The 143,395-nt window shown below is 41.3% G+C and overlaps 6 protein-coding genes and 1 pseudogene across 11 annotated transcripts in view; 3 read left to right on the forward strand and 4 right to left on the reverse strand.

Moving 5' to 3' along the window:
- The first annotated feature begins 5,234 nt into the window (after positions 1-5,234).
- On the forward strand, positions 5,235-13,548 carry LOC111156954 (granzyme A). The gene is made up of 5 exons (XM_022518128.1): positions 5,235-5,368; positions 7,887-8,025; positions 10,413-10,554; positions 10,755-11,024; positions 13,202-13,548. The coding sequence occupies exons 1-5, from the start codon at positions 5,299-5,301 to the stop codon at positions 13,361-13,363; spliced, it is 783 nt and encodes a 260-aa protein (XP_022373836.1). The 5' UTR covers positions 5,235-5,298; the 3' UTR covers positions 13,364-13,548.
- Positions 13,549-21,519: 7,971 nt separating this feature from the next.
- LOC111156929 (cell division cycle 20B) lies at positions 21,520-61,391 on the reverse strand. Its single transcript, XM_022518077.1, has 12 exons — positions 61,329-61,391; positions 61,000-61,062; positions 42,270-42,498; positions 41,157-41,284; positions 36,287-36,380; positions 34,224-34,340; positions 29,661-29,890; positions 28,257-28,351; positions 24,754-24,979; positions 22,722-22,847; positions 22,136-22,253; positions 21,520-21,620 (listed from the first exon to the last, which is right to left on the reverse strand). The coding sequence occupies exons 1-12, from the start codon at positions 61,389-61,391 to the stop codon at positions 21,520-21,522; spliced, it is 1,590 nt and encodes a 529-aa protein (XP_022373785.1).
- On the forward strand, positions 42,904-46,839 carry LOC111156889 (annotated as a pseudogene).
- On the forward strand, positions 49,673-54,532 carry LOC111156930 (glutathione peroxidase 8 (putative)). 4 transcript variants are annotated; one of them, XM_022518079.1, is made up of 3 exons: positions 49,673-49,877; positions 50,463-50,724; positions 53,776-54,532. In XM_022518079.1, the coding sequence occupies exons 1-3, from the start codon at positions 49,674-49,676 to the stop codon at positions 53,937-53,939; spliced, it is 630 nt and encodes a 209-aa protein (XP_022373787.1). In that variant the 5' UTR covers position 49,673; the 3' UTR covers positions 53,940-54,532. The 4 variants fall into 4 exon arrangements, with proteins under 4 accessions (XP_022373787.1, XP_022373788.1, XP_022373789.1 ...); XM_022518080.1 differs by having other exon boundaries at positions 49,674-49,724; XM_022518081.1 differs by having other exon boundaries at positions 49,674-49,724; positions 50,589-50,724.
- Positions 61,392-92,392: 31,001 nt separating the features above from the next.
- On the reverse strand, positions 92,393-98,703 carry LOC111156857 (multiciliate differentiation and DNA synthesis associated cell cycle protein). The gene is made up of 7 exons (XM_022517955.1): positions 98,587-98,703; positions 98,403-98,499; positions 98,133-98,224; positions 94,820-94,892; positions 94,026-94,249; positions 93,093-93,203; positions 92,393-92,833 (listed from the first exon to the last, which is right to left on the reverse strand). Exons 1-7 carry the CDS (start codon positions 98,701-98,703, stop codon positions 92,393-92,395), a joined length of 1,155 nt encoding a protein of 384 aa, XP_022373663.1.
- A 5,021-nt stretch (positions 98,704-103,724) lies between these two features.
- Positions 103,725-105,868, reverse strand: LOC111156858 (cyclin O). Its single transcript, XM_022517956.1, has 3 exons — positions 105,482-105,868; positions 104,676-104,861; positions 103,725-104,210 (listed from the first exon to the last, which is right to left on the reverse strand). Exons 1-3 carry the CDS (start codon positions 105,866-105,868, stop codon positions 103,725-103,727), a joined length of 1,059 nt encoding a protein of 352 aa, XP_022373664.1.
- A 33,304-nt stretch (positions 105,869-139,172) lies between these two features.
- The window catches only part of LOC111156941 (DExH-box helicase 29), a 52,335-nt gene continuing 48,112 nt past the window's right edge, over positions 139,173-143,395 (reverse strand). For 2 of the 3 annotated variants that reach the window (XM_022518103.1, XM_022518104.1), the window contains exons 25-27: positions 142,492-142,623; positions 141,415-141,511; positions 139,173-139,565 (exon numbers count right to left, since the gene is read on the reverse strand). In XM_022518103.1, coding sequence (XP_022373811.1) covers positions 139,510-139,565; positions 141,415-141,511; positions 142,492-142,623 — 285 coding nt within the window. In that variant the 3' untranslated portion in view covers positions 139,173-139,509. The remainder of the gene's footprint in view (positions 139,566-141,414; positions 141,512-142,491; positions 142,624-143,395) is intronic. The other variant, XM_022518102.1, reaches the window with a different exon arrangement.

Raw genomic sequence — 143,395 nt, forward strand, 5'->3', positions numbered from 1 at the left:
CGATGCAGGGCTCGATCCCAGGACCCTGAGATCATGACCTAAGCCGAAGGCAGAGTTTTAACCCACTGAGCCACCCAGGTGCCCCAAATATGTTTTTCTCAATAGCGATTTTGACTTTGGTCAGTTTAAGCTGAAACTAGTTTTTACACATAAGTCCTCACAGCCAAGGTTGGCCAATGTCGGTATAGGTAAGGAGCACAGCTGTGACCCAGCACTCTTGCCTCAGATGTTCTCAGCAAATACTGAGAAAAGTCCTAGTGTGGTAGGACCTAGCACTCCCAAGTGCTGAACTCCCCTGCAGTCAGACCAGACTTGGCTAACTGAAGCTCGCTCGGCAATGGAGACTGTACACCTAGGACTCACAGAACAGCTTGGTAAGTGTGTGTTGGTTGGGTCCTATCATGGGATTTAGGCTTGTGTCAGCAGTGTTCGGGGAGGGTTCAAAGAGCAGGAGTTTGCCCTGACCTGAGTGTTGTCAAGAAGTGGGGTAATTAGTGGGCATCCTAATGGATCTCACTTACCTAGAAGGCAGAAAGAATAGAGAGACCATGTTTAAGAAGCAGCGGTGACTAAGAGGTGACAGCCAATAGGGGGTGTTTGGTCACTTTTGGGGTGCATTCAATGACCTTGTTTTTGCCTTTGCTCAGACATGACTGCAGAGTGGACTTGGTTTGCTCCCCTTGTCTGATGTTGGTGATCTTTGAGAGTGTTTATGATCAACAGGAAAAATCAGGGTCCAGCTGTGAGTGCCAGTCTGCTTTTTTCTTTCTCAGAAGATAGAGTCCTCAGATCCTGCCCTAAAGGCACTTCCAGGCTAGTGAGAGATAAATAAGTCCACAGCCTTGATTTTATTCTCTTTAGAAGGAGGTGGGATGGAATAGAGGAGGTGAGGGGTTTGTGTTCTCACAATAAAGGCAGAAAACTCCATCTCATCTCTGCCACCTCTGTGGCCAGCAGGGTGATGTTGCTCAAGAAACCATAAAGAAGGTGGGAGGACTTCAACATGGTTACCCTTCCAGGGTTCAGTGTAGTGGTGTGCTCAGTGCTGTTCTTTGTGCTTGTGCGTAAGAGAGCTTGAGAGGACTGTGCCTTACACACACAGGCTCCCCAGACTCCAGGTATAATCCATTCATTAAGATCAAAATCCCTTTAAGGGTTCTCCTTCCTCCTTGTCCATCCAACCAGATAACAGGCATGAAGACTGGGAGAAAGCATGAGTAGGAGAGAAGAAAGGAAGGTGTGCGTGGGCATGTGACTCTGTGTTCTATGGAAAGGCTCGCCCTTGTGACCATTTCAGCTTCTAAATCTTAGCAAGGTGAGGGCTGGGAGCACCAGCTACTCAGAGGAGCCTCTGAGGGAGGGGGGACAGTCAAAGGTGAGGAAGTGAGGGCTGAAAACAATGCAGGGATAGGCAAGTGACAGTGGCCACTACTGTTGTGTCCTTTGTTTTTAGAAGATCCATAAGACCAAGACCCTCTGCAGTTTCAAACTGAGCTTAAGGCAACATGAAAAGAAAGAACTAGAATTGTCTCCCTCTACTACTGTGTATTCAACCTTGAGCACACTCCCTACTTTCCTTGCCTTGACTTTTTGAAAAGAGAACAAGGTGGTTAGCCTAGAAGAGGCTTGGGGAAAGAAAGAGAAGAGCAGAGTGTGGGCAAGTCTCAAAGGCAGGTGAGAGCCTCAGGCTGGTTTGCACATGCTCAGAAGTGGGGAAACTACATTTCCACTGAGGTAGCTAATGAAGACTCTGGCTCCTTTTCCGCCCAGCCCCACTGCGCCTGGAACCCTGGTTTTCTTCCACCTGTCCATTCACAGACCTAAGACCATCTGAATAATGACTGAGTTCTTCACTGCAGCCTTTCAAAACACAGAACTGTCATCAACCAGCAATATAATTTTATCACTGACAGGCCAATGGAACTGAAGTTAACCTAGACTTGCGTAACAGTACAGGCCTATAAACGTATGCTGTGACTTTTTAGAAATCAGTTGCTGAAAACACATGGACAAAGGAGAAAGGGGGAAAAATGAGAGTGAGGCATACCAAAAGACACTCTTAAATGTAGAAAACAAACTGAGGGTCGCTGAGGGGAGGTGGGGTGGAGGATGGACTAAATGGGTGATGGGCATTAAGGAGGGTTCTTGTTAGGATGAGCCCTGTGTATTATATCTAAGTGATGAATCACTGAATTCTCCTGAAACTAATATTACACCATATGTTTACTAACTGAAGTTTAAGTAAAAATTTGAGACATTGAAAAAATAATCAGTTGCTGATTGTCAATTATCAAAACATGTCTTCAGCCAAGTCCTTCATTAGAGCATACTAAACAAGCAAGACATATATTTTAATCAGAGCTGTTTTCTGGGTTGTGTTACTGTTGTCCTTGACTTAAACTGCGTTTTCCATTTTCTAGCTGGAAGGTAAAGCTGCTATAAAACTGTAGGAATACTTAAGCTACAAAAAATAGGAGGAAATGTCTCACCCCACACCAGGTATCATGCAGCAGGATGGGCAAGCACCAAAAGAGACTCGCTAACAATTTCAAATACCTTGAGAGAAGTCAGTGTCACTGTAATAGACTGAAAAATACGTAAGTGACAGACCACATTCTAGAAAAGGAAGAATAATGATGAAACATTTCTGAGTGTCAATTATTGCAAGGATGGCTGATTCTGGGGACTGATTCTGTTCCTTTGATAAAGACACCAATAGATTAGAAAGGGAAAATCTCAGTATAAGGAACTGTGACTTCAATTCAGGGTGAGAGTAAGGAGAGTTATATATTCCTGTGTAATCCGTAATCTTCTACCTGTAAATTAATGTGCTCTTTGAGATGAAAGAGGATGTGATTTCTTAGATATGACAACAACCACACGAGGCGAAAGAGGTTGGTGAACTGTGCTTCATCAAAATTTAAAACTCCTCTGCTGTGAAAAACACCATCAAGAAAAATAAAAGACAATCCCAAGACTAGGAGACAGTGTTGTGCCCGAGTTTTCGTGTCTGAGAGACCACTACGGAGCCAACACCGATGCAATCACACGAGGGTTTATTCGACAAGCTTAAGCTTGAGCCCAAGTATATCCGACACAGCAGAGTAGGGACTTGGACCCCGAGCTTAGTTAAGGCAGGGGTATTTATGGGTTCCTGTTACTAAAGCAGGGTGGGGGTCTCTGGAACTAAAGCAGGGTGGGGCTTCCTGGAACTAAAGTAGGGTGGGGGTCTTTAGAACTAAAGTAGTGTGGGGCTTCTTAGAACTAAAGTAAAGTAGGGGAAAGTTCAGTCCTTGGGCACAGGGGTCTGAGATGGCTGTACTTATGCTAAGGCTAAACCTGAGGTGGGATGGCCTTGATTTTTCTCGGCCTCCACAATAGTATTTGCAAATCATGTATCTGATAAGGGAATCATATCCAGGATATATAAAGAGCCCTTACAACTCAATAATAAAAAGATAAATAACCCCATTTTTTAGAAGGCAAAATATTTGAATAGACATTTCTCCAACAAAGAGAGATAAATGGCTCCTAAGCATGTGAAAAGAAGCTCCTAGCTAGTCATTCAGGAAATGCTAATTCTAACCACAATGGGATACTACTTCATACCCTCTAGAATAGCAATTACCAAACAACAGCAGCAACAAGAAGTAGTGGCAATGATGTAGAAACTGCCTATAGTGTTGAAGAGTGGAACTTTTATACACTGTTGATGGCAATGTAAAATGGTGCAATCACTTTGGAAAACAGTTTAGAAGTTCCTCAAAATGTTAAACACAGAATTAGCATACAACCCAGTAACCTGGGCCATATGAGAATTCTAATGGGTTATATGGTGACTACTAATGGGTACAAATCTTTGGGAATGATGAACATGATCTAAAATTATTTATGGTGATAGTTGCACAACTCAGTAAATATACTGAAAACCATTCAATTATAAACTTCAAATGGGTAAAATTAATGGTATGTAAAATATATTTCATAAAGCTCTTAAGAGTCAACACGAATGAGGGAATAGCAACCATATTCACATTAAAAAAAAAAAAAACCAGCAGAATTGTCACTGTTTCCATTAGGAAATTTTTAGTAACCATGGTCAGTCAAGACTTGACTTTAAGTTTGCACTAAAATTACTTGTCAGAACTGGAGGCTGGGTATCCCACTGCTATTTACTGAAAATGATTAACCTTTGATGCACTAGTAATATCTAGGGAAAAGGAAACATAGGGGTCTCAGTAGAGTTCCCTTAGAAGGTCATGTGATTTCTGAGAAACAAACCACTAGGTCTGAAGTTGTCAGTATGTTAACTCTGGGGATGGTTGGTGTAACACCAAACATCCTGAAAGAACATAAGACCATGTGTATTAAGACCACATCCTCAGCTCAGAAAGGATCATAAAACAGTTCTAATAGAAAGTGTACTGAATATTATTCCTTGAGGGACTGAGGTTCACCTGTCTTAAACAAAAACGTTTCTCAATATTAGAACAAAATAGCCATGTCTGACTACATTTTCCTTCTTTAGCTAAATCCAGAAAGAAGGAAGAAAGGGAAGGATACAGTGGGTGGGGGGAGGAAAGAAGAGAGGGGAGGAATGAAGGTGGGGGGAAGGGGAAACTCAGTATCTTTCCTGTATCTCAAGGTGTATAATCAAATACACCTGTCTGTGGAAACACAGACAGCCAACACTCCCTATCCCCACTCCCTCTGTCTTCACACCTGCCACAGACTTCAGGTAGGAGCACAATAAATAATCTTCCACAAAGTGGGGAAGGAAAAATCTAGGCAGGAGCTTACTAATAAATAAGACTCCCTTCTGCATTTCCACTTGCCCTTGGCCTATTAGTCCTTATATAACCCAAGGAGATAACTAGGACAAAATTTGGTTGCTGACCAATTTTTTTCAAAGCTCTAATTTAAGTCTTAATAGATTCCATTAGTGGAAGCAGAAGATAGTATTGCTGCTGATGAGAACTAGAATCCTCCAAATTTCTGTGAAAACACATTAGAGTCTCCCCTTGTGTACTACGTTCTGAGGGCAACAGGGTCCTCTCATCCCCACCCACACTATAGAGTTGCCCTCCCCTCCCTCAGCAGTCCTAGCAAAGGAAAGCATGACCACTCGTAATGAGTAATTGTTCACTGTTCTCACTTGGGTTTCATTTCTGAATGTTCAAGTTTGAACTTGGAAAGAGAGAAAACCACATCCTTTGTACCCTCAATATATAGATGGAGTTAGTCAGAGCTAACACAGATTTTCGTGCCGATTGATGTGGGGACAGGACAGCAGCCACAATGAGGATCTCCTGTATGATTCCGGCATCCTCTTTCTCAATTGCCGTTTTTCTCCTGCTGATTCCTGGAGGTAAGACTGCTTCTCATCATTTCCAGCATAACCATTAAGCAAATGGAGCAGACTCTCAGCAAACTTTTGGCAAGATTAGCTATGTATAAGAGGAGATATTTATTCCCCATGCTTTAATAGTCTCCCTTGAATTCTATGTCTTTATTTTAGAAGGAAAAACATCCTTCCTTCCTCTTTAAAATTTCCTCACAAAAAATAATGGAACCACCAGTGTTTATTTCTGACAATTTATAAATTGAAAATTTATAAATGAATAAACAAAATAAGTGAATAAACAAAGATGCTTGAGTTAGGAAAATAAATAGTATCTTTCAGGAAGGGAATAGTGGTGTTCAGCCTTTCTTGCTGCAGAAAGTACGCGGATGGTTTTAAATGGAAGTTTAAAAAAAAACCCTGATTTTGTCACCCAAAACAGATCAGGAATGACTTGAATTTATATCATTTCTCTAGTGTGTCACTGGGAATGTCCCCACATTGACTCTTTGGGGGTATTGAGCGACTTCTCTGGCATTCCAAGTAGTAACCAACATGACTGGTTTTATATGAGCTGCATGGGCATCAGTTTCAAATGCTATGAAGCTCATGGCATTATCACAAGACAGGTTATACCCCCTGAGTGGCTTTAGACTTTTCCTTGAAAACCTTCAAGAGAGTGAGGACTGGTCTAGGACTACCTCAAGTATGCTGACAGGTAGGCACTAGCCATGGCTTTAGCCCAAGGTCTGTCAGGTTTTGTACGTGGGAGCAGTGGCCACGGGCTGATGCAAAAACCTGTCTCGCCAGGAATCCGCAAGGAAGTTTATCTTGCACCTAAAAATGAGAAGAAATTTTTAAAATAACAAGGTTGCTACACATATGGGTCAAAAGCGTGGGCAGACCATCAGCCTGGCATAGTAGGACTGTGTTCAGGCATGTTAGATCTTCTGTAACATTGAAAACAGAGCAGATATTAAAAAAAAAAACAAAATCCAGTGATATCTTTCCTTCAAAGGAAACAACAGAGGGGATTGCTCCACTCTTCTTTGTTGCCTGTGGTCAGAGAGAGCAATGTGGGCACATAAAGGGAACAGGTAGAGTAAAGCAAGACTTGGTGCTCTGGGCCAGGGTTCTCAACTCTCCTATACATTAGAATACTCTGGAGGGCTTTTTAAAATGCTTGCATCCAGCCCCAGCTCCCAAGACTCTCATTTATTTTGACTCTGGGGAGGGATCAAGAATTGCTAGGTTCCAGAAGCTTCTCACCTGCTCTAAACTCTACCCCTGACCCTTTTAGGAGTGGTTGGTTGCAGATGTTGACTTTTTTTTTTTGGAAGCTTGTGTCTGTGCTCACCAAACAGATGATTTTGCAAAATAAAAATGAAGTTATTCTGCTGAGTTTATAATTTCTGCAGCTCAGAAGGTCCAAAGATGTACCGTTGGGATCTTTACCTACATGACTCACCCAAGGAAAATTTGAGATGGGGGTGAAGTTGTCAGCATTTCTCTAAATTCCTTATCTTCTAACTTCTAGAGTCTAGTATATCCGCTTCCCAACACACTTCTGGAAATGAGAGCCCTTGGAACCACTCTCTTCCCCTTCCCTCACTCTCACCATCTGCATCTGATTGTGAATTTGGCAGCAAGATGGCTTTATTAATGGGGTAACAGGCACTCTGCCCTAAAGGAGAAACCACTGAATCTCAGCCAGTGGTCAGAAGTATTTTAGAAGAGTCCAACAGCATCTGGCACAGGGGTGGAGGACTGAAAGCGTATCACAAAGGCAAAGGCACAAGATGGCTAAACCAGCATGAATGGGGTTTCTTGTGGGTAAGACTATTTTCTGTAATCATGAAACCCTACTTCTGCTCTGTCATCATGGAAATTTGATTAAGGCAGAGTTCTTTCCTTCCTTCTCCTACCTCTTTGGAAAAGGCCTTTGGTTTGACCATGTTTCAGTCTGCAGGTTGAGAGGGAGCCTCTGGTGCAATAGATACTCTTCTGTCCATTTAGGAACAAGAGAGTACCAGTTTCAATTAGAGAAGTCTCACAATGACCAAAGAACTCATAGATGGGGCACAGCTTAAAGGCACTCTATCGGTTTATAAGCCGTGTGTTTTGGCAAGGAAAGAAGGGCAATCTCAGGCTTCTAAAGGCTGCTCTGCTTCCCCAGCTCAGTACTCAGCCAGAAGGGAGGAGGGTGGAGTGCCCTCAAGGTGGTCATCATCACTAGCATCTCTTGGAGCAACCGCGACCGACCCGACCTCCGCGATTGTGGCAGATTTCCAGCCTCCTAATCCCTGGAGCTGCTGATGGCCCAGCTTCTGTGGGTGAAAGAAGAGCAGGACACTCTCAGGGAGTCCAGCAGGAGTGGGATTTACATTCTGATATCCAAACATCTCCATGGAGGGTGGGGGGGGGGGGGACCTGTCACTTATGTTTTCTCTCCAGGCAGGAAAAGCATGTGTGGTCTCAGGAACATGGCTTTAGGGAGAGCTCTTTGGGGTGGGCGCTGAGAGGATTTGTCTTTTTCTTTTTACAGATTTCTGTGTAGAAATTATTGGAGGAAATCAAGTGACTCCTCATTCAAGACCCTACATGGTGCTACTTAAAGGAAAAAAAATCTGTGCTGGGGCTCTGGTTGCAAAAGACTGGGTATTGACTGCAGCTCACTGTGTCCTGTAAGTGCTCGGGTTCTAAAAATGTTTGTACAGATGTTCTTATTTGGGGGAATATTAATAAAGAGAATAAATCTTCACTAAAACCACAGGAAGCTCACGTTAGTATCTTCACATCACTTAAGTCTCTGGGAAATTGCTTTACCCCAGCAGGGAGTTAAGCCCAGACTCAGCCCCAAAGGATCAGACCTATGGGGGATCCGCAGTGGGCACCAATATGCTTGCTGTCATACTCGGCTAGAGCTACCAGCTCTGAGCGCTGCAAGCCTTTGCTTCTGGTCTTGACTTCATGACTAGAGAGAATTAACCACAGTATGAAAGGGTAAAACTAAAGTGTCCCCTTGGGAGCCTGAGCTCAACAGTCAAGTAGAAAGCTTGTTTCTTTTTTTCTTTTTATGTTTTTAAATAACATTTAGCATATTATTTTTTTCAGGGGTACAGGTCTGTGAATCATCAGTCTTACACAATTCATAGCACTCACCATAGCACATACCCTCCCCAATGTCCATCACCCAACCACCCCTCCCCTCTTACCCCCCATCCCTCCAGCAACCCTCAGTTTTTTTTCCTGATATTAAGAGTCTCTTATGGTTTGTCTCCGATTCTGGTTTCATTTTGTTCCATTTTTCCCTCCCTTCCCATATGATCCTCTGTCTTGTTTCTCAAATTCCTCATATCAGTGAGATTGTATGATAATTGTCTTGCTTTGACTGACTTATTTTGCTCAGCATAATACCTTCTAGTTCCATCCACATTGTTGCAAATGACAAGATTTCATTTCTTTTGATGGTTGCATAGTATTCCATTGTATATATATACCACACCTTCTTTATCCATTCATCTGTTGATGGACAACTAGGCTCTTTCCATAGTTTGGCTCTTGTGGACATTGCTGCTATAAACATTCGGGTGCATGTGCCCCTTCGGATCACTACATTTGTATCTTTGGGGTGAATGCCCAGTAGTGTGATTGCTAGGTCATAGGGTAGCTCGATTTTCAACTTTTTGAGGAACCTCCATACTGTTTCCCAGAGTGCCTGCAACAGCTTGCATTCCCACCAACAATGTAGGAGAGTTCCCCTTCTCCACATCCTCGCCATCTGTTGTTTCCGGACTTGTTCATTTTAGCCATTCTGACTGATGTGAGGTGGTATCTCATTGAGGCTTTGATTTGTAGAGAAAGCTTGCTCCTAATACTTTCCCTCTTCCTTTTCTGACCATCTCTCACATCTCAGCCATCTCTTAACCCCCGCTGACTACTACCTTCAGAGCTCTTCCAGGCCTGGTCTTTCCTCCATTCTCATAATCAAGCCTCTAAACTTGGGCTGTCCAATATGGTAGCCACTGTCATATGGTTACATGAATTTACATGTGGCTCTATGAATTTAAATTAAAGCTCAATAATATTACAAATTTATTTCCTTGGTGGCATTAGCCACATTTCAGGTCCTTGCTAGCCACAGGTGGCTAGTGGCTACCATTTTGAATGAGGCAGATGTATAGAACATTTCATCATTCAGTTGTGCTCTACTGAAACCAGTTCTAGTTTCTTAAGTGATACTCACATCAACTGATGTAATGGAAAAATGACAGTGTGACCATCTGGTTGGTTTCATTTACACTACACTGTGAATGATGATAACCTTAATCATTAATACACCAGAGAGCATTTTTTTAAGTAGGACCAGGCCCCACGTGGGGCTTGAGTTTATACCCCTGAGATAAGGGGCACAGGCTCTACTGAACCAGCCAGGTTCAGTAATACCTCCTGAGTATTTTTATTTTATCAATCAAAATGAACCTTTTGCAGGGAGTAAAAAAACAGAAAGGATCCTGGGTCCCTGCTTCAGATCACCATCCCCCCAATATACACACACTCAGTGCCATGCAAATAGGGTTCATGGAGCAATCATATTCTGAAAGTTTTCCCTTTTAAGTTTGTTGTTCTCTTACAAAGATCCCTTCAGTGCATTCCTCTACAATTACTGAGTGCCTTTTGCTTCCATCTCTAGACCCCTGAGATCTTTGTTTTCCAGCATTCTGCAACCTGATTCTGCAACCTGATTCTCCACCACAGCTCAAGGAGGGTGAGGGGGCACTAAAACCCTAACCCCTAAGATCCCAAGCCTTGGCTTAGCTGCCGTGGAGTTCTCTTGTTGTTTTTCAGCAGACCTAGTTTAGTGTGTTGCAAAGAAGCTGGTGGTGATGATGACAGATTCATAAACAATTATTTTATTCTTTAAACTAAACTTTTTTTTTCTTTCTCAGCCACAAACAAGTATTGCCACAGAAAGTAGATTGACAAATGAGACAGTAAAGCGGATCATATAATATGCTGAGCTCCTAATATAAAGAATAAACCCAGTTAACAGTGTCGTGTCTGTTTCCAGGAACAAAAATTCCCAGGTCATTCTTGGAGCCCACTCAATAACCAAGAGGGAGTCAGAAAAACAGATAATGTATATTAAGAAAGAGTTTCCTTATCCGTGCTTTGACCCGCACACACATGAGGGGGATCTGAAACTTTTACAGGTATGTACCTCTGATAGACTTCACAGTCACAGAACATCCTACCATCTGGCTGCCTCCGTGGAAATTTTTTCCTTGGTGCTCTGTGGCTATAGACAAGAGTTACATAATGGGGTCCTTGAAGGTGGGGCTAGAATTTAAGTAAAAATAGGACCATTTAAATGATCCTATTTTGTTAAGTCTTCATGCTTGTCTTCTAACAGCTGAACAAAAAAGCAAAAATTAATAAAAATGTGAGTATCCTCCCTCTCCCTAAGAACGGGGATGATGTCAAACCAGGAACCACGTGTCAAGTTGCAGGCTGGGGGAGCATTCGCAATAACTCCTCTCAGTCTGACACCCTCAGAGAAGTCAATATCACCGTCATAAATCGAAGAATCTGCAATGATGAAAAGCACTATAATTATAATCCTGTGATTGGACTGAATATGATCTGTGTTGGCAGCCTCAAAGGTGGAAAAGACTCGTGCAATGTAAGTAAAATAAGGTCCCACGTGTTAGCTGTTGGAGTAAGTCCCGCAGATAGAGAACCTGTAACATCAGGCTTTGTCTTGTCATGGCATTGGCTTCTGCAAGGTCCTAGTGTTTTGTTTTTGTTTTTTTTTTTTAACAGAAATTTGATAAAATCCCAAATAAATCAATGTAAGCTCATGTAAGTCATTCATCAGAAACTTGTTCTCATTTTTCACATAAACATATACAGATCTCAATTTGAAAATATGTAACATCCAGGAAAGCTGAAGTCAGGACTCCTCTAAGGACTTCAATGCCCTTTTCCCCACCTCAGTACTCCCCCCAAAATTCACTGTCACTTAACCTAGCAAGTCTGACATGCCTGTCCTTTCCAAGCCTGACTAAGGATCTCTGGCCAGACTCTGCTGCTTCCTGGAGCCAAGCTCAGTCCCCAGGAAGCAAATTCCAAATGTGACCCATCCAGAGACTGTGCAAGTCTCCATCCCAGAGTCCCCTGAGAGGCAGTGGGACAGGGCTCTGCTTAAAGATATAAGTAGCAGAGACACCTTAGAAAGTTTTAAGCTCTGAGTTTATCATTTCTCACCTTTCCCAAAGACCCTGTAGAGCCTCCTCTGAAGAGAAGCAGTTGCAGTGTAGGTGGTCTGGGAGTTTGAATCAGAGACTGAGAGATCCAGGTGTCTCCGTTCTTTCCAGAAGCTTGGCTAAACATCTGCAGAATCTGAATGGCTTCATTTTGGGACCATGGCTAGGCACATCCCAGGAAGAGATGACATTGGTCCTCTGCACCTTTCCACTTTCTCTCCTTTGCTCTCTCTCCTCCCCTCCCTTCATCCACCATCTTGGCAATCCAGAAACCCAGAACCTTCCCACCCTTGGAAACACATGCAGAATCCTGAGGCCACAGCCACGTCCCAGCGTGCCTGTCCCCTCTCCACTGCCACCCTAGGGTCAAAGCTTAGCCATCCTTCTGCCTTTCTCTTAATGCCAAAGACCCTTTAGAATTGGCTATGATGGACTCATGATGAAAATTTCAGACCCTATGTAAAATATACCTGTCCAGAAGGGATCCCAGGCTCTCACACACTTCCCTTAGTTCATGTACTCATAAGCCCAGTTTTTGCCTGAAAAGGAGGGATCATTGATGCCTTCACTTGGCTGGGAAGGTGTTGGGCACTCAGAGCCTGGCGTTTACAGAGCTCTATATACATGCCTCGGTGGCTTTCTGTCTAGCACCACCGATATTCCCTAAAGCAAGAGTAGTGAAATGACCACTTCAGACTCTAGACCTCAATACATTTAAATATGCTGATTCTAGAGTTCCATGAGAGAATATAGGGTCACACAGTGGGTAGCATAGTCAGGAGGCATAAAGCAGTGACCTCAGCTAAGTAAAGCCTCTCTGTTGGCAGAGTTCATTAACTTTGAAGTGTGACCACTGGTTTCTGGGATTTCCCATCTAGTGTCAGATGCTCCAAAGAGACTTGGGGGAGCAATTTCTGTCTATTTGACAGGACGAAGGGGAAAGTTGCTTTGGTTTTGTTCCTTTAGGAAAACAGTTACATGCTAGAGAAACTAGAAGACATGATGCCTTATAAAACTAGAAGACAGGATGCCTCTTTGCCTGAATATCCCATCTGCATTTGACTGTTTTACCCTTTGCGTTATTAAGCATTTTAAGAAAATGACAAACAGGAGGGCTTCCCTTCTAAAGCAGAATCAGTCTCAAAATTGGTGGATAACATGAGCAATAATACAAGTTTTATTGCATGTTCACTGGTTTATAAATAAATTGAACAAGCCAATTTAAAAATATTAAAACATTTCCAAACATTTGGGACTTTTTAAAAAAATTTTTTAAAGATTTTATATTTGACAGAGAGAGAGGCAACACAAGCAGGGGGAGTGGGAGAGGGAGAAGCAGGCCTCCCGCCAAGCAGAGAGCTGGATGCAGGGCTTGATCCTAGGACCCTGGGACCATGCCCTGAGCCAAAGGCATATGTTTAACAGCTGAGCCACCCAGGTGCCCCAACATTTGGGACTTTTAAGCACTTATTTTCATTTAGGTCAAGATTGTCTTAACTTCACATTGAATGTTCCACATTCAATGGAATTTTTTCCATCCCACTAGTGAACATATTCCATGCTGATCCCCATTACCTTTCCTGTTTTCCCCCAGGGAGATTCTGGAAGTCCTTTGATATGTGAGGGTAGTTTTAGAGGCATTACTGCCTTTGGCCTTCCAGGAAAATGTGGAGACCCTCGAGGACCTGGCGTCTATACTCTTCTCTCACAGAAGCATCTCAACTGGACAATTGCGACTATGAAGGGGTTTGTTTAGCTAATTGTACTTCAATGCATTTGCTGTCACTTCTTTTTTCATTGTTTGTTTCGAATTTTTATTTAAATTCCAGGTAGTCAACATATAGTGTAGTATTGGTTTCAGGAGTGGAATTTTGTGATTCACCATTTATGGGGTGGGCATTTGCTATGACTTCTTAATCTTATCATAAATAAAATCAATTTGTGGAACTGTATCCATTTCTCCTATACCTACAGTGGGCAGATCTGTACTGGCAAGGGGAAGGAGAGGAATATGACAACCTTACAGATATTGCAAGAGAGACGAGAGAGCCAATGTCACCAGAGTCAACCATGCGTCAAGTGACATACATACTTTCCTCGAATTATTCACTGTCTAAATGGGGCCCAGCAGGAGTGACAATAAGGTCAGGTCTGTCTAGTGACAGGCTCAGCAGTTCCGCAGGAAACAGGAACAGCCAGTGGAGCATTTGGGTTTAAAAGGAAATGCTTTTGCCCTCCTAAGGCCATTGCTCCACATCAACACATGCTATCTATCAATCTATCCATCTCTCTGCAAGAACCTGAGTCCAAGAAAGAAGTAGACGGGGCAGTGTCTCACCGTGTTTTCCAAAGGCAGGTAAGAAATAGAAAATAAAATTTTACGGGACAGAAATGATGCCCTTGGCAGACAAGAAAAGTATACAACAGAGAGTCAGCCTCCTCTCTCATGGGTTTGCATAGAAGCCTTTGATTATCTAGGTGATTTCTTGGTTCTCCTCAACCCTGAGCCTGGGTGGATCCAGCCAACACAATGGTTACAGGAGCTGCCATCACATACTAGGCAGTAAGCGCTCAAAGGCTTCCTTGAAAAACCCCTATGTTGTTATTCAGCACATTGAACTCATTGGGGAGTTGTCAGTCCAACAGCCACTTCAAAATGTGATTATGTGAATGGATTCCTGAAATTTCCATCAGTTCCTTTAGAAGTGTACATGCACATGCACACACACACAATGTATACCCAAGCCAAGAACATACATCAACACCAAGAGACAGCCTCCTAAAACAAAGAAGGAGCATAGCTCAATTACAAATCCTCAGCCCCACCTCTAGAAATTTTTATTTAATTGCATTCAATGAGACCGAGGACATAATATTCTTTATATAATCTCCCCAGTGATTTCAATATACAGCTGGTGATGGGAGGCCTTACACTAAAAAATGAAGTCTGGTGCTAACATCTAAAACAGGGCTCTAAGAGAATCCCTAGGATGATATTGTAGATGCCTGCTATAATCCCTAATTCATAGTTAGAATTTTAATAGCAATAAGAGGATAGACTATTCCCTACTGGCAACATTATAGATTTCAAAGTCCAATTAAAAAGTAGTTGCATAGAGGGACGCCTGGGTGGCTCAGTTGGTTAAGCAGCTGCCTTCGGCTCAGGTCATGATCCCAGCGTCCTGGGATCGAGTCCCACATCGGACTCCTTGCTCATCGGGGAGCCTGCTTCTCCCTCTGCCTCTGCCTGCCATTCTGTCTGCCTGTGCTCACTCTCTCTCCCTCTCTCTCTCTGACAAATAAAAAAAAAAAAAAAAAAAAAGTAGTTGCATAGAACCCTCATTCATTGCTGATGGAAGCGTAAACTGATACTTCTTAGGCAAGTTGGTAGAGACTACTTAAAACTCAATATCCTATGACCAAGCAGTTCCACACCTGGGTATATGCCCAACAGAAATGTGTGCTTTTGTCCACCAAAGAATGATTAAGAGTGTGCATAGTAACTTTATTCTTTTTCTAAAAGATTTATTTATTTTTAGAGGACACGTGAGCAGGGGGAGGGGCAAAAGGACACTCTCAAACAGACTCCCCACTGAGTACAGGGCCCGACAAAGGGCTTGATTTCACGACCTTGAGATCATAACCTGGGCCAAAATCAACAGTCAGATACTTAACCAACTGAGCCACTCAGGTGCCCCACAACTTTATTCTTAAAGTCAAAATGGAAAATAGCTCAAATATTTATCCACAGTAAGATGGATTGACAATTGTCATACATTTATACATGGGAATATTACGTAGCAATGAAAAAGAAAAGCCTACAGTTACATGTAACAACATGAATTAATATTACAAGCCTAATAGTGAGTGAAAGAAGTCAAAAAGAATATAAAAGATGTGATTCCACTTATCTGCAGGTTGGCATAAAACAAAGGTATCGTGTAGAGGTCAGAATAATGGAAAGGTGTTGACAAAGAGTAGGTACAGGGAAGTCTTTAGGGTACAAGAAATGTTCAAGTGGATGGTATAGACTGATGCCAAGAGTTCAAACCCAAGTAACATCGTCTCAAAACACTTCCTAGAGAGGTTAAGACTTTGATGAGCAAAGAAAAGGAAGAGAGTAGTAGAAATTCCAGACTAGAAGAAAAGCTCTGACAAAAGCACAAAGGCAGGAAATCAAAAGACCTAGCCCAGGGTCAACACCTCTCTGTCAAATAAATAAATAAAATCTTAAAAAAAAAAAAAAATTTAAAAGAACATGTGCGCTGGGTGGCCCAGTCCGTTAAGAGTCTGACTCTTGATCTCAGCTCTGGTCTTGATCTCAGAGTTGTGAGTTCAGGCCCCACGTTGTGTTCTACACTGGGCATGGAGCTTACTTTAAAAAAGAGAGAGAGAGAACAGTGGCCTGATCGAGCCTAAAAAAAACTTAGCAATTATCAAATCCAAAGCCTTATTCTTGTAAGTGTTATGACCACATGCAAGTTTGCTCAGTTGGTCTATGGCTGTTCTAGGGCTCAGGACCCTAAGGTTGAGGTGAGGGCTCTATGTAATAAGGAGTTATTGAGAGTTTCTGAGCAGGGGCTGAGAAGATCACCACCATGCTTTTAGAAATGTAGCCCAACTGTGTGGTGGAGACCCATGAAGAATAAAGAGAGGAAAACAGAAGGAATTACAATGAAGTGGTCATCAGGTATTCAGTACATGACTAGAATGAAACAGAAGAGAACAAGGTGTGAACAGATTAAGCATGGAATGGAATAATCAGGAGGTTACCTGGATGATGGGATGACCAAGATAGGGATGAGAGCAGGGAGAGGGACAAGGGAGTTCTACAGGGGATCTCATTTTGAGAGGAAATACTGGGCATGCTTAACATACTGCTTAGCATATAGTGGAATTTTAACCAATATTTTTCAAGTGAATAAGGGATGTTTTTAATGTATTTGGTTTAAGCTAAAACAGGAAAGGATCTCAGAAAGGAAATATCCAGAGTCAGAAAGAAATATGAGGCTGGAGATTGGGAGAAAAGTCAAGAGGGGAAAAGGTGTTTGGAAATCTCTGCTGTAGAAATCTCTGCTATCACAGTGGAAATGCATCCCTAACAAGGAAGAGATAGAAAAAAAGAAAAAGAAGGAAGAAGAAGAGGAGAATGAGGGAGGGGAAAATAGAGAAGAGGCAAAGATAGTATCTGGGAATGGAACAGGAGGAAGCAGAGCAAATAGGCACGAGAAGAAAGGTCACGAGAACATTCACCTCAGGAAAAGCACGTCATCCAGTTTGGTAGTCACAACAACCCCGTGGAGAAGACAAAGCCACTGTCCTTATTCTCACTTTGAAGTGAGGAAGCTGGAGCTCGTAGAGTTGCTGAGTGACAGCAGCTCCATACACAGGCTGTGCCATCTGCTGAAGCAGAAAATACTCGGGTCTGGTCTGGACTCAAAGCCAGGTGCAGCACTCTGCCTCTGTGGCCTGCGGGAAGAAGGGAAGACAGCTCATGTCCCACATTACAAGGGCTGTTGCTGAGGTGGAGGGCCCCGTATCCCCTCCCAGGATGAAGGCTTCTCTGAAACCTGCCATATATGAAGCTGGCACTCCCACTGTGCCTTTGCTATGGTAAACACCAGTCCGAGCGAACTGTAGGCAGCAACCTCAGGTGGCTGAGGTTTTGCTTTACTGGGTTTCCCTTTCAGAGCTCTTCCCCCTTTTATTAGTTTCCTAGGGCTGCCAAAACAAATTACCACACACTGCTGGAAACAAGACAAATTTCTTTTCCCATAGCTTTGGTGACCAGAGGTCCAGAATCAAGGTGTTAGCTGGACTGGCTCCCTCTGGAGGTTGGAAGGGGAGCTTCCAACCCTTGCCTCCTATCTTTGAATTGCGGCCACATCACTCCATTCTCTGCCTCTGTGTCACATGGCCCTTTTTTCCATGTGCCTGTTCTCTTCTGTGTGTCTCTTCGAAGGACACTTGTCATTGGATTTAGGGCCCATCCAGGATGATCTCATCTCACAATCCTTGACTTAATTACATCAGTTTTTTGCTAAAGAAAATCACAATCACAGCTTCCAGGGATTTGACAAGTGGCGGGATCATTTCTAGCCCACCATGCCCCTCATGCCCCAAACCGTTATCAGCTCTATCTTCTCTACTCCACGAGCAGCCAGGAATTGCTACTGCTATGCTCCAGCCACCCATCCCATCCTCCTTATCCTCTCCAAAAAGTCATCCCTTGGGACCTAAGTTTCAAGGAGATAATCAAATAAATTGAGGCAGATTAATAGGAAAGGACCCAAAAAGCTCTACCCCAAAGCAAACATGAGTCTTAGTTATGTAATTCTGGAGACAATCCACCTTTTTCTGTTATCTACCTGATCGTCTCCCAAAGAACATTTTGTGGAACAGTAATTCCATATGAAGTTGGTTAATAGGTATTAAAAAAGAAAACAGTGTTTAATGTTCACATTAGTTTGGGATCTCCAGGTTAAAAAATATTAAACAGGATTCCTTATTTCAAGACTGCTTTATTTGGGAGAAGAGATTATAATAAGCAGCATTTATGAAACTTAGTTGACCAAAGTCATGTCCTTTTTTTTTTAAGATTTTGTTTATTTATTTGACAGACAGAAATCACAAGTAGGCAGAGAGGCAGGCAGAGAGAGAGAGAGGAGGAAGCCGACTTCCCGCTGAGCAGAGAGCCCGATATGGGGCTCGATCCCAGGACCCTGGAATCATGACCCGAGCTAAAGGCAGAGGCTTTAACCCACGGAGCCACCCAGGCGCCCTAGTCATGTCCTTTTGACGTGAACTTCTCACATGGCTCACGTTCCTTGGAAAATACTTGGCAAAATCTATCCTAACCCAACAGTGACGGCTAACAATCAAACGTTCAGGCCAAAGCAGACAAAACTGACTCCATGAAAGAAGGCTGGGGCCAGGAGGATGGAGGGAAGGAAAGAGGTTGTGTAAGTTTTTGACTGAGGAGGTATTTGGGGACACACATAAAATATAGCTAGGTTGGTAGTCATCTCATAGAACTAGTACAGTTTTCAATTCAAATGAGATCTGGAATTTCAGAAATAATCTTGTGTTCTGACACCAGATTCTCAGGAGCAAAGAGTACGTATACATATTCCTCTCCTGAAGGAGACATTTCTTAGACACGGGAATTTTTCCATCCACACACATCATGCCCAATGGTCGCCTGGATGCTCACGCACACATATGCACACGGGGACAGGCACACATGCCCCCAAAGAGACATGGGTTTGACTCTGGGTGTGTCAGTGCATTAAAAAAAAAATCTAGATTCATAGATACAAAGCAGCTCCCTTATTTTATAGATGAAAAAGAGTTCAGTAACTTGTCCCACGTGCCTTGTCCCATGTCACAGAGCTAATTGATGGCAAAGCCAGAACTAGAATCAAATTCAGTGCTTTAACCCGTTAGCCCATTCTCCAATCCCACAGCAAAGAAGAATCTCTTTTCCTAGGGAATACCACTGCTCCTTATTTTTTAATTAAACATTTATAAATTAAAGCAATGTAAATGAAAACCACTTAATTTAGTTAGGATAAATATAGAATATTACATGAATGTTTTTAAATTAAACTTAAGAAAAGTCAATTCAATAAACACAGTAGGTATTAAATATGCCTTCATTTTTTTATTACAATGTGTTGAAATGAAGAGAAAGAAAGGGAAAAAAGTAGAAAAGAAGTAATAAAGAAAAAAAAATCCGAATCTTTTCCAAAGCAGGTTTTGAAAAATGTCTTTACTTTAAAAAAATGGAGAACTGCCTCCAAAATTTGTTAGGAAAATGGAGTTTGGGTTAGAAGCAGAAGCATTCTTTTTTTTTTTAATTTATTTTTATTTACACATTATTTATTACAGGTTTACACACTTCACAGCACTCACCATAGCACATACCTTTCCCAATGTCCATAACCCAACCACCCTCTCCTTACCCTCCTCCCCCTGGCAACCCTCAGTTTGTTTTGTGACATTAAGAGTCTTTTATGGTTTGTCTCCCTCCCAATCCCATCTTGTTTCATTTATTCCTTTCCTACTCCACATACCCCCCCCCCCCGTTGCCCCTCAACTTCCTCATATCAGGGAGATCATATGATAATTGTCTTTCTCTGACTTATTTCGCTAAGCATAATACCCTCTAGTTCCATCCACATCGTCGCAAATGGCAAGATTTCATTTCTTTTGATGGCTGCATAGTATTCCATAGTATATATATATACTACATCTTCTTTACCCATTCATCTGTTGATGAACATCTAGGCTCTTTCCATAGTTTGGCTATTGTGGACACTGCTGCTATAAACATTCAGGTGCACATGCCCCTTCAGATCACTACATTTGTATCTTTAAGGTAAATACCCAGTAGTGCAATTGCTGGGTCATGGCTCTATTTTCAACTTTTTGAGGAGCCTCCATGGTTGCACCAGCTCGCATCCCCACCAACAGTGTAGGAGTTTTCCCCTTTCTCCGAATCTTCACCAGCAAGAAGCAGAAGCATTCTTGAAACACTTCTCTCCTATTAGTGAAAATCTAAATTTACTAGATTTAGTGGGAAATGCCGTCTTTACCTTAGACAAAGGCCATCCTTTAGGATTCACATCCCTAAATTCCAAGAGTATTATCACTGAAAGGATTTTGTTTGAAAGTTTTGTGTTCTTCATGCAGCAATCATTATAAAGGAGACTACCTATCAATGCATGTGCTAAGGACTATGAAACCAAATCAAAGGCCAGACCTCACCTACAGGCTAGAAAGTTACATATCGCTGCTTCAAAGCTTGTAAATTACAACTTTTGGAAGGTGAGGGGAAGAATGATCTTAAGTTATCTTCTTTCTCCAGTTAGATGGGGAAAACCTCTTTAATAGAATTCTCCCACCAGAGAATCATGAGTGTGGTTAACAGGGTGAGACGAAGGAAAGGCATGGCCATAATCTAGAATAGCTTTTTTCTAAGCTTTATGACCACAATCCACTGTTCAAAACTACATTTTATGTTGCCACCCCATATTTAAACACGCATATGGTATTGAACAACTGTAACAAAAGTTTCACAAAATAATGCCTACTTTTACATTGTTTCCATTCTCTGCTATTCTATTTCACCTTTTTAATGCTAACCACCTGATGTATGTTTATGTAACAACCACCCTGCTAAACACTGGGAAATATGCCCGTAGTTGAGACTACTGGGTCAGAGATGAGCATTAGTGTCTGAAAGCTGGAAAGTAACTGCATCTTCTTTAATCATAAACATGTTAAGGGAAGAAAAGGTTAAATGTACTCTTTGGAATTCTGTCTAATATCAATGAAAAAAGCACAAGACGATGACTGAAGAATTCATAACTCGTCAAGGCTAAAAAAGAAAGAAAATGTACCAGTTAAGTTCATTCTTTATTGCCAGTATCAACAAATTGACTCCAGGATCTATCAGAGGTCCCTACCTCACTGAAAGATCTAACTATCTACTGGAATTGTAGTTTTGTAAAGAACCAGGTTTAAGGCTTCATTAAAAATATTTCTCTAGGGTGCCTGGGGGAGCTCAGTCAGTTGAGCATCTGCCTTTGGCTCAGGTCATGATCTCAGGGTCCTGGGATCAAGTCCCATGTCAGCCTCCCTGCTCAGCAGGAAGTCTGCTTCTCCCTCTCCCTCTGCCCCTCCCCACCGCTCATGCTCTCTCTCAAATAAATAGAATCTTTAAAAAAATAAAATAAAATAATTTCCCTAATCAGAAAACATATCCCATGAATTACATATCTTATGATTTAAAATATAAAGGATCAATTCATGTCCTTCGTACACTCAGGCATGGCCACCCAGGTAGCTCTGTCAAGAGCTGTCTACATTTTTATTCACCAAATTACACAGTCTAAGAGCTTAAGGATATCAAAGTCGTTCTGAGGTCAGACAGACCAGGAAGACCAGACAGGAGCAGGAAGTCTTTCTGTTAAGGGTGTTTTGTTGTTGCCAAATAACATTCACACAATCTACAAAGAGAGTCACGGTATTATCACTATGGAACACTATAGACATTTGGTGTTTTCGGTCTGTTGCTTCCCACTAAAGTATGGGCTCCCTGAGGGCAAAGATGATGTCTGTCTTGTTTACATGTATGTCCCCCCCACCTCCAAAAGTGCCTCACACACGGTAAATGTATATTGAATAAACCCACACGTTGTAGCACTCCTGAAAATAAGGAAAGATGAGTTATGATGCTAATTCCAGAGTTCAAAAAGCATTTGGAAACTCTCCCTGATCATCACTCTTCATCCATGCATGTAAGCAAGAGGAGAAGACAGGACCATTCTAAGCGATGAACAGTCTGAGTCAAATTCAGAAATACTCATCTACGGACACCCTGAGATGGGGTGGATGTAGGTCTTTTTTCCTGATAAAATAAATACTTTAAAAAGCCAGAGGAGATCTTTGACTCAGGGCTTTTCCTGCCAGTGACAGCTCACTTAGCAATGGGAACATGCATTTTAGTCACCTGTGTGCTTACCCAAAAATCCACGTGACCTGGACAGACCAGGACAGGCCCACACAGTCACATCATTCTTGGGACTACCTTGGCCACTTGCAACCTCCTTTGTCTTAGGTAGCCAAATTAGGGAACAAATCTGTAATAATGGCCAAAAAAAAATACAGAGTTATAGCAATGTCTGATGCATTATGAATGTATTTCAAATGGATACCAGGTGATATGTTCTGTCCACATCCCTCCTCCAGTCCACAGCTGGGGTTAAGGTGTGAGAGGAACTATTTTAGTTTTAGGAAAGTTGATCCCAAGCCAACAGAAGATTAAGCATACAAATAGGTTTGGGTGCAATGAACCTACAAATTTGAGCACAGTCAAAGCAGTGCTGAGAAAGAAGGAAAGTGTGGGGAATAGAGGGGGAAGGAAAAGATACACAAATCAACTTGCAACCCACAGAGAAACGTTCTACAAAAACAAACTGCCAAGAACTGAAGTCTTTATAGACTCACAAGTACAGAGAGATGTGTTTGGGTCCTGTGCTCTAACAGCGATCGTTTTCACAAGGTTCTAGAAGATCAAAGAGAAGGCAGACTCCAGCAGAGATGTTTACCTGTGAGTCTGTGCTTGGGGTCTGGATGCTTTGCCCAGTATTTATGTCCAAGACATGTAAGTGTCCATCTTCCATGCCGCCTCCAACAGCAAGGACTGCAGACTGCCAGGGACACCAATCCATGGCCTTGAAAGTTCAAATAATCACACAGGCAGCTCAGGCTTGGAGGAAGTGAACTTGTGAAGGTGACACACTTCACACCATATACCACGGCTCTCCTGGAGCTCTGATCTAAAGGCAGGAGCAAAGGCACTCTCTAGAGATTACTTCTAAGGGACTAGAAATCACCTATTAGGTGCCTTCCTCAAATTTTGAGAACAATTTGCCAATATTTTAAACAAAAAAAAAATCACCCAATAATATATTTTAAAAACTACACTCAACATGTCCTATGGGGTAAGAATCTGCTGTGACATGTAAGAATAGGTGACATGTGCCCCCTGAAATCTGATGATGAAATGAATTTTTCTCTCATTTGTCTACCTGTGTCTTTAGGTTCTAGGTCAGAGAAGAAAGGACAAAATGGAGCCACACATGATTGCTTGCACCCCCAAAACTCTCATGCATTTCAACTCCTAATACATTTCAGAAAGGAAAATTGCTGTTGATTTACTTCCTTATAAATGACTACAGGTAATCCTGAAAAATAAGGTTCAGTATTGCATATTTATGCTGACAATTGAAATGATGAGTAACACTAATTTTAAAGGACAGTCTAATAAATATTTCCATTGTATTTATCCATGTATTCTTATCTGCATGTCCATCCTGCCATTAGCTGCCCAAGGCTTGGCTCGCTCAGACTTCAGAGGCCCTTGGTTCAATTTGCTGTATTTCTGACAAGGCACATAAGAAAGTAACTTGTTTTGCTTGTCTTGGGTTTTTCACGTGTTGGGTTTTTGGTGTTTTTTTTTTTTGTTTTTTGTTTTTTAGTTTGCTTTATTTGGTTTTTGTATTTTGTTCGCAGACAGAGTATTTTACATACATTTTCCCTAGATTTCTCTCAAATCATTAAAGATGGGAATTTGGACCTTAAATCATTCTTAATGTCCTGTGGATATTAAAACCATAAGCCAGAGTACTGAGCCACTACCATGCGTTAGCAGCTGGTAAGACGTATTACACCCTGTATCAGGAAACTCTGTGTTAACTTGGTAAGTTCTCATTCTAACAAATTTGTTCAGAGGTAATAAAGTAGAACCATTTCTTTGTTCTGTGAGTGATAAATATTCTGGGACAATGTTGAGGTCAATACATATATCTGTGATGCCAAAGGAATGAAAGTACAGGTTGTTGTTGGTGGTGGTTTTTTTTACTAGAAATAAGAATTTAAAATACAGAGAAATTTAAAAAAAATATTATGCAGAGCTTGATGGAATATTGGTTTAACTCTGAAGCATCCTTTCTCCTCCTCCTTTTCACAGTGGGTGTCCTTTCAGGGGTGTGAGTTCAGGTAGGTCTGGACAGCCAGTGTACCCATCTGTCTGACCACAGTTACTGCTGAGAGAGGAGAATGTGCCCAAAGTCACACCAGAGTTCTGGGACTTTTCTATCAGAGTAACAAGGAACCGTAGTTTCTTAATCAGTTCCATCTGGGAGGATCTGAATTTGAAGCTGCTAAGAGCCATCTTGCCCACAAAATGTCTGAATAAAGAATGAAACTCAGCAGAGACAGGCAGAGCCAAGAGCCAAAGAGAAAGAGTTTTAATGACATCATTTAAGGCCCTAGGTCTGGACGGTATTGAAAGCAGCTGTATGTACCCAGGACTCCTCTGTCGAAAGAGAAAATATATTTACATTTGTTTGCAGAAGCTCTCGTTTACCTCTGGTTTCAGTTACTTACAACCACAAAATCAGACACATGGAGGGTATAAATAGGGTTGTCTTTCAAGAGAATGATGGCAAAATCCAAAACAAATTCTAGGGGAAGAAAAATCTCAGAGCATTAGCTTAATGGCTTTGTTCTCAGGTGTGAAGGATGCTCAGTGATCTCTGAGTAGACAGCAACCTGGAAAGCTATTGGATGTCTTACCTTGACTGCTGTAGGTTGGGCTATGACTTTCAGGGGTTGAACCTGGGCTTTTGCACCCGGGTCATGGGGCCATATCGTCAGCAGTCCATCACTACAGCCACTGGAAAGCAGCCTGCCATCAGGGGACCACTTGAGAGCACAGACAGCTTGCTTGTGGTGAAGTGTTCCAACGTGATGCTGGGTGACCCGAACGTCGTGATGATAAACACGGCCCAGCCTCGACCCGCTGCACAGAGGTAAAGGGGCAGGTTCCTGACAGAAAACTCAAGCCCTATTGCTAATAAGCATTTGAAAACATGAAAGAAAGCATAGTTCAAACTACCAAAAGACCCCACAGGACAGATTCAAGACACAGTTTTTGAACATTCGTTGGGTTCATAAGGATAGAGTATTCTGCCTAGGTGACTATTCGCACAAGCGAAAAAAATTTCTGTGGCAAAGTTTCAAATGTGGATAATGAGATGATATCCTTTGAGAGATACTTCTTTTTTTTTTAAGATTTTATTTGTTTGTTTGTTTGTTTGTTTATTTGAGAGAAAATGAGAATGCAAGCAAGTAAGAGAATGGGGTTGACAGGGGCCAGGGAGAGGGAGAAGCAGGCTCCCCACTGAGCCGGGAGCCTGATATGGGGCTCGATCCTAGGGTTCCTGGATCATGACCTGAGCCAGAGGCAGACACTTAACCAACTGAGTCACCCAGGCACCCCATTTTGACAGATACTTCTAATGACTTCAATATGATGCAGGCAGCTATGGAAATGATAAATTTTAAAGATTTCCATATTTCTCCAGGGAGTTCTTTATGTACTGAACATACGAAATGTTTCTGGAATTCAGAATATTTCATATTATCTCAATGCAATATATATTTATAGTGAAATGTCAGAGATAGAAATGTATTATTTCCTTTTTCTGTTAAGCTACAAATCACTATTAATTTTGTTAGTGCCACTCATGTCTAAAAAGAGTATAAAACTCTCTGACTGTCACAGCAAACTGCAATGTGATTCGGAATCAGGAGATAATCTCTACTTACTTGTAGTGATTTGGATCCAAAGAATGATAAAGATCATATCACTTTATCAAAGATAATGAACTCCTCCCAGACTAATTTAATTTTCTCCAAGGAACAAGTAAACAACTACCTACAACTATTTCTGAAATTTCTCAAAATCCAGTGTTGTCTTTTTATTTATTTATTTATTTATTTTAAAGAGTTTTATTTACTTGACAGAGAGAGCACAAGTAGGCAGCGAGGCAGGCGGAGGGGGGGGCGGTGAAGCAGGCTCCCTGCTGAGCAGAGAGCCCAGTGTGGGGCTCAATTCCAGGACCCTGAGACCATGACCTGAGCCGAAGGCAGAGGCTTTAACCCACTGAGCCACCCAGGTGCCCCAGTGTCGTCTTTTTTTTTTTTTTTTTAAGATTTTATTTCTTTATTTGACAGAGGTCACAAGTAGGCAGAGAGGCGGAGCGGGGGGAAGGTTGGGGGGTTGGATGGGGGGCAAAGCAGGCTCCCCGCTGAGCAGAGAGCCCGATGCGGGGCTCGATTCCAGGACCCTGAGATCATAACCTGAGCCGAAGGCAGAGGCTTAACCCACTGAGCCACCCAGGCACCCCCAGAGTCGTCTTTTTAAAAATGATTCAAGCACCACACTGAACAGCCTTCTGATGAACAATATGGGATCTGTGGCCAGACCACCTGGGCTCAAAGCCCGACTCTGCCCCTTTTACTAACCATGTGACCTCAGGCTAGTGTCTCAGTTGATTCATTAGCAACAGGTTGGTTGGAGATTAGAAACAACTCGACGCAGAATTACTGCAGGGATTAAAACACATAAAGAGTATAGCAAGCCTGGCACACATTACTCCAAAAATATTAGCTGCTATTATAAGAAAGGATCTGTTCATGGATAATAAAACCAAATTTAAACAACACAGACTATAAAAGGAATTTAAATAGAGAACTGACCTCACTATAACAACTTCGCACAGTAAATAGCCCTTTATGTGCTATTTTGTTTAAGCAGCTTTAAGTTTGACCTATAATCACAAGATAGTGAAATCTTGTTTATATCTCAGGTACTTAAAGAAATTGTAAAAGACCTTGGAATTTATTTAATTTAAACCTACCTTAAGAACTACAGTATAAAAATGAATGGCAGTGGTGGGGCATCTGGGTGGCTCAGTGGGTTAAACCTCTGCCTTCAGCTCAGGTCATGATCTTAGGGTCCTGGGATCGAGTCCTGCATCAGGCTCCCTGCTGAGCAGGAAGCCTGCTTCCCCCTCTCCCTCTGCTGCTCCCCTTGCTTGTGCTCTCTCTCCTTCTCTCACTCTCTGTCAAATAAATAAATTCTTAAAAAAAAAATAAATGAATGGCCGTGGGCACCTGGTTGGCTCAGTTGGTTAAGCCTCTGCCTTTGGCTCAGGTCATGATGTCAGGGTCTTGGGATCAAGTCCCACATGGGGCTCCTGGCTCAACAGGGAGTCTGCTTTTCCCTCTCCCTCTGCTGCTCCCCCTGCTTGTGCTCTCTTTCTCTCAAATAAAAAGTAAAATCTTTTTAAAAAATGAATGGCAGGGGCACCTGGGTGGCTCAGTGGGTTAAAGCCTCTGTCTTCAGCTCGGGTCGTGATCCCAGGGTCCTGGGATCGAGCCCCGCATCGAGCCCCGCATCGGGCTCTCTGCTCGGCGGGAGCCTGCTTCCTCCTCTCTCTCTGCCTGCCTCTCTGCCTCCTTGTGATTTCTATCTGTCAAATAAATAAATAAATCTTTTAAAAAAAAATGAATGGCAATTGTTAAAAGCAATTATGTAAGATCGTACGAACAAGTCATTTAAACTTTCTGGTTAGTTAGACTAAATCAGTAGTTCTCAAAAGTGATGAAGCATGAGCATCACTTCAGAAATTAGAAATGCAAATTATCAGAGCCCCTCCAGACCTACTGAATCAGAAGTTCCTAGAGACGGACCAGCAATCTGTGTTGTAAGGAGCCCTTCAGAGGATGTTGATGGGTGCTCAAGTGTGAGAACTGTGGAACTGGCTGATCTATGAGGTTCCATCCAGCTCTAACATCTGTGGATCTATGAATGGGAAATGTGCCCCAGAAAGCTTACCATATTCCAAATTATTGATCCTGACAGCATTAAATACTTGTTTTCAACAAAATTATCCTCCTGGTAGGTATTACTTGGTGCAGAGAAACTTTTTGCTTAAACAGAGTTTTACCTTTTGTCTGAACAATTTAGTGGATCCTGAACCTTACTTTCCAGTACCAGCACATGGTGCAGGCGCATAGCCAACCTGGTGCCTGTGGCCACTGGACCACTTACATCACCAGAGGAGCAGGATATTCAAGAAGGTAGGATCATAACTGCCTAACCAATATCCTGTTTGGCTGCGGTTGGTTTTGCTTTTGCTTCTGGTTTTAAATATTATAGTTCTGTTCACTCAGCACCCATAATCACTCTGTGAGACAAATATAATTCATTCCATTAAGATGCTTCTTACCTGCTGAGAATACAGTCATTCCAGCTCAGAGCCCCAACCACCGACAAATGACCAAGCATATTTCTCAGCTGCTTTTTAGTTACCACATCCCATAACTGAAAACAAAAAATAAACAGAGTTACATAGCATTGTCTTTTTCACAGTCCACTGTCTTCTTAAAGGCCTGATAGCAATTAATGTTACTACTGCCAGCCCTTGTACTAAGGGAAAGCTCAGCTCCTTTAACCCTGGGCAGCATTTCTCAACACTGTCTGTATATGACATCACCGATGGGGCTCACCATTCATGCTAGCCGTTCTGATTTAATAACGGAGGTAGAGTCTGTGGATACGGAGTTTATTTTACGACATTGCTTTAAAGCTCCCCAGGTGAATTCAATGGGCAGCCACAGCTTGAGAATGGCTCTCACATTTCTAGTTTCATATCTGGAAATCCACCGAAAGGCTAAGAGATTCCCTTCCTGCCACCTATATACGATACTCTGACCCGTATGAAAAATGAGAACTTTGGTGTGAGAAGAAATCGTGATATAACCTTCATAGCATCCAGTATCACTGTAGAGATGAGAAAGCAGTGAGAGCCATCTGTGACCCTCCAAAGGCACACTGAACACATGAGCCATATTGTTTACAGTATTGTTAGTAATAATAATACATGAGAAGTTAAATAGATTGATGGAAACTGGGTAAATTCACATTTCAGAGAGCCTATCAGAAAAAAAAAAAAATTCATTCATTTTAAGTGACTCTACTCCTGATCATAGCTTGAGGTGAAAAAGGAGAGTTGAAGGTTATCTTTCTCTCTCTGAAGTCCTAACCCTGGGGATTCTACAAACCCAACTTTAATACAAGAGAAAAGACTTGTAGGGGCACCTGGCTGGTTTGATCAGAGGAGCATGCCACTCTTGATCTCAGAGTTGTGAGTTTAAGCCCCACATTGGGTGTAGAGATTACTTAAAAAAAATAAAATCTTTGGGGGAAAAAATACTTTTAAAAAGGTAAATACAGGAGTGCCTGGGTGGCTCAGTGGGTTAAAGCCTCTGCCTTCAGCTCTGGTCATGATCTCAAGGTCCTGGAATCAAGCTCAGCGGGGAGCCTGCTTCCCCCTCTCTCTCTCTGTCTGCCTCTCTGCCTACTTGTGATCTCTGTCTGTCAAATAAATAAATAAAAATCTTAAAAAAAAAAAAGGTCAATACAGCAGAAGGAGATTGTGTGAAGAAAAAAAGAAACAAAAGCTAGGTTGAGTATCCTTAAGTCCTCATTAAATGTCATTCAGAAAAGAACCAGAATCCCATATCTTCTCACTCCCCATAGTTTCAAGCACCACAACTAATATAGAGTCTCTATTGTATATTAATTTGTTATTAAAGGTCAGTTTTAGTTATCTAGCAATTACACAGAGCACATTTTGAGGGAAAAAAAAAAAACTGCCCATTACCTGTACTTCTCCCTCGCTGGTGCCAACTGCCAGGCAGTTTCCATCTTTTACCCAGGACACAGAAGATATATAGTTACAATTGATAGGTAGGTCTATATTTTCAATCACATTGTAGTTTTCCCCATTCCAGATGAATACAGAGGATCCAAGGGCTATAGCAACTAGATTTTGAAAATTCCAATCTAGAGTATTTAGATCTATAAGAAAGGCATTTCACTAATATTAGAGTAATAATTTTAGCCAAATAAAAAATATTTTCAACTAACCAACTTTTTTTACAGATAAATAAAATTAATACCTTTCCCATGATCAACTGGGAAATAGAATCACATAGGTAAACAGATCATTAGAAGTTCAAAAATAAAAACTAGAATTCTGTATCAAGAGTCACAGTCTAGTGAATAATAATCTTACTATTCATAATCAAATGTATTTATTTAGAGTCATTTCGAGAACTTGGAAGTTTCATCTACCATTATTAGTACACATGGATTTTATCTAACAGATCACTAAAAATTAAAAGCATATTTTTTATTGAAATTATCTGGCCTTTTTTTTTTTAATTTTAATTCCAGTGTACTTAATATACAGTGTTATATTAGTTTCAGGTATACAAAATAGTGATTCAACAATTTTACACATCACTCAGTGCTAATAATGATAAGTATACTCTTAATCCCCCCTTCACCTGTTTCACCCATCCCATCCACTCATCTCCCCTCAGGCAAGGATCAGTTTGTTCTCCATAATGAAGAGTCTGCTTTTTGGTTTGTCTCTTCATAGTATGGTATTTGTCTTTCTCTGACTGATGCATTTCACTTAGATCCATACATGTTGTTGTAAATGGAGAGATTTGGGGGTTTTTATGGCTGAATAAAATTCAAGCATATGTGTATTAAAACATAACACATCTTTTTTTAAGATTTTATTTTTTATTTAAGAAAGAGAGCACAGGCATGGGGAGGGGTAGAGGGATAGGGACAAGCAGACTCCCCACTGAATGTGGAGCCTGATGTGGGGCTCAATCCCAGGACCCCTAGATCATGACCTGAGCTAAAGTCAGATGTTTAATGACTGAGCCTCCCAGGCACCCCCATACCACATCTTCTTTATCCATTCATCTATCAATGGACACTTGGGCTGCTTCTATAATTTGGTTATTATAAATAATACTGCAATAAACATAGGGGAAAAACACCTAACCCTTACAGAGACATCCTTCATCCATATGAAAGATGCCACTATCATTTTAAACCAAAAATACCACCCAACTACAGTCTATCTAGAAGAAGTGATCACTAGCTTATAAGTGATACCTAGAAATTCCTAGCTCTACTCTCCAGTTTCTACTATTAGAACTCTTTGACTGCCAAAAGAAACCATATTTGTATGACCACATATTAAGATGTATCCTATCTTATTTCTTTTTTGAATTGAGATATAGTTGACATAGAACCCTTTCTTATTTCTTATAAGACAAAAATTCTTCTCCTCATTGATACATCTCAATACAAAACTATGAGGCACAGCAGCTCCACTACAGTGGCCTAAGCCACCCATGACCACCTCTCCCACTGATGACAACTATAAACTCTGAACAAAGTATTAAAAAAAAAAAAAAAAAACCCTTCCTCAGAACTGGAAAATAAGCAAATGCAGTTAACTAAGTAAGGGAGTCAAAACCAGAAGAAGCAACCTGCCCAGGGGTGAGTTTCTCACTTTTTTTCTCACATGGTTTTGCCAGAGGGTGGGCCCCAGTCACAGAACAGCACCAGCAGCTAAAGCTCTGATAGAAAGCTCACCATCTTTCTGGTGAGAGGAGCCAAGAAAAGGAGCCTGAGGTGGCCAAAATGTGTGGAGAAAGTCCTGAAGGGGAGAGAGCCACAGAAAGAGAGCTACACAACTCTAGTTGTGAATGTAGGAACCCACGCACATCTCAGCCTAACCCTGAAATCATGTTTTTAGGGAAAACTCAGATCAGCTTAGCAAAGGCTTTGAGAACCGAACTGAGTGAAGCATCTATTTAGGACTCAGCCTAGACTCTGATCTGTATATATGAGGGAAAGACCCAAACCAGCATAGTCAAGGCAGAAGAAACTGATCTGAGACTCAAAACACCACCCACAAAAGGCAAGACAAAACTTAAGGTATAAATGTAACTAAGACAGGGGTATCTGGGAGGTTCAGTTGATAAAATATCTGCCTTCAGCTCAGGTCATGATCTCAGGGCCCTGGGATGGAGCCCCACATCAGGCTCCCTGCTCAGTGGGGAGCCTGCTTCTCCCTCTTCCTCTGCCCCTCCCCCTGCTTGTGAGCGCACACACTCTCTCTCTCCCTCTCTCTGTCAAATAAATAAACTCTTTTTTAAAAAATAAAAAAATTAAAGGTAAGACAAAAACGGCAACATTCTCTGCAGGAGCCTGAGTTAATACCACATAAAATCTACAACGTATAGAACACGATTCAAGATTACTGGACACAAGGAAAACATAATTAATAGATGAAAACCCTACGATGAATTAAGTATAGGAATTATCAGACAAAGATGCTAAAGCAGTTCCAATAGAATATGCACACAGAATAGAAAAGAATATTCTCCATGAGGTAAAGAAAAAACATACTTGAATGAAAAGAGAAAATATCAGCAGAGGAATAAAAAAATAGAAACTGTTCTATATACAAAGATAATAGAAACTATAAAAATAAAACTGCAATAGAAGCCATACGGGGCGCCTGGGTGGCTCAGTGGGTTAGGGCCTCTGCCTTCAGCTCAGGTCATGATCCCAGGATCCTGGGATTGAGCCCCACATCGGACTCTCTGCTGGGCAGGGAGCCTGCTTCCCCCCTCTCCCTGCCTGCCTCTCTGCCTACTTGTGATCTCTGTCTGTTAAATAAATAAATAAAATCTTAAAAAAAAAAAAAAACAGTAAAGTGGAAATTTTGAAACTGAAAATTACAATATCTGAAAAATCTTCTGGATGGGCTCGGTTGCAGAATGGAAATGACAGAGGAGTCACTGAATTTGAATATAAATCAACAGAAATTATCTGAAGAACATGTAGAAAAAAATTTGAAAAAGAAATGAGCAAACTTCAGGGACCTTTGGAATAATATCCAAAGATCTCATATGTGTAATTAGATTCAGGTCTTGGAAGCAAAAGAATAAGTCTTCAAATTACCTTAGAACTCTCACCAGAAACTATGGAGGCCAGAAGTCCTTATAATATGTTTAAAATGCTAAAAGAAAAAATCTAGCGACCCAGAATTCTACAGGCACCAAAAATATCATAAAACAGAATATAAAAAGTGTACCAGAAGTCTTTGCCAACTGACCTTATCTGAAAGATGCTAACAGAAGCTTTCAGGCTGAAGAAAATTATATGAGAGGGAAATTTGGATCATCAGGAATGAAATTCTCTTTCATGGAAAGAAATAGCATGGAATTGCTATATATTTGGGTAAATATGAAGACAGTTTTTCCTCTTTCATTTAAAATACATATATGTATGGCTTCTTGGAGTAAAATTTTTAACAATGGTAGAGTTTTCAATGTATGTAGATGTAAAATATATGACAACTGCCATAACCTAAAAAAAGTTAAGGGGGTTACGGGGACCTGTGTAACTATAAAATTTGCATCTACCTACCTATTTGCCAGTCCCCCACTGTATCCTCTTCATTGCCATTATCATTAATTACCAACATCCTGCCCTTGCTCACATTGTTAACATTGCTGAAAATGCTCTATTTTCTCTCCCCCATCCCTCCAAAACCTACCCATTTTTCAAGACCCAGCTCAAAGCTCAATATCTCCACAAAGTCTTTTCAGACAAAGATGCAAAGATCACTGAACTACTTATAATCATTATAGCTCCTTTTACTCCACAATTCATTACTTCTATTCTATACTAGCATGTTGGTAGACGTTCCATTGAGTTAGTCCTGTCTTCCCAGGGCACCTGGGTGGCTCAGTTGGTTGAGTGTCTGCCTTCAGCTTGGGTCATGATCTCAGGGTCCTGGAATCCAGCCCCACACCGGGTTCCCTGCTCAGAAGGGAGTCTGCTTCTCCTACCTCTCCCTCTGGTCCTCCTCCTGCTCATGTTGTTTCTCTCACTCACTCTCTCTCTCAAATAATTAAAATATTTTTTTAAAAAGTCCTGTCCTCCCAACTAGATTATAAATTAGGCACATAACAAGAAGACCCAATGTGGCTGTTTGACTGATTAGATTTATCCATGTTTAAAATATATGCCTAAGAATAGGCTCCCATTCTCACAGTTCATTCTAATACAGAAAAAAAAAAAAAGTGTATTTCTCATATCCCACCAACACCAAAAATACCCATTCCACACATGAAATTTGTACAAGGAAAAGCCAAATTACATTAACTATATTTGGGTAGTACAGCCTTGGGACATGAGGCACAAGGGTCATTGGATTCTTCCAGAAGCAAATTTCAAGTTTATGCCACAGTACAGGATATATTTTGTCACTCCAACTTTTCAATTCATGGTCTAAATAATAACTTACAATAGTCATTTCGAAGACCAGTAAGATGAATCTTCACTTCTGGTTGGAGTATGGAATAGTCTAGATTCCTGAATCTTTTAAGATAGAAGGATTCATCTCTGACTCCATCTCTGCAGCCTATAAAGAACAAACAATTCCACGTATCTTTATGATCCCATAAGCATAATATCTATGCAGGTATTAAGACATAACAAAGTGAAAAAGAAAGTAGTCATCATAATAAAACTGAATTACAAGTTGCAGGAGAAGGGAAGGGAAAAAATTCTTCAGTGTTAAACAGAAATTTTAAAAATAATTCATGGCAATTTTTAATAAAAAACACATGAGTGCCAGACCTAAATGTAACGTAACTTGTGGGAAGCACACAGAAACACTATATTTTCCTGAATATTTGTTTATTCTGTCACTTGAGATCTTAAAATCACAGTCATTTTTGCGTATCCATTTGTCTAGCACATCAACAATTAGCTGAGAGACATAAGCCTTACTCTGAGTCTTTGTCAGTAAATATCTATTGATTCATTTATTTTGACTCTTTGTCTCACTGTTTCTGAACCAGAGCACACAGGTACTTCTGGCTAGTTTTACACATAATGATCTGAGGTCAGGGTCCTATCTTGGGTTCAGTTTTAGTTCTCATCAAAAGACCCACCTAAGTCTAAACCACAGGCCACCATCGTTTCATCTGTCCCACCACTTGGCTTGTGATCAAACTGAGAATGACATACGTTGATAAACACTGAGCCCACCCAGGTAATTTGTGGTCTTTACAACCACATGCCTTCTGATAAAAGGCCTAAGAGCTTCACAACGCTATACCAAGAAGTAGATCGTTACTGCCTTGGTGTTAGCTACAAAGACCTGCATTTGTGCGCAAAACTTAAAATTTACTAGAAACTCTCAAGCACCTCCAATAAAGGTTTTTCAAAAAATAAGTACAAACTTCGAGTTACAAACTAAGTAATGGAGATGTAATGTAAAACATAGCAATTATAGTTAGTAATACTGGATTGCATATTTGAAAATTAATAAGAGTAGATCGTAAAAGTTCTCATCACAAGAAAAGAAATTCTGTAACAATGAATGGTGATGAATGTTAACTGGACTTACTGTGGTGATCATTTTGCAATATATACAAATATCAAATCATTGTTTTACTCCTGAAGCTGACGCTGATGGCCTTTGAATAGCATGGGTTTGAACCACATGGGTCCACTTACATGTGGATTTTTTAAATAAATACCGCACAGCACTGTAAATGTATCTTCTCTTCCTTATGATTTGCCTAATAACATTTTTTCTAGTTTAGCTTGTTTTTATAATATAGTATATAATGCATATGATATACAAAATATGTATTAATCAACTGTTTATCTTATTGTTAAGACCTCCAGTCAACAGTAGGCTATGAGCAGTTAAGTTTTGGGGGAGTCAAAGTTAGATACAGATTTTCACCCATGTGAGGGGTTACTTTTTGGAAATGTGATCTAAGTGGATTGAAGGAGGTGAATGAAACAGGACAACTAAGTTCTTACCCACTATACTAGAAAGTTACGATAAAGTCTAAAATATCAAGAAAGAGCAGTTTACAAAGACTACTTAGAAAATAGATGTAGGGCGCCTGGGTGGCTCAGTTGGTCAAGCAACTGCCTTCAGCTCAGGTCATGATCCTGGAGTCCCGGAATCGAGTCCTGCGTCCTGTTCCCTGCTCAGCAGGAGGTCTGTTTCTCCCTCTGACTCTCTCCCTCACATGCTTGCTCTCTCTCTTTCTCTCTCTCTCTCAAATAAATAAATAAAATCTTTAAAAAAAATGGATGTAAATAGTAGGGGGAAGAGCTGGAAGAGCTAAAGGTCATTGCCTCTAGGAAATGAGACTTGGGGATGGGACAGGCAAGGCAGAGAATTAGGAGAATTATCAAAACTTTATAATTATATTGATTAGTCTAATAAACATAACATATTCTAATAACATACTCTAAGGTAAGGAAGAAATGAAGGAGGCAGGGAGAGAGAAGGGTAGGAGGGAAGGTAAGAAGGACAAACAGAAAATCTTTGGCCCATACCTTTCCAGGCACACTGAGATTGCTCACAGAGCTGCATTTGCCCACTAACCCACTGAGCCACCTTCTGGGTCGAAAATAGCTGGTTTAGGCATTTCTGAAAGCGAGCAAAGAAATACTTCTCTAGAAATGGGCACATACATCTCAGATGTTATGCATGATAGAGTGTTAAAACTGATAATTTCCTAGGAAGTTCAAGGTTTCCACATTAGCACACCCAAGGCTACGATTGCTGTTATTTACTACCTAACCACTATGTAGTGAACACAGTGCTGAGCATTCGCGTGTATCGTTTCTAATCTCCCCAGCAACTCCATAGGCAAGTATTCCTCAGCTAGAATAAAATCTTCTTTTAGTCTTCTAACCAAAAAATCCTTTTAGCCCACAAACCAGCTAAAGGTCAAAGCCTGCAAGAACTGAAATGTTATGATAGTTCTAGTACATGGTGAAATTGAAAGACCTCCCCAAGACAACAAAATTGAACATTAGTAAGGCTAATTTTTAAGGAAGGTTTCTTTCAAGGGGGCCTCTCAGCATTCAACCTAGAGGTGTTCTTTCACTCTGTTACTTATATTTTCTCTGGGACTTAATTTTCCTCATCTGTAGTATGTCAGAATTGAACTCATCATCTTAAAGGTCCTTTTCCATTAACACCTTTACCTATTAGAACATCAAATCATGGAGATCTTAAGTAACTTGTCTCAGTTTCCCTGAATACAAATATCTGATTGCTGTCTCTTTGGGCCAGTATATAAAAAGCATTTCTGACATTCTTACACCCAACTTCAATCAAAAACAGATAAGAAAATTAGTAGTGGGTGCGTGGGTGGCTCAGTTGTTAGGCATCTGCCTTCGGCTCAGGTCATGATGCCAGAGTCCTGGGATCGAGGCCCACGTCGGGCTCTTGGCTCCACTGGAAGCCTGCTTCCCTCTCTCCTGCCACCCACCCCACACCCGTTTGTGTTCTCTATCTCTCTGTCTCTCTGTGCCAAATAAATAAATAAAATCTTTTTTAAAAAAGAAAAGAAAAGAAAATTGTGGAGGCCAAGAAAAACAAGGCTGTACCCACCTCGAGTCTAGCCCTGACTTAAGTATAGCCATCTTGACAAAGCAAAAGCTGGCACCTTGCACCCCCTCTCCACCCGCTCCCCTCCGCTCGGTAGTATATGTGAACAAATAGTTAACTTGTAAAAAATCACAATCCTGCAAGACAGGAGTCTCCCTCGGTTTATAAATGTCCCAGTGCTAAATCTCACTAACAAGGATGCTTGATAGGAGGAATGTGACATTCCACCAGGAAACTCCCAACTGTCTTCATGCTAGTGCCTCATTAGAGGGGGACAAACAGCCTTGGCTTGATAGTAACCAGGCCTTCAATATCCTGACAGTCTTCTTTACCCTGATAGCCTTCTGAATATCCCCTTTGTTCTCACCCACCGCCGAGCCCACCCCTACTCTGCCTTTAAAAACTCTGACTGTAATCCGGTTCAGGGTCCAAGTCCTACTCCACTGCGTTGGGTATACTTGGGCCCAAGCTTAAGCTTGTCAAGTAAACCCTCGTGTGATTGCATCGGTGCTTGGCTCCTGGGTGGTCTCTCAGACGCGAAAACTCGGGCACAAAAAAAATTAGTAGGAAGTGTAAAGAAACATACTTAATGGAATTTTCTAAAAACATTTTAATGAACAGTTAAAGCAGAGACAATTCCTTATTTTCTCCTTCATGATAATTTATCTGATTATTCCTGTAAAACAACCATTGGATCACCATAATTTTTACAGCAGTCTCTCTTACTGGCATCGTTTTGAGATTTTGGTTTTCTTCCCAGATATTACATCATTGCCAGTCAGTGAATAGTGAATTTTTAAGTATTCAAATTAGGACAATCAAGTATAAAGCAGGGTTTCCCATTCTTAGCACCACTGGCACTTGGCAGCAGAGAATTCGTTATTGTGGGAGCTGTTCTGTGCATTATAGGACGTTTAGCAATATCTCAGACCGTCTATTAGAGGCCTTCCCCCTAGGTTGTGATGAACAAAAATGTCTTCAGACATTGTCAGAGGAGCCCTGGGGAGCAAAATCATACCCAACTAAGAACTGCTGATATAAAATATTCCTAAAATCAGTGTAACTCTTCAGAGAGTCCCCTCTTCAGAATCCCATAGTTGGCACAAAGTTGACTGAGGCACTGCCCAGCACAGGGCGCTTCTGTCCCATGCATCCAAGGGTGCTCTTCCCTCAGTAAGATCTACTTATTACTTTAAGGAACAGCTTGGCATAGAGCTGACTGTATATAATAACTGTGAACATCTCCAGAGCTATGTTGACCCTTGTCATAGAAATACCCTCCATGTGACCTCTGAGGACCACTCGAAGACACACATTTCCTGTCATTGTGAGAGACCTCACGGTGTATCTGCACCACTCCTGATGCCATCTGACTTCTAACTGGTCATGATAACAAATGCTTGATATGAAGTATTGAAATGGTTTCCATTATCACCTTCCCAGCTTCTTCAGTGATGCTGGGACTCTAATGAAGTTGTGAGGGCAAAGCAGTAAAAACTGCAGTCTGCAAGACGTAGAGTGTGGAAAAGCAATGGTGCTAATAACCTGGCCTGGGCGTAAGGTCAACCTGCGCCAGTGACATAGAACTTCCTGGCCATCTGCACCTCCAAACCCTTAACCAACAAGAAAGCACTCGGCAAAAGACCTGCCCTAAGATGTTTGTTTTCAATTGGCATATTCACAATATTGTTCCTCTAGCAAGATATATATGCCAAACATCGGAAGCACATACTAAATGAGTAACTTTGCCCAAAATGAGAATTTATGACTTTCCTAGCTTAAAGCTTTATAAATGAAACCGTGATTCCTTCAGAAGGTCTTCATTGGGTTTGATAAATCTGAAAACATGCTAGTGATATTTAATGTGCCAAAGATTTAGATCAGACTCCTCTAAGATCTTAAAACAATAATAAATAAGATACTTAAAGGAACTAAATTAACTTGGTCAAGACACAAAAAAACAACAATAACAATAACTTAAGGGAAATATTTAAAAGACCATCTTATAGGGACGCCTGGGTGGCTCAGTTGATTAAGCATCTGACTCTTGATTCCATTTCAGATCATGATCTTGGGGTCCTGGGATGGATCCCCACCTAGAGTCCTGCCTCGAGTTCCACAGGCTCTGCATTTGGTGGGGAGTCTGCTTGGGATTCTATCTCTCCCTCTCCCTCTGCCCCTCATCCCACTAGCATGTTCTCTCTCTCTAAAATAAAGAAATAATAAGTCTTTAAGGAAAAAAAAAGACCACCTTATAGAGGAAGAATTTAACTTGTCTTGAGAGACCCGGGGGTGGGGGGCAGATCAAGTCACTGAATAGTTGGAAATGATTATATAAAAAAAATTTTGGCTGAGGGGGAGCATACCATAATATGTATAATTTCATTATATTTCTAATCTTTACATCTTTAGAAAAATCTTTATTTTTTTTAATTCAAGTATAATTAACATACAGTTTTATAAGAGTTTCAGAGGTACAATAGGATGACTCAGCAATTCTATACATTATACAATGCTCAACACTGTGAATTTTCTGGAATTTTCTTTGGATTTTTTTATGGTTTTCTTCACTGTGCAAAAGCTTTTTATTTTGGTATAGTCCCAAATTGCTTTTGTTTCCCTTGCCAGAGGAGGGACTATATCTTAAAAAATGTTTCTACAGCTGATGTCAAAGAGATTACTGCCTATGTTTTCTTCTAGGAATTTTATGGTTTCAGAGATCACATTTAATGGGTCTTTAACCCATTTTGTGATTCTTCTGTGTATGGTGTTAGAAAGTGGTCCAGTTTGCTTCTTCTGCATGTAGCTGTCCAGTTTTCCCAACACCATTTGTTGAAAGGGTTTTCTTTTTCCCATTGCATATTCTTGTCTCCTTTGTAGTTCCATACAAATTTTAAGATTGTTCTAGCTCTATGAAAAATGCTATTGATCTTTTGATAGGGGTTGCATTAAATCTGGAAATTGCTTTGGGTAGTACAGACATTTGACAAGATTTGTTCTTTCAACCCATCAGCATGAAATATCTTTTTATTTGTTTGTGTTTAAATTCTTTCATCAGTGTTTTATACTTTTCAAAGTACAGGCCTTTTACCTCCTTGGTTAAGTTTATTCCTAGGTATCTTACTGTTTGGGGTGCAACTATAAATGGGATTATTTAATTTCTCTTTCTCATGCTTCATTATATATAATGCAACAGATAAATCTGTATACTTATTTTGTATACTGCTTCTTTACTTAATTAATTTATTATCAGTTCTGTAGTCTTTTTTTTTTTAATCTTCTTTTTTTTTAATGAACATATAATGTATTATTTGCCCCAGGGGTACAGGTCTGTGAATCATTGGGCTTACACATTTCACAGCACTCACCATAGCACATACCCCCCCCAGTGTACATACCCTAACCACCCTATCCCTACCCCCCCACCCCCCAGCAATCCTCAGTTTGTTTCATAAGTTAAGAGTCTCTTATGGTTTGTCTCCCTCCTGATCCCGTCTTGTTCTGGTAGTCTTTTGATGGAGTCTTCAGGGTTTTCTCTATAGTATCATGTCATCTGAATCTTCACCTTTTTTATGTTTCATTTCCATTTTTTTGATTGATACTAACTAAATTTGTATATTTGTTGGGTATTAATTTTTTTTTTAACAAAGTGCCGCTATTCATGTCCATAACTGATTTTTTTTGTCAGGAACCCATCATTTTCTTCCTGATTTGTAAGAGCAGCTGAGCCAGTTCCTTCCTCACATTTGGGACCCATTTGTCTGAGTTTCTCAGGATATGAGATGTCAGTTTTCTCCCTTTACCTACCCGGCCTTTTGAGGCAACAGTTTCATTCCAGTCTCCATCCATCGCATGAGCTTCCTTGCAAAAATGGAAAGAGTTACTTGTTTCGAAAGTCCCTTTGATGGGTGTCTTCAGTGGTTCTTGGTAGGATCCTGCAAGAAAGACATTTAGCTTTTGTTTTTCAAAACAAGATAATCACTTAGGTTGGTGATCAATCCATTATGTCTTTCACAATAGAATGTGAAGCCACAGCCCCTCATCTCTCCAAAATCCTGGCAGAGGTGGGAAAAGAGGAAGAGTCAGCACAGGGCCTTATCCAGAATGCCAAGGTCATAAGAGAGCACTGCCTCAGTGGCCTCTGTAGGAAATGCCAAGATTAAAGACCTGACTCCCACCACAGCCGCAGCAGAAATGCTTTGTCTCTGCTCGGAAAGAACAAATTCGCACATTTGAAGAATAGATACAAACAGTTCCCTAGTTTAAGATGATGGAGCAAAGGGGTCTGGTTTGCCCAGGCTAAGCTCCTCCTGCCAGGAAATCACCGTCGGGTGCTTACTTCCCTAATCATTGGCATCTACTCTACGATCATGAGCAAATCACTTCGCCTCTCCCTCTCCCTTTTATAGAAAGATGCTGTAAGTATAGTTTGAGATGATGTCAGTGAGATACTTTCTAAATTAAAGTAATAACAGTCAATGTTATTTGTATCATTATTATTCATACTGGTTCTCTTCTCAAGATTGAGAAAGCCCTTTACCAGACTTTTAACTGTACAGAAAACCCTGTCCTGTCACCCTCTAAAACTAAGTATCTTTTATGTCCATTCATATCACTTGTTCTTCAGAGGGTCCAAGGGACCACTGAAAAATCTTATATACATAATTATAATCTTTAGAAAAGAAATCCTATACCAGTACAAACCTCAAAAATGCATCTAAAACACTACATACTGTCTTTTGGTTTTGTTTCATTTCCCACTCCTCTCCCCCACCACCTTGAAAATTTCTCATTCAAAGGAAGAAAAGGAAAGCACTTGATGAATGCCATACTAGATAGTTCTACGAGACAAAGATTCTCTCAGGAATATCTATTTCATTAACATTTTTAAAATAGCCTCTGAAATTTCTATTACCTCACCTAGAATCAAAGTCTCTTTCTCAGGCGTTATCTTCAGCACGGATCCAGAATCTTCTGGGAGGTAAGTGGTTGAAAGCTCTTCCCCAAAGGAGCAGGCTGCCAGATCCCTGGTTTGGCTTTGCCGCCATCTAGTGGTAATTGGGCTACTGGCAATGGGACCCTCCACCGACAGCCTCTTCACAAAGTTGCTCTTGAAGCTAGAATATGTGGGCTTAACTTCATCAAACACCTGTTTAACCAAAAAAAAAAAAAAAAGGCTGTAATTTATAGGAGCCTCAATGATGCAAAAGTAGGGATTCCTTAAAGGAGAATTATAAACAACTCATCTAGCACAAAACAAACTATATATAAGATTTTAATTTTGTGACCTGAGAGAACATTATTTTATATTTATAAATATATATGTGTGTGTGCATGTGTATACTTAGAGCCTCTGTTTAAGGGTCTCAAGACATATAAAAGCGGCTTAGGAAATAATTATGTTTACAGTTATTACAATTACATATCAATATAAAATATGAAGTTAAAATAACCCTATATATTGAACCGACAAATTTTTTTTTTATATAAAATCACAAAATTGCAAATCTGGAAATAAACGGCAATTTTCTAGTTCAAACTTTTCATTTCACAGATGAGAGAACTGAGGCCTAATTTGCTCAACCTTCATCTCATTCCCACCAAGAAACCCCAGGAGTTTGGTATTTCCAGAGCCTATAATGGTGAAACATGCCATGTTATCTACATGAAATTCAAATGCAAATGACAAACTGGAAGTACATTTTTATTTTTTTATTTATTTTTTAAAATATTTTATTTACTTATTTGGCAAGAAGAGAGAGAGAGAGCACAAGCAGGGGGAGAAGCATGTTTCCTGCTGAGCAAGGAGCCCAATGCAGGACTGGATCCCAGTAGCCTGGGATCATGACCTGAGCCCAAGGCAGACCGCTAACCCACTGAGCCACCCAGGCACCCCCCATTGTCTGGGATTAGGTTAAACCTTAAACAACTAAGCCACCCAGGCACCGCAGAAGTATATTCTTAATAAAATGCCAGGCATGTTAGATTAATATCTTTGTGTAAAGGACTCTTAGAGAAAGTTAGACAAATTTGCAAGCCAAATAGAAAAAAAATAGGGCATAGGACCTAAAAAGACAATTCACAAAAGAATATAAATGCCCCCAAAATATTCAACCTCACTAGTAATCAAAGAAATGCTAATTTAAAACAATAACAAGATGCTAGCAATGATTTTTTTTTTAATAACAAGCCCGAAGGGTGAAGGTTCCAGAAACAAACACTGGCATATATTGCTGGTGGAGCATAAATTAGTATTTGGAAAAGACAATTTGGCAACATGTGTCAAAAGCCTTCAAATATGTGTATAATCTCTACTAACCCAGCAACATCACCACTAAGAATGTAAGGAAGAAATTTTTAAAATGAGCAAATATCAGTAAAACCAAAATCTATTGAGTGCTTGCCACAATATAAACCCATATGTTAAAGGTCTACACACATTCGTATTTAATCGTCAGAAACACCTGTGAAGCAGGTCTGTTATTTATTCCCCTTCTACCAATGAAGAAACTGAGGTTTAGAGGTTAAGTGAATTGCTTAAGCCCACACAGTGAATCAGTGGAGATGCTATACCCTAATCTCTGCTGTCTGACTCCACGGTCCACCCTTCCAGCAGGGAACACGCGGTGGTTACTGCAGTGTGTATGGTTAGAGGGCAAAACGATGGGAAGGACGCAGTGTTTACCAGTGGAGAACTGACAATATAGGTATCCTTAAAAGAGACTATTCTGTAACCATTAGAAATTAGAAAATATAGGGGCGCCTGGATGGCTCAGTCGTTAAGCATCTGCCTTTGACTCAGGTCATGATCCCAGGGTGCTGGGATTGAGCCCCGCATCAGGCTCCGTGCTCAACAGGAAGCCTGCTTCTCCCTCTCCCTCTCCCCCTGCTTGTGTTCCCTCTCTCACTGTGTCTCAGTCAAATAAATAAAATCTTAAAAAAAAAAAAAAAGAATTAAATGTCTGTACTCTTCATTTTGGCTCAGGTCATGATCTCAGGGTTGTGAAGTCGAATTCCATGTCAGGCTCCATGATTCTCTCTCTCCCTCTCCTTCTGCCCCTCCCTAACCCTCTCTCTCTTTCTCTTTCTAAAATTAAAAAAAAAAAAAATCTTCCCTTCTAAAAATATATATATGAGTAAAATAAATGAATCAATTTGAACCAAAATGCTAAGTAACTAACAAACAGTACACATGGCAAAAACACAGAGGTGGTATGCAAATGACTCTAGGTTAGGGAATCGCTGCATTTTTTGATTGTGATATTTCATCTTTGGTGTTTTTAAACTTTTATTCCAGGATCTATCTCTTGCTGAGGAAATGCCTGTCATATAGTTCTAAACATCTCAAGTAGATAGTAAGAAAGAAAGAGGAAGAGAAGAAAAATAAGACAAAGTACAATAAAGGGGAAAAGGATGAATGACTCAGTACTCTAAGCACATCAGTTTGGCTTGTTTACCTTTTATTTTTATTTATTTTTTGGAAGGAGGGGCCGAGGAAGAGGGAGAGAGACAGAATCTCAAGCAGGCTCCACACCCAAGACAGAGCCCACGCAGGGCTCTATCTCACCACTGTGAAATCACACCTGAGCCAAAATCAGGAATCAGAGGTTTAACTGACTGAGTCACTCAGGCGCCCCATAATGTCCATCACCTTATTTTTGAACCTCCAGTGTTTACTCATATTGGTGGGCAAAAACCTAAGCAAAAACTTTTGAGATCATTTTCAGATACATTTTATTTAGTTCCCCACTGCCCCCGGGGGCTCCCGAGTATCTTTAGTATCAATCCCTTCCCTTCTGTTACGTTGACCAAAGCTGCTTTCGTTAAGGCACCCTCACCTCTCATCTTCTCTGCAGACTCTGTGGCCCCTTCCAGATCGCTTCAGTACACTTGGCCAAGTTGCTCTGCTGTTATTCTCCAGCCCATCTCCTCTTTGACCCGTTCAGTGATTTCTTGTAAAATTAAATGTCTCCTAATGAATCAAACCCCTTCACCAGAGTATGACAGGAATCTTACCCACCATGTTTTCTTTTAAGGAAACATATCGTGTCTATTACAGAGAAACTGTTGAATGAAGTTGAAGTAATTTGGGTTGTAAAGTTAAAATTCCTAAACTCTCTTCTTGCTTGTTCTATTTACTTGTTCTGTGATTTGGGGGGTTGTTACTAATTTCTTCCTATTTGAAAGCATTATTGCAGTCTACCTGCAGAGAGCTTTGTACTACACACGATTCCTTTTAATATGTGTATGTATGTGTGTATGCGTATATCTGTACATAGAATTTATAAATAAATTGTGTGCAGTATAAAGCTCTCTACAAACAAGAGTCTTTTATTTGGCAGTCAGTGATTTGCTGCCTTATAGTTGTTCCCCCAAGCATTTCGTGTATGTCTTCTTGTCTCTGAAACAGATTTCAAACTTGTATGAGGCAGGCTGCATTACTGACACTTTATTTTTATCCTCCACAGTGCCCAAGCTGCTTGATTCACTGAGTCAACTGCCTTACCCCATTCTTCTCCCAAGAGGTTCCCTTGACCTTCACCTCATCATTCTCTTCCCCTCCTTTAGAAAGCCTTCCTTGATCTCCTGAAAGAATGCTGTTGATTTTTCTAGCATACTATCTCCTATGCAGAGAAATTTATAATGTTGGTATATTTATAAGTTGAGAATGGTTTTAGTATAGACAGAACATGGAAACAATGATGACAGATTCCCCAGAAAACTAAGAAATGATGATATCAAAATATATACAGAGAAAGACTCTGACAAATGAAGAGAAAGACTCTAAAAAACAAAGAAAAAAAGAAATGCCTAAGGGCCAAAATCTATCAATGTTCAGTAACATCCAGGCTGGAAGTTACCCAAGCTGTCCTCTTGAATGTCTGATTAATGGGCCTAAATGGATATTTATAGATCATTCATATACAAAAAACATACAAGGTTTAAAACCACATATATATGCTTTTATATACATGTGCATGTATGTACGTATACATAGATACATACATGTGCACACACATATATGCACACACACACTCAATCCTTCCATCTCCACCACAGTACTCTGAGTTGCTGCTGCCGTCTCCACCCACCTGCAGTGGGTGGTCGTGCGGAACTGCTCCAGCTTCCTGATCAAGAGAAACAAGCAGACACACAACACCGAGCCCAATAACCTGAAGGTTATTTTTGCTACAACCTGCTGATTTACCGCAAGACTGCAAGGCTTAGACCCCGAACCCCATGGCACGGCTGTAGCGGTGGTCATGAAGTGGAGGTCCAGCCAGTGGAAACCCGCCACTTCCTACGGGCAGACCACCATCAACAAGAATGCCCGGGCCCCCCTCAGCAGCATCAGACACGTGATCTTCAAGAACAGGGACTGCCCAGATCTGTGCATGCCTGCCGATCGCAGAATCCCTGCGCCATCCTGTTCAACCTAGACCCGGGGATGCTGAGGAGGAAGCAGGCCGCCCCCTGCAAGGGCCCCTGAGCACCTGCACCCCAGCCCCAAAGCAATAAGGGTGTAAAACACCTTAAAAAAAAAAGTCGTATCTAGAATACTTTTAAACCGTAAGAGTCATAATATTAACAAACTGATTTAGCCCTGACGAGATTTATTTAAGTTTTCCAAGTAGTTTTCTTAATTGGGTGAATCTTCAGGACAAACGAATGTGCGACATCAAACCGGCACAGATGTTCTTTTTCTGGTTACTAACTGGCATGTTGGCTTGTACAGAATCTCTTGTAAGTTTATACAGCAAAACTTTGACATTCTCAAAGGCCAAGCTCTGCAGTTGATGAAATTACAAAACAATGAACTAGAAATTATCCTAATGATTTTATCGAAGTAATACCACCCTATGGGACCCTGTCTGGGGTCTAGTCAATCAGCATCTTCCCAGAGGTAACCCTTTGTCCTCTCCCTCAAATCACCCTTATAATGGGAGGGGTTTACATGGTTCAAATTACAGCAGATGTTCTATGAATTAACTTTTTTTTAAATTAACTTCGGAAACTCAAGTTCCTGAGCCATTTCCTTGAACAGCCTGAGGAGCAAATCAAGTACCCAGTGTAGACATACAGTCATGAAACCTGTCTACGATGGAAGACAGGCGGAAACCAAAAAACCTTGTTACTCTGAAATCCAAAAAAAAAAAAAAAAAAAAAAAAGATCAAGGTCTAACGTTTCTCAAATTTAAATGCACACTTGAGTCATGAGCTGGTCTTATAAAAATGCAGATTTTGATTCAGGAACTCTGAGATAGGGCTCAAGCCGCTGTGTGTCCAAAAAGCACCTGGCAATGGCCACGCTTGGAGCCCAAGGACCTTGCACTTGGAGCAGGGAGGTCAGAGCATTTAAGTCCAGGTGTCCCATAAAGTTTGACTTCATCAGTAACTCAGCTAGAAAGAACCCAAGGAATGCTATCATAGTTAAGAGATGATACAACATGTTTTGTGTACATTTTTGTTCTTTACCAGAAATTACGTTTACAGGAGAAGACTTTTCTGTTGTGTCCATTCTTACCAGCTTCCATGAGTGGGAATAACGTGGTTTATCAGTCTCTGACAGGTTGTGCATGGCTAAGCTGTGGATTCGGCTCATCTACCCCCAAGAGCACACACCACAGACACAGGGCCCAAAGGCAGAGCTGCCAGCCTCCTGAGCACATCCTCTAAAGCCCAAAGATCTGTGGTAGAAAAGGGCACTCCTGTGGTTTTTCAGATCATTCCGTGCACTTTTTCCTAGCATTTTTTAAAAAGATTTTATTTATTTATCAGAAAGAGCGCGCACACAAGCAGGCAAAGTGGCAGGCAGAGGCAGAGAAGCAGGCTCCCCCCTGAGCAAGAAGCCTGATGCTGGACTCAATCCCAGGACCTTGGGATCGTGACCTGAGCCTAAGGAAGCGGCTTAACCCACTGAGCCACCCAGGCGTTCCTTTCCTAGCATTTTCAACAAACACACCAAGACCCCAAGAGTCAGGCCCACGTAGAATGAAGCACCTTCATTTGAAATTTCCTGTGTGTCTTAGGGAAGAGGCTAAGGTGACCCAAGGACGGCAGCCCTCAATTTCCCATCCATTCCTACCCCTGAAATTTTCAACAGTAAAGTTAGGCCTCCTATAAGAGGCAACAGCCATGGGAAAAACAAAGATGAAAAAAGAAGAAGAAGAAGAAGAAGAAACTAGATGATGCACCCAAGGAGAAGCAGATTCGGGGGGTTTCCTTGTTGGTTTTGCCTTCTTGATAGAATTGTCTAATTTAATTTTTAAATTCCTGATTATAGAGTTCAGTATTTTTTTTTTTCCCTGTCTACAGGTTGCAGCCCCTTAAATCACTGTCATGGGTTGGAACCAGGCTGTTTTAAAACTGCCACAGGCATATCAACATTCAGAGGGGAAGTATTGTTTAATGAAACTTCTCAGTTACATATGTCTGCGTACTGAGTTAAATTGTAAAGTGCATTTCTTTTTTTTTTAAGATTTTATTTATTTATTTATTTGACAGAGAGAAATCACAAGTAGGCAGAGAGGCAGGCAGAGAGAGAGGAGGAAGCAGGCTCCCTGCCGAGCAGAAAGCCTGATGTGGGGCTTGAACCCAGGACCTGGGATCATGACCTGAGCCGAAGGCAGCAGCTTAACCCACTGAGCCACCCAGGCGCCCCGTAAAGTGCATTTCTTAGTGGGGATCCTGATCAAAACTTTGAAAAACACTGGACGATATTTTGCTTTTTGATAGTGGAGTGTTCTTTAAAGCCTTCGTTGTGTTTGCTTTATTTTTACTATATTCACCTGGCATTGCCTAAATTAGATGAGTTCAGGGTAAGCAGCCCCTTCACATATTTCTCTGCCCTTTCCACTGCAAATTCCTAGAACTCATGTAGTAAGTTCATACGTTATATGTATAATACGTATAATAATAAATTCCTCCAGACTATCCATAATATTAACAGGCCACATTTAATCCACCTCTGAACTATTCCTGGGTGGTATTTACCTACTGCCCTACATTTAACCCACTACTGGGAGTACTCAATCCACAGCTTCTGCCTTACAAGGCAGAAGAGTTAAAGAGTTAATCAAAGAGTTATCCAAAAAGTCCTGATTTTTCTAGCAAAGATTGCAGTGGGCACCATAAATACATTAAAATTCTTTAGCACTCCTTATTTTATGCAGGACTTTCACTCCTTTCTCCATGTGAGAAGGGTCTTTCTATTCCTCAGCAGTAGTCTGTCCTACTTGGTTTTCCGTTAAACAGAGCCGGTGTCAAGTTTCAGCTCCTCCTTGAATTCCAGCCCGCTGAGACGTCCCTCTAGAATCATCCAAAATGGAGCCGCTTACAGCATACCCTTTAAGATGTTCAGGGTCGAAAGCAAAGGTATTTGCAGTTTTACTGTCTATGGTTCTATGCACAGTAATGTTATTTCTTCTACAACTAAAATTCCTAAAACCTAAAATCAACAGCTTTTATACCTTCGAAGTGAAAGATGCAAAAGGAAGAACGGTTTCTCTGGAAAAGTTTAAAGGCAAAGTAAGTTGCATCTTCTGATTTTTTTTTTTTTTTTGTCTATTGTTCATTCATGTTCTCTGTTTAATGAAATCAATTTTTCATTGTTAAAGGGTCGTAAGTTAAACTTTAGTCTTCAAAGTAATGTTTGTGTATCACTTTAGCCATCAAAGTTCTCATTGATGGCTAATGAGAAGTAGATACTTCTCATCACTTCTACTTCTAATTGATAAAGTCTGTCCTGTCTTCAGAGGCATGCTGAATTAATACTTTAAGTTGTTTAGGAAATTCTTATAGTTAGTAATGTGACTATGGAGGCATTAAAAAACATTAATTCCATAATCTAGCAACATTAAAAACCACTCTTATCAATGTTACTATCTTTTATTTAAAAATAAGCCATTGTATCCAATGCTTTTTTAACAGTGGTGATCTTTCAGTCTTGATTCATGCATCCAGGTTACAATTTTCAATAAAATTGGGTATATGTAAAAGTATGAAATAACTATCTGCCTCAAAATGGTTTGGGATTTTAACTACTTGCAGACTTTTTTTTTTAATCTTTTATTTGCTTCACTTTCCGGTTGGATTTTTTTCTTTTTCCGGGAGGTTGCCCTAGTTGTAAACGTGGCTAGTGACTGCCAACTCACAGACAGAAATTACTTAGCACTGCAGGAACTACACAAAGAGTTCGGACCATTCCACTTCAGCGTCTTGGCCTTCCCGTGCAATCAGTTTGGAGAATCGGAGCCCCGCCCAAGCAAGGAAGTAGTATCTTTTGCAAGAAGTAACTACGGAGTGACATTCCCCATCTTCCACAAGATTAAGATTCTAGGATCTGAAGCAGACCCTGCATTTAGATTTCTTGTTGGTAAATATCTATCTTGCCTCGCCAGTTTAATGGTTTTAATTGCTTTTCCTTTTTAAAACAAAAGAGACCAGGACCATACTTCTCTGTTTCATTTGAAATGTTTTAGTGGGAAAGTTTGATAAAATACCGAAAAGCCAGAATCTCATGTTTTGTAATTTTCTAGAAGTTATGCTTCCCTGAAGTCAATGTTTCAACCTCTTGAATGGCAAAATGAGTCTACTCCAATGTATTTTATTCCTTATGATCATTTTCCTGAAGAATTTATCTGAAGTGTGGTCATGGCTATCTTCACAAAATATCTTCACAAAATTGCTCTTGGGGAAATGTCCCTCCCCATTTTAAAGCAATCTATGTCTCATGAATATTGCCGGGCATTATTAGTAGACATATCTTTGTGGTTAATTTTATGTTGTTTTACTTGTCTGAGATACTGTCTTTAAGGATGAATAATGTCTCGGTTTACCAGGTTTTTGCTAAAATTATAACAGAATATAAGGAATTTTTTGGAGGTGGGTATATTAGGCTATGTCTAAAATTAGATGAGCTACAGAAATCTGTTTAAAGATTTTTCTGGGCCAAAGGTAGTGAGACATAGTGACTAAGGGCATTGGTTTTAGCTCCATTCTCTGGCTTCAAACCCCTACTCTGTTGCTTTTGCTGTGTGGCTCCAGGTACATGAGATAACTCCTCTGTGCCTTCTTCCTCATTTGTGAAATGAGACTATTAATACTACCTACTGCCTGACATTGTTTGTATTCCTAAGTATATTACTAGCAAAAAGCAAAGTATTTAGATGCTGCTTATACCTTGCCAAACACTACTCTAAAGGATATTCAGCTAATGTCCTCTCATCTGACTTATACAGATGATATCCTCAGTCCTATTTTCACAGATAATTTGAGTTTTCATTAAACAATGATCTCCATCAGATAATCAAGCTTCCAGTCCAGGAAGTCAGCTAATGATACTCTACAAAATTTAAGTGTGAAATCAGAATCTTTTAAAAACATATTTAATTTCTAGGGAAAATTAGCACAATGCTTAATACCCTGCATAGTAATCAGAGTGATATCTTCATTCCTTTTATTTCCTGGATAACCTGAGGAAAGACAAGCCAGAGCACATGTCCTTGTAATCATTTTCAGTTATAGCAGCCAGATATGTGGGCATCATAGCTCCTGAGTTCCCCCCCTTTGTCACTAAAAAAGCTTCTGAAACTCCACCTACCCCATGTAATCCAAAAAAGTAACATTGACTGAAGGTTTCACTGAAGTTAGATGAAGCTCCAGAGACAAAGACTCTGAGATCGTAGTCAAATGAAAGTTACATCTTTTTAAAACAAGCCAAAATGGACTGTAACTGGTCACATGGTCACAAGCAGGACCATTCTGCCCGTGTGTGCAGTTGTCACTAGACAGGGCATCTGGACACGGAGGCTCATGGGGACTGAAGCTCGGCCACAGCAAGGCGTGTGTTGAGGGGGCTGTACCCACCTGGAAAGGTGTCTTTTCCTAATTCACATCAAGATGTTAGGTCAGCTAGAAAGCTGCCCTGACGTGTAGTATCTTTAGAGACGCATTTTTCATTACAGAAAAGGGCAATTTTTCAAAATGATTTTGAGACGGTTTTCATGTGGTAATATGATACGCTGAGTCACTGATGTTTGCTCTATCAGAAATATTTTTCTCTAATAATGAAATAAATTGAACTGCTTGGCACAGTGCACAAAGTAAAGCACATTTAAGTAATCAGGCTCCTTTTTATTTCTTATTTTTAACCTATGCTCCCTCGTTGGTTCTTTCTCCCAGCACAAAGTATTGTACACCTTAAAACTCTAGGCAGTGTGTTCCTTCTACCTGTTTAATCTCGATTTCTGAAAGAATAGTTAACACTTGTTACCTCTGCTTCCCTGTCTCCGTTTCCTTCTTAGATCACTGTGTCTGGCTTCTTGCCAGGATCTCCTGAACCTTACAGGTACCAATGACTGCCACTCTGGCCCCTTCCCTTTCTTCTTTTCAGGTTCCTCCTTTCCATCAACCCTTAATTCTGCTGAGCCTCGGGATTCTGCCACAACCCACTGGGGCTCTTCTTATTCTATCCCCTTTCCCTGAGTGAACTCTGTCTCCTAAGATCCAAAGCCATATAGTCAGTGGCCTCCTCTGACTGGATGACCCACATACACCTGAATCCCCTCATATACAAAAACAAATTTGTCATTGTCCTAAAATCTGCTTGCTTTTCCATAGGAGTAGGAAGGCCTGTGTATCAGTCCTGGTTCTACCACTTACTAGCCATGAGACCTTGAGTCTAGGACTCCATTTTTCTCATCTGCAAAATGGGCTTAATGATAATACCCACCTCACGGGGTTGCTGTAAAGATTAAATGGAAGGATCCATTTAGAGCAATGAGCACACATTACTAGGTACATAGTAAACAGGTTATTTATATTTTTTTCTATGTTAGTCAATGCACATCAATTCTGGGTAGTGTAAGTGGAAAAAAATCTATATTTCTTACATAAATTGAGATGTATCAAAAGGACAGCATAATTTCTCAATATGATTTAACACTGTATGTTAACTGGAATTAAATAAACACTTAAAAAATAATGTGATAAAGAATTCCTTTCCATTTTTGTCTACATTACATGTAACGATATTAAAACCATAGATAATATTTCATATGAAAATAATTCCATACATGCCATTACCAAGGACCATTGGAATATCATTTTATCTCTAAAAATGTTAGGAAACTGAAAATTTTGAGTGACAAAGTAAATTTTTTTTTTTGTTTAGATCTGATGCAAAATAAACCACTTTGTTTCATGATTCCAGATCAGTAGAATCATCAGTGAAGTCACCAAATATACAGAAATATGGTTACTCAAAGCTTGAGTTTTGCTTTATTTGGGTGTTTTGATTTTTGTTTTGTTTTTGACATTCCTAGAACTTGATTCTAACGTTGTCACTTACATAGATACTAATAGAAATGACAATCTTAGCAAAAGAATAAAATTATGCTCATGAAAATATATTCTGGTATTTTAGATTCTTCAAAGAAGGAACCGAGGTGGAATTTTTGGAAGTATCTGGTCAACCCTGAGGGCCAAGTTGTGAAGTCCTGGAGGCCAGAGGAACCCATTGAAGTCATCAGGCCTGAGATAGCAGCTCTGATTAGACAAATGATCTTAAGAAAGAAAGAGGACCTGTGAACATGGCAGTGAGTCATTCAGACACAGTAATCGGAATATAGACATGTCAGGGCGGGGGTGGGTGGGTTTCATCTGAAGACTCTCACAATAAAATGTGGCCCTGAAGGATGGGGTGTTTTATTTTTAAGATACCTTGCTGGTGAGTGGTAATGATTGTCCCCAGGACAGAGATATTACATAAAGCAAAAATAAAGAGTAGCTAAAAAATCAAAATGCAATATATTAAATATTTCATCTGACCACACTAAATAATTCAGAATACAGAGTCACCAATGTGCGTCAATATCCTGTTGTTCACCTTGACATTTTCCAGGATTGTACTTGATGGAAATGCCAACACATCAGACCACTGTTTGAATTCAAGGCACTATATGTGACTGAAATTTCGGGAGTAACTAAATGTAAATGGCTATTTTTATGTAATAAAATACAAAATAAACATTGAAAAATGTGAAATAGATTCAAATCCCTATAGACTTCTGTTTCATGTACAGGATTTTGTTTACTTGTTTGATTTTTTTTTTTAAGTACAGGTTCGTAGTTTGTTTTATTATATCTGCCTGAATAGTCACTGATGAATGACACTATCCTAACTCTTGAAAAAGCCTTCATCACTTTGTTATTTCTAGATTATTTTCCAGAAGCAACTCAAATTTTGTAAACAGAATATTAATAGTTGAATTGCTGGCTTTATTTCTGAATGAAAATCCTAAGTGTAAGAAAAAGACAGTATTTGATGATTTAGCTCAATTCTTGGTACATTAATTTTGGTTGCTCATATATTCAGACTAGGTCAGCCATTTGGAAAGAATTCCATGCCACATCATTCTGACAGCTGAAACAGTAAGACTCAACTCTGAATCATCAAAGGTCTGAATGTAAACAAAGAGGTTTGCAGTCACAACAGTCTTAAACATCAGCAGTCACCGAACCCTTTGATAGAGCCACAAAATGCTTCGTCTCCCAAAGTCATAACTTTTATGTTGTCAGTCTTATAATTATTAACTAACAGAGCAACCTGCCAAGTTGGTGAAGTGTAGATATTCATTTCATATCTAGGTAGATATTAATTTCATGAATTCAACAGGAAGATTAGGGCAAAAGAAAAAAAGGGAAAGGCAATCATGTAAAATTTGGCTAAGAAGGAAGACCCAATCTCAATAGCCATGGCTCCCAAATTCTGACGTGATTAATGAAAGTGAAGAGGGTTTTTTTATGGTGAAGTCAGTAATGCCACCTCAGTATATAGTTCTGTACCAGTGTTTAAAGTTCTTGGAGAAACCAAAAATTTATTTCTTCTTCTGCTTCGAAGTATATGTCCAAACACCCACAGTTGGGGGTACAGGTACAAGAACGGCAGGTTAGTATGTCAGCAAACCTGCTTGTACCCTTCACCAGCCGTATGATCTTGGGCAAGTCACTAGACTACTTTTAGATTTGCTCAGCCATAAGTTGAGGTCAGACTGAACAAAGAGTTCCTTCCAGCTCCACCAGTCAAGGACCATGCTTAACAAGGCGTCTTCAGTGATCAGGAATGGAATCAGTACTGATCTGAATTGTTTTTGAAGAAATAGAAGCCCTCAAACAAGCCTATCTGTCCTTTGCGATTTTGCCCCCAAGAGTGTAGAAGCAGTTTGAATTCTGAGCCTCTCAGCAAAATTTTGTTCAGGGCAAACTCTCCAAGTATTGCTCCCAGAGCACTCTTGCCCTGGGACAAGTGCCACAGGGCTGCTTCAGTGTTTTGTGTGCTCACGCTAGGGTATGAGCAGAAGTGTATATGCTAGCCCTATGCAGGCTATGTAAACTCCCCACTGTCCGACCCTAATAGAGCTGCCCTAGGGACCAACCAGGACTGTCCTGGTGAATGCAGTTGAGATGTCCATCCTGCCCAAAGTCACTTGTTCTCCAAAACCATATAAAGTGGGTTTTCAGTTACAGATCTCCAATCCTGGTTGTTTATTCAACCTACGGTATCTACTATTGTCAGTGCTTGATTCTCTCCCCTTGTCCTTTGGGGATGCAGGGAAGGCAGGTGGGGATTTGAAAGTGTGTCAAGTGGGTGTCCATTGAAGGTTCTGTAACAATGAGGCTGTCTGTGCTAAAAGAGGGTGTGGAGCTATTTGCTGATGTCCTGCTATCCATAACTCCAATGTCTTATGTGAATTCCACCAGGTACACACATACAGAGGGAAAAAAATGTAGCTTTCATGAACTGAGCAGATCTTCCCTGTCTCGGCATCAAAAAGCCTGAGACACAGACTACTGTCTAAATTGAGGAATATAACAGAAAACAGCTGGCATCCCATCAAAGGGCATTCAGTGGCCATTATGACAAAGGGACAAAATCAAGTGCATTTAATTGTGATAATTCATAGGCTTGAAGTTTGGCTTATTGGGAGGGTAGGAAGGAGTACTGCATTCTAACTCCCAGTCTTCATCTCATGGCACATATAGCCATAGTGTTGGAGACTGGAATAAATATGAATTTGCCTGAGATATATCCTGAAAGTCATACTTCATTTTTTAAAATACTTAGTAATTAGAGTATATCCATAGTATATATAGACGTAGCTATATACAGTTCCTAGTAATTATGGAATAGATAGCATATACCCAGTGGCTGATAACCATCACATCTCTGGAAGAGGGGTCCCAATTTGCAGCACTTGCCAATTTCCATGGTTTAAATGCTCCCACGTGGCCAACTTCCATCTACCAATGTCTTAATAACTAGCATGCCAAATTTCTGAAAATTTAACAATCATTTCTCACAACCCACTATCAGTGGGCTCTAGGACACCAAAATTCTTAAAAATCAGACTTGTTAGGTTATCATAAGGATCTCCTAAGAGATTTATCTAGAGGAAAAACTTATTATATATTATTTATTTTTATTATGTACTATTTATGTGGGCTATATGAATATGTGGAAATACAGTTACTGAAATATGAAAAGCTTTTAACAATATGCTAATGACAGTAAAATCTAATGACTTCACTGGATTGTCTATAGGTAACCTCAAGTAGGAAAATACTACAGTAAAAAAAAATGTAGACAACTCCTCAGAAGAAAAAAAAAAAACCTGTTTTTTGTGTGTTTCAACACATTTACTGTTTCAGAAGACTACCCTGAACAAAGTAAAAAGTCTTGAGAGATCCCTGTACAAAATATTATGTCCTTTGTGGTGTTTCTTTGAAAGAAAAATGGTATATTTAGGTGGAGACAATATATGAACACTATGTCCATGTTTATTCCTTACCTGGATTTCATCTTTCCCACAGAATAATAAAATTCTAATAACTGTCATGCCTAGAAACTAACATCCCATACTGTTCCCCACTCTTCTCTTCCTTCCCTTTGCTGAACTGCTAACACTTGGGGGGAATGAAAAGTAGCTTTGATGTCCCAAGTATGGATCCCTCTCTTTCCCTCTTACTCCTATGAAAACATTCTTCTTTTGAATTTATATAGTCATTCTCCTCCTTACCCACTGATCTCCTTAATTTCTCTTTATTGTGTTCCATTCTTTCCTTCCTTTCTCATCATCTCAATAATATGGAATGGAAGAACAGCTTTAAATATGTATTGATCATTGAGTATGAATGTTGGCATTTTATGTCTTGTTCTTTAGTTAAAAAAATTAAAACACAAAGGCCAAGCCTTCTTAATTTAGTAGGTTTTATTTTTATCAACAGGTCAGAGACTTTCCATAAAAAAGAACACATTGAAATTTAACCTTTTAAGAAAAAAGAAAATGAAAATAATATTTATGTGGGAAGGATCCTTAAAAAATGCTGAAAATAAAATGATAATGGGCAACAATGAAAAGAGAATGAGATGTGAAAGTAGAAAATGCATAAAGAATCCAATTATAGGGGGCGCCTGGGTGGCTCAGTGGGTTAAAGCCTCTGCCTTCAGCTCAGGTCATGATCCCAGCGTGCTGGGGATCGAGCCCCACATCGGGCTCTCTGCTCCGCAGGGAGCCTGCTTCCTCCTCTCTCTCTCTGCCTGACTCTTTGCCTACTTGTGATCTCTGTCTGTCAAATAAATAAATAAAATCTTTAAAAAAAAAAAAGACCTATTAAAAAAGAATCCAATTATAGGCATCTATCTCCCATGATTTACATGTTTAAACTTAAAATAAGAATTAAAATTGTAATTATAATTGTAATTTATAATCCAGTAGAGTAGACTGTAATATATTTCTTTTTTTTTTTTTAAGATTTTATCTATTTTTTTGACAGAGATCACAAGTAGGCTGAGAGACAGGCAGAGAGAGAGGAGGAAGCAGGCTCCCCACTGAGCAGAGCCGGATGCAGGCTCGATCCCAGGACCCTGGGATCATGACCTGAGCTGAAAGCAGAGGCTTTAACCCACTGAGCCACCCAGGCGCCCCTGTAATATATTTCTCACATCTCACTTAGAATATGACTAATTGACCAGACCACCAAAGTCAGTTCCATGAACTTGCTGCAAATGTCCACATGAGGACATGTATGTCACTGTATGTCTGGGACCCAGCACATACTTGACATTGTTGCATGAGCCAGTTGCATGGGCCCCCAAAGGAATCAGAAAATATTTAAAAGCATATTATACAGTCAATTCTTCCCACTTCACAAGCTAAATTTCATGTTCTACTCCAAATATTTTATGAGTCTGTGACTTCACAGAAGATGAAGTGAATAATTGAAGCAAATCCTCCAAACTATTCAACTCCATCCCCACCCCCAAAACTTCCAATTTTCTTGGTATTTCAAGTGAAAATGTTGGAGTTGACTGACTCATCTTGAAAGTTACCTCAATTCTCCATTCAACTGGTACATACACATGGTTTTAGAGACCTGCTCTGATGTCGTATTAAGAAACTGATTATCGGGGCACCTGTGTGGCTCAGTGGGTTAAAGCCCCGAATCTGGCTCTCTGCTCAGCAGGGAGCCTGCTTCCTCCTCTCTCTCTCTCTGCCTGCCTCTCTGCCTACTTGTGATCTCTGTCTGTTAAATAAACAAAATCTTTAAAAAAAAAAAAAAAGAAAGAAAGAAACCGATTATCTAGAGAGAATACTAAAGATTCAGTTGAAAACTTGGGAAAACATTTTAGGCTTTCCATTTCAAATTGTCATTGTATTCTAAATCTTATATTAAAAATATATACACCACATCACAAGTACTTTCATACTGTGTACCCAGACCTCCAAAAATACTACCTGGGACATTTTTAAAGAATTAATTGTATTGGTTTCTTCATTATTTATAAAGCTTTCTATTGTATTATTATTGGGTAACGGAATAGCAATTATGAGTATTATGGCAACTAGTGTCCCGGTTCATAGCAAAAAGTATACACATACGCACATACACATACACTAATCACAGAATTAATTATACGCTGATGTCCATTGTATATGCAATAAGAGAGCAGTTGCAGGTTAGCTGATGCCGTTCATATATTCAACCAGCTAACAATACACTGCCAACCCATCACACACAGGTAACTAGTACAGCTTGTTAACAAGAAGAATTTATCCAGAAGCAAGTGGCAGGGTAGTTGTGGCTGCCATACTGACCCAAAGCAGCCAGCTAACAACACACTGCCTACCTGACTCAGGTCACTCCTGCTTGTCATGGCCCATGACATCACTGAAGCTAATTTGCGACGTGAAACACTGGCACAATGGTAATCTTAAGAGTCCCATAAAAGAAAATTTATGAACAAAACTTGTTCCTCCAAAACAGTTATAAAATATAAAAACATTATTTTTAAATCATAAAAACTTAAAAAAGAAAACTCTCAGAATATTTGCATTTAGTTATTCTAAAGTAAATGCTTGGATATCAAACTATGGTACATATGAAATAACCAAGTTATACTTAACTGTAGCTTTTCCAATTATTTCTATTTACCGACCAAAAGACCAGTTGTCTGTATTAGGCAGCAAAATATTTAGTAGGAGTCCTGGCAATACATAAGCTGGGCAAAAAACAAAACTGCAGCTATTTTGGAGGGGAAAAAATCAATATTAAAGTATTTAGGGAATGTAAGGACTTAAAACTGTTGTTCATCATCTCCCACTATAAATAACATTAGTCATTACATTCTGAAAGGGCCATTTTGTGTTTGATTTATTGTAACACCACTGAAATACTGAAAATTTTAAATTATAAGAAAAATCTGTAAAAATGTTGATGGGTTTGAAACTAAAATCTATGAGGAAAGTTTAAAGGAATAAGAACAATTTGGGGTAGAGAGAAGGCAAAGTGAATGGCGATAGTGAGAGATTTAAAGCATATGAGGGGGTGCCTGGATGGCTCAGTAGGTTAAAGCCTCTGCCTTCGGCTCAGGTCATGATCCCAGGGCCCTGGGATCAAGCCCCACATCGGGCTCTCTGCTCAGCGGCGAGCCTGTTCCCCCCGCCCCACCCCGCCTCTCTGCCTACTTGTGATCTGTCAAATAAATAAAAATAAAATCTTTTTAAAAAAATAAAGCATATGAGGGCTGTTTATGTGGGAAAAAGAAGAAAAACTCACATAGATTTGTTTTATTTTTACGCTGATTACAAGAGAAGCTACAGGCCTTTGGCTTCAGACTTTCAAGAGGAGAAAAAGTACTACATTGGATCAACTTTAAATTGCTAAGGGAAGGACAGACCATCAATTAGGCCACTTCTCCAGTTATCCACAAGATGGCACCATTTCCCCTTTTTTGGGAGGCAAGCTTAACTGCAACAATGGCAAGTGCAACTCGCAACTGTTAAAATTAACAGCCAGCTAGCAATGCACTGCCTACCTGACACATCCATGCTTTCCGGTTGAGGCAAAAACTAGAAAGCACCAGCGGTATACAAATGATTACCACTGTCAGGGATCTTCACCTTCCTACAGAAATAGGGGGTAGGGGAGTGTATAATTAGATCTGTAGTTAGTGATATCTTAGGAGATTGATTTTTTAAATTTTCATATCTTCAGACCACGCCGTACTTCCAACAAATATCTTCTTTAGGAAAAATTATTTTGTTCAAGATCAGAATTAAGAGAACTAGAGCAAGCCCTAGATACTCACCTTGGAAGAACGTGGACTGCTCTTCTGCTTCAGGTCTTTGGCGAACACCCGCATGACATTCTCCTTCGAAAATATAGACAACATATAGAGAGAAAAATTATTTTTAAAAATCATAATGCTAGGCGTGGGATGTTTATACATCCTCAGGTTGTCCGGCTGCATTTACTTTTTTCTTTAGCAAGCAAGCACCTCCGGTATGCAACTAAATTACAGATCGCAAAATGCAGGATCAGGGTTTAGAGTTTTATGCTACATCTTGGCCCTAAATAGGTATTATTAAACAGTGCCTTCGACGAGAAGTCCCTGGGAAACAAAAGGACATCACTCACCCACAGTATCTCTTCTTCTGTCCGGACCCTCCGCGGGGCGGTGCGCTCCAGTTTCCACTCCATCTCGGCAGAACTTCCCCCCACCTAGAGTTTGGCCTCCCCCGCCCGATCGGCTCTGGTTTTCCCCCCAGCTCTAAGTCGGTCTTGACGCCTAATCGTCAAACATCTAGAGTCTCACCACCCCCTTCTCCCCCAGGGACCATCATTTTTCACCCTTAATTTTCATTTCCCCCATTCCTCCCACTGCTCCTAGACGGCATTCCCCAGAGTACCGTTTAAAAAGCCTGTTGGGCGGCAGACGGAGCGGGAATTCCCCCGTCCGGCTTCTCATTGGCCAGCGCTGCGGTGACGTAAAAATGCGGAAGGGATTCCCCCAGCGCGCTGCGTAGCCCGCCTCCACCTCCCGGCTGGCGGCCCAGCGCCGCCGCGGCCTGCTCTTTGTCCGCAGACGCGCGCAGAGAAGCGCCAAGCTTTGCCGCGAGCGGTGGCGGGCCTCATCTGGGCCACGCGCCCAGGGCCGTCACACCAGCAGGAGATGAGAGGGTTGGCGGGCGAAGAAGCGGGTTCTGTGAGTTCACGTTCTTTCCATTTTCAAGGTGGGGAAAAAAGGTTCGTTATAACGGGGCCTCCTCTGCATTGGTAATAATGTTCCCCGTTTGTGTAAACCACTGATCTTAGACGTGTTCCCCCAACGTGTTCATCAGCTCTCGCTCCATTTTTCAAATAGGAAAACGTGGCAAGATTTCTGTGCTAATGAGAAAGGGGAGCCATCACATTGATTCAATAAGTTCTCTGCTGTAGCCATTTAGAAGGGGCCAGGTTCTCTCACTTGAGCTTCTCAGCTCTCTTCCCAAACAGGAGGTTGGTGAGCGAGATGAAGGCATTGGTGAAGGCTGGCGACAGGGAGCACCTCAGGAGGAGTGCAGAGCCAGCAGGAAAGCTGAGCAGACTGGGGGCTACATCAGGAAGGAGAGGATGATTTGGGGGGTTTAGGGAGGGGTTTAGAGGGAAACAGCAGCCCCACCTAAGCTGCCAAGGGAGGCTGGCTGTGCCATATGGCAGGAGGGGAAACTGGGGAACCTCTGACAGACTGGCAACCAGCTTCTCCCTTCCAGTAACCTCCTCCCTACCTTCCCCCATTTGACACTAGATTCCTTTCCCTTTAATGCAACCTGTGGGCTTGGGCATTTTCCTGGTGAAAGGATTCAAAGACATCAGATACTCAAAAGGGTCAATGATTTTTAAGAAAATAAATAAACTAAATTCACTCTCTTGTTTCCTTCTTACAGAAAGCAAGGAAAATTGACATCAAGGCTGAGACCCAGTCTTGAACCAGTTTTCCGTCTGCAATTATAAAGGTTAGGGAAAGTGCTGCACAGGGTAACAATCAGATGAGATTTATCAAAATGCTCGATAGTCAAATAACCCATGGACTGAAAGATCTGTAAGTTCACCCACAAGAATTTTACCTTCCTTATAGTCCATTCAACTTCCAGTAAATCCTTTCAGCAAACATTGAGGCTAAATAAAGTGAAATATTGGCTGAGAGTCAAATGTATTGTTAATTTAAAGAACAGTTTTGCAAATGCCAGCTAAAATTAACAGCATATTGGAAATAATATGGGAGACTTTTTGTTCTACTGCTAAGTATCATTTTACGTGTACCACTTATGAGAATGGGCACAAACACAGGAGTAATAAAAGCCAATTCATGAACTTGTAAACCCATGTAAATTGTGATTTTAGAATCTATCTCCTTACAAGTACTAAGAATAGTGAAATACTCTTTTAAAATTCACTTTATCTGTAATGCAATTTATAAATTCCATTTTAGCTGCTAGTTCCACAACATATCACACAGCCTCCAAATGTCTTTTTTCCCCTAGGTTAAAACAGAAAAGTAAAAGCCAAGTATTTTCCTTTAAGAAGTTACTGTGCATTTAAATATTCATATTAAAATTTAACAGGAGTGATGGAAATAGAAAAATCACCATTGGCAAACACCACAGCACCAACTGTTGCGGTTGAGAACCATGAATAGTAAAACTGGTGTACATATGATGAGGGTTTTGCCTCCTGTGATCCAATTCTTAAAGGAAAATTACAACTTTTCATCGGACAAATCTGGCAGCCTCCACCTCAACCAAGTAATAAATTAACCTCACCATTAATGACACAATGACATCCTGTGCCTCCTGATAGGACACATTGGGGAAGGGCACAACATAACTTCCGTGACATCCTTGCCAAATTAATTAATTAAGCAATAACATGCATTTAACAATGAGAAAATGCTAAACAAACCAAATGAAAGAATATTCACAAAATAAATGGCCAGTAGTACTCTTCAAAAGTGTCATCATGAAAAAGAAAAACAGAAATTATTACAGGTCAGAAGTATCTATCTAAACATGACAAATGCATTGTAAGATCCTGGACTGAAGCCTGGACCAAAGGGGGGAAACAGGCATTTGTTGGATGATTGCAGAAATTTGAGTAACATTTGTAGATTAGTTAACATGGGAGTAGTAATGCTTATTTCGTACTTATAATCATTGTGCTCTAGTTGTATTAAATGTTAACGTATCAGGAAGCTGTGTGAAGGACATGAAGGAATTATTTGTACCATTTTGGTAACATTTTTCTAAGTCAAATTATGTCAAAGTAAAACTTAGGAATGAGAAACGATATCATGTGGTCGTGTGAATAGATATAATGAATAGAAATTAGTATGCATAAGTTTTTAGGAGAAAATAGAAATATCCTGTAAGCATTTTATCTTAATTTTTATCAAATACGGTTTAGGAGTAATGCCTAATTCATTGGTTTATGTGTCTGTAATGTACCATCTTCAAGACATTTGCTCTTTGTGAGTGCGATTTTGCAGATCTGTGATAAGAACAGGGCTGTGAAGAAGATTCCTCTGCGAAGGCCAAGGTCAATTCGAAGGATTTGGAATAAGAAGTTGAGGGGGAAAAGAGGTGAAGCAGGGAGAAGGGAGAAGAGGCGAACGTGAAAACACTTTTCTTGACTCCTATCTTGCGGGTGCTTTGAGAGTCTGAGCAGTTCCCTACAGATGGGAAGCAAGAAGATATCCAAAACTTCCCAAATGCAGATATTTTTTCAATTACATGATCACATTTTCCAAATAATAATGTTACATATCTCAAAAATACACAATGTACAAAGTCAGCTCCCTTCATCCACCCTCCCAGCTTACTCCTTTCCCCCAGAGCTGCTATCAGACCATTTCCAATGCATTTACATACAGAAATGTGTACTGAGAGTTGGGCGCTGTGAACCTTCCAACATAAATGCGATCTCACTACACTTAATCGTTTTGCAACTTGCTTTTTCTGCTTCACCGCATTCAGTTGCAAACCGGAGAGCTTCCCCATCCCCAACTCCAACTGTCGGTTTTCACGTCGCTAGCATCGCGGCTTCTCGGGGTGGGCTCGCGCCCCGACCTGGCGCGCTCCAGCCTGCCCCCGACTCGCGCCCCACCTCCCGCGCGGGCCAGACCCGCTCCGGCGCCCGCCTACTGGACAAAAAGGGACCGTTGCTGGGCTCTGCAACCGCCCCTGGGGCACGTGCCTGCCAGGCAGGACTTGGGGGAGAGCGCCACTCCTGGCGGGATCAGTACAGCTCCAGCCACGTGGGAGAGGGGGAAGACCGGGTGCAGTGGGAGAGTCGGGACGTTGGCCATGAAGTTTGGGGAAAGGAAGGGAAGGAGAGCATCGTGTTCTGGACTGATAATCTGTCTGAGCATGTCTCCCCACCACCACCCCCCAATATATATAGCTCAAAATACCGCATGGGAAGGAAGGAATGACTCCCTTATAATACCAGCAGGGCTCGAAAGACAACTTGTGAAGGTTCTAATGAGTAAAAGCCTCAATCAGAAGAATAAATACCACCTCACCTCTGATTACATTGATTTATTACTTTAGGTACATGCATATTTTTCCGATACTACCTCGTTTCTAAATACAGGGTCTGTCCTTTAAAATGTATTTCTTTAAAATATATTCCTCCATCTATTTTACCTAAGGTGAAGGGTAAAATTTTCCCAGCTTAAAGCATGAAATCAGAAGATCACTTCACCTCCAACTACGTAGCTGCTTTAATGCATTTTCCCCTTCTGTTACTGCTTAGGGTAGCTCTTGCATAGGCTGCTAAGGTATTTACCCCCACAATTTTATCGGATGAAAGGAAAATATCAACCTGATTTCAGTACAAATCTGTATAAAACCAGGGATAAAGTCAAGCATAGGAACATGGTGCCGCCTCAAGAAATAAAGGCTCATGAATGCGTGCAAATCCTTTTACTAGATCTCTTACCAGCACTTCAAGCACAACATAATCCAAAACAGAAATGAGACTTTCCTTATTCCTCTTCTCCCCAAACCATGTTTTCCCCCCTTCAACCAGGCTGTCCCCAATATCCCCACCTTCCTGGTGGAACAGAATCAAAGTCAGCCTTCTTTAACACTTCCCTTCCCCATAAGCCCAAACCCAGATATCAAAGGCAGTCATTTTCACCTCAGCACTGTTGATTGCATCTGCCTCTTCTTGATCTATTACAGTAACCTAATTGATAATTCCATATCTAGCCTATTCCCCTTGAGTCCATTCATTTAACATGTTTATTTGCACAGTGCAAGTTCCGTGCACCGTGTAAAGCAGTGAAAATCCAGTGATAAAGCTGTAAAAAGCTATTACACATTATCTTTAGCTGATTGCATTTCTGCCCTGCTCAAATCCCTGCAAGAATCTTTCCTACACAGAATTCAGTCCCAAACCTTCTAGGTCACATACAAGCCCTCTTCAGTTGAACTTCTGCCTTTCTTGCATCACCTGCCACAATACCACCAGTATCTTCTGTTGATGGCCAACAGATGATGTTGTAGATGATGGCCAGCCCTCTCCTGCCTTCAGGCTACCTCGCTTTTTATTGTTTGCTTTTAAAGAATCTCTACACCCAATGAGGGGCTCATGCTTAAACAACTGAGCCCCTAAGGCATCCTCCCTGCCCCCAGGCTACCTCACTCTTGAGGACTTTTTTTTTCCTATCTTCTAACAATCTTATCCTTGAAATTTCAGTTCCTTGTTCCAAAACCCTTCTCAAATCTCCTGAATTCTTATTTTTTCTCTCCCCTGTGTTCCCATAGCATTTTGTTTGTATCTTTACTCAGCTGAATTCCAGCTTTTATATTTGTGTGCAGTATATTGGAAGCTCCAGGAATACAAGGATCTTGTCTTTTTCATCTCTGTGTCCTCCAGAGAATGTCTCAGTGCTTTACGCATAGTTAAGCTTTATACATAGTTCATATTCAATATCTGTTTGCTGAATTGATTTGTAGATGAGATTAGGTCCTTTTCCCCGAATCATAGAACGAGGATTATAGAGTCCGAAAATAAAGGCCTTAATGTGGCTATGCTTAGAAGGTGATAAACCCAACTGTAAGAAAATTATGAGTAAAAGGGTGAAGTGGAAAGTGAAGGTGCAGGGAGTAAGGTAGATCTGGGTCTTCCTAGGCCTGCCACTTGCTAATTGTCTAACTTGAAACATGTTAGTTCATCCCTTTAAGTCTCAGGCTCCTTTCTGTAAAGTATGGTAATTAGTATCCTCTATACTGATTCATGATGAGGATCAAGAGAGATAATGTAAGACCCCTGAAAGTATAAATTCTTTCCTTTGAGATTAAGTAATATCACTTAGATGGCTAATTTAAAAGAGTATTCAGATAATAAATATGTCTCTATAAAGCACTTGTCCAGAGGCTAGTATCCTTAGGTCCAGGGCCTACACACAGTAGGTGTCTGACATATAGTAGGTGGTCAAGAAATATGAGTGAACAAATTCTAAACTCCAATCCCATTCTCTAAATACTAATACACTAAATCAAGGGGAATCCATATGTCTACTCTAGTTTGAGGGTTACGTAACTAGAGAATAGATATTTAAATGTGTTCCAATTTTGTGCTCACCAAGCAACTTCTTTTTTTTTTTTTTTTTGAAGATTTTTTTTATTTATTTGTCAGAGAGAGAGAGCACACAAGGAGGCAGAGAGAGGCAGGCAGAGGCAGAGAGAAAAGCAGGCTCCCCGCCGAGCCAGGAGCCCGATACAGGACTCAATCCCAGGACCCTGAGATCATGGCCTGAGCTGAAGGCAATGGCTTAACCCACTGAGCCACTCAGGCGTCGCAAGCAACCAACTTCTTGATTCATGACTTAAGCTTAAGTCCAGAAAGTCTTACCCCTGAAATGAAAATGATCTTACTCTGGACAGTTATATAATCTACAACTGTAAGTGAATGGAATTCTTGTTTATCCCCCTAGATGTGAGCTTGTAAGTCAATACCACATAACCGCTATGACTTGCGGATGATTCTGGAGAAGTGGAATGGAACTGGAGAGGTGAACAAAGAGCTGTGGAATTCCACTCTGCCATTCACTTACCCTGTGATTTTGGTCAGGTTACTCCTTACCATAAAAAGTCTGATTGCAAAATGAGGAGAGAGTAGCCTGAGGGAATGCTAACATATTTCTCTCCTCTTTATCATAAAGTTCACAAATTACCCACCAAAGTGACCTCCACTTTGTACCCCCCCAACTGGGAAACTCTGCCTGAAATCAGAGTCATTCACTCTTTCACTGTCTAATCACAGCCGTCCTGAAGCCCCCAGAAACCGTTCCCACCTGTACATGAGAAGTTAACTTTCTAGAGATTAACATGAAATGAAGCAGAATACCACCAACAGCAGTTTGGAGCCTTAAACCCTAAAACCAGGGCTTCTTTTTATAAAGCCAAAGAGTAAAGTGTTGTGGGGGGGCAGTTTAGATAAACCTATGCAAAAAGTTGACTAATTTAAAAATCAGGGGGTGCCTGGGTGGCTCAGTTGGTTAAGCATCTGCCTTCGGCTCAGCTCATGATCCCAGGGTCATGGGATCAGACCCTGCATGGGGCTCCCTGCTCATCGAGAAGCCTATTTCTCCCTCCCTCTTTCCCCCTGCTCCTGCTCTCTCTCTTTCTCTCTTGCTTACTCTCAAATTTTTAAAAATCTTTTTAAAAAAGATTGTTCCTTATTACCTCTCTTAAGATTGCTTGTTCTTATACCTTCTTTTTTCCAAGTTTCCAGGGGCCACTGGTAATTTAGATACAACCTTTTAGGTCTAGAGTTTGATTTTATCCTATTTACCGTCTAGGAAGTTAGTTAGCCTCTTGCTGGTTCATAGATGCTGGTAGAAGACACAAGACTGCTGGGTCAGAGAAAAAGCACTTTATTACTCACAACATGGCAAACAGCAAGAGCATCATATTTACATCAATTCGTCATGCCTCCAAATCCCAGAGGGACAATGCAGAGGGCCCGTTCAGATGACTGGCCCCACCATGAATTGCATAAGAGGAGAGGAACGCTTAGCTTGGGGGAATCCACTGCTTTTATAGAAAGCAGAAGCAAGCCTGTCCTTTTTTCCCAGATGGAGAGGTTAGCTCATCCCTCAAATCTGCTTGTGCAAATCAGTTCTGATAGACTAGATAAAAAGTCGTCCAGATGTTGGATCCTTAGTATATTTAGCGAACATGCAGGAATATGGGAGACCCATGTTAGAGTTTCTGCTCCTAATCCAATTTGATTTTTTTTGTTAATTTTATAAAGTCTTTAAAGTCAGAATGACACAAAATGTTTTCCATCATGTCTTTTTGCTCCTCTTTGGCATAGAGTTGTGAAAAGTTCACAGACTTTGGAGCCAGAAGTTTTGCTTTTGGAACCTTCATAAGGCCTAAAATTCCCCAAATGATCTGGCCTCTGCCCTTCTCACCAGTCTTACCTGGAACCAGCTGCCTCTTTGGATTCTTTTTGTAAAGGCTTTTCTTTAAAGAAGCCATACTTCTTCACCTTGAGATCTGTGTATATAGTTGACCCTTGAACAATGCAGGGATTAAGGGTGCCAGCCTCCAAAATGGTCAAAAATCTGTGTATTACTTTGATCCCCCCAAAACTCAACTACTAATAGATTACTGTTGACCAGAAGCCTTACTGATAACATAAACAGTTGATTAATACATATTTTGTATGCTGTAAGAGTGATAGGCTATATTCTTATAATAAAGTAAGCAAGGAAGAGAAAATGTTAAGAAAATCATAAGGAAAATACATTTATGGTACTGTACTGAATTTATAGAAAAAAATTTGTGTATAAGTGAATGCATATAGTTTAAACCGTGTTTTTCAAGGGTCAACTGTCTTTTGGTCTTCCTATTGCTCCTCCTCCTTGATCTAGTTAATTTCTGTTCTTATTCCAGATTTTAACTGAAACATTACTTCTTTTATTTAACTTTTCAGGCCATATCCCACCACCACTAGGATTCTCCTAGAATCCTGTTTTTTGTTTTTTGTTTTTTTTTTAACAATTAGGATTTATCATGATTCATCTCACCCCAAATCAGGTAGTAAACTATATGTGATTCTACTACAAGAAATCTTGGAGTGATTTAACTTCTCTTATCCTCACTTTCCCCTGCTACAGAACTGAAAGTCTGAATTCAAATCTCTCCTTTCTCTGCATTGCTCTGATTTCTATTATTTCAAGTAAAGATGATTCCGGGAGGTAGTAGAGTGTAGATATTAAGAACGTGGGCTCCCTTTTTTTGTATGGAGTCTATACAAACTTGGTTTGACTATCCCCTCTTCCATTTACTAGCTCTGATATCTGGGGCAATTATTTGATCTCTTGGCTTTAGTTTCCAGGTAAAAACAAAGTGATCTTGGAACTTTTCCTGGAAGGTTTATCAGGCCCTAATATGAGCCAGGCACATGGTATGTGCTCAGTAAATCTGTCATGGGCGCTGCTGCCACACTAATTTGTATGCCCTGGAAAGCATAGCCCAATAGGAATATAATGCAAGCTATATATATAATTTTAAACTTTCTGGTATAGACATAATTTATTTTATTTTTTTAAGATTATGTTTATTTATTTGACAGAGACAGAGACAGTGAGAGGGGCAATACAAGCAGAGGCAGTGGGAGAGGGAGAAGCATGCTTCCCACTGAGCAGGGAGCCCAATGTGGGGCCTTGGGATCATGACCTGAGCCAAAGGCAGACACTTAATAACTGAGCTGCCCAGGCACCCCTGGTAGACATTTTAAAAAGTAAAAATAAGTAGGTGAGATTAAATATTTCATTTATATACAAAACATCATTTCTACATGCAATCTATATAAAAATGAGATACTTGATTTTTTTTGTATTGTCTTCAAAATGCTTTGTATATTCTACACTTATAGCACATCTCAATTCCTAGTATCCGCATCTGCATTTCAAGTCCCCAGTAGCTAGTGGCTACCATATTAGTTCAGCCCTAGACAGTTCTAGTAGTTCTAGGAGCTTTCCCCCTTATCCTGTCTCAGGTTGTTAATCTGACCTACTTCAGCTTCTTCAACCAAGTATTCATGGAGTGAGTACCATTTTAAGTACTAGAAGTAATTGCTTAGTTCTAGTTTTTATGCAATATGGAGTATTTCCTTCTGAAACTGGTTAAAGGAACAAAATAACAACAAGGGAACTGTTAAGTCCCTTGGTGATAATGTAAGAACTGCATGACTTATGTATTATGATCTAAGTATGGTGTTCCAAAAGAAAATGAATTAGAGATCATATGCATTCATTTCTAATCCATTTTTTAAATTTCCCACATCAAAATTTAAAAGCTCACAGATTGGTCTTCTGCATTGAACACAGCCAGGTAGAAAGCATCAGAGTAGACATTCTTATGATAACCGATTAAACTAAAGCATACATTTTCTATAGTATGCCCGATCTTTAGGTGCTTGATTTAGCTCAGTCCTGTAAGAATGCATTTGGACTAAATTAAGGAAACTTCTTTCTCCTGAAGGTGGCGCTGTGAACAAGGAAGAGTAATTAGCGCTGTTCAGTATGGAATTTATTCAGGAGCTATAGGACTATATTATTAGACTTTAAAAATACAATATAGCATGTATTTTGGTTATTCTGATGCCTTTCATAGTCCTAATTGCTGTTTTTCTTTCATTTTGATTGTTCTCGCCTTCTTTCTGAGATCAAAACGATTGTCTATTGTCACTGGGCCCATTACTTTGTGAATTTTTATGTTAAGATACTGGGTTTGTCTTTTTTTTACAAAAAACTAATAGCTAGAACTTCTTGAATGCTAGCTGTGTTTAGCCACACTCACTTTAAATTCATTATAAGCACTTTTATACAAACCTCGGCAGGGGAATAAAGAAAGAAGGTATTTTAAAAGAATTATTTAATGGACCATAATTCCAACATACTCAATTTTGCTGGGAAATAGTTTATGAACTTGTTTTTCTGCTTTTGGGGGTAGGATAATATATAAGGAGATAAGATATGATGTTTGTCTTTATTAATCAGAGACTTGACTATATAAGAGACTTTGTTTTGTTACCTGCCACCAGAAGAAGAAAGAAGATCTCATTAAGAATATTTGGGGGGCACCTGAGTGGCTCAGTGGCTCAGTCGGTTAAGCATCTACCTTGGGCTCAGGTCATGATCCTAGGGTTCTGGGATCGGAGAGACTGCTTCTTCCTCTCCTGCCTATCTCTGTCTCAGTCTCTCAAATAAACAAAATCTTAAAAAAAAAAAAAAAATTGGTTTCCTGTTAACAAACCCCAACTAACCCTCACAAGAATCAGACCTAGTTTAGTATGGCAAAAGCCACTTAAATTATTTTATCATCAAATATGATAAATTGTGATTCAAACAACCTGAAAATTTACAGTTACCCTATTGCTCAAAAGCCTAGCAAAATTTTACAACTGCCAGTTTGAGATCACATAATTTGAATACATATGTGGATTGACCGTCAGCTGTGGCTGCTACCGCTCTGAATTTTTCTGTAGAAATTCCCCAACTTTATGCTCAGATATTTAGTCCAAAAGTGCCCTGAAAACCTAAATTGTAAAACTCTTCTGGAGAATGCGCCCTTCTGCTGCACCATAAGACGGTCAGATCATCACACTTAAATGAAACACTTCCAACTGATGCTTATCCAGTAGGCAAACATACCTGTGTAAATACAGAAGCATTTGGTTAACATTTCATACCGTTCAAATTAGCAAGTGGGTCAGAATTTCAACACGACTGTGTTTACATTTCAGTAATTTCATATGCAAGGGCCTGATTTACTAGAGTAAGGCAGTGGGGCAAAGCTCTTAACTTCTTCATGGGAATGAGGAGCACACAGTAGCATACCGGTGATGATTACAGAGATGTATGGCTGGTAATTTCTTTAGAAGTTTATGGAAATTAGCAAAGTGGCTGTGGGCAAGACAGAAGTATCTACACTTTTTTTTTGAGATGTCATAATTGTGTTCTACTCCCATTCAACAGACATTTACTCTTCAAAAATCACACACTACAGGGTAAATAGAGAGTGAAATGAAATCATGCCTCTGGTACTCTCAGGCTAGAAGTGGAGACATACACAACAATGATTCTAATACTGATAGACTGTGAATGTAGCATAATGAAAATGCAAGGGGCTATGGGATATTCTTTCTATATAAATAAGTATGTAGTCCTCTGTAAGTGTTTTCTTCCTAGGGTTAAATAATTTCAATTCTTATTTCTCAATGCTTTGTTTACTGTCCTCCTCTGAATCCTCAGGTTTCAATATTTATCTTTGATTATAGAACTCCAAACTGTACCACTATCATAAAGGTCCCAGAGGCTAAAGATTGGAAGAAATCTCTTACTTCCCTTAATTTCCTAGCATTTTGTTTATTTTTGAAATAACTGTAGAATGTTCATGATCCCATGCAGACTTGTTAATATCCAGTCACAGGGTATTGGTTACATAAATCCTTCCACATCTACATAATGAAATGGAGTCATTGAACTATTTCAGAAATATGGGGCACCTGGCTGGCTCAGTCAGTAGAATGTGTGATTTTTGTTGTTGTTGTTGTTGTTGTTGTATTTCACCATAACATTTTTTTTCAAGTTTTTATTTAAATTCTAGTTAGTTAACATACAGTATAATATTAGTGTCAGGTGTAGAATTTAGTGATCCATCACTTACGTACAATATCTAGTGCTCACCCCAACAAATCCCCTCCTTAAAAACCAGTTAGCCCATCCCCCATACCCACCTCCCCACCAGCCACTCTGTTTCTCTATTAACAGTCTATTTGTTGGTTTGCCTCTCTTTTCTTCCCCATTTTCATCCATTTTGTTTCTTAAATTCCAAATATGAGTGAGACCATATGGTATCTTTCTCTGACTGCCTTATTTCACTTAGCTCCATCCACATCATTGCAAATGGCAAGATTTCATTCTTTTTGATGGCTGAGTAATATTCCATTCCATGATGTATATGTCTGTCATCAGTCAATGGACATTTGGACTCTTTCCATAGTAAGGCTATTGTTGATAACACTGCTATGAACATCTGGGTGAATGTATCCCTTCAAATCAGTATTTTATTTTTTATCCTCTGGGTAAATACCCAATAGTGCAATTGCTGGGTCCTAGGGTAGTTCTCTTTTTAACTTTTTGAGGACTCTCCATACTGTTCTCCAAAGTGGCTGCACCAGTTGCATTCCCACCAACAGTGTAAGAAGTTTCCCCTCTCTCCACATCCTCTCCAATATCTGTTTTTCCTGTGCTGTTAATTTTAGCCATTCTGGTTGGTGTGAGGTGATATCTCCTTGTAGTTTTAATTTGCATTTCCCTGGGCGCCTGGGTGGCTCAGTTTGTTAATTTGCATTTCCCTGATGATGGGTGATGTTGAGCTTCTTTTCCTGTGTCTGTTAGCCATCTGGATATCATCTTTGGAAGAATGTCTTCTGTCCATTTTTTAACTGGATTATTTGATTTTTAGTGGTTCATTTTTATAGGTGCTTTATATATTTTGGATACTAACCATTTATCTGAGATGTCATTTGCAAATATCTTCTCCCATTCCAAAGGTTGCCTTTTAGTTTTGTTTCCTTTGCTGTGCAGAAGCTTTTTATCTGGAAGTCCCTACAGTTTTTGTTTTCCTTTCCTCAGAAGACCTAACTGACAAGTTGTTATCATCAATGTCAAAGAGGTTACTACCTCTATTCCCCTCTAGGATTTTGATGATTTCTTGTCTCACATTTAGGTCTTCAATCCATTTTGAATTTACTTCTGTGTTTGGTGTAAGAAAATGGTCCAGTTTCATTCTTTTGCATGTTGATGTCTAGTTTTCCAAGCACAATTTGTTGAAGAGACGGTCTTTTGTCCATTGGATATCCTTTCCTGCTTTGTTGAAGATCACTTGACCATAGAGTTTGTGTTCATTTCTGGATTTTCTGTTCTGTTCTACTGATCTAAGTATCTGTTTTTGTACCAGTACCATACCATCCTGATCACTACAGCTTTGTAATATAACTTGAAGTCTGGAATTGTGATGTCTCCACCTTTGCTTTGCTTTTTCAAGATTGCTTTGGTTCTTTGGGGTCTTTTGTGGTTCCATACACGTTTTAGGATTGTTTGTTCTAGCTCTGTGAAAAATACTGTTGGTATTTTGATAGGGATTGCATTAAATGTGTAGATGGCTTTGGGTAGTATGGACATTTTAACAATATTTGTTTTTCCAATCCATTAGCATGGAACATTTGTCCATTTCTTTGTGTCTTCTACAATACAGAATGCAGAGCTTTTTCCTCTTTGGTAAGGCTTATGCTTAGGTATCTTACTGTTTTTGGTGCAGTTGTAAATGGGATTGAGTCCTTCATTTCTCTTTCTGCTGCCACATTATTGATGTGCAGAAATGCAACAGATTTTGGTATGTTGATTTTTATCCTGCAACTTTACTGAATTCATAGATCAGTTCCAGCAATTTTTGGGTGGTCTTTTGCATTTTCTATATAGAGTATCATGTCATCTGCTGAGGCTAGGACTTGTAGCAGTGGTGAGAGCAGACATCCTTGTCTTGTTCCTGACTGTAAAGGAAAAGCTCTCAGTTTTTCCTCGTTGAGGATGATATTAACTGTGGGTTTTTTATTTGTAGCCTATTTAATTGGGAGGTTTTTGTTTTTGTTTTTAATCATGAATACATGTTGTACTTTGTCAAATGACTTTTCTGCATCTATTGAGAGAATTATATGGTTCTTAGAACATGTGATTGATTCTTAATGTCCAGGTTATGAGTTTGAGCCCCACACTGGGTATAGAGTTTACTTTTTACAAAAATATTTCAGAAATAGGGGCGTCTGGGTGGCTCAGTGGGTTGAAGCCTCTGCCTTCGGCTCGGGTCATGATCCCGGGGTCCTGGGATCGAGCCCCGCGTCGGGATCTCTGCTCAGCAGGGAGCCTGCTTCCTCCTCTCTCTCTGCCTGCCTCTCTGCCTGCTTGTGATCTCTCTCTGTCTGTCAAATAAATAAATAAAATCTTTTAAAAAAATTTTTCAGAAATAAAAATCGTAAAATAATTTGTATATATATATGCAAAAATGGAAGTCGCCATCAAAGCAGGAGGAACATGGGTGTTACTTTTTTTGTTTACAGTCATTGCTTTTGTAATAAAAAAATAAGATGCTTCATTTTGTAATAAAATTCTAAAGGAAATTTTAGAATCTTAGTTTATTAGTATGAGGCCTAACAAATCTAAAGAAGAGAAGTAGAAATTGTATATATGAGAGAATTCTTATATTTTTAAGACTTTTTTTTTTTAAGATCTTATTTATTTGAGAGAGAACAGAGAGCACGAGCAGTGGGGAGGGTCAGAGGGAGAGTGAAAAGCAGACTCTCCACTAAGCGTGGAGCCCAACACAGGGCTTGATCACAGGACCCTGAGATCATGACCCTGAGATCATGATCAAGTCGGAAGCTTAACTGATTGAGCCACCTAAGAGCCCCTTAAGATTTTTCAGCCTATTTTTTTTTTTTTAAGATTTTATTGTTAAGTAATATCTACACCCAACATGGGACTCTAACTCACAGCCCTGAGATCTACTGACTTAGCCAGTCAGGCAACCCTTGGCCAATTTTAAAATAGACAAAATTCATAGATTAAATCACAGGCTGTTCATTAGATCACAAAAATCAGATCCCGGTGTAGAGTGGGCAGGTCAGGCTGGCTCCCTAATGATGCGTAATTATACATAAGGATACGATTGGAGAGTTGCCTTTTCTTTAGATTCTCAAGTTCCTTTGGTTTTAAGATTTCTCTTTTAATACAAAAGTTTCCTTGGCTGGGTCACATTATTCAGCATTATTTCTTGACATCTTAGCAGAAATTAGGCAAAAGCAAGAATGAAATAGGAATCCATCCTGGGCGTCATGGAATAAAGGAGGGGCAAGAGAGTGTGACATCAAGAGTTCCCAGTGCCAAAAACAAACGCTCAAATTTTACTGAGGCAGAAGGAATGTAAATTTCCCGAGTACTTGTGTTATCAATCGAGAAAATGTTTGTAAGAGTACTTTAAAAGTGTTAGAGTTCTCTACAAATAATAGCTAACATTTATTGAACTCTAATGTGATCACTGTACTTATTCCCCTTAACATTCAATTATGCAAAATCCTATGGGCAGCCACTTCTGAGTGAAGGAGGCCCTGCCAGGATCTCCCATTTTCCAGATAGGAAACTGAGTCATGCAGAGGTTAAATAACATGCTGGATCCCACAGCTAGTTAAGTGGTTGAGCTAGGATTTAGAACCAGAGGGTGTACTCCAAAACCACTCTTAATATTTTTACTGAAATGTAGGTGTTAAGGTTTTCTGGTTGCTTTATCACAGGCACTAGGGTGTTGTTTGTTTGTTTGTTTTAATGGCTTTATGGAGATATAATTCAGATACATAAAATTCACCCTTTTAAAGTATACATAACAGGGGCACCTGGGTGGCTCAGTGGGTTAAAGCCTCTGCTTTCAGCTCAGGTCATGATCCCAGGGTCCTGGGATCGACCCCCACATCAGACTCTCTGCTCAGCAGGGAACCTGCTCCCCTCTCTCTCTCTGCCTTCCTCTCTACCTACTTGTGATCTCTCTCTGTCAAATGAATAAATAAAATCTTTTAAAAAATAAATAAATAAAGTGTACACAACAGTGGTTTTTAGAAAATTCACAGAATCGTGCAGGCATCACCACAGTCAATTTTAGACCATTTTGATGAACCCAAAAGAAATTCCCTACCCTTTAACAGTTTCCCCATTCCCTCTTTCCCCAGCCCTAGGCAACCACTAATCTATTTTCTGTGTCTATGCCAATTCTGGACATTTCCTAAAAATAGACTCATGGTCTTCTGTGGCCGGCTTCCTTCATTTAGCAGAATGCTTACCAAATTTATCCATTTTGTAGCATGTATTAGTTCTTTATTCTTTTTTATTGCTGGACAATATTCTGTTGCATGAATGGACATTTTATCAGATGATAGACATTGGGCTGTTTACACCTTTTGATTATATGAATAACGGTGCTATGTACATTCATGCAAAAATTTTTGTATGGGCGTGTTTCACTTCTCTTGGGTAGGTATCTAAAAGTAGAATTGTTGGGGGCGCCTGGGTGGCTCAGTGGGTTAAGCCGCTGCCTTCGGCTCAGGTCATGATCTCAGAGTCCTGGGATCGAGCCCCACATCAGGCTCTCTGCTCAGCGGGGAGCCTGCTTCCTCCTCTCTCTCTGCCTGCCTCTCTGCCTGCTTGTGATCTCTCTGTCAAATAAATAAATAAAATCTTTAAAAAAAAATAATAAAAAATAAAAAATAAAAGTAGAATTGTTGGGTCATATGGTACCTCTAAGTTGAACCTTTAAGGAACTGCCAAACTGTTTTCCAGAGTGGCTGTGCCAGTTTACATTCCCACCAGCATTATATGAGGATTCTAATTTTTCATATTCTCACCAACTCTTTTTTTTTTTTAATTTTATTTATTTATTTGAAAGAGAGAGATAACAAGTAGGCAGAGAGGCAGGCAGAGAGCGGAGGAAGCAGGCTCCCTGCTGAGCAGAGAGCCCCACGCAGGGCTCCATCCCAGGACCCCGAGATCATGACCTGAGCCGAAGGCAGAGGCTTAACCCACTGAGCCACCCAGGCACCCCTCACCAACACTTTTTATCTGTCTTTTTTTATTATAGCCATCCCAGTGAGTGTGAAGTTGTATCTATCTCATTGTGGTTTTGATTTGTATTTCCCTAATGGTTAATGATGTTAAGTATCTTTCCATAGTATGCCAATGATTTAATTATTTCTAAAACTTAGAAAATCAAGACTTCAACCAACGGTAATATGGGAAAGACACTAATCTGCAAAAGATCAGGCTCCTAGCCACAGGATCCTGGTTTCATTCATCTTGGAGACTTTGAGCACCAAACACCATTCTTTACAGAGTAGAGGTGTACCGTAAGTGTTTGCTGAATAGCAGTCTGGATGTTCTTTTGTTAAGTCAATTGCACTTCCCTGCGGAACTAATTTTAAATGGTATTAACTTCACAAATTAATCCAGAAAAATCTTTTTAACCTTTAAGGTAGCAAAACTGTGATATTAATACAAGCCTGAGCCCTAGGTCCTGCTAATGGAGTGATACAGTACATTAGAGAACGGGACAAACCGATCTTTCCTAAACCTGTTTTGCTGTGAGCAAAGGACCAGGCCCAGGGGGCGGGGGACGGGCATGGAAGGGGAGACACTTTTACTTTTTTACTGATACAAAACACACGTACAGTTCGCTCATCTTAAATAAATAACTTGATGACTTTTTTATATGAATACACCTGTGTAACCAACAGCCAGATTAAGAAACAGAACATTTCCACCACTCTAGTGTCCCGCATTTTGTTTTCCCTATCTGTCACCATAGGTACCACTTCTCTAACTTCAAAACCCTCCATTTTACCTAGAAAAACTTTTTAATTAGAATTTATCTCTGGCACCCTCCCACCTCCAATTCTAGATCCTGTTTTCTGATTACCAAGGGGGGTGAAATTATCATGCTTTTCACAGCTCTGCCCTGAAGAACTTTAGTTTCCTGAAGTACTCTTGGGTCCAAGAGACCTGTTTCTCTTCCCTTTAATCAAACTCTCCTTCTTTTGTTAACTCAGCTTTTCCCAAGTGGACTGTGAGCTCCTCAGTGATAGGGACTCTATTTTCCTTGCCTTTAGGCATATGGGAGATGTTCGATCCACCTGTCAAATAAAAACATCTGACCTTAGGTATATAGGAAGGGAAAAACAAACTCAGTATAACAAAATTGCAGTAATTCATGGATGCTGTACAGTTTGATGTTCCTTGTAGAGAAAGTGGAAGAAGCTGCTTAGTCATGGAAGTTGGGGGAAGCTTACAATAAATACTGGAACAGAGGAGTCAAAATGTTATAGATTGATCACAACTCTGAGGAAAATAAAACCAATGGTCATAAAAAAACTAGAATGAAATTCACCAAAATATGAACAGTGATTACATTTGGAAGGTGAAACTAGAGGTTGTTTCTTTATTTTCTGAAACTGAATAACACCTGCTACTGTTATAATGGGGGGGGATCATGTTATTTAATGAGACTACTTAATAACCCAAAACGATCTTTAATCAGAGAAAAGTTAGGCCATCTAAGGGAAATGAAAAGATTTGTGAGGAACTGTGTTGGGGCAGAGCAGGAGGTCTTTCCTGGAATGGGGTCAGTTCTACTGAATTAAACCTGCTTTGTATATTCCTTCCCCAACTCCATTTCTGAATCTGAAACTTTTCCCTAAAATGCCCACCTGTTTCTGACTGTAAAAGCGGTTTTTTTTTTTAAGATTTTATTTATTTATTTGAGGGGTGCCTGGGTGGCTCAGTGGGTTAAGCCTCCTCCTTCAGCCCAGGTCATGATCCCAGGGTCCTGGGATAGAGCCCTGCATCGTCGGGCTGTCTGCTCAGCAGGGAACCTGCTTCCTCCTCTCTCTGCCTGCCTCTCTGCCTAGTTGTGATCTCTCTCGCCGTCAAATAAAATCTTTTTAAAAAAAGATTTTTTTTATTTATTTGAGAGAGAGAAAGAGAGAGCATGTGTGCAAATGAGCAGGGGGGAGAAGCAGAGGGAGAAGCAGACTCCCCACAAAGGAGGGAGCCCCACTCGTGCTCAATCCCAGAACCATGAGATCATGACATGAGCCCAAGGCATTTGCCCAGCCCACTGAGATACCCAGGCACATGGCAATAATAAACAGCCTTAAGATAAAAGCAAGATAACCAAGTCTTTTTAAATGTCTTTCTACTTACCTATTAGTTTCATCTGAAGTAACAAGGAAATGTTTTCTGCCTCCCAATAAACTTACCGTCTTTTAAATTAATAAAGATTTTTTGTGGATTTTCGATGACCATGGAAAATTAAAGCCGATAAGGGGCCAGCCTGTTTTTATCTTTTCAGATCAGGAAGAAAGAAACCCAAAGGAGTTTATCCAAGTACATGATCTCCTAAACAATGAAAAAGAATATTTCAGGTAATGTTTGAGCATGGAAGCTTTTTTCTTTCTCTGCTAAAGCCAAGGCAATTCATAAAATCTCTTCTCATGCAGCAAGTGTTAATATACTAGGAATTATTTCACAAGAGGTTTATGCAAGTATTTAGATTTTCCAAGTAGAATGTATTTGAATTAAGGGAGCATCACACCGCCTTAATTTCATGCATCACATCAATTGACATAAATAGGAAATGAGATTAGAAAGAGCCAATACCACAGAGTGTAAGTAATGGAGTCTCTATGGTTGTGGTGGAAAGTTTGTGTTTGCAGGACTAAATTTAAGGGGTTCCTGGGTGGCAAAATCAGTTAAACATCTGGCTTTCAATTTCAGCTCAGGTCATGATCCCAAGGTCCTGGGATAAAGTCCTAGTCAGGCACCCTGCTCAGTGCGGAGTCTGCTTCTCCCTCCTCCTCTCTCCCTACCCCCGCACTGGTTCTCTCTCTCTCATATAAATAAATAAAATCTTTTTAAAAATAAATAAGGGGCACGTAAGTGGCTCAGTGGGTTAAGCCTCTGCCTTCGGCTCAAGTTATGATCTTGGGATTCTGGGGCCCCACATGGGGCTCTCTGCTCAGCAGGGAACCTGCTTCCCCCCTCTCTCTCTGCCTGCCTCTCTGCTTACTTGTGATCTCTCTCTCTCTCTCTGTCAAATAAATAAATAAAAATCTTTTAAAAAATAATAAAAAACAAAACAAATGAACAAACAACAACCAAAGAGATAAACAGAGAACAAACTAGTGGTTGTCAAAGGGGAAGGGGTGCAGGGAAGGGGTAAAATGGGAAGGAGAGTAAGAGGTATAGACTTCCAGTTATAAACAAGTCACAGGGATGAAAAGTACAATGTAGGGAACATAATCAATAATATTGTAATACACTTACTGTGGTATGCATTTCATGATGTATATGATTGTAGAATCACTATGTTGTAGACCTGAAACTAATTTAACATGTGTCAACCATATTTCAATTTTTTTTTTAGATCTTTTTTATTTGAGAGAGAGTGAGCAAGAGAGAAAGCATGCGTGGGGATGAGGGGCAGAGGGAGAGGGAGAAGCAGGTTCTCCACTGAGCAGGGAGCCCATTGCAGGGCTCGATCCCAGGACCCTGAGGTCATGACCTGAGCCGAAGGCAGACGCTTAACCGACTGAACCATCCAGGCACCCCAACTATACTTCAATTTTAAATAAAGAGAATCTCTTCAAAAATTTTTTTTAAGATTTTATTTATTTATTTGACACAGAGAGAGAGGTCACAAGCAGGCAGAGAGGCAGACGGAGAGAGAGAGGGAAGCAGGCTCCCCACTGAGCAGAGAGCATGATGCGGGGCTCGATCCTAGGACCCTAAGACCATGACCTGAGCCAAAGGCAGAGGCTTAACCCACTGAGCCACCCAGGCACCCCTCTTCAGATATTTTTAAGGAGAAGCATTCTAAATGAGTAGAGCCAACAACTATTCATAGATACCATACAGGACAGTATCTTATACTCAGCCAAAATCTCTCATTGTAACTGTACCTCCAAAATATGTTGTGTGTGCGTGTGTGTGTGTGTGTATGTGTGTGTGTGTAATTCACAGGTCAAGAAACATGAAGAGACTTTACCATACTCGAAGGCTAATAATTTAGCCTCTTTTTTTTTTTTTTTTTTTGACAGACATAGATCACAAGTAGATGGTGAGGCAGGCAGAGAGAGAGAGAGAGGAGGAAAGCAGGCTCCCTGCTGAGCAGAGAGCCCCATGTGGGGCCCCAGAATCCCAAGATCATGACCTGAGCCGAAGGCAGAGGATTTAACCCACTGACCCACCCAGGTGCCCCTTTCCTCCAAAATATTTAATTAAATAAAAACAAACCTAGGTTAAGTCACTATTTACCTGACGAACTGAAAATCACCTGTCAATATTCTATACCCAAGTAGGTTCCATAAGCTGGTTGATAAAAAAATGTGTTGCCAATAAATACATACATTTAATAGAATAAGGACATTATTGTTGATATATAACAAAAACTATATAATATTTTTGTATTTGGACAGTTTTAGTTTATCCTTCTAATTTGATGTAGAATTCCATTTAGTTGGTAGGTTTTCAAACTAACTGTAAGCTTTTCCCCCCACCAGTATAAATCTGTTAAATATTTTGTGCCCTCATGCAGCTGGCTTTCAGGGGCTTTAAGTATTCAGTTCAGAAGAGAAAATATTTCTTGAGTACATAATTTTTTAAATTAAACTCAGAAAAAAAGCCATTCTTCTGTTACAGATAATGACTTTTAGATGTTCAAATTTCTTTATGCCACAATGATATAAAGATTTTTCTGTAACATAGCTGTTCTCATCATTCATTGAGCAATTTTGAATTCATTTCAAAATTCCCATAAAAGTAAGCCTAATACATAACCCCATTCCCTCAGTCTCTCTCTCTTGCCAAGCTCTTCTCCACTTACTTCTCCTTTCCATTCCCCTCACGTAGCAGAGCTCTCCATTCCTGGTATACATGGATTATGGTTAAGCCACTTACTGTGGAGTGTTTACTTTTAAGAATAGGTATCAGCAAAACTTTCTAAATTTAAATGCAAACGTGTCACGTTCAGTCCAGAAACAAAAGAACCTAAAGCTAAAGTTTCTCTAAGTAGTAGCACCTGTAAGTTCTTTATTTGTTGTTGAATTTGCAGTTTTACATTTTGTTTGTTCAATACTGGCCTTCATCTTGTTGTCATGGTAATGTTCTGATTTTACTTTTTAGTTTTTGCTAATTGATGGTTTCCTAAACATTGCAGAAAAACCTAGCTTTAATTTCTCCCCTCCAGTCTAATATGTTTAAAGTTTATTATTCAAAGACAGGGAAACATTGAATTGGAGGAACAAAGTTAAGAAAAAAATGGGAAGGATTTTTTCTTTGAAGTCTTAAAATTTACAAAGAGATTCATTTAACAAGACTCATTGAAGTGGGAGCAAAGCTGGGAATCAATTGTAGAGGCATTCATTCATTGATCTGTTGTGAGAACTTAATAGCCTTGATCCATTTTTTCCTTCATCTGTAATAATAGTAATTAGCATATATACTGAACTATTACAAAAATAATAATAAGATATAGAGGATGTCATTGTAAAGTTTTAGGTAAAAGCCAAATATTAGTAAAATGAAACCAAACATAATGAACATTGTTCTGCTCAGTTATGTTTGGGCATAGATAAAAAGAAGACATGCCCCAGAGAAAGACATATACCATATGATTTCACACATATGTGGAATTTAAGAAACAAAATGAAAAAAGAGAGAGAAACAAAAAAAAAACAGACTCTTGCCTGTAGAGAACAGAGGGTTACCAGAGGGGAGGTAGGTAGGAGATAGGTGAGGGTGATTAAAAGTACAGGTACCTTGATGAGCACTGAGCAATATACGGAATTGTTGAAAGCTCTGTTGGACACCTGAAATTAATGCAGCACCGTATGTTAACTACACTGGAACTTAAAAATAAATGATTGTTAAAAAGACATAACCAGCTTAGATTTAGAAATAATATTGGGTCTCACAGAGGAAGATAATTTTTTACTATTTTCTTTGTTTAATTTAGAGTTGGTAGGATGGATGGATGGATGGTTGGGTGGAAAAACAGTGACAGAATTAAGATACAAATGTTATGGAAAAAAGAGACAAATTTCTCATGCAGAAAAACTCCAAATAATTTGTATAGATACTCTACCCCAAGGAGGGACAATACACCTCCCCATTTCTTTTTTTTTTTTTTTTAAGATATATATTTATTGGTGGGGAGGTGAGGAATAGAGGGAAAGGGACAGAGAATCTTAAGCAGACTTCATGCTCAGTGTGGGGCTGACCCATGGCTCAATCTCACAACACTGAGATCAAAACCTGAGCCAAAAACAAGGGTCAGCGCTTAACCAACTGTGCCATCCAGCCACCTCCAAAACTCATTTCTTTTTTTTTTTTTAAGATTTTATATATTTATTAAGAGAAAGAGACAGAGAGCTTGAGCAGGGGAAGGGGCAGGGAGAGAGGGAGAAGCAGATTTCCCTGCTGAGCGGAGAGCCAGATGTGGGGCTTGATCACAGAGCCTGGAGATCATGACCTGAGCCAAGGCAGACCCAGGCGCCCCCAACTCTCCATTTCTTAAGGGAAGGCTCCATGTACTAGTTGCACAGGGATAAAAGGAAGAAAGAGTAGCTTTTTATAGTGAAGGAATCTGATGAACATTTCATGGTCAGGTAATCAAAGTCAACAATCAACAGTCATAAATTACATTGACAAAATGTACACTTGTCATAGGGTGATGAAAATGGAACTTTTCCTATATGACCTTCCACCCCTCTAATCATGATAAAAACATTAGATACATTTCAGTAGTTGGGGGCATTTTAAAATATATGTGACTGGGTGCCTGGGTGGCCCAGTGGGTTAAAGCTTCTGCCTTCAGATCAGGTCATGATCCCAGGATCCTGGGATCGAGCCCCGCATAATGCTCTCTGCTCAGCGGGGAGCCTGCTTCTCCCTCCCTCTCTGCCTGCCTCTCTGCCTACTTGTGACCTCTCTCTGTCAAATAAATAAATAAAATCTTTTTAAAAAAATATTTAAAAAATAAATAAAATAAAATATACCTGACCAGCACTTCTCAAAACTGCCAAGGACACAAAAACAAAAAGTGTTAGAAACTGCCACAGACAAGGTAAATGTAAGGAGTCATGACAACTATTTTGGGTGGGATCCCAGAATAGAAAAAAAGACATTAGGTAAAAACTGAGGAAATTTGAATAAAATATGAACTTTTGTTAATAATAATGTATCAACATGGCTCATTAAATGTTACCAAATGTATTATATTAACATGTTAATATGGAAGCTGTATGCCAGGGGATATATGGGAACTCTGTAGATCTTCTTAATTTTTCTATAAATCTAAAACTACTCTAGAAAAGTTTATTTAGAAATATATATAAATGTTACATATATCAAATCAAACCAAATTACATCAAAATATCATAGTCTAAATTCGACAGATAATTTCTATCTCTTCCACTCATTTATGCCTGCATCTTGTTGATACCAAAGTAAAGAAAATTAAAGTAAAACATTAAATTAACTAAGTCATATGCAGGGTATGTACTATACATATGAATGGCTGACTCTCTTTTTAAAGTTTTCAGAAGATTTAATATTGTTTCTGGAGAAGTTAGCTTAGCTGCAGTAAAAGTGAAACTATATTCACTGGTTTTACTTCTCCCTTTCTGATCCTTGTGACTTTTCTTTTCCTTGCCTTATTAAACTGGCTAGAACTTCTAGTACACTGTTAGCTAAAAATGAGCTTGTTCACAGATGAGAACATTTATGGGGGAGAGACATTGTATTGTTAGCTTTATAGTGTATATTGATGACATGTTTATAACAGTAGCAGAAGGATAAGGAGATGATCAACAGAATGATACTTTCAGAGTTTTGGAAGTTTCACTTGAAGTCACTCACAACATTCATTTTTAGTAATAAACTGAAGAGGCACATTTTAATCCCTTGATTAGCAACCCCTTATAGAAAAGATACACACGGGGCGCCTGGGTGGCTCAGTGGGTTAAGCCTCTGCCTTTGGCTTGGGTCATGATCTCTGGGTCCTAGGATGGAGCCCCACATCTGGCTCTCTGCTCAGCAGGGAGCCTGCTTCTCCCTCTCTCTCTGCCTGCCTCTCCACCTACTGGTGATCTCTCTCTCTCTCTCTCTCTCTCTCTCTGTGAAATAAATAAATAAATTTTTTTTAAAAAAAGAAAGAAAAAAGACGCAAACAGAGATGCCTGAGTAGCCCAGTTGTTAAGCCTCTGCCTTTGGCTCACGTCATGATCCCAGGGTCCTGGGACTGAGTCCCACATCAGGCTCCCTGCTCCTCAGGAAGCCTGTTCTCCCTCTCCCACTCCCCCTGCTTGTGTTCCCTCTCTCGTTGCAAAAAAAATAAAATCTTAAAAAAAAAAAAAAAAGAAAAGACGCAAACAGATACAACTAAAAGACCACCAGGGAAGTTAAAATGGAATACTAAAAAATTTATTAAGTGAAGGTAAGTAAGAAGAAATAGAGGAACCAAAAAAAGTGTATATAAGACAAATAAAAAGCAAATGGCAAAATGGCGGACCAGCTGTAACAATAATTTCATTAAATGTAAATGAACTAAACACTACATATAAAAGACTGATATTGTCAGACTGGATAAAAAAGCAAGAAGCTTGAATATGTTCTCTATATATCCTGAATTTAAAGATAAGAAATAGGGTGCCTGGGTGGCTTAGTGGGTTAAGCCTCTGCCTTCAGCTCGGGTCATGATCTCAGGGTTCTGGGATCGAGGCCTGCATCAGGCTCTCTGCTCCATAAGAACCTGCTTCCCCCTCTCTCTCTGCCTCTCTGCCTACTTGTGATCACTCTCTGTGTCAAATAAAATCTTAAAAAAAAAAAAAGATAAGAAATAAATTGCAAATAAAACAAAAGGAAAAATATTCTAAGGGCGCCTGGCTGGCTCAGTCATAAGAGCATTTGATTCTTGATCTCTGAGTTGTGAGTTTGAGCCCCATGTTGAGTATAGAGATCACGTAAATAAAACCTTTTAAAATTCCATATATATAGAAGAGTAGGAACAACTATGTTGATCCAGGCAAAATACATTTTAAGGTAAATACATGACCATAGAAACACTCCATAATAATAGAAAAGGCCAATATCTTAAACTATATATAATAATTATAAATACATGTACCTTAATATGTGTGCCTAATAAACTTCACAGTATGTGAAGCAAAAGTTGACAGAATGAAAGGGGAAAATAGATGATTTCAAAATTAGAGTTGAGGATTTTAATAGGATTTGAATAGACAGAAAAAACAAAAATCAGTAAGGATATAGATGATCTGAACAAAAATATCAACCACCTGATCTAATTGACATTTAAAGTACACTACACTCAGTAAATTGAGAATTCACATTCTTTTCAAATCATGTTATATGTACCAATTTAGAACATAAACATGCCATTAAACAAATCTCAGTGATTTCAAAATATCAAAATCTTAAGTAATATTTTCTTTAACTGAAGCAGAACTAAACGTTGATGCTGTCGCAATGTAGAACCTTTGCAGGTAAGGCTCACATGTTTTGTACTGTTTCCAGACCTCTCCAGGTAATTCTAATGAGAGCTGGTGTTGAAAACCAGTGATTTGGGGATATGGCAGCAACTACTAAGGGAAACAGCTGAAAGAGATCTTTTTAAAAATGGTTGCATTTGGTGAGTACATTGACAATGGGAGATGCAGATCATTACTTTCATTTAAGTTCTTTATTTTTTATAAGATTTTATTTATTTGACAGAGCGATCACAAGTAGGCAGAGAGGCAGGCAGAGAGAGAGGGGGAAGCAGGCTCCCTGCTGATCAGAGAGCCAATGCGATCTCCTTCTCAATCCCAGAGCCCTGAGATCATGACCTGAGCTGAAGGCAGAGGCTTAACCCACTGAGCCACCCAGGCACCGCCTATTATTTTATTTCTTAACCGTGTGTGTATTGCTTTGATAAAATTTCAAATTTACTACTTAAAATTTCTTCCTCTAAGGCGAAGTCTCCAGGTTCCCTTATGTAAATGCATTTTCCACTGTTTTTCTCTATCTCTGATAGGTACCTCTCTCAATTTTAAATTACAGATTTATGTGTTTGCAGGTTATTATTTGTCTCATTCCCTAGCTTCTAAGCTCCAAAGGGGCAGAGCTACACCTGCTGTATTTACCAACGTATACCCAACACCTAGCACACAGTAAGTATCCAGTATACACTGATTAAATTGGTGAATTATTAAATGGGGGATTTATTTTTCACTTCTACAACAAATATGTATCACTGTTATAATACGGTATAATATATACTGTTACAAAAAGAAAAATAATGTACTTTTAATGTAAATATATAAATGAGAATGGAATGTGGTATCCACATTCATGCTTGCTTAAATTCCTTTCCTGGTTCAGCCTTTAGAGATTAAAGAAATACAGTACAATTTTCAAGGCTCATTTTACATTAATTACATCAGGCTTTCTTGTTTTCTGACATCTTATGCTCTTATTTTACACATTCTTCTCAATATTTTTATAAAATCTAAAGATTTGTAGGGAATGGGGTGCCTGGGTGGCTCAGTCCTTAAGCATCTGCCTTGGGCTCAGGTCATGATCCCAGGGTCCTGGGATCGAGCCCCACATCAGGCTTCCTGCTCAGCGGGAAGCCTGCTTCTCTCTCTCCCACCACACCCCCCACCCCCCGCTTGTGTTCCCTCTCTGGCTGTGTCTCTGTCAAATAAATAAATAAAATATTTTATAAATAAATAAATAGTAAATAATAAATAAATAAATATATGTATGTATGTTTGTAGGGAAGATGGAGACACTAAGATTAAACCTTTTTGTGGCACCGCGGTGGCTCCGTCAGTTAAGCGTCCAGCTCTTGCTTTGGGCTCAGGTCAGGATCTAGGGGTCCTGGTCCTCCACACTCAGTGGGGAACCTGCTTGAGGATTCTCTCTCTCCTGCTCCCTCTGGCCCCCACCCCTGCTCTCTCTGTCTCTCACTCTCTAGAATAAAAATAAATAAATCTTTTAAAAAAAATCAAACCTTTCTGTTTAGAAGTAACTCTTTATATGTATTGCTTTGGAAAGATGATTTGCTAATTTTCTACATTTAGGGAAAGATTAAATTCTCTCTCACTCCCTTCTCTGTTCTACTCTATGTACTCTAACCTCCAGTGACACCAAATTGACCTAGGTTCGTGAGGAGGATGACAGCTATGTCAACCTAGTGACCTTTAGAAACATCTCCCTCTCACCAATTCCTGCCACCTAGTACAGTGAATGGTGAAAGCCTGTCTACAGTAGGTTCTTATTATATTTTTTCAAATGTTATTAATATTCACAAGGAGAAGATGCCTTAATTTCGATCATAGCTTTATGACCTTTTATTCACACCAAATTATGAGCAGGAGGCATCAAAGGACGTATTGGACTAGTTTTGACTTTGCAGCAAGTATGCAAGTCCCTGCCACTGTGATGATGGGCACACGTTTACCATCTATACTGTATGTCAAACCAAAGAGCCTATTCATCTGTTAACAAAAGCCACACTGTGTTCTATTTTAAAAATTGAGCAATAACATTATTTCCTTTGGAATTAACTGAAATTTAAGATTTACAGTAGGTTGATGAGATTCACTTACATAAAAGTAATATTTACAAAGATTAATAGCAATTTAAGCTATCATAGTGTTTAAAGTTTTTCATTTTCTCAAAAAAAGAACTCCAAAAAAAAAGAAAAGGAAAAATTTTAAAACTACAGAATAATAAGGTTATAGTATCTATCACAAGGCCTCTGACTCTTGTATTTTTTTTTTAAGATTTTATTTATTTAACAGAGACAGAAAGAGAAAGCACAAGCAGGGAGAGTGGCAGGCAGAGGAAGAGGGAGAAGCAGCTTCCCCGCTGAGCAGGGAGCCCAATGCTCGACTCTGGGCTCAATCCCAGAACCCTGGGATCATGACCTGATTGAAAGGCAGACACCTAACTGACTGAGCCACCCAAGCACACCTCTTGTAAGTATATTTTTAGAAGAGCTTATACTGCAGGAGTTACTGCCTTCTGTGTAAGTAGAAACTACTGTTGGTTTCCCCCACAGCTTTGAGATTAATGAAGAGTTACATCCCTCAGGCACCAACCCCTTGACTTTCAGCCCTAACCCAAAAAGTCTCCGTCGTCCTTGTACAGGGAAAAAAGGAGAGGGGCTGCCTGCTTGTCATTTGTCAGTCTCTTTCTGCAGATCGTTTCTCAGGACAAGTTAAGGGTCTTTGTTGTTTTTGTTTTATCTGAACCTGAACTTCAGTAATTTTATATATAAGCTGATGAAAATAATTTTCAACTCTTCAGTGTACTTTTAGTCCATTTGTTAGACAAAATATGAGGAAATGTGGTCTATTTTATCACTTTTTTTTTTTTTTTGGCTCCTAAATACAGATAACAGTACATAGGAAAAACTGGAGGAGCAGGTTCTGCTGCCCTGCCCAGATCCCCTGTTACCTGATATCACCACTTAGATGGCAGAATGAGCGATGTGAGGTAACAGGCTTGGAAACTTGCCCACGCTGAGGACACAGAAAGAAATAACTCTCGTGTTGAGAACTGGGAAGTTTGGGAAAAATCACTGCCTGACATATATATGCCAGTCACATAATTTCACAACAGACTAGGAAAAAAAAACACACAAAAGGAAAGAGAAAAAAAGTCAAAGTGAAGGCACTAAATAATGTGTAAGTTTTTCTTAGAAGATCAGCTGTAGAAATATATGACATGAACGTGCACCACAGTTTTATCTATGGAATTCAAATAGATTTACCAATATTTCCACACTTCGTTTCTGGTACATGTGCGTGTGCACCTGCACATGTTCACGCGCACACACACGCACGCACGCGCGCGTGAACACACACACATAAAAATATATATTCTTTTTCATGTGAAATATGCCATTTTCTTAAAACTTGTATTTTTTATCAACCAAGTTTGCTTTCTGTGTGATTCTTCTGTTCAGACATATAAACTATAATTAATATAAATGTATACCATAAATCTTACAAAAGTATATGAATGATCATTACAAACAAATGCATTTAGTACCTATTTTGTAGATAGCCCATTGCCTCTGAGCATCTACATTTTTCTCTACTTTGTTGCCCTAAAGCAAGTATTTTGGCTTCTCTCCTAACTTTTTATTCTTCCAGCCAGAATAAAAGTTTTCAACAGTAAGACAATTAAGGGTCCTTAGGACCAGAGAAAGTTCAGTGATGTAATGAAGCATTCACTCAGAAACCTGGCTTCTGGATCTAAGATCTTTAAATAACTAGTGAGAAAGACTGGAAATTCCCAATAAATGCTGCTGCTTATGGAAAATTACTTAATCTCTTCGAGCCTACTTTTCCTTCTTATAAAAGTAGGGGATTATATAATTATAAAATAGCTAAGTGATTTCTAAGTCCTTTCCTGTTCTAAAAGTATATCATTCAAAGCTGTTAAAAATACCTTTAAAATTGGGGGCGCCTGGGTGGCTCAGTGGGTTAAGCCGCTGCCTTCGGCTCAGGTCGTGATCTCAGGGTTCTGGGATCGTGTCCCGCATCAGGCTCTCTGCTCAGCAGGGAGCCTGCTTCCCCCCCCCCCCCCCCCCCTGCCTCTCTGTCCACTTGTGATCTCTCTCTGTCAAATAAATAAATAAAATCTTAAAAAAAAACACCTTTAAAATTGTTTGAGATTATGTGTGTTTACACACACACACACACACACACACACACACACAGTGAAAGGGGAAGAATATACAGTATTTTATACCAGGACTTTACAAGTACATCATTATCTAGACGTTTGTTTTTTTTTTTGGTTTTTTTTTTTGGTTCCTGAAAAATAAGTTTCAGGGTGGCGTTCGCCCAGCAGGGGGAGCTCTTCTGAGAAGCCAGGCTCAGGAAAACGTTGCAGCTACTCCCACTTAGCCTCCAGGCGCTTCAGTCCGGATACAGGGCAGTGTTGGGGGCCACCACATCCCAGCTCAACTGGGGACCCAGCGGAATTTGTAACCCCCGTTGGCTGTCCGAATGGTGAAGGCATTGCCCTGGGGGAAAGCGAGGGTGCGGATGGTGCTGTGGCTGCGGATGGGAGTGCTGAAGGAGCCGCCTTCTTCCAGCTCACTGTGGCTCAAGTTGAGCGCGCTCCGGCTGCAGTCTGTGCGCAGCCCCCGGAAGCTGCCGTGCAGGTGCCCCGGCTTGTCTTCGCTCTTCGCGGGCTCCGGCTGTAGCCGGAGTCGCTTGGGGTCGCGGCTCTGCAGCGCTTCATCACAGCGCTCGGAAATCTCCCTTAGGATGGCGTCCACTTCCGCGCAATCCTGCCCGGTAGCACTGAATAACTCCTCCAGGCTCCTTTTGGCTGTCGCCTTAAGCAGGAAGGGCTCGGCTGTCGTTCCGCAATCCCGGGACTGCGTGATCATCAGCTTCTACAAAAGATGGGGAGGAGCGCCAAGCTGGGGCCGGCTGGATTCCCCCCCGCCCCCTGCACTGGGCGCGCAAAGCAGACCCGGGCGCCTTTCGAAAACTCCGTGGGCTTAGATGCGGGCTGCAGGTGGCTCAGCAAGCTCTCAGCAGCCAACGTCCTTTTCCCAACGCCCCTGGGTCCCAATTCTGGGAACAGGGTGGGAGCTTCATAGGAACATTTCCGACGTCCCGCAGTGTCCCACGCGCCCGCACCCCACTTACATCCAGCACCGAGGCCAGGTGCCGGGTCCGACTGGCAAGTTCCTTCAGTTGCACGTTCCGTTCTTTGAGCGAGGCGATCTCCTCCTGTTTCTGGGTCAGTGTCACGTGCAGCTGCAGAAGGAGACCCGAACATTACGAGATAGGCCACCGTGGTCGGTCTCATCCGTATACTTGCATGAGTTATACCAGGATCCTAACATCTAATCTGGAACTGGAGACCCAAGGGCACTTGCACTGGTGAGAATAATAACCACGTTTGTTTAGTCGCCCTTTGTTTTTACAAATCACTTAGACAAAATGTATCTCAATCTTAAGTGTAGCATGGTGGTGAAGAGTACGGACTTCGGCAAGAAGCAGATACAGGGTCTGCCTCTGAAGTTCAATCTTCCTATACCTCAGTTTCATAACCTGTAAAATGGGGTAGTAAGGGTATCTTATTCAGTGGTTGAAAGTATTAGAAGAAAAAGTAAATTGATAAGCACAATACCAGGCGTATAAAGCCTTCAGTAAATACTGGTGTCCCTATTAAAAATCAATCTGGGAACGCCTGGGTGGCTCAGTTGGTTAAGCGGCTGCCTTCGGCTCAGGTCATGATCTCAGCGTCCTCGGATGGAGTCCCGCATCGGGCTCCTTGCTTGGCGGGAAGCCTGCTTCTCCCTCTGCCTCTGCCTTCCACTCTGCCTGTTCTCTCTCTCTCTCTCTCTCTCTCTCTCTGACAAAATAAAATAAAATAATCAATCTGGTCGGGCAGGATTATTCCCAGTTACTAAGGCTGGAAACAGGAGCGCCACTGGAGTACGTGAAGCACTGGTCTGTCCACTGGTTCTGACTCACACCCGGGCACATTCCCGCTCCGGCAACCCGCATTTCCGCCCAGAGCTCCATACCCTGTCCCCAACCCAGGATTCTTGGCGGCCAGCCCAGTGCCCCTACTTGGTTATTCTCAACGAGTGCGTCCCCCAATGCCCTCTGGTTCTGGTCGGCCACCTCCTTCCAGTACTGCTCAGGCGGGGGCACGTCCGGAGGGCGCAGCGGCGGTGACTGCAGGGCCCTTGGGTCCAGCGGCGGAGAGAGACAGGGCCCAAATGGCAATACGTCGCAAGGAGAGAAGGGGAAGTCTCCGCCGGCCAGAGGAGGCGACATCAAAGAGGATGAGTCTGAGGAAGAGTGGGAGCTAGGTTTGCAGCCTCAGACTCGTGCCCGGCTAGCTACAGGGACAAAACGCTACGCCTGCCATGCCGGCTGTAGGGTTTATGTAAAGACTTAAGGAAAGCACCCCTCACGGTACAATCCCTACTTTTCCCCAGGCCCTTTCTGATATCTTCTTCATACACAGCAGGCGCTCCATATATGCCTATCGAGTTGATCTGAATTCAGACTCCACGGCGGCCCCGGCAAGCCTGCCCCAAGTCCCACAGCTCCGCCGTTCTGTACACGCCCGTCCCCCAACCTCTCCTTGACAGCATCACAGAGTAGGGCTCCCTCTCCGAGAACTCAAACCGTTAGACTGGGAAAGCGCTATAAATTTAGCGATTCATCTCCATTAGAAAGGGTGTTGTCTCATAAATATGGAAGAGCCGGACCCATTGGCGAGTTACTGACGATGTAGACAGGTGCTGCGTTTTACCACCTACGCGACCACGAAATCGAAATCTGAACTAGTTTGATTTGCGGAGTGGGGAACGTCCCCGCCTCCCTTTACTTAACTGCAAAGAGCCTGCACTTGCCTGCAATGAGGCTATCCACTGTGTCTCTGAAATCCTGCAGATCCAAGTCCGCTGCCGTCTGCAGAGAATGGTTCTGAAATAAGCCAGAGGTGTAAAATAGTTAACGTCGAGTCCGGCAGGTCTGCAGCGCTTCCCAGACCGACGGTCGCCCTCCCGGGCCTGGCAGCAGGTGTGCACGCACCGTAGTTCGCAACCGAGCCTCCTACCTGAAAATCAAAGCCCCATCCCAGGCTTGGAACCCAGCAGGCTTGCATTGCAATGGTGAGGAGCGGAACAGCAGTATCCCCGGGGACCCCCAAAGGCGTCGAAACTGTGCGGTGCTGTATTTGCCGCGGGAGTCCTTCCGCGCTCAGCATAGTGGCCCGGCGCCCGGCAGCCCGGCGCCCGCAGTCCCCGCGCCGCCTCATTGGCCCGCCACCAGCCAACCAGCTGCCTCCTCACGTGAAGCCAGAGGCGTTCCTCCAGCTCCCGCTGAACCTCTCGTTCAACTTACCTCCGACCCGCCAAGGAGCCGTGCCCTAAGGTAAGGGAACAGGTGTGCGCCCCCTCGGATTTCCCTCCCAAGACCTGACTGCGTGCAGGGGCGTCCAAAGAAATAACGTGAGGCTGTGTGTCCCGCCGAGGCTCAGTCGCAGCCAAACCACCTTCTCCCCCAAACAGGGAGGAAAAGGGTAGGCTATGATGAGGGAGCAGGCGTGCTATGGAAAGTGCTTCTGTCCAGTGGGCAGCAAGCGTGGCCCCTTATTGCTCTTCCGTTTCTCAGCAAGTCAGAGTCTACTTTCTCGGTATGGTGGGAAGCACCTCCCATATCTTGAACTGGACGCTCTTCCTAGGTTTCCGCAGTGTGCCTGGCTGCGTGACGCCGAGGGAGACAGTGGGAGGCCCTCTTATTTTCTTAATTCGTGGACATTTAGAGTTGACAAAACTCTTTTACACAGAGCCCCTATGTTAATTCTCACCCAAAGTAGGAAGCACGCGGGGCCCAGGAAGTGATTCCTCCCCGTTTGATGAAGAATTTGAAGCTTAGAGAAAGTGAATTGCCCAAAGTCACCCAACTAAGAATTGGGGCTCCTGTCCTAGAAGGATGGTGACTATTTCAATCTTCTTTCCTCCATACCTCATTGCCTCTAGCGTTTATCTCTTTTTTAAGGAAAGCCTGTCTTCCAATGAAGACAGCACTGGGGAAGAGGAAAGAAGTTTCTCGAGGCATATGGTGTTGGGGAATGCATCCAATATGCCCATCAGAAATACCTACTCTACTGCTTCCACTATTGTTGATTCCTTTGCGTTACTCATACTTATTTCCCCGAAGCCCATCTCCACTTTTCAAATATTGCTGAGAAGAGGAACTTACTCTGACCCTAACCTTGAAGAAAGTACAAGTATTAGCTTTCCTGGAGTGCTTCGGTCTAGGAAGCCTCAGGCACCAGTTGGGAACTGAGGCTATAAGGGTGAAAGCTTAGAAAGGGCCAAGGCAAATTCTGAAGCACAAGTTCTGCCCTGGTTGAAGAACCCAGAAACAAGACTCGTTTTCCAAGGGCTGAAAGGTCTTCCTCTTAATAGAGATTCAGCCAAAGCCCTTACCATGAGGAGGCTTGAGGCTAAGTCAGGAACTGGGGCCCAGGAAATGCTTCCTCCCATGCTATCCCAGGTCCTTGGCTCATTCTGGACCTCAAACAAACACTTCTGAAGTGTTTCCTCTGGGCTCATCTTACCCAGCAGGAAGGAGGCTAGGAAATTTGACCTGAGAGCGCACTGGCTGGGGTCTTTCCAGGGGATCTTCCTCTAAGCGATGTCTTTCCCTTTCTACCAGCTGTGTCTCTCCCCAGGAAAAGTCCTGGACCTCTTGGGCCATCTCACATGAGCTCTATGCTTTGAATCTGAAACTTTGAATCCTACCTTCCCAATTAGATTTAAAAATCTGGCATTTTTCCAAACCACAATGACAGCCAAAAAAAGGGGGGAGGGGGCTAATACAGAACATGATGTTCTAAATACTTGAGCAAGTTCTTTTAGAACTTGAGCAAGTTCTAAATACTTGAGCAAAAATTCAAGAAGAGCCTGCATGGTTTTCATGACTTGTAAAATAAACATGTTGGAGTAAGACAGTGAATGGGCCTCTGGGTCAGTTGAAAGATGCTCAAGCACTGTCTTTCCTTACGTGAGCATCCAGATCTAAAGAGAAAAACAAAACAGCCTCTGCAGGGCAATGCCCACTCTCATCCCTTGCCTTACCCACTCCCTGCTTTCTGTGGCCACCTACCCTGACTCCATCTGGGCTATTACCCAATTCTAAAGGCACTTGGGGAAACCTGGAAGGCGGTGTTCTTCCACCAATCTCAGTTCTCAGAGATGGTCATATCTTCTGGAGTCTTCACTGCTGGACATTTCCCCCATGGACTCATGCCCCCTAGGATCTCCTGCCAGGAAGCTGGAACTCGCACTCCTCCTGTAGGTTGCATCTAACTAAGACCTCCTGTCCTTCTGGGCACTTCATGTCCCATTGATGGCCAGGCAGGCTTCTGGCATCCCAGACACCAATGCTGGGAGGTCCCTTCATCAACCTGGGAAGTGTCAGCCCTTGCAAGTGGTATAAGTGGGATGGGAGTAGGGAAATAAGTTTTTAAGGAAAAGAAAAAGTCAAATACCTCTTTGTCCCATGAGGGTAAATGACATGAATCTTTTCAGGGGGAGAAAATGACTTTTTTAAAGTGCCCAAATGCTGAAGAGCCATCTCTGCAGAGAGGAACGTTTGCTGTCAGATCTCTTCCAGAGTTCTTTGTCCTTCGTCCCTCTTCCTCTAAATGTAAACTCTATTCGTCTTTTCCAGTCTTGATCGAGTAGTTACCCGTCAATCTTCACACTCCTTTGATACCAGGGAATGAAAATTGTTAGTGAACGGCCGGGCAGGGATGTTGGGAGCAGGACAAGTACCAGGTGCCCAGCGCTCCATTTTGCTCCCACCTACTGGCCTGGCTCCTCCGTGCTCAATCTCCAGATTGCTTTGTCACAGCTCCAGGGAATTGGGGGTGGGGGGAGAACAGGAGACCCCTTCCCTGGAGGAAAGTCCTCCAGGTGAGTCCCTCTGTCCCAAGTTGGTCAGAACAGCTCTGAGAATACCGCCGATGCCACAGGCTAGGAGGGAAGAAGTTCCGATCCTCAGGGCTGAGATTCCGGCACGACGTCTGCCCCCACTAGCTAAATCTGCCTGCGCGCCGGGCCCGAGATGAGCCTCTGCGGAAAGGAACCCCGGAGTCCCGAGTCGGAATTTGGGCTGTTGGAGGCCGCTGGGCTTCGGGAGTGGGGGAGATACCTGCGAATCGGTCAAGTCACCACTAGGCGGCGCGTCGGACCCGAGTAGCGAGGAGCAGTCGGCGAGGTCCTGCAGGTCTATGGTTGTGAGGGCTGCGCGGGGAGAACCGGGGACACGCACGAGGCGGGCCCTGAGTCTCTCCGCCAGAGCTCGCCACTGGCCTCCCGTCAGGACATTGGAGCCCGGGGGAAAAAGTTCATCTGAGCCGCGCGTGCGCTACCCACCCGGCGCGGGGAACCCGAAGGATCGCGCGGGAGCCGCCAGGCTCACCTGGCAGCGCCGCGGACTCCGCGTCCCGGGGATCTTCGTATATCGACACTGGGCTGCTGCCGCTGCAACCAGGAAAGAACTTCCGCGGAGGGGCGAACTAGCCGGACACAAAAACCGTGAGCATGGGTCAGCCCTCGGGCCCCGGAGCTTGCGGACCCTGCCTGGCACCGGCCCGCGGCCCCACCTTCCTCTCCAGCTTCTCGGGCTTGACGAAAGGCCGGCCCCCCAGCTCCAGCATCCTGTTGGGGCAGATGCGGTCGAATGCTCGGCGTCCCGCCGGGGCGCCTCCGCACGACTGCATCCTGCCTCCCTGCCGGCTTCGGCCCAGGAACGCGGTGCTGGTTCTGCGGCGGTGGTGGCCGCGGCCGGAATAGCGACCCACAGTCAGCGCCCCGCCTGGCGCCTGCAGGGGTAAGCGCGTGGTCCGGGTGGAGGCGAGGGGGTGGCTGTAGGGGTGCGGAGGGAGGGCCAAGTGGAGAGGGAAGACTGCCGCGAGGGAGGGGCGGCTCGCGCCTGAGCGCGGGAGGTGGCGCCTTCAGCTCCGGACAATCTGCGCGCGGGCGGAGGCGTTAAACCCAACCTGGCAACGCGGCTTCCCCCGGGAGCGGCGAGCGCGGGACCCGGGCCCGCGAGCGCCCTTTTGGGGAGGGTTGGCGCCGCTGCCTCCAGGCAGCACCAGAGCGGGGGAGGAGTGGACGAGCCTCACTGGTCCCTAATACCGCCTTTCCCGTTTCGGATAGCAGGGATGGAAAAGTTAACAACTCTTTCTTCATTTTCTTCCCACCCCCAGCCGTACGGCACGAAATAAACGCAGAGTGACACTCGCCAAAGCCTGAATCCGGCATTTGACCGCCCTGTAGGATTTGGTGCGGTTGTAGAATTCGATTGGGGACTGCCGCAGAACTGCCCCCAGATTACAGAAGACCCTTAAGCAAGGCTGGGGGTGCACTTCTGGTCTTGATTCACGACTTGCCCTTGGTTTCTCTTTGCCTGATGCCTAGAAGCGCTCCCCGTACCCCTAGCCCCGCACTTTCCCGGGCAGCGACTCCTGCGTGTAGACTTTAAAAGAGAGTCAGTTAAGAAAAAGCGACATCTACAAATGCTCCTCCCCTTTCGGAAAACGCCTCACTGCACGGTCCCAAATCCCCTAAGACCCCAGTCTCTTTCTCCCCCGAAAGCCTCATTTGGCCACCGCAGCATTTGGCCACTCTGTACACAGCTGGCCTTGGTCGCTCTGAGGAAGTCTTGGCTGCCCTTCCCAAGACCAGGGCCTCTCCCAAGAAGGAGCATCTCTAAATCCCTGGGTGAGGGGATCCCTCAATCCACTCTTAGATATAGCCAATTTGAATAGTCATCTGAAATTACCTTGGTAACTTCCTTTTGGTCACCTTGTTTGTGTCTTATACCAAGTAGTGGTAATGAAAATCCTCTTTTAAAGTGGTACGATCCCTTTTAATTTCTCCCTGCTATCTGGATTAATAAAGGCACCCCTTAACAGTGTTGGAAACTGTTCTACAATAGTAGAGCTGGAATAGACTTAGAGACTTTTGGATACATCTATAAATGGGGAGACCTGGTTGAGGTGAGGTCAGGCAGCTAGAATTGGTGTGGTATCACTGATTGATACCACAACCGATGAGGGGTATCAATGATACCCTCAGTGAGGGGCTCTGACTTCAGGGTCAGAGTACCTGAGGATTGGAACCAGGTGCTCCACCAGATCTTTAGGAAAAGCATAAAATTGGGGCACATAGCTGGCTCAGTTGGTGGAGCATGTGACTCTTGATCTCAGGGTTGTGAGTTCGAACCTCACCTTGGGTGTGGAGATTACTCTTTTTTTTTTTTTTTCTTAAGACTGTATTTATTTGAGAGAGAGCACAAGCAGGGGAGAGGGGCCAAGAGGAAGAAGCAGACTCCCCACTGAGGAGGGAGCCCGATGTGGGACCCAGCCTCAGGACTTCGGGATCATGACCAGAGCCAAACAGATGTCCAACTGACTGAGCCATCCAGTCATCCCTGGATGACTATAAAAAATTAAGTTTTTTTAAAAAAATCATAACGCTAACTTCAGTAGAGGTGCTATTAAAATGAGATTATGTAATGCAACTGGTGCTTGGTGTGGATAAATTGATGTTGTTGATGTTTTAAAGAGGCTTTTCAGTGCTCCTCCAGCCTCCCACAACCTATTCTTGGCTTAGTTCTGATTCCTGAATAGCCTAGTAACTAGCCAGTCCTCCATCCCTACCTATCTTCCCAGTCTGTAAAAGGAGTAGGGGAGCTCTTAGTTGAGTTTTGTGAACATCTCTCACCTGACACCATTCCTGATTTTACAGAATAGACTCCTTTTTCATCAGTGAATTCCAAAATGCAGAAAAATAGGGACATTGTACATAAAAATGTGGCAAAGGAGCTGGAATAGCATGATTATAGGACTCCGAATCTGGATGATTCTGGAACCAACTCACCCCTATCAATCTTGGCTGAGTGATGGAGTAAATGTTGGTGAAAACAACTTCTCCCCCAAGTCACACTTTTGTAAAAGAGCCAGTGGTCCTACCCACCCTTAACAGTGGGTCTGAGGGCTCTAGATATTTGGGGACTTGGGTCATGACGATACAATTTTTCCTTCTCCTTTTAATCATCACAGACCAGCTTTTTCCTCAAACAGCTTGGGGATCACCATTTCCCTATCCCTGAGCCCAAGTCTAGAAATTTCCTGGAGAGCTTAATACATTAACATAAGGGGAGAGAAGGGATCTGAGGGCCTCAGAGTAAGTGCTCCTGGTGCTGGAGAGTACCTAGAGGGTACTTGTGAGGAAAGGTGTAAGGAAGAGTCTCTAAATTTGGTTTGAGTTTGTTTGCTTTTCATTTATGCAAATTTGTCCTACATTTAAATTGATTCTAAATATAGAGGAACATGACTTAAGTTTGTTCTCCCAAAACTTAAGTTCTTTTTTAAATCTTTCGGAAAATTTGAAAAGACAGTGCAGTGAATAACAGGTTTGCCTCCCAATAATTAACGTTATCCCTTATTTGCCTCTATTTCATTCTCTGGGTTTTTTTTTTTTTTTCTGTGTAAATCTCTCCCCATTATTATACAGGCTGCCAACAGTTTTCATGTCTTGAATATTTGCTATATGCAGGGACCTGTGCAGAGGGATTTGTATGGAACATCTCATGAAATCCATATCTCTGAGGCACCTGGATGGTGCCATTGGTTAAGCATCCAGACACTTGGTTTTGGCTGAGGTCGTGAACTTAGGGTTGTGAGATGGAGCTCCGCATCAGGATCTGAGCATCCTCTCTCTCTACCCCCACCACAGCCCCTCTCCAAGATAAATAAATAAAACTTAAAAAAAAATCCATACCTCCATCCTATCAAATAGGTTATTGACCTTCCTAATTCTACAAAAGACTCTTGGGTGCATAGAGATGAGACTTGCTCTAGCACTCCAGAGCCCACTTGTTTCATCATGATTTTATACTACCTCAGGATCTCCCTTATGCATTACTACAGCTCTGTCAAGACTGTCAGGCTCAGGGGCACCTGGGTGGCTCAGTGGATTAAGCCGCTGCCTTCGGCTCAGGTCATGATCTCAGGGTCCTGGGATCGAGTCCCACATCAGGCTCTCTGCTCAGCAGGGTGCCTGCTTCCCTCCCTCTCTCTCTCTGCCTGCCTCTCCGTCTACTTGTGATCTCTCTCTGTCAAATAAATAAATAAAATCTTTAAAAAAAAAAAAAGACTGTTAGGCTCAGAGAAGTGAAGACATTGGCTGGAGGTGACAGCACTGAAATTCTACGGCAGCCTCACCACAGTGAGAATGAAATTGAGGAGACTGCTGTGGAGTTAACTCCAGCAAGCCTAAGTCTCACTTTCTTTTTTTTTTAAGATTTTATTTATTTATTTGACAGACAGATCACAAGTAGGCAGAGAGGCAGGGAGAGAGAGTGGAGGAAGCAGGCTCCCTGCTGAACAGAGATTTCCCTGATGGGCTCGATCCCAGGACCCTGGGATCATGACCTGAGCCAAAGGTCTCATTTCTTGACTCAGTTTTCCCACCTGTGTCACGACTGGAGGCAGGGACTGTGCTGGCTCTCCAAATATGTTCTCTATAGTCTCTATTGAATGGAACGCACTGAGTAGATAACTTGTCTCACACCTACCTCAGGAAGAGGGTTTTTTTTTTTTTTTAAAGATTTTATTTATTTGACAGAGAGAAATCACAAGTAGGCAGAGAAGCAGGCAGAGAGAGAGGAGGAAGCAGGCTCCCTGCTGAGCAGAAAGCCCGATGTGGGGCTCGAACGCAGGACCTGGGATCATGACCTGAGCCGAAGGCAGCGGCTTAATCCACTGAGCCACCCAGGTGCCCCAGGAAGAGGGGTTTTTTAAAAGCTTTTCCACAAACCTGTAAGTGGGAGAAGTTGAGCAGTGTGGCTCTGATCACCTGCCTTCAAATCCTGATTGCTCTAGACCCTGTGGTCCAGGGTCCTTCTCTGAAAAATGGTATAACACATGGAGTTTTTGGAGGACTGAGACAATGAATGCTGACCACAGCGCCTGGGACATTTGAGCACCCAATGATGGCCATGATTACTGTGCCATTGTTCTCCTGGTCTCACCTGCAGCAGGTGTAAGACAAAAGTGAACTGTTGAACCAAGCCATTGCAGGGTAAATGGGCTCTATTTGTCATGGCCACGACAGCCTTCATTTCCAACATCTGTTAGTTGTCAGAGTAGGTCTTGCTTTGCCCTAGCTAGTGGGCATAGGTGGTTCCCAAAGCTTCCCAGCTGGGCATCCTGTGTGTCCCCATCCCTTTAGACCGCATAGACCACTGTGCGTTCTATTCAGGTTCACACCCCACCTTCCCTTTGGACCTCTGGGAATGAGCAGTCCTCAGCCTCCTAAGAGGTCATGGGATACAGGTCTACAAGTGACCGTCTCAGCACTGGCATCTCAAAGGACCTGGTGCTCCCACATGGATACCTAATTACAGGGTGGGAGTGGGGGGGCAGGACCCCTCCGTTCTTACTACCTGCATCCCCGTCTGCCTTTACCCTCCCTCCCCACAGACAATGCAGGCAATAGCATTCAGACAAACCAAGACAGAGCCTGTTTATTGGGGAAAGACTAAGGTCTGTCAGGTGGGCTTAGTAAAATAAATAAAGGAGGAGGAGCTCTTATTGTACACTATTTACAACCTGCAGGATGACCTCATGACCAGCTGGGAGCCATGAAGTCCTCTAGGGGCCAAGACCGCCCTCCTTCACAGCAACGGGAGAGGTCCAGCAGGCGGGCCAGGGTAGACAGACAAATGTGTATTTCATTTCAATTTCGGAGAAAGGCTGCACTTCTCGAGGATCTGGAAAGGCAGCATATGAGTCAGGGAGGTCTCATTTATTGCCACTAGTAGCTGCAGCTTGCCCAGGCAGTCCTGCACTGCGGCCTCAGCATGCCCGCCTAGGCCCAAGTCCACGGGGTGCGGGTGCTGTAGCATACGGTCAGCCAGCGCCAGGCAACAGATGGCCAGCAGGGAGGGAGTATAGCTGGTGAAGGCATAGTCGGCCAGGCTCAGCTCCGCCACACCACGTGCCAGGGCTTGTGCCTCCAGGGCTTCTGAGACCTCAGCCTGCCCGGCCTCCACACGAGCGTGCGTGAAATGCTCCAGGAAGAAGCTGATGGTTGGCGCGCCCAGGCTGAAGTGGAGTTTGTGCAGCACGATGCACTCGAGGTTGCAGAGTTGTTGCTGAGAGAAGGCGCCGCAGCACAGGGCCAGGAGCTGCTTCATGCGCGGCGGGTGCACCTCCACCTGCAACACAGGGGCGTCCAGGCCCACCCCAGTCTCAAACCTGGGAGAAAACCAGGACTCCCCCCATCCCTTCCAGACAGATAGCTGGGCCTTCGCCTCTCCCTTTCTTCCACTTTAATTGCCTAGGGTGTACTTCCAGCGCAGTTTCTCTAACTACTGTCCAGCTAAAAAACGTTTGAGAAATTTTAAATGCCCCCCCCCAAGCCTAGAATAGCAGGGCTACAAAGTGCTATTGGGATTTACTTTTGAGACTGACTCCAACCTATTTTAGGGGTGGGTGACGGGGCTGTTAGTTGGGAGAGGGGGCCATTATTGAGAAGTTAAAGCTATGGGATATATAGGTTTGCAAATGTAGGACAGATGAATTCAGAGCGCCCAGCACTAAATCTTGTGCGCTGGAAAGCCGGGTGGTGGCCAGAGAGTCCCCGTGAGTTTGGCTGTCCCCCAGACCCCACGTGGAGGTACCTGTTTGCAAGCGATGAGCAGGGACGTGACCCCAAGCAGCTGGAAGCAGTCTGCAGCCACAGGCGTGGTGGTAAGAAAGCGGTCCAGAGTGTTCACCGTCAGGCAGAGAGATTCAAAGGAGAGGTGGAACTGGCGGTGCACTGGGATCAGCCAGCTAAGCAGCTTACAGCGGGATTCCGCCGTTACCTGCGGGAAGGGACGTGGGAGGAGGACCCATTGAGCCGAGGGCAAGGAGGGTCTGCAGAAGGAACCTGCCAAGAAAACTCAGGGAGATTCCCTGGAGGAAGGCACAAAAAGGGAAAACCTAAATGCGGTGGAAACTGGGAGACACTGGGACGGTGCTGCTGCGCGAAGAGTAATGGTCGGGCCAGGACCTGGAAGCCTTGGATTCGTACCTAGCCCTGTACCAAGTGTGTATACACATTACCCTGTGTAATCCTCTCAGCAATTCAGTGAGGGGAGAGGGCCACCACTTTGCAGATGAAGAAATCAGCTCAGAATTGTTAAATGGCTTGCCCGGGGTTGGGAGGAGTCTAGAACCTAGAAACTGTCTTCGCTCCTCTGCATTCTACCGCGTTCCCACTAACCAGTATGGAAACTTCGGGCAGATCACTTAAGCCGTCCAGGCCCCAGTTTTCTCCATTTGTAAAATGAGGCTAGTGGCCCGGCCCTGTAAAGCCCTTTCCCGCTCGGGTCGCGAAGCTCCGTGCCCCGGGGCGCGTCGGAGGGCGGACGAAGCAGAAGAGGAAGGAGCCCGAGAAGGGAAGAGGAGTAGGGGTAGGGACCTCGCTCTCCCAACGCCTCACTTGTGGCTGCCGCGCCAGCGACTCCCGCGGGTGGAAGTGGCTCTCCCGCGCCTTGCGGAAGACGTAGCAGCTCTGACCGTAGTCACGGAAGGTCTGTAGATCTAGCTGGGCAAACTGCTGGGCAGGAGCGGGTAGGGGGCTGCAGCCTAGCGCCGCGGATGCTGCGGGACTGTCTGCACCATCAGACCCGGAGCTGGGGGACTCGAACAGGTCGCAAACACCGGAGTCTCCGGGGAGCGGGCACGGGTTCAGCGGCTGCAGCGGCTGTTTTCTCCGGAGGCGTGGGCGCCTGCTCTTCTTCACCGGGGCGCGGAGGTTCTGGTCGTGGTCCCGCTTCCCGGCCCGGGCGGCGGGACTCACGAGACTGGTGGGGCAGGGGGTCACCATGGTGCAGCCCGGTGGCCGCTCTACGACTCCTCGCCTTGCGACAAACCGAAAGCGCGCTCCAGAGTCCGCAGTAGGCTGGCCAGAGCCGCGGCGAGTCCCTAAGTACTCGGCGGGCTCCTTACCTACCACACCCCCGGCTTCTCACTGGATGACTACTGAGCGGCATTAGGCCGCGCTTTCCCGGCTAAAGAACCGCTTCAGAGCAAGCTGCTGGCAGGGTGTAGTCTGCGCAGCCTGCAGCGGAGAGGAGGAGCTACGCCCGATGGAGCGCACCCGCCCTGTCCTGCCCTTCCGCGCGCGTCCCGCGTTACCCAGGTAACGGAGCCCGGGGTGCGCCGAGAGCTGCGCGCGCCGCCCGGGGTGGGGGTGGGGCGGCGGCGGCTAGGTGGAGTGTGCGCAGAAGCCAGCCGTGGGGCTGGACTGCTCTGGAGCCAAAAAGATTTTCCTCGCCGCCTTCTCCCCGTCGAGGTCCAGCTAGTCTTGCAAGTGCTATCACCTTTCAGGCCGGCTGTAATTCAGGTCGGTAATTTGGTAAAGATCAGTTAACGACCTTTCAGGGCTCCAACTAGAACTCTGTCAGGACAGGAGTTTTCCTCGCTGACTCATTCACGCAGTTAATTCTAATTCCATTGCTTTTGTAATTTTTGTTTTAGGCCGGACCCTGGGATCCAGTATCCCTACTTGCGCTGGTCTCGGGGAGCAGACCCTCCACAGGTTCTCCTGCGCTGTGTATCTGGGCAGCCTCCCAGGCAGGCACTCATGCTCAAAACCAAAGACTGCCCCGCGAACATCAGACAGCAGGTCTCAACTCCTCTAACACTTGCTGCACACTTGCCACACCAAACCAAGTAAGCTGGAGAGGTTAAGGACATGACATGGTTGGAGCGTCGGATTACTAGCTTGATCGAATTGCTCACACCTGCCACGGGCGCCTCACGCTTCCTCGGTTTTTCGCTGCTCTCAGTTCTGTTCCTAAAGAAGCTCACAAAAGTAGAGCTGGAGCGGAGGCAGGGGAGGGCCCAGGTAGGAGGGACTGAGGTGGATGTGGCAGTTTCCTGAGGGTTAGTCTTCGTAGAAGCTGGAGGCCTAAGCCTGAGTGAAAAGGGGCACAAGTACTATGGAGTCAGCCTTACAGGGACGTCTCAGTGGCAGGAAACCCACTAGACCTTCAGCCTGATGAACCTTCCAGAGGCACTCCCAGAAGTGAGGTTGTTAGGTATCCCAAGAGCAGGTTCAGCCATTCCCACCTCATTTCAAAAGAAAGCTGGGGAATGTATGTCATCAGATTGAAATCCCAGTCCCCAGAACTTGGGGAGTGGGATGTTGTCTCTTAGAGATGCAGGAAAGAGAAAAGAGAAGGATTTGGGGTTGTGGTCAGTTTTACTCCTATTTCCCCGTAATTCTGAGAAAGGTCTTTAGTCTCTCCACCTAAATAGTTTCATTTATCACTTGAGAGATTAGCTAAGAACCACCTGTCTTTCAAAATAGAGGTGCCAGGACTTGCAGTCTCCTCTCAAGCTGTTGTTGGGGAACCATTATGGGTTGAGCAGGGAAATCTGTGGAGAGGGGTCAGCTGTCAGACTTCTTCCTTGAGAAGCTTTCTGGATAAGGAGGAAAGACCTAGAAATTCTGATTCTTCTCATCAGCCCAGATGAGCATGTGGTACAGAGCACAAAGTCAATTCCCAGGGTCAGAATTGTCACTCCCATTTACTGGTCATCATGGTGTAGCTATTTATCTTCTCAGAGTCTCTGTTCCTCATTTGTTAAAACTGGTTATTACTGCTTGTCTTGAGGACCAAGTGAAATATGTTGAATGCTCAAAGTCCCTTTAAAATATAAAACGGGGGGGGGGGGGCGCGCCTGGGTGGCTCAGTGGGTTAAAGCCTCTGCCTTCCGCTCAGTTCATGATCCCAGGGTCCTGGGATCGAGCCCCGCAGGGAGCCTGCTTTCTCCTCTCTCTCTGCTTGCCTCTCTGCCTACTTGTGATCTCTCTGTCAAATAAATAAATAAAATCTTAAAAAAAAAACCAACAAAATGAAATATATATATATATATATATATATATATAAAACAGGGGGTTACATTAAAGCCTCTATTGGGAAGTCAATATTATTACCCTGGAGATATTCTGAAAAAGCAGAAAGATCATTTTATCCACATGGATGTGAGGGTAGTGTCTGTAGTTAGAATTAACTCCCAACAGATGGTGCCTGAGCTTTGTACTGATGGGTTTACTCCTCAGTATTTGTGGATATGCCTGCCAAGCCTGGTGTAAGACCGTGATCAAGGCTGCATGGGTCCTGGGGCTCCTGGCTGGCTTCGGTAGAGCGTGAGACTCTTGATCCTGGGGGTTGTAAGTTCCAGCCCCAGGTGGGTGGTATAGTTTACTTAAAAAAAAGCACACACACACACAAAAACTTTTTTTATGGAGAGCCCAAGTAGGCAGAGAAGCAGGCTGTCTGCTGAGCAGGGAACCCAATGCGGGGCTCAATCCCAGACCCTGGGAACATGACCTGAGCTGAAGGCAGATTCTTTTTTTTTTTTTTCTTTTTAAAGATTTTATTTATTTGACAGAGAGAGAGAAATCGCAAGTAGGCAGAGAGGCAGGCAGAGAGAGAGAGGGGAGGAAGCAGGCTCCCTGCGGAGCAGAGAGCCCGATGGGGCTCGATCCCAGGACCCTGGGATCATGACCTGAGCAGAAGGCAGAGGCTTTAACCCACTGAGCCACCCAGGTGCCCCTGAAGGCAGATTCTTAACTGACTGAGCCAAACAGGTGCTGTCCCTCTGTCCCTCCCCCGCTCCCACTCTGTCCCCCCTGCCCCCCCCAAAAAAAAACCCTTTTAAAAAAAAAAAGGCTACATTCTTCACTTCCCCCACTAGAGTATCAGCTCTATGAGGGAAGTGAAGAACCATGTGACACATTTAAAAAATATTATGATAGAAGACCTTCTCAATAAAATACAGGATACCCAGTTAAACAAATGTCAGATAAATTTTAGTATGATTGTGTCTCAAATAGTGCATTGGACATTGCAGTGCCTTGTAGGTACATTAAATGTTTAGACTTTACCTTAAGTCATTGAAGAAGCTTTACCAAGATAGAATCTGCCTTTTGTTTTAAAAGATTATTCTGGCTGAGGTGTGAAAAATGGATTGTAGGAGACAAGACTGGAGGCTGTTTAGGTGCAGTATTTGTGGTATGAACAATCCAGTGCAATTTAAGGCCGTATTTTCCCTATGAAGGGTCTTTACATTTCTCTTTTCTCGTCTGAGACCTAGGTACAATGCACCTTTAAGGCACTAGGTAAATCTAAAATACTTTAAAGGTGTAGAACTTAATTAAACCCAGGCTTCTATAATGAAAGCTACTTAACCATGATTTGGCTCTGCTTATTTTCAGGCGCGGTTTTTGAAATCTGCAGGATGGATAATGGAACTGAAGTTATCTTGTTGTTTTCTTCCAGTCTGACGTTCAAGCCTCAGTTGAAAGCTCCCACCGTCATCCCGCCCCAACTCTTGGACTGTGATGGAGGTAGGAAGAATACATTTGCTAACAGTACGTTGTTTAGCAGAGTAAGCGGGTTGGGCTTGGTACTTAGAGGTGGACAGCTTTGTTAGTGCCTCAAATGGTCGTTAAGCTCACTTTATATTTTAAGTCACTAGAATTTATATCTATCACTAAAAATTATATTTACTATATATGTTTTCTATTAATGTATTTAAGTGCCCAGATTGAGAAGTATTTAAGGTACTAAAAGTCAGACAAGTTTTTTTGGTATTTAGTAAAGAGCAGGAATTTTCTTTTTTCTTCTTCTTTTTTTTTTTTTTTTTTTAAGGATCTTATATATTTGAGAAAGACAGTGTGAGTGCAGAGAGGGAGAGGCAGACTCTCTGCTGAGCAGGGAGCCTGATGCGGGGATCCCAAGGACCCTGGGATCATGACCTAAACTGAAAGCAGACACTTAACAGACTGAGCCACCCAGGTGCCCCCAAAGCAGAAGTTTTCAACACAGGTTTTTTTTTTTTTTAAAGTTTTTATTTATTTATTTGACAGAGAGAGAGAGATCACAAGTAGACAGAGAGGCAGAGAGGGGGATGGGAAGCAGGCTCCCTACTGAGCAGAGAGCCTGATGTGGGACTCGATCCCAGGACCCTGAGATCATGACCTGAGCTGAAGGCAGAGGCGCCCCTCAACAGGTTTTAAAGCCAGACTTTTGACTTGCACATCTAAATGTCCACTAGTATTGGCACCTAGAGAAAAGACCATCTCTTGGTTACCTGCTTTTCTGATGTTTTGCCACTTGCCAGTTCACCAAGATTTCAGGGCGCATACTCTAGTGCATTGCTCCTTCTCTTGTGCACACATGTGCTTTCTCTCCCAACTCACACCCGCCAGTAGCATTCTGCCTGGCATAGGTGATACTGTGTAGTGGTGATGAGCTCCCGCTCTGGAGTCAGCACCTGGCTTGGCATCCCAACTCTGCAACACACAAGCTCTGTAAACGTGGGCAAGTCGCTCAACATTTTTATTCCTCCATTTTCCTGGCTGTTAAAAAATAATAAGAGTCTCCTAGAAAATTGTTGTGAGGATTAAATAAGGCATATAGTGTGTGCACTGAGTGCTCAGTGTGAGTTAGCTGCTGCTCTAATTACATTTTTCTCTAGCTAAGGCATGGCTATCCAGTGTGGCTAACACAGGACCTGCTGTAATTTTGCTGCTTGACATAATAAATGATCAGAACTGGACATTGAGAAGTCAAAGAGGAGTCAGCACAGTAGCATTTTGCTGGAGGCCAGTCCAGTCTCCAGCTCTTCTGAAATAGGGGAGACTTAGTGAGTTGTTTTAGTGGGCCTTGAAAGAATTTCTTTAAACCAGGATGATAACCTGATGCTCTCTTCACTACTTTCCCTTTAGGTGGTAGAATTGCCCATGTAGATCAGAGGTGTCAGGAGGGAACGGTCCTCATGATAATTCACTCAAAACAAGAAAAATGCAAATTAAAAACATCATGAGATATTATCTTATATGTAATCTGACTGATAGAAGTCTATACTTTTGATAAGAGGATGCAGGGAAATAGGGCTCATATGTTTTTGGTGACGGTGTAATTTGGTACAGCTGTTTTGGAAGGTAATTTGGCAAGATCTGTAAATATCTAAAATGAATGTAATCTTCAACTCAGCATTTCTATTCCCAGATGATTATTCTATATCAATGCAAAATTACTTTAAAAAAAGGTATTTATAAATGTCCGTGTTAAAAGTAAAACATTGATTGTGTGCAATAAGGGACATCTAAAACACAGAATATTATGTGGCCACTAAAAAGAATGAGGTAGATGTTTACAGACTGATGTAGAAGGATTTTCAAAATAGAGTATTAAATAAAATAAAGCAAGGTGCAAAGCACTATGTCAAATATGTTGCCACTGTGTGTATATATATATATATGTATATATATATCCTTATATCTGCATGGAATTTCCCTGGAAAGATACACAAGAAACTGGTAACACAGGTTGCCTTTGGGAAGAAGATGTGGGAGACAGAAATAGAGAAGGAGGGACTTTTTGCTGTACTTTCACTGATCTTCTGAATTTTGAACTCTAGGTATGTGTTTCCTCTTTTTTAAAATAGCATTTTTCATATGCAGATGGCTTGAAAGTTAGAAAGCAAGGAACCTAAGTGATTCCTGAAAAATGGTGATTGCTATTACATGTGAAAATCAGAAGGGCTGGATACACTAGAACAGGGTCTGGGCACTCTGGGAGTAAAGTTACATCACTTCCTAAGTGAGACTGTTGTTTTGGAAGTTGGATTACATCAGTGAACAGAACAGACAAACATCCCTGTCTTCCCAGAGCTTCTGGGGGGTGTGGCAGTGCAGGGAGAGACACGATAGAGGGACTGGGATGCTGGAAGTGCCACAGACAGGCTTCATTATTTAATATGGTAGTCAGATAAATGCATGGGGAAGATTTGGGCAGAGAACTCGAGGAGGTAGGGGAGTTGGCCACATGGGCATCTGGGGGAAAAACATCCTAGCCAGAGAAAATAGCAGTGAAAAGGCCCTGAGGCATGAGCAGGTCTGCCCTGTGGAGGAAGAGCAAGGAGAACAGTGTGGCTGGAGTAGGAGTGACAAGGAGAGCAGCAGATGACATCAGAGAGGTAATGGGCCGAATCACACAGGAACTTGTTACTGCTAGCAGTTGTGGACTCCTTATGCTTTGTCATGGTGCACATTTATTTAGCATAGCATTTAACCGTCACCTCAACTGTATGAGATGGGTACAGTTACTGTCCCCATTTAACATATGAGAGAATCTTGAGCAGGGGTAAGGAGCTTGCTTGAAGATACAGAGCTAGTAAGTGGAAAATGGGACTTAAACCCAAGTCTATGATTCTAACCTGGACTTCCATGCCTATGCTGTTCTCTGCTTATTAAATGTTAAGAGAGAGCCAAGAAAAGTCTTTGAGGCCCCCCTTGGGCCACTGCTTAGAAAGGAGAGTAAAGCTGAGGGGATAGAGTCCCCGGAAGATGGAGGAATGCACAGAGAACTTTCTTAGATAAACCTTGGAGGCTCTGTGGTGTCGTTTAGCAAGGCAGGCAGACTTCCCTGCCCAAAGTACGTGCCAGGAGGTACAAACTGAGCTAGCACTGGGAGTGGGGAAAAGAAGTGAGGCTTTGAGGCTAAAAGAAGTGTGAAGCCATTTGGAGTGTGAGGACCACAGACTGTCTAATTTCTATGAACCAGTCACCTCTTGGGAGGTGCTTACAGAAGAAAGTGGTAAGAAAGTGACAGTTGGCTTAGTTTCTCACAGAGAGCGCGAGTTTCAATTGTCTGGAGAGGGCAAGTTCGGTTAACTGGCAGCCTTGCTGGGAGTGCAGAGAAGGTCTCCAAAAGCAGCCTGGCTTGAAGAATGAGGGAAACTGGTGGCTTTGTCCTCAAGAAGTGACTAAATAGATTGTTAAAAGTTCAGCTTTCGGGGTGCCTGGGTGGCCCAGTCGGTTAGGTGTCTGACTCTTGACTTTGGCTCAGGTCATGATCTCAGCGTTGTGAGATGGAGCCCCGTGTCATGCTCCCCACTCATCAGGGAGTCTGCTTGGGTTTCTCTCTTTCTCCCTCTGTCCGTCCCTCCCCCTGTGCTCACACACGCTCTCTCTCTCAAATAAATCTTAAACAGTTCAGCTTTCTTTCCAACGCCTGTTTCTGGTGTGAACATATATTTCAAAGGAAGTAATAAATCTGAGACAAACCAGTAATGGAAGATTTTTTTAAAAAGGCCTCCTGTTACTAGAATTTAACTGTACCAAATACAGTAGTTATCTGTCTGTCCTCTTCCACAGCCAGTATTTGACGAGTGTCCTCTAAGTGCTGGGCACAGCTCTGGGTTCGCAGCAGTGGGTAGGACATACAGGGCCCCTGCTTGCACAGAATGGGGAGGGGAGAGGCTGAACATAAAACCGTAAACAAAATATAAACGTTTTCAGACCATGCATTGTAAGTTCTGCACAGAGATTTGAGTGTGCTGTCCTGGAGTGTGAAGGGGTGCTTTAAATTGGATGGTCAGGGATGCCTCTTTGAAGAGCAGTTCTCCTGTGCTGCTTGTGTTCACAAGCAAAAATATATGTCTCTTTTACTGTTGTGCAAATCTGTTCCCTAAGCGAGATTTCTCATAATTCTGCTTATGTTGATATATCATCGTTTGGGGAGCAGTATTTTCTGGTGGGGTGGGACTCCTACACATATTTAGATTGTAGTAGTTAAATTCTCCTAAAGTAGGTCTCTTGAGGTGATTTGCAAAGAAGTCAGTGCGAGGATGGCCTCACTGTATACCGTGCATGTTTCCCAATGAAAGATAGAGCTTATACATCTCTGTGTTTGTTCTTGTTTTATTATTTTAAATGATGAGGCTGCAGCTTGCACAAAGGTCTTGTATGCCCTGTGGGGGAATCCTCTGTTAAAATAACCTCAGGCTTCTCTGTTATACTGGGGAGATCTATCGGGTCTTTTTTTCTCTACGACACAGAAAACAAAAAGAGCAGCCATTAGTGTCTTCAGACTATGGTAAAGTAACCTCCTGTCCCGAATGTAAAACGAAGCTGGTCCTATTGAAAAATAACAAAGGGAAAGGCTGAAGGGCAGTGTGTAATGCATCTGCTCGAATGTCCGATCACGGGGTGCGGATGAAAACAGAGCAGCTGTTGAGGGCTGCCTAGTCAGTCATAGGTTTCTTAGAATTTATGAGAAGAGGCACCAAGGGCCTGCAGTTAACAAAAGCTCTTAGCAAGTAGCAGGCTGCCCTGTTGAGAGGCAGGATCCTCTCTCTCAGACTGTTCAGCTCTGTGGATTTGGAATGAATGGATGCAGGGGCTGGATTTTTTTTTCTTCCCATGAGGCAAGTCTGGATGCCAAAGTTGTATCCATCAAGAACCGTGTTTTGGGGCTCCTGGGTGGCTCAGTGGGTTAAAGCCTCTGCCTTCAGCTCAGGTCATAATCCCAGGGTCCTGGGATCGAGTCCCGCATCAGGGTCTCTGTTCAGCGGGGAGTCTACTTCCCTTTCTCTCTCTCTGCCTGCCTCTGCCTACTTGTGATCTCTGTCAAATAAATAGATAAAATCTTTAAAAAAACAAACAAACCATGTTTCCTAGTACTTGGAAGAGACCGACAAATGCTCCGTTTTTCCCAGCATTATAACCCACATTTCTGTATTATTATTTTATTTGCGGTTTCTATTTCAGCTTGGAGTAATATATGTGTGAACCACTTAGGAAGCATCTGTATTGTTCTAGCTCTCCTGTATTCTAGATTGTAACATTAACTTTGAACTCAAAGACTAATTGGAGGTTGTATTTCTGGTGGAACGCACAAAACAATTCTAACAGGGAACTGTGAAAATCATTTTCACCGAAGTTAAGCATTTAGACAATGTTCCTGACTGACTTTGATGAGGTACAATCACTGTAAAATATGTAGGCCTTCTGGGAAGAGCAGTGACAGTCGCATGCCCCCCTTGCTCCAATATGGCAATCACAGTACTCATGGTGAGAGTACATTTCATCAACCAGTGTTCATTCAGGGTCTGCCTTGAGCCTCTCCTGTTGACTTTTTCATCAGTGACATTTATTGTATATTCCTGATTAGAAAATTAATCCCTGTTTGTTACAATAAAATTAGAAAATTTTAAAAAAGATTTATTTATTTACTTATTTTTGAAAGAGGGCGGTGAGGGGAGAAGCAGAGGAAGAGGGAGAGATGTAGACTTCCTGCTGAGCATAGAGCCTGAGACACTGGGTTCTGTCCTGGGATCCTGAGATCATGACCTGGGCAGATACTAAGAGTCAGCCCCTTAACCGACAGAGTCACCCAGGAGCCCCCAAATTAGAAATTTTTTATATTGAATGGAGAATTTTAATATTTTTGTAATAGAAAACACTAACATTGTGGTATGTACTCTTTCAGTACCTGTGTATATATTTAAACACACACACACACACACACTATATATATATATTTATGTTTTTATATATACTTTTTTAAAAATTTTATTTTTAGTGATCTCTACACCCAATGTGGGGCTTGAACTCATGACCCTGAGATCAAGAGTTGTTTTTGTTTTTGACAAAATTAGTCCTCGTATATTCATTGCCCTAACAACTAAACCTATATTTAATGGCTGAATGCAACAAAGTTGAGTTTCTTGCTCTCAGCCCATTCCTTGCTGGTCAGGCTGTTGTGATCAGCTTTCTTTCAGCAAGAGTTAAAGTTCAGAGCTGCTTCTTCGAGTTTGAAAATCACAATCTTTGGAGTTGTATGCTATCAACCATGTATATAGGAGCGGTAACTTGGTAAACTTGCAGTGGTTCTTTGCTGCCTAAGACTAGAATGTGATACATTTTTACTCACATTCCCATTGATGAGAAATACAATGACAGGATCTCAATAATCCGATGGTGACTGGGAATACAGTCTCCTTGTAGGTCCCGAAGGAGGAAACAGTGTAGCCTATGTATTGCATTGTCTCTGTCCCATCACCTTTATCTCATTTAACATTGTATCCTGACATTTGCCCCAAATCACTAATTATCTTATGAAATCATGATCTTTTAGTAGCTACAGTTTTCCCTCACATGGACATACCATTCTTTACTTAGTTAGGCATTCCAAGAAGTTTTATATACAGTGCCTACATCCCTTGCTCCACAGTAGTTTTCTAAAGTTGGGCAGTCAGACTGCCAATTCCCTTTGGGATGTCCAGTTTGTTGGCATTTATTTAGAAATGTTAGGATGCTAATGTTAAAAGTGCAAAAGAAATATTTCTCTCTGCCTTAGCACAGACTTTTACAGTTGGCAACCACAAGCAGAAGGGCAAAGCTACTTAGGTCCCCAGACACCCCATCTTTTTTTAATAAATGGAGTATTTTCCTCCCCTATTACCCTAGTATTATTTCTCTTCATTCATACCTAGTGTATTTCCCTCTTTCCTAGGCAGTTGTTTTTTTGTTTGTGTATTTCTTGAAACCGACTAATCTTAGATTTTTACCATTTAGTTTCTCGCATTTTGCTCTACATTTTAGCTCCTTCCCCAATCCTTCCCTACCCCACCCTTTCCAAGGTTCTGGTCTTGCCTGCCAGTGTTACCGGTCCCTTTTGCCCACAGGGACTCTGAATGAACAGAGATATCAGCCAGGTGGGGAGGAGAGAGGGCACTCACAACCAAGCTGAGTAAGACTTGCTGATAGTAACTTTATGCAGAGGGTGGTTTGAAGCAAATTCATAATTCCATTGTACAGTTAAATAAAAATTGTATGTGTATATCCCCACCAGTCTCCAAATTCTGTCTTCCACATAGAGATTAAGTAGGTGATTAAAAAAAAAGTATCCCCTCTGGCATTTTGGAAGAGTGCAGGTGACTCATCTTTGAAATCTTTATCCTAAAATGACTGGTTCTAAGTCAAAATCCGTGCAACTTTTGGGTTTACCAGTGTGAGTTAGGAGAGAGAAAACATAGTAGATCCACGTGCACTACAATTTGGGCCATGGTTGCCTCACTCACCTTTTCTCATTTGTTTTCTGGAGGCTATGCTAAGCTCTTTTACAAGCAGCCTTTCTCAGTAACAGTGAAAAAGAATATCCAAAGAACTGATATTTGAAAACTGGGAACAGATGCTTTTAGTGGCACTGATGCTTTATTTTATAAATTCTAAGCTAGAGTTCTACTAATAGCTAGTTTGACTTTGTCCTGGCTTCATTGTCCCCAGATCAAGTATCCTAGTCATGTGAGGTCTCTGTGTTAGAATGAATTTCACTGGTTAGACAGCTACTCTACTCCTTACCACAGTTATATAGGAATCACTTTTCTGTATGTTCTCAGAGATTCTTAACCTGAGCTTCAGGCTGCCGAAACCTAATTTTAAAATCTCTTTCTTCATCCCTTCTAGAAGTTCTTTTTTTTTTTTAAAGATTTTATTTCTTTATTTGACAAAGATCACAAGTAGGCAGAGAGGCAGGCAGAGAGAGAGGAGGAAGCAGGCTCCCTGCTGAGCAGAGAGTCTGATGTGGGGCTCGATCTCAGGACCCTGGGATCATGACCTGAGCCGAAGGCAGAGGATTTAACTCACTGAGCCACCCAGGCGCCCCCCCTTCTAGAAGTTCTTAAGGCTGTCATCCCATTAGCCCTGCCCCTCTCCTGGCCCTGTTTCTCTTAGTGTCAGTTAGTTTGTCCAAACTAAAGCATACTGCCTAGTTAGTTCTGAAGTCTGGCACTTGGGTGAAATTGTCGTCTGCACCTGTGAGTCTAGCTTTACACGTAGATTGATCTCCCTACTGTCCAAGTGGCATGTTTGACAGTGCTGTCTTCACTGGAATGTGCCTCTTATGTGAGTTAGCAGAAAATACTTTATCTGTTTTGTTTTTTTTTTTTTAATTAATTTATTTTAAGTAATCTCTATACCCAACGTGGGGCTTTAACTCATGACCCCAAGATCAAGAGTCCTGTGCTCTACTGACTGTGCCAGCCAGGAACCTGACTTTATCTGGTGTTGTTTCAAATTCTTGCCTCCCTGGTGGACTTCTTTTTACCAGGTTCTGGTTTCTTGGACAAAAAATACAATTTTCTCACCTGAGGTCCAGGGAAAGGTCACATCTTTCTTAGTGTATTCGTCTTCTTTTTCATTTGTATAATTCATTATGATTCTCCCAGAGGAGTCACCTCTTCCCAGCACCTCATCACAGTTTTGCTTTGGTCAAATACTTCCAGGAGATAGTATAGATAGATTCATCTATAGGTGAACTAGATATTGGAGTTAGTAGACAAGGACTTTAAATTAATTATTTTAGGGGTGCCTGGGTGGTTCAGTCAGTTAAGCACCTGAGTCTTCATTTTGGCTCAGGTTGTGATCTCAGGGTCATGAGATCAAGCCTTATGTCAAGCTCTGCACTCAGCACAGAATCTGCTTGAGATTCTCTTTCTTCTTTCTCTGCCCCTTCCCCCACTCATGCTCTCTTTAAAATAAATAAATATTTTTTAGAAAGATAATTATCTTAAGTATGCTCAGGAAAACAGAGGGCAAGATGAATAAAATGGGCAAAGAATTTTATTGGGGCACCTGGGTGGCTTAGTTGGTTAAGCATCCAACTCTTGGTTTCGGCTCAGGTCATGATCTCCAGATCATGAGATCACATGCTGGGTCAGGTTCCCTGATCAACCTGGAGTGTGCTTGAGATTCTCTTCCTCTCCTTCTGTCCATCCCTTCCCGTTTGTGTGCTCTCTCTTAAAAAAATTTTTGGGGGGTTCCTGGGTGGCTGAGTTGGTTAAGCATCTGCCTTTGGCTTGGGTCATGATCCCAGGGTTCCAGGATCGAGCCCTGTGTGGGAGCTTGCTCTCCCTCTCCCTCTGCCTGCTGCTCCCCCTCCTTGTGCTTGCTTTCTCTCTCTCTCTCTCTCTTTGTCAAATAAATAAGTCTTAAAAATTTTTATCTGACAGTTGGAATCTATAAAAATAATCAAATGAGTATATTATAATTGAAAAATGTCTGAAACTACAGTCATTGAATGACTTTAACAGCAGTTGGAATATAAGATAAGATGAGATTAGTGAACTTGAAGACAGTTCATTAAAAACTATCCTAAAGAAAAATATTGGCAGGCAGAAGCACAGAACATAAAATAACATGTAGGGTACAGAGAGTCTAACAAGGGCTAAGGGCAAAAGGCAATCCTAGCCTGACCTCCCCCCTATCCCACCAGTGTCCTGTAAGTCCACTTCAATGTATAAAAATTCCTTTAGAAACTTCCTTTAACTCTAAACCCCCAAGTTACATGTTGACAGTCATCCCCCAAGAATATGGCCCACCAATATACATTTGAAGGGTCTCATGACCAAGGTTTTATTAGACAATAATAAATGACCTTTTCCTAACAATAGTTAGCTCCCTCAAGGTTCTGGAAACCTTGCATCCAAAATCCCTTAGAGACTCACACTATCCCTAACCCCTTCCCAACTTGAAGATATATAATGGACCACTCCTCATGACTTTGTGCAGCTCTTTCTGCCTGGCTCTTTCAAGCCCTGTCCCTGTGCTTTAATAAAATCAACTTTTTGCACCAAAGACATCTCAAGAATTCTTTCTTGGCCATTGGCTTTGAACCCTCATGTCTTTCCTACATCATAACCCATGTGAAATTGGAGTTCTGGGAGGAGAGGAGAGAGAGAATAGTTATGAGGCATTCCTTATAAAGATGATGCTTGAGAAGTAACCAAAAGTGGTAGAAAAAGTTAACAGATTTCAGAAGCTCAGTGAACCTCAAAGAGGATGCATATGTGTTAAAAAATAACAAACAACTCTAAGTATATCATAGTCACACTGCTTATGTCCAACAATCAAGAGAAAAAATCATAAAAGTAGGAATCTATGTGGTGGGGGATGGAAGACATAGTAACCTTCAAAAGAGCAAGAATAAGATTTATCGCTGACTTTTTAGTAGAACTCATGAAAGCCAAAGTACAATGCAATGGTGTCTTTAAAGTGCTGAAAGAAAAAACAAAAATTGCAAACCTAGAATTCTATATCCTGCAAAGATACCACTGGAAAAAAGCGAAGGTGAAATAAAGATGTTTTCAACCAAAAGCAGAGGGAATTCATCACCAGCACTGTACTATAAAAAAATGTTAGCAATTGTTGGGGCGCCTGGGTGGCTCAGTAGGTTAAAGCCTCTGCCTTTGGCTCGGGTCATGATCTCAGGGTCTTGGGATTGAGCCCCACGTTGGGCTCTCTGCTCAGCGGGGAGCCTGCTTCCTCGTTTCTCTCTGCCTGCCTCTCTGCCTACTTGTGATCTGTCAAATAAAATCTTTCAAAAAAAATATTAGCAATTGTAATAATAATGTTTTGGTATTTATAATGGATGCAGACGTGAAATACATGAGAACATATTTAACACAAGGGGTGGGAGACAGTAAAATGAAGTTAAATGTTGTAATGGTTATTGTCTTATTTGCAACCATGGGATTTTAATTTATGGAGGTAACTGAGTGACCACACAGAGAGTCCAGTGTTCTTGGAAGACGATTTATTACATTTCCTGAGAGAAAGGGACACATCATGCCGTGCGAGGCCACATGAGGAGCACCAGGTTTCTGTCAGGACCCAGAAGCAGGAATGAGGGGAAAGCCTAGGTCAGAGACGTTATTGGGGTTTCCATGGGAAAGGCAAGTCAGGGCCAAGTACACAGCCTAGAGTTGGCTCCTTTGAATAATTCTAGGGGGCTTTGGGCTATAGGGGTGGTCTCCAGTTGCCTGGTACCTGGCTCCTGGGATGATTTAGAACACAGGACATTTAGCTTGATGTCTGAGAGATAAAACGGGTCTTTGCTATAAACTCAGGATTTGTTTATTTGCATATGAAAGGGGTGATCCTGGCTAAGACCCTTTCTAGCTCCAAGACTTGACTAGGCTTGGGAGGTGCACTCTCTCCTTGGTCAACAAGGTTTATAGGTTGTCAAAACATCACAAGATTCAGAAAATAAAAAACATGATTGATAATATTAATTAATAATCATGCATTGCTCAGGAAGTGGTAAACGTTATAGTTTAAGATAGAATGTAGGAAGGCAAAGGTGCATACTTAATATCTCAGATGTCTTGTCCGGTATATTAGATACTGGTCATGGATAGCTATTTATATTTAAATTAACTAAAATTACATAAAAATAAAAATTGAGTTTGTTAGTCACATTAGCCATACTCAAGTGCTCAGTAACCACATGTGACTAGTGACTACCACACAGGAGACAGCAGATACAGAACATTTTCATCAGTGTAGAATTTTCAGGCATTATGCTCCTCTAGGGTAATCACTAGAAGAATAATACAAAACAGGTTAATAGAGTAGATAAATGGAATAACAACAATACTTGACTAATGCAGTCGAAATCAGAATAGAATGGGAAAAGGAACTAAGAACTTAAAGGACAGCTAGAAAACAAATAGCAAGATGGTAGACTTAACTCCTCGTGTAAAAAGACTTAACCACTTGAGCTCAAAGGCAAAACTGATAGCGATAGAAGTCAGAATAGTGGCACCCTCTGGAGCCGGGTGGGAGGCATTGACTTGGAAGAAGCAGGATGGTTACAGTGGGTTCTAACATTGGTGAGCTGGGCGGGAGGTTTACCTTCTTCACTTTTCATGCTCTCCTGTTTAATAGACCTTCAGTACTATTCTTTTCATTAAATGTTTTTTTTTTTTTTTAAGATTTCATTTATTTATTTGACAGAGAGAGACTCAGCGAGAGAGGGAGCACAAGCAGGGGAGTGGGAGAAGGAGAAGCAGGCCTCCCGCAAAACAAGGAGCCCAATGTGGGGCTCGATCCCAGGACCCTGGGATCATGACCCGAGCCGAAGGCAGACACTTAATGACTGAGCCATCCAGGTGCCCCTTCATTAAATATTTTACAAGGAGTATCACTTTGCCTTTTCCTTTTGGGTATGTTAACAAAAGATTGAAGTTGTGGAAAAAGAAGTTTCTGTGGCTTTTTTTTTTTTAAATTATTTATTTATTTATTTATTTTTTAATACATGCTGTTGGCTGTGTGGGGAACTTAAGGTGGAGGACTCTGGGCTTGTACCATCCATCAGTCAACAGCCCCAGCATCGTCAGATTAGGATTACATGGCTTCATTCTCGGTCATGGGATAATATTCTACTGGTGGGTGAAGACCAAAGGTACCTTGTGATCACTCAGAACTAGAGGCTTCTCTGACACTATTTTTAAAATTCATACCAACCTTTCCTTGTTCTGAGTGTGTTTCTAGCCTTCTTCTCAATGTCCTAGCTCTTGTTCAACTTTTACCTCTCCCCTTTCAGACCCCACTCATTCTGTTAGCTATTTGCTGTGCACTTTTTTTTTAAAGATTTTATTTATTTATTTGACAGAGATTACAAGTAGGCAAAGAGGCAGTCAGAGAGAGGAGGAAGCAGGCTCCTTGCTGAGCAGAGAGCCCGATGTGGGGCTTGATCCCAGGACCCCAGGATCATGACCCGAGCCAAAGGCAGAGGCTTTAACCCACTGAGCCACCCAGGTGCCCCTGCTGTGCACTTTTGGGGCTTGGATTCTGTTGAGAATAATAGGGTAGTGCCAGGACTCCAGATTTTTCACTCCCAAACCTGCTCTATCGACAGCCATCCTTGAATTTTCTCTGTGTTTCATACCTCACACCCATGCCATGAGCAAATTCTATCACCTGTATCTTCTAAAATCGTTGTTACTCCCCATATCCAGGGCTACCACCCTGGTCCCAGTCACCATCATCTCTGATTTCAGGTGTCTCCTGAAGAATCTTCCAGTTTCTCCCTTGTCCCCTGCCATTTATTCTACACACTGGCCTGTGTGGTTCTTCTAATTTCCAAGTCTTATCTTACTCTTTTGCTCATAACCTACCAGTGGCTCCTCACTTCACCTAAAATAAAAGCCAAAGTCCTTATAGTGGCATGCGAGGCCCCATGTGACCTGGCCAGTCTGACCCCTGACATCTCCCAAAGCCTTCTCCCTTGATCTCTCAATTTCAGCCCCACTGGCTGACTTGCAGACCCTTGAGTCCACCAGCCCATTTTCTTGCACTAGAAGTTTCCTTTACTAGGAATTCTCATCAACCATGTCTTCGTGGCTAGTTCCCTCCCCTTTTCCAAGGCTCTGTTCTGTCGCCCCATCTCAGCAAGTCTTCCCTGGCAATGCTATTTAAAACTGAAATCCTTCATTTCTACAACCCACCACTGCACTCCTGTCTCTTCTCTGCCCATATTCACTGACATGCTGTTGATTTGACTGGTTTATCATCCATCTCCCTCTACCAGAATCCATGACAGAAGAGTTTATGTCCTTTTTTTCACTGCTCTATGGCCAAGACCTACCACAATCTATGAAACTCTCAGTAAATATGCTGAACACTTTGATGGCTCCGTGCCTGGCACTGAGTGCTTAGGAAGTGCTTATTGAAAGAATGGCAGTGTAGTTTCTTTCTGACCTGTCTTCTTGCCTTTTTTCTATCTTTAATTCATCCTTTACCACTGTTACTTATTCTTCCTTAAAATAAAACAAATTATACATAAATGCAAACCCCATATTGAATAAAACATATAAATTTACCCTGTTGAAGTGTATGATTCAGTGGTTTTCAGGGTTGTGTAACTACCATCACAGTCTAATTGTGGAACATTTGCATCTCCCCAGAAAGAAACACCATTCCCCTTTATACTGAGCATCGGGAAACCACTAGTGTACTCTCTGTTTTTATGAATTTGCCTATTCTGGTTATTTTATACAAACAGAATTATGTTTGTAATGTGATTACAAACACGTGATATGTGGTCTTTGTGACTGGCTTCTTTCATTTGGCTTGTTTCTATGGTTCATCCAGGTTTTAGCATGCATTTGTACCTCATTCCTTTTTATCGACAAATTATATTCCTTTGTATTGCTACAGCATATTGACAAATTTTTAAAATTCATTTATCAATTGATGTGAATTGTTTCCACTTTTTGGCTTTTGTGAATAATGCTGTTGTGAATAATCATGCACAGGTTTTTTTTTTAAATTGAAGTATAGTTGATACATAAGATCCTACTAGTTTCAGGTATTTATCATAGTGACTTGATATGTTTATACATTATGAAATGACCCCGTGAATAAGTATGGTTAGCATGTGTCACTGTACAAACTTGTTACAATATTATTGACTGTATTCCCTATGTTGTACATTGCATTTCCCTGACATTCATAACCATAAGTTTTTACCTCTTAATCACCCTCCTGTATTTCCCCATAGCCCTCCCAACTCCTTCCCCTTGTGGTAACCAATGGTTTGTTTCCTGTTTCTTTGAGTTTCTTTCTGTTTTGTTTTGTTTGTTTTTTAGACTTTATAGGTCATTGAAATCCTATTGTATTTGTCATCCTCTTTGGCTTATTTCACTTACAATAATACCCTCTAGGTCTACCCCTGTTGTCATGAATGGCAAAATCTCGTTCTTTTTTTTTATGGCTGTGAGTATTCCATTGTGTGTACATGTACTCATGTTCTTTACCCACTCCTCTCATGACAGACACTTAGGTTGCTTCCATATCTTGGCTTTTGTAAACAATACTGCTGTGAACAGAGGGATGCTCATATCTCTTCAAATGGCGTTTTCGTTTTCTTCAGGTAAATACCCAGATGTGGAACTGCTGAATTATGTCATAGTTTTAATTTTTTGAGGACCCTCCATACTGTTTTACCTATTGGCTACAAGAACTGCCATTTCCACCAGCAGTGTATGAGTGTTCCCTTTTCTCTATATCTTTGCCAATACTTGTTATTTTTTAATTGTTTGATACTAGCCAATCTGATAGGTGTGAGGTGAAACCTTGTTGTGGTTTTGATTTGCACTTCTTTGGTGACTAGTGATATTGAGCATCTTTTCATGTGTCTGTTGGCCATCTGGCTGTCGTCCTTACAGAAATGTCTATTCATGTCCTCTGACCATCTCTTGATTGGATTATTTGTTCTTTGGTTGTTGAGTTTGGTAAGTTCTTTATAGATTTTGGATACTAGCTCTTTATCTGATATGTCATTTGCAAATATCTTCTCCCATTCTGTCAGTTGTCTTTTGGTTTTGTTGACTGTTTCCTTTGCTGTGCAAAAGCTTTTAATCTTGATGAAGTACCAATAGTTCATTTTTGCCCTTGCTTCCCTTGCGTTTGGCGAGGTTTCTAGGAAGAAGTTGCTGCGGCTGAGTTCAGAGAGGTTGCTGCCTGTGTTCTCCTCAAGGATTTTGATGGATTCCTGTCTCACATTGAGGTCTTTCATCCATTTGGAGTCTATTTTTGTGTATGGTGTGAGGAAAGAGTCCAGTTTCATTCTTCTGTATGTGGCTGTCCAATTTTCCCAGCACCATTTATTGAAGAGACTGTCTTTTTTTCATTGGACATTCTTTCCTGCTTTGTTGAAGATGAGTTGACCATAGAGCTGAGGGTCCATTTCTGGGCTCTCTATTCTGTTCCATTGATCTATGTGTTCTACTGCCAGTACCATACTGTCTTGATGATTATAGCTTTGTAACAGAGCTTTATCCTGGAATTGTGGTGCTGCCAACTTTGGTTTTCTTTTTCAACATTCCTCTGTCTATTCGGGGTTTTTTTCTGGTTCAATATAAATTTTAGGATAATTTGTTCAATTTCTTTGAAAAATGTTGGTGTTTTGATAGGGATTGTTTAAATGTGTAGATTGCTCTGGGTAGCATAGACATTTTCACAATATTTGTTCTTCTAATCCATGAACATGGAATGTTTTTCCATTACTTTATGTCTTCCTCAGTTTTTTTCATGAGTATTCTATAGTTTTCTGAGTACAGATTCTTTTCCTCTTTGGTTAGGTTTATTCCTAGATATCTTTATGGTTTTGGGTGAAATTGTAAATGGGATCAACCCCTTAATTTCTCTTTCTTCTGTCTTGTTGTTGGTGTGTAGAGATGCAACTATTTCCGTGCATTGATTTTATATCCTGACACTTTACTGAATTCCTGTATGAATTCTAGCAGTTTTGAAGTGGAGCTTTTTGGGTTTTCCACATAAAGTATCTTATCATCTGTGAAGAATGAGAGTTTGACTTTTTCTTTGCCGATTCAGATGCCTTTTATTTCTTTTTGTTGTCTGATTGCTGAGGCTAGGACTTCTAATACTATGTTGAATAGCAGTGGTGACAGTGGACATCCCTGCCATGTTCCTGACCTTGGGGAAAAAGTTCAGTTTTTCCCCATTGAGAATGATATTTGCTGTGGGTTTTTTATAGATGACTTCTTTGATATTGAGGTATGTACACTCTATATCTACACTGTGAAGAGTTTTGATCAAGAAAGGATGCTGTACTTTGTCAAATGCTTTTTCAGCATATATTGAGAGTATCATATGGTTCTTGTTCTTTTTTGAATTAATGTATTGTATCACATTGATTGACTTGCGGATGTTGAACCAACCTTGCAGCCCAGAAATAAATCCCATTTGCTCGTGGTGAATAATCCTTTGAAGGTACTGTTGGATCCTATTGGCTAGTATTTTGGTAAGAATATTTGCATCCATGTTCATCGGGGAGATTGGTCTGTAATTCTTTTTTTTTGATGGGGGTCTTTTCTGGTTTTGGGATCAAGGTAATGATGGCCTCATAAAATGAGTTTGGAAGTTTTCCTTCCATTTCTATGTTTTGGGACAGTTTAAGGAGAATAAGTATTAATTCTTCTTTAACTGTTTGGTAGAATTCCCCTGGGAAGCCATCTGGCCCAGGGCTCTAATTTGTTGGGAGATTTTTTTTTTCAAAGATTTTATTTATTTATTTGACAGAGAGAGAGATCACAAGTAGGCAGAGAGGTAGACAGAGAGAGACCGAGAAGCAGGCTCCCCGCTGAGCAGAAGGCCAGGACTCTGGGATCATGACCCGAGCCGAAGGCAGAGGCTTTAACCCACTGAGCTACCCAGGTGCCCCTGTTGGGAGATTTTTAATGATTGCTTCAATCTCCTTACTGGTTATGGGTTTGTTCAGGTTTTCTACTTCTTCCTTTCCTTCTGGTTCAATTTTGGTAGTTTATACATTTCTAGGACTGCATCCATTCCTTCCAGATTGTCAAATTTGCTGGCATATAGTTGCTCATAATATGTTCTTATAATTGTTTATATTTCTTTGATGTTGGCTGTGATCTCTCCTCCTTCATTCATGATTTTATTAATTTGGGTCCTTTCTCTTTTCTTTTTGCTAAGTCTAGCCAGGGGTTTATCAATCTTATTAATTCTTTCAAAGAACAAATTCCTAGTTTCATTGATCTGTTCTACTCTTCTTCTGGTTTATGTTTTATTGATTTCTGCTCTGATCCTTATTATTTCTCTTTTCCTGCTGAGTTTAGGTTTTATTAGCTGTTCTTTCTCCAGCTCCTTTAGGTTTAGGCTTAGGTTGTGTATTTGAGACCTCTCTTGTTTCTTGAGAAAGGCTTGTATTGCTATATACTTTCCTCTCAGGACCGCCTTTGCTGTGTCTTAAAGATTTTGAACAGTTGTGTTTTCATTTTCATTTGTTTCCATGAATTTTTCTAATTCTTCTTTAATTTCTGGTTGACCCATTCATTCTTTAGTAGGATGCTCTTTACCCTCCATGTATTTGGGTTCTTTCCAAATTTCCTCTTGTGGTTGAATTCTAGTTTCAAAGCATTGTGTTCTGAAAATATGCAGGGAATGAGCCCAGTCTTTTGGTACCAATGGAGACCTGATTTGTGGCCCAGGATGTGATCTATTCTAGAGAATGTTCCTTGTGCATTGGAGAAGAATGTATATTCTGTTGCTTTGGGATGGAATGTTCTGAATATATCTGTGATGTCCAACTGGTCCAGTGTGTCATTAAAGCCTTTATTTCCTTGTTGATCTTTCACTTAGATAATCTGTCCATTTCAGTGAGGGGGGTGTTAAAGTCCCCAACTATTATTGTATTATTGTTGATGTGTTTCTTTGGTTTTGTTATTAATTGCTTTATATAATTGGCTGCTCTCATGTTAGGGGCATAGATATTTAAAATTGTTAGAGCTTCTTGTTGGACAGACCCTTTAGGTATGATATAGTGTCCTTCCTCATCTCTTATTATAGTCTTTGGCTTAAAATCTAATTTATCTGATAAAAGGATTGCCACTCCATCTTTCTTTTGATGTCCATTAGCATGGCAAATTGTTTTCCATCCCCTCACTTTAAATCTTGAGGTATCTTTGGGTCTAAAATGAGTTTCTTGTAGACAGCATATCAGTGGGTCTTGTTTTTTTATTCATTCTGATACCCTGTGTCTTTTGATTGGGGCATTTAACCCCTTTACATTCAGGGTAACTCTTTTTTTTTTTAATATAATTTTTTTTTAATTTTTAAAAAGATTTTATTTATTTATTTGACAGACAGAGAGCTGAGCAGAGAGCCCAACACGGGGCTCCATCCCAGGACCCTGGGATCCTGGCCTGAGCCGAAGGCAGAGGCTTTAACCCACTGAGCCACCCAGGTGCCCCCATTCAGGGTAACTCTTGAAAGATATGAATTTAGTGCCATTGTATTGCCTATAAGGTGACTGCTACTGTATATTGTCTCTGTTCCCTTCTGGTCTGGTACTTTCAGGTTCTCTCTTTGCTTAGAGGACCCCTTTCAATGTAGGGCTGGTTTGGTGTTTGCAAATTCTTTTAGTTTTTTGTTTGTCCTGGAAGTTTTTTATTTCTCCTTCTATTTTCAATGACAGCCTAGCTGGATATAGTCTTTTTGGCTGCATATTTTTCTCATTTAGTGCTCTGAATATACCATGTCAGTTCTTTTTGGCTTGCCAGGTCTCTGTGGATAGGTCTGTTGCCAATCCAATATTTCTACATTTGTAGGTTATATACCTCTTGTCCTAAGTTACTTTCAGGATTTTCTCTTTGTCTCTGAGACTTGTAAATTTTACTATTAGATGATGGGGTGTTGACCTATTTTTATTGATTTTGAGGGGGGTTCTCTGTGCCTCCTGAATTTTGGTGCTTCTTTGCCCAATTAGGGAAATTCTCATGATAAATTGCTCCAATATACCTTGTGCCCCTCTCTTTCTTTCTTTCTTCTTCTGGGATCCCAATTATTCTAATATTGTTTTGTCTTACTGTATCACTTATCTCTCGAATTCTCCCTTTGTGATCCTTAGTTTTTTATCTTTCTCTTAGCGTCTTTATTCTCCATCATTTGGTCTTCTATATCACTAAATCTCTCTTCTGCCTCATTTATCCTAGCAGTAAGAGCCACCATTTTTGATTTTACCTTATTAATAGCTTCTTTTATTTCAACTTGGTTAGATTTTAGTTCTTTTATTTCTCCAGGAAGTGACTTTATTTCTTCAGAAAGGGATTCTCTAGTATTGTTTATGCTTTTTTTAAGCCCAGCTAGCATCTTTATAATCATCATCTGAACTCTAGTTCTACATCTTACTAATGTCCATACTGATTAGGTCCCTAGCAGTAGGTACTGTCTCTTGTTCTTTTTTTTTTTTTTTTTAGGTGAATTTTTCCTCCTTGTCATTTTGTCCAGAGAAGAATAGATGAAAGAGAGAACAAAATGCTAAAAGGGTAAGAGCGACACCAGAAAAATATACACTAACCAAATCAGAAGAGATCTGAAACCAGCGGGGGTTGGGGGTAAGATAGGGAAGAAAGAATAGGATTAGGCTAGTGATTAGAACAGAGCCACACACTTGATTTTGGGTGTATTTTGGTCTGTTAGAAGAAACTGCTTCCCAAATTTTAAAGAAAAAAATACATAAAAATAAGGGTAAACATGATGAAGGGATGGAATATGACTGTAAAGATGAAAATTTAAAAAGATTTTTAAAAAGGAATTGATAAGCTGGTTGAAAAAGGAATAAAAAGGGAGAGAATGTGATCAGAACAAGGCTATATGCAAGATTTAGGGTATATTTTGGTCTGTTAGAAGAAACTGCATCCCAAAATTTTAAAGAAAGAAAAACTTATATGTGAACATACAATAAGGTTAAATACAATGAAGGGATCGAATATGACCATAAAAATGACAATTAAAAAAGTTTTAAAAAAAGGTGTTGATAAAATAGTTAAAATAGGTTAAAATAGGAAAGAAGAAAAATTTTAAAAAAGAAAAAAAACCCAAAATTAAAAAAATTTAAATTTGAAAGACTAAAGAATCATGGGGAAAAAGCCATGAATTCTATGTGCTGTATTCCCCTAGCACTGGTGTTTTGCAATTCTCATTGATCAGTAAACTTGGCCTTGGCTAGATGTTCTTGCTGATCTTTTGGGGGGAGGGGCCTGTTGCAGTGATTCTCAAATGTCTTTGCCTGAGGCAGAATTGCACTGCCTTTGCCAGGTGCCAGGCTAAGTAATCTGCTTGGGTTCACTCTCAGAGTTTTTGTTCCCTGATGCTTTCCGTAGCTTTGGAGGATGGGAATGAAGATGGTGGCCTCCCAGTCTCCGGTCCTGGAGGAGCCGAGAGCTCGGGGCCCCACTCCTCAGTGTGCCCTCAGAGAAAAGCAGTCAAACCCTCCATCTTCCTGGTCTCTGGCCATACTCCATGCTCACCCAGCTTGTTTCTATCTCTGGCGCATGGCCCCATTTGGAGTCTCCAAACCCAGCCAATTCCTCCAACTTACTCCTGTGCCACTCCTCCCAGTGGAAGAAGGGTGGGGGTCAACCCGGATCTGCCACTTCTGGGGTCCCTGCTTGAAGAGTAGTGTCCCAGCTCTGCCTCCGATCATGGTTTATGGCAGCTCCAAGCTGAGAGCTCACTTCTCGGCTCCGTTTTTGCAGTCGGCTTCCCGCTCTGATACCTGGGCTCTGCCACACTCAGGTTCCCCCAGTCTTTCTGTGACCCCCAAGGGTCCTGAAACCACACTGACTCATCGAAAGTCCACCCCCTACTTAGCCACTGGAGCGATGTCCCTCAGTGGAGCAGACTTCTTTTTTTTTTAATTTTTAAAGATTTTATTGAGAGGGAGAGAATGAAAGAGAGCATGGGAAGGAGAAGGTCAGAGAGAGAAGCAGACTCCCCGTCAAGCAGGGAGCCTGATGTGGGACTCAATCCCCGGACTCCAGGATCATGACCTGAGCCAAAGGCAGTCACCCAACCGAGCCACCCAGGCACCTTGGCGCAGACTTGTCAAAGTTCCGATTTTGTGCTCTGGTGTTCTACCGCTTGCCAGGAGCCGGCCCCTCCAACCCCTGTGGTCTATCTTTCTATATATTGCCTCGGTTTCACTTCTCCACACACCCTACCTTCCAGAAAGTGGTTGCTTTTCTGTTCCTAAAATTGCTGCTGTTCTTCTCTTCGATCTCCTGTTGAGTTTTTAGGTGTTCAGAGTGGTTTGATAACTATCTAGCTCAATTCCTGGGACCAGATGAAATTTAGGTCTCCTATTCCTCTGCCATCTTGCTCCAACCCCCCTTCAAGTCTTTAATCCACCTTGAATGTGTTTTTGTGTATGTTGTAAATTAGTGGTCCCTTTTCATTCTTTTGCATGTTTAGTATTCCCAAAACCATTTACTGAAAAGACTGTCTTTTTCTCATTGCATATTCTTGCCTCTTTTCTCATAGATTAATTGACCTGGTAAGTGTGGGTTTATTTCTGGGCTCTCTATTCTATTCCTTTGATCTATAAGTGTTTTTTTTTTGCCGGTACCATACTGCTTTGATCACTATAGCTTTGTGGTAGAGTGTGAAACCTGAGAGCTTGATATTTCCCACTTTATTCTTCTCAAGTTGCTTTGGCTGTTTGGGGTCATATACAGCTTTTTGTATGGACATAGGTGTTTATTTCTCTTGGGTATATAGTCAGAAATGGGATTGCTGCTGGGTCATACGTTGTCTTCATTTAACTTTTTGAGGAACTGCCAAACTGTTTTCCCAAGTGGCTGCACGATTTTTATATTCCCCAGCAAGGTATGAGAGGTTCATTTTCTCCAGATTCTCCCCAACACTTGATACTGTCTGCTTTTTTAGTTATCTTTGTAGTGGTGAGGGAGTATGTCATTATGAGTTTGATTTGAATTTCTCTATTAACAGTCTTAAACATCTTTCACGGGCTTATTAGTCATTCGTATATCTTCTGTGGAGAAAAACCCATTTAAATCCTTTGTTTTCTTTATTGTGGTAAAACACACACACACACACACACACACACACACATCTACCCTTTTAATAAAATTTAAGTACACACATACAATATGAACCGTACTATAAGTACAGTGCTGTATAGCAGATCTGTAAAACTTTTTCATGTTATGTGAAACTCTGTACCATTGAGCAGCACCTCCTCATTTTTCCCTCCACCCAGCCCCTGACAACAACCACTCTACATTCTGTTTCTATGAGTTTGACTATCTAGACGCCTCAGGTAAAGGGGGATCATGCAGTGTTTGTCTTTCTGTGACTGGCTTATTTCACTTAGCATAATGCCCTCCTTGTTTATTCATGTTTCACAGGTTGCAGGACTTCCTTCTTTTTAAGAGTTGAAATATGATACATGGTGTGCATTTACCACCTTTTCTTTATCCATTTATCTGTCAGCAATCATCTACGTTGTTTCTGCTTCTTGGCTATTGTGAATGATGTGGCAGTAATCACAAGAGTACCAGTATCTCTTTGAGATCCAAATTCTGACTCTGGATAAATATCCAGAAGTGGGATTGATGGTAGTTCTACTTTTTATTTTTTAAGGAACCTCCATACTGTTTTCCTTAACATCTGCACCATTTTAAATTCTCACCATTAGTGCACAGAGTTTGCAGTTTCTCTGCATCCTTGCTCACAGTAGTAGTTTTCTGTATTTTTGCTTGTTTGTTTTATTAAATACTGGCCATCCTAATGGATGTGAGGTAATATCTTATTATGGTTTTGATTCACATTTCCCTGATGGTTAGTAATGTTGATCATCTTTTCATATACCTGTCAGCCATTTTTTGTCCTTGGAGAAATGTTTATTCAAGTCCTTTACTCATTTTAGAAATCAGGTTATTTGGGGTTTGTTATTGAGTTGTAGGAGTATTTAATGGTTTTGGATATTAACTCCTTGTGAGATACATGGCTTGCAAATATTGTCTCCCATACCATAGGTTGCTTTTTATCTCTTTATTGTTTCCTTCACTGTACAGAAACTTTTTAATTTGATGTAGTCCTACTTTGTATCTTTCTTTCTTGCCTATACTTTTAGTGTCCTATCCAATGAATCCTTTGAATTACATGCGCTATGAAGCTTTTACCCTAGTTTTCTTACAGTTTTACAGTTTTAGATCTTATTCTGTCTTTAATCTATTCTTACTTTATTGTTGTGTGTAGTGGAAGATAGGAGTGCAATTTCATTCTTTTGCATATGGATATCCAATTTTCCCAATAGCTTCGTTGAAGAGACTATCCTCTCCCTATTTAGTTTTGGCACACTTTTTGAAGATCATCGGACCCTGTAAGTGTGGATTTCCTTCTGCGTCCTCTATTCTGTCCTGTTGTTTTATATGTCTGTCTTGGATATCCCAATACCACTTTGTTTTGATTACTATAGCTTCGTAATGTTTAAAAATCAGGAAGTGTGAGGCCTTCAGCTTTGTTCTTTTTCCTCAAGATTGTTTTGGCTAATCAGGGCCATTTGTGGTTCCATTATAAAATTTTAGAATTGTTTTTCCTCTTTCTGTGAAAAAAATACCATTGGGACATTCATAGGGATTGCATCAAATCTGCAGACCATTTTGGGTAGTATAGACATTTTAACAATATTCAGTCTTCCAATCCATGAGCATTTAATTTTCTTTTGTGTTATCTTTATTTTAGCAATGTTATTAGTATACAAATCTTCTGCCTCTTTGGTTAAACTTTTTCCTAAGTAATTATTTTTTATGCCTTTGAAAATGGGATTGTTTTCTTAACTTTCTTTTTGTTAAGTGTATAGAAATGCAATTGATTCTTATATGTTAATTTTTTATCCTACAACTTTGCTAAATTCATTTATTATTTCTAATATTGTGTGTGTGTGTGTGAGAGAGAGAGAGAGAGAGAGAGAGAGAAAGAGAAAGATCTTTAGGGTTTCTACATAAAATACGTCACTTGCAAATAGGTAATTTTACTTCTTCCTTTCTGATTTGAATGCCTTTTTAAAAAAAATTAATTTATTTGACAGAGATCACAAGTAGAGAGAGAGGAGGAAGCAGGCTCCCTGTTGAGCAGAGAGCCCAATGCAGGGCTCAATCCCAGGACCCTGGGATCATGACCTGAGCTGAAGGCAGAGGCTTTAACCCACTGAGCCACAGGTGCCCCAGATTCGAATGCCTTTCATTTCTCTTTCTTGCCTAGTTTGCTCTGGCTAGCACTTCCAGTATTATGTTGAATACAAGAGATTAGAGGGGGCATCCTTGCTTGTTCCTGATCTTAGAGTAAAAGCTTTGTTTTTCACCATTCCATATGATGTTAGCTGTGGGATTTTCACATATGGCCTTTATAATGTTGCAGGAATTTCCTTCTGTTCCTAGTTTGCTCATTTTTTTAATTGGGTTGTCTTTTTACTGTTGCGTTGTAACAGCTCTTTATATATTCTAGATACAAGTCCCTTATCAGAGATATAATTTACAAATAATTTCTTCCATTCCACAGGTTGTCTTTTTACTTCCTTATGGTGTCTATTGAAGGACTAGTGTTTTTACTTTTAGCTTTATCATGCACTTGCAGTTTTTTGTATAAAGATCCAAATTAATTCTTTTGTCTCTGGATATCCATTTATCCCAGTACCATTTCTTGCAAAGGCTGCTCTTTTCCCATTGATGGCCTTGGCACACTTATTAAAAATCAGCTCTCCATAGACAAGTTGGCTTATTTCTGAACTCTCAGTTCTGTTCCAAAGATATATATGTCTATCTCTTTGCCAGTACACTGCTCAGATTATTTTTCAGTCATCTTTTCATTTTTCATCACTAGCTGAGTAACCTCAGAAAATTTAGTTTCTTAGGCTCCGTTTCCTTATTTGTAAATTGGAAATACAATCCCCATTCCCTCTCAGCATCGTTGTCAGGAATAAACAAAAATATAATAAAGATTTTATTACTCAGTGCTTATCACATCATGCTCAATTTAAATAATTTTTAATGGAAATATGCTTTCCTTTAATGTTTCCTTTGCTTCCAGCTAATCCTAATAAAGACTGTTGTACTTCTAAATGCAAGAATTGATTTAATGAGAAAAGGTTGGCATATTCCTGTCCCACCACCAGGATTCAACATGTTCTTACCTGAAGAGCATGCCATTTTATCATGTGATCCTTTCATTCATCCATTTGCTTATTTATTCATTCATCTTTGCTGTCTATTAAGTTGCAGGGCACTTACCTGCTTTCCCCAATAATTATAGCACAGAAGTGCTGGCCTAGTCTTCTCCAGCCATTTCTTATATCCACACTGATAAACCAATATATTGGCACTGTTTCTGAACCTACCTTCAGTGATAACCGTCTTTATTTTGCTATCCACCAGCATTAGGTTTAGTTATTACTGCAACAATTACATCTCAAATTTTAAATTCTCAAATTCTCTTCCTTAATCAGCCTCCTTACTTTATTCACAATGAATTGGGATTAGATCCTGACCTCTAATTCTTCAGCCTCTCCATTTTCCTAGTCCATGGCCTCTTTTCTGGCCCTGTTTGCCTCTATGTAAGCATTTTTGGTCAACAATTCAATGAGACAATCTCTTTCATTCTAAGATCCCATGGTCACTTGAAAGCAAAAAAAGCTCACTATCAATTTTAGCTGCTCATTTCCTCAAGCCCCTAAGCATTCATTGCTGAGAAAGCCAAAAAGCGTTTCCAGCTTGTTCCTGATATTCTTTAGTCCATTCTTGGGCTCCCTCAGATGCTAATATTATTCAATGTAAATATATATACATATCTATTTGTAGGTAGGCTTGAACTCAAGACCCTGTGATCGAGAGTTACGCACTCTAGTATTATTCTTACTGTCTCCTGGTTAGTTCTATTTTGTCTGTAAATCAGTGGCAATCTTCCCATCCTAAAATATCTCATTCAACTTCTTAAACATTGCTTCTTCATCACATCTGTAAAGAGTACTCCTTATTTGGTGCACTGACCTTTTAGTTTGTATTCATTCCCTAAAAAATATGCTTTGTGTGCATTAGAGTTAACATAGCAGGCCTCAAGATTGCTCTCTTTAGAAGGACCTGCCTGCACAGTTGACTCTTGGTTGGAGCCTGAGCACTTTGCTTTGGAAAATTCCATGTTTTTCAGATAACACTGTTTTGCCTGCTTGGGGTACTTAATACCTGCTTTCCTTCTGGGAGTCTGGAGTTTTTATAGTTATGGTGTTGGTCTTTGTGCCTACGTGACCAGCCTCCAGTAAAATACTTGTGGACTCGGAGTCTCACCTGGGCATCTGTGGGCAGAAAGGCTGAATATGTGTAGGAAGCCTATGTGTAGATTCCTCCAGATTCTGTGTGTTTTTCCCCCTTGCTCATCCTGTTGTGTATCCTTTCTCTAGAGTCAGCCATACCCAGAGTCCTGCAAATTCTAGTCAGTCTTCAAATGTATAGGTCTGTGACCATGTCCTTCCTTCCCACCCTTAATTCAAACTGCTCTCTAAAGTTTGATCTCTTTATGGTGTCTTTTCTTAGTCCATAACAGTTGTTGACAATACTCTTGCTTCGAGAAACTCTCCTTCCTTGACTTCGACAAGAAACTGCAGCCATATTTGAACTCCTTCCTCTCTGCTCCCTCACCCATTACTCCTTCATTCATTTAGCAGACATTGACTAAATGCCTGTATGTGCCAGGCACTGTGCTCAGTATACATGAGTGAGTGAAACAGCTGTGGTGCAGTGGATTGTCTAGTGGGAGAAGTCAAAAAGTGGTTATTTCATGTTAAGAAAAGTACTGTGTGGTGAGAATAATTAAAAGGGGAGATGGACTTCAAGAAGGTTGGTCAGTGAAGAAATACGTAGGGTGGTGTGTGGAGATATCACTGATGCAGGGTAAGGTCTTTTTGGTTAAGAACATAAGCAGTACTTTACAGCAGAAAACAGCAAGTGCAAATGTTTAAAAAGTCTCTTAGAATCTTCTGGATTCAAAAGGAGTCTGGTGTAGCTGGAGCACTGTGAGAAATTTGGGAGAGGAGGAGAAGAGGTTGGAGGGTAGTGAGGAACAGAACTTTGTAGGTCATGGTTAGGAGTTTTTATTTAAAAGACACTGGGAGACCAGAAAGTGTTTAAATCAGCTAAAGGATGAATATCTTTCAAAGATCATTCTTAGAGGGGCGCCTGGGTGGCTCAGAGGGTTAAAGCCTCTGCCTTCGGCTCGGGTCGTGATCCCAGGGTCCTGGGATTGAGCCCCACATCGGGCTCTTTCCTTGGTGGGGAGCCTGCTTCCTCCTCTCTTTCTCTGCCTGCCTCTCTGCCTACTTGTGATCTCTCTCTGTCTAATAAATAAATAAAATCTTTAAAAAAAAAAAAAAAGAAAGATCATTCTTAGAAAGATGTGATACATATGTATATTTTGGGGTATTACTTAGCCATAAAAGAATGAAAGCCTGCCATCTGCAACACCATAGATGGAACTAGAGGGTATTACGCTGAGTGAAATATGTCAGAGAAAGACAAATACCATGAGATTTCACTCATGTGGAATTTAAGGAACCAATCAAAGGCCCAAGGGGAAAAAAGAGACAAATCGAAATACAGATTCTTAACTGTAGAGAACCAACCTGATGGTTACCCCAGAGGAGGTAGGTCAGGGAATGGGTGAAATAGGTACTAGGGATTAAGGACTTGTCATGATGAGCACTGAGTAATGTCCAGAGCTGTTCAGTCACTGTATCGTACACCCCTGGAACTAATGTAACACTGTATGTTTACTGGAATTAAAATGTAAAAAATAAAAATTAAAAAGCTCATTCTTACAGTTGTAGAGAAGAATGGATTACAGAGGGATAGGAAGGGGAGAGCATAGTTTGGTGATTACTACAGTGACATAGGTGAAAGAGGACAATGACCTTGGTTGGAGTGATGGTTGGGGAGATGGAAAAGGGCTGAATGGACTGTGAAATAGGGAGTGCTGCAAGATTTTAACTCATGTGTCTTCTAGCTGCTCTCTCCTTTGGTGCTTATCTCCATTCCCACATCTTTAACAATGAGAAACCTATGGAAAACTCTAGCCCAAAGGCCCTAATCCTGATTTGACTATTTGACAACTTCAAAGGAGTAAGGATACAGTTACATTTCAGAAATTTGAATGGTTCTAGAGCCATCATGCCTCTGCCACTTACTGCCAGTTTGATCTGGGCAAGTTACTTCACTTCTCTGTGCCTGTCTCCTCATTTATACAATGGGAATAATGTACTACCTACTCATAGGTTGTTCTGAGGACTAAATCAATATATAAAAACCATTTGGGCACCAGCTTGCACACATCTGGTGATGGGAAACATTAGTTCAGGACTCCACAATTTCTGTCTCCATGTTACAAACTGAACTTCCTCTAGTACCCAAACTAGCTCTTTGATCTGACAATGTCCAGTTCTATTAACGGCACTAGCTAATGATTCCCAACTGTAATCATATTTGACTCTTTGTTCTTAACTCCCTTATCACACTGCAGGCAGAAAGTTAAAACTAGAGATTACTACTATTATTTTTACTTGCACATAAAGTAGAAATTATAGCTTCTTTTATTCCTTCATCAATACTGAGTACCTGATAAGAGAGTCAAGCAGTTGGATTAGATTACTATTCCAATCTTTCGTCCTTCAGATACAATTCCTGCCATCTGGTCTACACAGGTCTATTTTTTAAGTTCTTCAACAATCGACTGGAAATGAAGGGAAAAATTCCTCGATATAATCAGAATGTTGTTTCAAAAGATACTGAGACCCTTGAAAAATATCTAAGCATATTTTACTATCTCAAAGTAACTGACTTTACTAATTCAATTATGGGTACAGAAAAGGGTTCAAGGGCATTGATACCAAAGCTTAGGATGGAGGAAAATGGTTAAGCCGTCCATCCCAAGGTTCACAGTAGCATTAGCCATTCCTGCCTATTGTCTAGCAGGAAGTAGACATCTTTGCACACAGTGTGTATCTATTAATACTTAGGTTTTCATTTTGGTTATAAATATTAAATAATTGATTCTGAAGTTGTTCTTTTCAAGGAAATTTAATTGCAACTGGTTTTGGAGCTCACTTTCTCTTGTGGGTCGAGAAGGTCTAAATTCTCCAGATAAGAAGGACTGGTAGAGCATAAGGTGTATACATATGGAATCAGGACACTAAGTTACAGATACTACAGACACAGGCCTTGCCCATAGGCACATAATGATGTATGAAGCATGGATGATACCAAAGGATTTATTGTAAATGTAGTGCTAAATACATTGCAAATAATTATCATTAAAAAGGAACTAGAAAATTACACGTTTAAAGTATGTGCTTTTTTTCCCATCACCTTTAAGTTATGGCTAGTACCAACATTTTAAGTACTGAAATACTTAATGTGATGGTCCATTTTCACATAATTTCATGACCATATCTTCATCTTTATTTTTAAAGCAGTTGACCATGACTTTCAGTTTCAGTTATGATTCTCTGTTTTTATCAGTTCTGTAATGATCTGCAGAATCTTGTCATCTGAGTGGAAGAAAAAAAGCACCCATGAACAAATTCATCACCTGGCTAAATTCCCAAAGTATACACATGTGAACAGCAGGCATACTTGATTAGAAGATTCTTTTATATTAGAATACAAGACTATACCAGAAATATTCACAAGAAACCTAGAGATGTCCACAAATAGGATTTGTTGCCCTACAAATATTGTTATAGTTATTTGACCCTACTTTGACAAGTAGGCCAGTGCCCCAAAACATGATGTGATTTAACTATTTGTCCTTTATAAGGAATTATTTCTTTAAAAATTCTTTTAAGACAAGCGGTTTGCTAACTTTGTCACCTGGCTCAGATATACTGAAGGATCTATATACTGTTCCATCGTCTTCAGAACATGTCAGGATTTCCACAGTATGGGCAAAGGAGAAGGAACTGATAACAGTTGCTCCAAGTTTAGTCCCAACAGAAACAGTAACTTCTAACAGGGAAGGACTCTTGGAGAGGTGTCAATGGGGAAGTGACAGATCTCTCTACACAACAAAAGTATCAAACACCAATTAATCTGACAAACAGAGCAACAGAGGCTACAGTATTTGCTAAGGAGGTTATGTTAACAGATGCTTCTCCTTTTCAACAGTTGTTCCGAGACTGTGACTTCTTAAGAACTTCATTGCTCTTCAGATAGGTGTAATTATCAGGGCTGCAAGACTGAAATTCTGTCTTTACATTCGACACTTCAGTAAGAGAGTGCCCTGAGAAATTCTGATAACTGGGCCCATGGCCTGACACTCAAATTCTTGGGGGCTACTCTGACATTAATTAATAAATAGATGAAGGAAGGAAGGAAGGAAGGAAGAAAAAGAAAAGACCATTTGCTAAAAGGAAAACAATGACGGGTCTAGAAAGAACCATGAATTTTAAGCCCCCTAAGTTTCAGGGTAGTAGCACTAGATCCGTAGCTTCCAACTTTTTATTCTATAAGCATTAACTGAGATACTTGTTAAATACAGTCAATCATGCTGCAACCCACTGATCGATTTTAACATCATTCAAAGTGGGAAAACCAAACTGAAATGCTTTGTAATGTGATGCAATGGGAAGAACAGAGCAGCAAGCAAAAAATATCCTTTTCCTAAAATCCAATTAATCAAAGCTTTAGATACAACTACTATAGTCCGCAGGATATACAGGGCATAGAGAAACATCTTAAATCAAAGCATGAAGATGTAACCAACCAAATCCTAAATGACAAATTTTACCAGTAAAATAATCCAGTTTAATAAAAGTTACTCTATTTAAAAAGGGGGATGGTAGTAGAGGAAAGGGTTATAAATTAAGTGATTAAAAAATAACACACAGGCCTCTCCCAGAAATGAGATTAAATATGTCTGGGGTAGGTCTTTGGACTTTGTATTTTAATATCTGCCAAGATGATTCGGATGATTTGGAAGTTTGGGTGGGAAACACTGCTCCAGATTAACGGAAAACTCAAGTGTTTACTACAGGTTTCTATTGAAAAATAATGTACTTTTTAAACAGACTAGAGCTCTACATTTGTGAGAATGGTAGATAAAAACATGTTGGGAACCTCACAGAAAGTCCCTTATAATCAAAATTTAACAATGCTCAGTTTCACCATCCTTTTCCCCTAGAAATGGCCAGAAGTTTAGAAGTAAAGCTTAGAAGAGGAAAGAGTTATACAATTAGATTGTGAATAATGAAGCAATGTCTAGGGGTCTGATGGAATTCAGCATAAAATAAATTTTATGAAAACAATTTTTAATCATATGGACTGTAAGACTTCAGTGTGCTTTAATGTACTCAAATGTTTAAAAATAGTTTTCCAGCTATATTATAAGCAAATACTTACTTTCAAGGGACATCTTAGGATTTTCAAGCTTTTTTCTTAAAACAGAATCAATGAGAACTCTAAGCTGCTTGAAAATGACAGCTATTTTTACAGGAGCCTGTTGAGAGGAGATGACATATTGGCCAAAGTTAATCCTTGTGAGTGTGAATGTGTTTCAATAAATGAAAGAAAGCATGTATACCATGTGTTTAAACACATCTGGACTTGAATATAAAATGTTATTGGAAAAATACAGGGAAATTATTTCCTGTAACTTCTCTTACAATAACTGTGGGAGTGAAGTCTGAAATTTGGGGGAAAGAATTAATAGTTTTACTGAGGTGTAATTTACTAACCTTAAAAATTTACTCATTATTAAATGTGTACAATTTGATGATTTTTAGTATATTTATAGAGTTGTGCAACCATGACGATAATCCAGTTACAGACAATTTCTACAACCCTGACCTCTTGGACAGAACTGCATATATTTTTTAAGTTGCATTTAAGTTTACTTCTCCAATCTTAGACAAATTGTGATGGCATACAGTAACAGAATGTATTAGATTTTTTTTAAAGCTGGTCACCTGATGAGGTTACAAAGAAATAAGCTTATTGCCGGTAGCCATGACTGGTCTAATTTTTCCGGAGGAAAAATTAAAAGCTGTGTTTTCTTACAGTTGGTATGAAGTAGAAGGAGCTTAGAAGTCTTGTTTGGCTAATAACAATTCATTTACTCTAAGAAAGTTATTTAAACTTCTCACTGAATTTAAGTATCTCATCTATGGAAATTAATCACAAGGTTATCAGGGTAATAAATTTAGAATAATCCATGTAAAGTTAACTACTGAGACATAGTTAACTTAGGGATGGCAAGTTGTTATTACTGATAATGTAGTCTGCAATAGTAGGAATATTATTTGATTTTCGTATTTAACTGATTTAAAACAGTATAGGCAAGATAAAATAAGGAAGTCTTCCACTTTCAGTGAAATTATAGGGAGAAACTATGCAAACACCGATAAAATTTTAAAAATCCTCCTCACTGTTACTGTAAGTAGAAAATTTTAATGTTATGAGATCAGCTGTAGCATGTACCTGAAAATAGATCCAGCCATCAATGGAAAGAAGACGTTCCCGGTGTTGAACTTCAATATCACCACCAAAAAGTAAAACTGGAAAAGGGGTTATTAGGGTAGTTTCCCTCAGATATACTCGGGTATACCTTACCTGCATAGGAATAAAGAGAGAAAAAAAACTTCGCAGCCTGAAAATGTGAGACATTCATCTGTTTCATGTAAGCATTTTCTATAATTTGCTCATATAAGATTTACACTGTAAGTTTTATAAAGTTGCCTTTACATTCTAATATCTGTGCATTTATACTATTAAAAGGCATTTTAAAACATTAATTGTAAGGGCGAATTATATACCTTCAACATAAATGAAACTATGAACAAGTCATTTTATAATACTAATGCTGTTAATTAGCTCAAAAATAAAACTGTTTCATAGTGTCTGGTTTCTAGATCAATGTTCAGCTATGGTCATTAGTCAAGAATTCCTCAGGTTTTATATTCAAGTGTTATGACAGGGTAATGATTTTTTGACCCAGTACTTCAAAATACGGATCCTTGGTAGTTTATATCAAGCTACGACTGAAAAGATTTTAATAGTAATCTATAAATACTTTTAAACCATCTTGGGTTACACTGTGACTCAAACTGTTGCCAGATCATATAGAGTTCTGTCTAATCCCATATCCCTTTTATTTGGAATGCACATAGAACATGTCTTTGTTCTCTTTTGAGGTAGCACCTTTTGTTGAAATCTCAGGGAACTGATACATTATTTTTTTTAACTGATACATTATTAAACAGTATCTATTTGCTATAATTGTCTTTACTTCAGGTAGGAAAGATGATGGCATAGAAACCTTAATATTTTTCTTTCATTAAGTGAAAGAGATAGGACTTTTTATGAGAAACTATATACACACAGA

Source organism: Enhydra lutris, unplaced genomic scaffold (genome assembly GCF_002288905.1).
Source record: "Enhydra lutris kenyoni isolate GAN:26980312 unplaced genomic scaffold, ASM228890v2 scaffoldscaffold50, whole genome shotgun sequence".
Classification (NCBI taxonomy): Eukaryota; Metazoa; Chordata; class Mammalia; order Carnivora; family Mustelidae; genus Enhydra; species Enhydra lutris.

Coding starts and splice junctions, on each gene's coding strand:
- LOC111156930 (XM_022518079.1), top strand. CDS start 49,674: ATGGAGCCGCTTACAGCATACCCTTTAAGATGTTCAGGGTCGAAAGCA. Junction 49,878..50,462: donor TGGAAAAGTTTAAAGGCAAA/GTAAGTTGCATC, acceptor TTTTTCCGGGAG/GTTGCCCTAGTTGTAAACGT. Junction 50,725..53,775: donor TGCATTTAGATTTCTTGTTG/GTAAATATCTAT, acceptor CTGGTATTTTAG/ATTCTTCAAAGAAGGAACCG.
- LOC111156858 (XM_022517956.1), bottom strand. CDS start 105,868: ATGGTGACCCCCTGCCCCACCAGTCTCGTGAGTCCCGCCGCCCGGGCC. Junction 104,862..105,481: donor CGCTGGCGCGGCAGCCACAA/GTGAGGCGTTGG, acceptor CCCTTCCCGCAG/GTAACGGCGGAATCCCGCTG. Junction 104,211..104,675: donor TGCTCATCGCTTGCAAACAG/GTACCTCCACGT, acceptor CCTGTGTTGCAG/GTGGAGGTGCACCCGCCGCG.
- LOC111156929 (XM_022518077.1), bottom strand. CDS start 61,391: ATGGAGTGGAAACTGGAGCGCACCGCCCCGCGGAGGGTCCGGACAGAA. Junction 29,891..34,223: donor TGGTCTTCGAAATGACTATT/GTAAGTTATTAT, acceptor CCTTTCTTATAG/ATCTAAATACTCTAGATTGG. Junction 22,254..22,721: donor CCCCAAGCACAGACTCACAG/GTAAACATCTCT, acceptor CCATTATTACAG/ATTTGTTCCCTAATTTGGCT.
- LOC111156954 (XM_022518128.1), top strand. CDS start 5,299: ATGAGGATCTCCTGTATGATTCCGGCATCCTCTTTCTCAATTGCCGTT. Junction 10,555..10,754: donor GGGATCTGAAACTTTTACAG/GTATGTACCTCT, acceptor GTCTTCTAACAG/CTGAACAAAAAAGCAAAAAT. Junction 11,025..13,201: donor GTGGAAAAGACTCGTGCAAT/GTAAGTAAAATA, acceptor GTTTTCCCCCAG/GGAGATTCTGGAAGTCCTTT.
- LOC111156857 (XM_022517955.1), bottom strand. CDS start 98,703: ATGCAGTCGTGCGGAGGCGCCCCGGCGGGACGCCGAGCATTCGACCGC. Junction 98,225..98,402: donor GGAGTCCGCGGCGCTGCCAG/GTGAGCCTGGCG, acceptor CTCCCCGCGCAG/CCCTCACAACCATAGACCTG. Junction 92,834..93,092: donor ACCTGGCCTCGGTGCTGGAT/GTAAGTGGGGTG, acceptor CATCTTTTGTAG/AAGCTGATGATCACGCAGTC.